Source organism: Dendrobates tinctorius, unplaced genomic scaffold (genome assembly GCF_039654945.1).
Source record: "Dendrobates tinctorius isolate UK_male_01 unplaced genomic scaffold, ASM3965494v1 ptg000177l, whole genome shotgun sequence".
Classification (NCBI taxonomy): domain Eukaryota; kingdom Metazoa; phylum Chordata; class Amphibia; order Anura; family Dendrobatidae; genus Dendrobates; species Dendrobates tinctorius.
The window spans coordinates 16,812,086-16,956,264 of NW_027361844.1; the positions used below are offsets into that span (position 1 = coordinate 16,812,086).

The 144,179-nt window shown below is 45.6% G+C and overlaps 1 protein-coding gene across 1 annotated transcript; it reads right to left on the bottom strand.

Moving 5' to 3' along the window:
- Positions 1–52,815: 52,815 nt before the first annotated feature.
- Positions 52,816–117,108, bottom strand: FTCDNL1 (formiminotransferase cyclodeaminase N-terminal like). The gene is made up of 4 exons (XM_073551431.1): positions 116,805–117,108; positions 92,806–92,958; positions 60,846–61,034; positions 52,816–53,285 (listed from the first exon to the last, which is right to left on the bottom strand). The coding sequence occupies exons 1-4, from the start codon at positions 117,106–117,108 to the stop codon at positions 52,849–52,851; spliced, it is 1,083 nt and encodes a 360-aa protein (XP_073407532.1). The 3' UTR covers positions 52,816–52,848.
- Between the last annotated feature and the right edge of the window lie 27,071 nt (positions 117,109–144,179).

The following is a 144,179-nucleotide window of genomic DNA, read 5'->3' on the forward strand; positions in this document are numbered from 1 at the left end:
TGCCAGATAATAGCTGTTGCGATGTCGATGTCTGCTGCGGATCCTCCTCCTCCTCTTCTGAGCTATTGGCAGTGGCACCCTCTTCCCCCAATGGATGCCAATCTGGGTCAACAACTGGGTCATCCATCACCTCCTCTTCAATTTCATGTGCACCTTCCTCTGTGTCACCGTGTAAAGTGGTATAGTATGCGGGAAGGGGCACCTGAGTTTCATCAGAGTCAGATTCTGGCTCAGTACACTGCAAGGACAATGTAGTGCTCTGAGTGAATGTACCAGCAGAAAAATCTAGCAGTGGCTGTGCATCCGTGCACTTCATGTCAGATTCATATTGGACTGGGGAATTCACGATTTGACTTGATAACCCAGGCATGGTATGTGAAAAGAGCTCCATGGAGTAATCTGTAGTGTGGCCTGCCGCATCCTTCATTTTTGGTAGGGGTGAAGGACACAAGGCAAGGTGTTGTTCCTGACCAGGTGCCTTCACTGACAACTCAGTGCTTTTATTTTTTGAAACTTCAGAAGAGGAGGCGATAGAGCTGGAGGCTGTGTCAGCAGTGTAAGCCAAAACTTGTTCCTGATGCACTGGCTTTAAAAGCGGTTTACCTACTCCCAGAAAAGGGAGCCTTCGAGGCCTTGTGGAGCCAGACAATGATGCAGGCTCAACACCTCCTGCTGTTGTGAGTTCATTTTCCCCTTCACTACTGAGGCCCCAGGAACTCCCTCTTCTGGTAAGGAAAGGTAGTGAGCCTGATTGTCAGACACCTGGGCCTGGTGATGATGACTGGCTTGGTGGAGTTACGGACTGATATAAGGCTGCTGACGCCCTCCTGCCCTGCGGGTGATTTCTCTGTGGGATCCTTGGAGACCAGTCTGAATTCCTGCTCTTCTAAAGCTAAGTTTTTCTGCGCTGCCTTTTGCATTTGTGCTTTGACTTTGTTTGCTTTGTTTTTCTGGATTTCTGCTATTCCCTGCTGGGGTGAGCTGAATTCCTTTAGCTCTGTCTTCTGAAGATACCAGAGTGCTGATTTAGTTTTGAAGCCTAGCTGCTTCAGGGTCTTTTTCCATATCAGCTGTTGGCTTATGTCTTTGATAGGGTTTTTGGCAGATTGCAGATAGCAACCGTCCTTTCATGTCCTGTTTAGTTTAGCTTGGGCCCCATCGTTTGCTCAGCCTATCTTTCTATCTGTGTGTGTGTTTTTTCATCTTGCTTCACCGTCATTATATGTTGGGGGCTGCCTTTTACTTTGGGGTCTGCTCTGGGGCAGTTTAGATTTCCTTTTCTGTCTTTAGTCTATTTAGTTCTCCGGCTGTGATCGAGGGGTCTAGGGCACAGTAGCAAACCCCCACGGCTACTGCTAGTTGTGTTGATAGGTTGCCAACTTCTCTGGTTTTCTGGACGTAGCTTCTATTTTTGTGTCTGCCTCCTACGGTGACTCAATCATAACAGAATCACCCGCCATACCGCAGATCCTAGGGTACTCAATAGCAGGAAAGAATTGTAAAAAAAAAAAAAAAAGTGTGTATATTTTTTCCTCTATATCTCTGAGACCGTAGGGGGAATTTTTTTTTTTTTTCTCTCAATGGAGATAAAGCAATTGTCTGATTGTGTGGAACAGCTCGCTGCGGAAGTGCGGGGAATTTCCGCCTACCTTGCTCATTCACATGCTGCTGAACCAAAGATTCCTACACCTGATGTATTTTTTGGGGATCGGTCTAAATTTTTGAATTTCAAAAATAATTGTAAATTATTTTTTGCCTTGAAACCTAACTCGTCAGGGAGCTCCGCGCAGCAGGTTAAAATTGTCATCTCTGTGCTGCGTGGCAATCCCCAGGATTGGGCGTTTTCTTTGAAACCAGATGATCCTATTCTGACTAATGTAAACGCATTTTTTCCAGCCTTGGGGTTGTTGTATGACGAACCTAATGCCATTGATCAGGCTGTAATGACCCTGCTGGCATTGAACCAGCGTCGAGATTCTGCAGAATTGTACTGTCAAAATTTCCGAAAGTGGGCGGTACTTACTACCTGGAATGATAATGCCTTGGCTGCTCTCTTTCGGAAGGGTTTGTCAGAAGCCATAAAAGATACTATGGTGGGATTTCCTGTTCCCTCTGGTCTTGACGATTCTATGTCATTAGCCATTCAGGTTGATCGGCGTTTGCGCGAACGCAAAACTGCACGAGAGGTGTTGCTACCTGTTGAACAAATGTCTGAACCTATGCAATGTGATAGAGTTTTGTCCAGAGAGCAGCGTCAGGAGTTCAGAAGGCGTAATAAGTTGTGTTTTTTCTGTGGAGATGCCTCGCGTATTATTTCTGTCTGTCCTAAACGAGAGAAACGCTTTGCACACACGTTTTCTGTTGGTGGTGTTCAACCTAAGTTTCTTCTGGCTATTACTCTGATCTGCTCCCTGTCCACATTTTCCGCCAAGGCTTTTGTGGATTCGGGAGCAGCCCTAAACCTAATGGACTTGGATTTTGCTAAACGTTGTGGATTTCCGATGACACCTCTGCAGACGCCTATCCCTTTGAGGGGGATTGATGCTACTACTTTGGCTAAAAATAAACCTCAGTTTTGGACCCAGGTGGTAATGCGGGTCGCCCCAGACCATCAAGAAAATTGCAGATTTTTGGTGTTGCATAATCTGCATGATACCATTGTTCTGGGGTTTCCCTGGTTACAAATTCATAATCCAGTTTTGGATTGGAAATCTGTGTCTTTGGTGAGTTGGGGTTGTCGGTGTGCCTTTAGTGAGGCTCCGGTGTTTTCCACCTCTCCTCAGTCGCATGATGTTCCTGATTATTTGGCGGACTTTTATGATGTATTTAGTGAGAATGAGTCTGCGTCTCTGCCTCCTCATAGGAGTTATGACTGTGCAATTGAACTGAGCCCGGGGTGTAAATTTCCCAAGGGTCGGCTCTTCAATTTATCTGTACCCGAGCACGAGGCTATGCGATCCTATATTAAGGAGGTGTTGGAGAAGGGTCATATTAGACCATCCTCGTCACCCTTAGGTGCCGTTTATTTTTTTGTAGCCAAAAAGGATGGATCATTAAGACCTTGTATTGACTATCGTGCCCTCAACAAAATTACTGTTAAATATCAGTATCCGTTACCCCTGATTTCGGATCTATTCTCTAGAGTTAAGGGTGCTTGCTGGTTTACCAAGCTTGACCTCAGGGGGGCGTATAATCTTATCCGCATTAAGCATGGGGATGAATGGAAGACGGCGTTTAATACTCCGGAGGGACATTTTGAGTACCTGGTGATGCCTTTTGGGCTCACTGATGCCCCTTCTATCTTCCAGTGCTTCATGAACGATATTTTCCGAGATTTTGTCGATAAATTTTTGATTATCTATCTGGATGATATTTTGATCTTCTCCAAGGATTGGGATTCTCATGTGGAACATATACGGACTGTGTTCCGGATCTTGAGGGAGAATTCCCTGTATGTCAAAAGATCTAAATGCCTTTTTGGAGTACAGAGGATCTCTTTTTTGGGATTTATTTTGTCTCCGTCAACTATTGAAAAGGACCCGGCCAAGGTACAGGCCATTTACGATTGGGTTCAGCCCACTTCTTTGAAGGCTCTCCAGAAGTTTTTGGGTTTTGCTAATTTTTATCGGAAATTTATAGCAAAATTTTCTAGTACTGCCAAGCCATTGACTGATTTGACTAAGAAGGGTGCTGATGTGTTAAATTGGTCTCCGGAGGCTGTTTCTTCCTTTCAGGAGCTGAAGCGAAGATTCACCTCCGCCCCGGTTTTGCGGCAACCTGATGTCTCACTTCCGTTCCAGGTAGAGGTGGATGCTTCTGAGATTGGTGCAGGAGCAGTTTTGTCCCAAAAGGATCCTGTAACATCTAAAATGAATCCCTGTGCTTTCTTTTCCCGAAAGTTCTCTCCATCTGAACGTAACTATGATGTGGGGAATCGGGAACTGTTGGCCATGAAATGGGCATTTGAGGAGTGGAGACATTGGTTGGAGGGAGCTAAGCATCAAGTCGTGGTCCTCACTGACCACAAGAATTTGATTTACCTAGAGTCGGCTAAGCGCTTGAACCCTAGACAGGCTAGGTGGGCCTTGTTTTTTTACACGTTTTGATTTTGTGGTTTCTTTTCTTCCTGGAACTAAGAATGTCAAGGCTGACGCCCTCTCTAGGAGCTTCTTTGCTGATTCTCTTGTGGTGACCAAGCCTGCTACCATCTTAGGCGAAGGGTTAGTTCTTTCTGCCATCTCGCCCGATTTGAGACGTGCTCTGGAAGAGTTCCAGGAGGACAAACCTGAGCGTTGTCCCAGTGGAAAGTTGTATGTTCCTGACCAGTGGAAGAAGAGAGTGATATCTGAAGTTCATTGCTCTGCTTTGGCTGGTCATCCAGGTATTTTTGGTACTAGAGATCTTGTGAGTCGGTCCTTTTGGTGGCCCTCCTTGTCTCGTGATGTCAGGAATTTTGTGCAGTCCTGTGGGACGTGCTCCCGGTCTAAATCGTGTTCTTGCTCTAGTGGGTTGTTGATGCCTTTACCTGTCCCCAAGAGGCCATGGACCCATATTTCAATGGATTTCATCTCTGATATGCCTGTCTCTCAAAGGATGACTGTTATTTGGGTGATTTGTGATAGGTTCTCTAAGATGGTTCATCTTGTACCACTCCCTAAGTTGCCGTCTTCCTCTGAGTTGGTGCCCCTGTTTTTTCAACAGGTGGTTCGCTTGCACGGGATTCCTGAGAACATTGTATCTGACAGAGGAGTTCAGTTTGTGTCTAGATTTTGGAGAACTTTCTGTTCCAAGCTGGGAATTCAGTTGTCCTTCTTCTCTGCTTTTCACCCTCAGACCAATGGGCAGACAGAGAGAACAAACCAGACCTTGGAGTCATATTTGAGATCAGGATGATTGGGTTTCATTTTTGCCCTTGGCCGAATTTGCTTTAAATAATAGAGCTAGTTCTGCCACCTTGATGTCACCTTTTTTTTGTAACTTTGGGTTTCATCCTCGATTCTCTTCAGGGCAGGTGGAGCCCTCTGCCTGCCCAGGTGTTGACACTGTGGTGGAGAGAATGCACCGGATCTGGGACCAAGTGGTAGATAAGTTATCTCTCTCCCAGGAAAAGGCCCAGCGGTTTTCCAACCGACATAGGACCATTGGTCCTCAGTTTAAAGTTGGTGATATGGTGTGGTTATCATCAAAAAATATTGCTATGAAGGTGGCTTCTCCTAAGTTTAAGCCTAGATTTATTGGACCTTACAAGATTTTGGAGATTATTAATCTGGTCTCTTTTCGTTTGGCTCTTCCTGTCACATTTAAAATCCATAATGTGTTTCATAAGTCCTTGTTGAAGAGGTTTGTTGAACCTGTTGTTCCGGGGGTGGCACCTCCAGACCCTGTATTGGTTGAAGGTAACATGGAATATGAGGTAGAGAAAGTACTGGATTCTCGTCTGGCGAGACGGAGACTCCAGTATTTGGTTAAGTGGAAGGGTTATGGTCAGGAGGATAATTCCTGGGTCTCTGGCTCTGATATTCATGCCAAACGATTGGTGCGTGCCTTCCATCGGGCTCACCCTGATCGCCCTGGTGGTGTGGTTGAGGGTTCGGTGACCCCTCCTCAAGGGGGAGGTACTGTTGTGAGTTCATTTTCCCCTTCACTACTGAGGCCCGAGGAACTCCCTCTTCTGGTAAGGAAAGGTAGTGAGCCTGATTGTCAGACACCTGGGCCTGGTGATGATGACTGGCTGGGTGGAGTTACGGACTGGATATAAGGCTGCCGACGCCCTCCTGCCCTGCGGGTGATTTCTCTGTGGGATCCTTGGAGACCAGTCTGAATTCCTGCTCTTCTAAAGCTAAGTTTTTCTGCGCTGCCTTTTGCATTTGTGCTTTGACTTTGTTTGCTTTGTTTTTCTGGATTTCTGCCATTCACTGCTGGGGTGAGCTGAATTCCTTTAGCTCTGTCTTCTGAAGATACCGGAGTGCTGATTTAGTTTTGAAGCCTAGCTGCTTCAGGGTCTTTTTCCATATCAGCTGTTGGCTTATGTCTTTGATAGGGTTTTTGGCAGATTGCAGACAGCAACCGTCCTTTCATGTCCTGTTTAGTTTAGCTTGGGCCCCATCGTTTGCTCAGCCTATCTTTCTATCTGTGTGTGTGTTTTTTCATCTTGCTTCACCGTCATTATATGTTGGGGGCTGCCTTTTACTTTGGGGTCTGCTCTGGGGCAGTTTAGATTTCCTTTTCTGTCTTTAGGCTATTTAGTTCTCCGGCTGTGATTGAGGGGTCTAGGGCACCGTAGCAAACCCCCACGGCTACTGCTAGTTGTGTTGATAGGTTCAGGGGTCTGCAATCTGATAGTTGCCAACTTCTCTGGTTTTCTGGACGTAGCTTCTATTTTTGTGTCTGCCTCCTACGGTGACTCAATCATAACATCCTGCCTTAGGTGCTATTGTGCTTTTGCCACTACCAGCAGATGCACCACCACCATCAGTACCAGCTGGCAACCTCCGCCCACGTTCACGGCCTCTTCCACCATACTTCCTCATTTTTGGGAAAATGTGCCCAAAATACGACCAGCTGTATGGTACTGTAAAACAAGGTACAAGGTGTATATAGTATTGGGTAGAATTTGAATCTCGCTAGAGATTTAAGGAGGCTGAACTATTATCTCAGGCCGACTATAGATTACACCTCAATTTAACAGGCTGAAATTGGCTGGTGTATGACAAAGTACAAGGTGTATATAGTATTGGGGAGAATTTCAATCTCCCTAGAGATTTTAGGAGGCTGAACTATTATCTCAGGCCCACTATAGATTACACCTCAATTTAACAGGTTGAAATTGGCTGGTGTATGACAAAGTACAAGGTGTATATAGTATTGGGGAGAATTTGAATCTCCCTAGAGATTTTAGGAGGCTGAACTATTATCTCAGGCCCACTATAGATTACACCTCAATTTAACAGGTTGAAATTGGCTGGTGTATGACAAAGTACAAGGTGTATATAGTATTGGGGAGAATTTGAATCTCCCTAGAGATTTTAGGAGGCTGAACTATTATCTCAGGCCCACTATAGATTACACCTCAATTTAACAGGCTGAAATTGGCTGGTGTATGACAAAGTACAAAGTGTATATAGTATTGGGGAGAATTTGAATCTCCCTGGAGATTTTAGGAGGCTGAACTATTATCTCAGGCCCACTATAGATTACACCTCAATTTAACAGGCTGAAATTGGCTGGTGTGTGACAAAGTACAAGGTGTATATAGTATTGTGGAGAATTTGAATCTCCCTAGAGATTTTAGGAGGCTGAACTATTATCTCAGGCCCACTATAGATTACACCTCAATTTAACAGGCTGAAATTGGCTGGTGTATGACAAAGTACAAGGTATATATAGTATTGGGGAGAATTTGAATCTCCCTAGACATTTTAGGAGGCTGAACTATTATCTCAGGCCCACTATAGATTTGTCATGATCTGCTGAGTTTGTGGGATCAGGTATTCTGGGAGGCTTTTTATAGCCTCATTGTGGGCTCACTCCTCGTTGCTTATACTCAGACCCTTGGCCGAGTGTTTGTGACCCTGGTGTGCTTTGTGACTTTGATACTTTATGCTTGTTTGGTTTTGATCCAGTTCTGTCCCTGTTACGAGTTCTGCCTGTTCCTGTCATGGGATGCCTAGGTAACTTTAGGCTAAAACCCCGGGGCCCCTGCGGTGTCCCTCAGACTAGGGAAAACCCTGTCTGTCCCTCAACCCAGGGTTTACACTGAAGGTGTGCCTGCCTGGGCCTCCACCCTGTCCCTGTCTCCTGTCCAGCCCTAAGCTGAACCCACCACCCTCCACCCAGTGAGGAGAACAGACACCAGACCCCACAAATACGTATGGACAGGGGTAAAAGAAACACCACACCGTTTACACACAAGGGAATACAATAATGTGCAAGGGCAACCAAATATACATAAAACAGATAGGAGAAAGAACAACTGAGAAATATACTGCACCAGATATCAGACGCTCCAAAACCACCACTGCTGACCGGTATTGCTAGCACTAGGCAAAAGCTATAGTTGGTGACGCCTATAGTCAGGAAGGACTATTTAAAGACGGAGGGAGTGGCCAAGCCCTCAGCCAGCATGACGACCTGGTTAACCCTATCCCGACTGGAGCAGAATACCCAACAAAGTCCCTGAGCATACTGTAGTGGAATAGGGTATTACCGCTGTCTGCCAGACACCCTGGTGTGAAAAGTGTCCGACATGACAGTACCCCGCCCTCTACGAGGGACCTCCGGAACCTCACCATGTCGAGGACCTGGCTTGTCAGGATGGCGACGATGGAACATAGTAACCAGTCGATCAGCATGAATGTCTGAGGCCGGCACCCATGTCCTCTCCTCAGGACCATAGCCACACCAGTGGACCAGGTACTGTAGAGTGCGACGCACAACCCTAGAGTCCACCACCTTGGACACCTCAAATTCCAACGCGCCATCCACCAAGACGGGAGGTGGTGGCCCGGGAGAAACATCCACCAAACGCACAACCTTTTTTAGCAATGCTTTGTGAAACACATTATGAATCTTATACACAGCCGGAAACTCCAAACGAAATGCCACGGGGTTGATCATTGCGGAGATCCTAAATGGGCCAATGAACCTGGGACCCAACTTAAGTGACGGTATCTTGAGCTTGATGTTCCTTGTAGATAACCACACCCAATCACCCACACACAGGTCCGGACCTGGCACACGTCTGCAGTCAGCCACATGGTCCTCCTCAGGGACGCCAACCGAGCACCCCTGACGTAAGGTACAAAATTGAGGATGTTGACCATACACACAAAAAAAAGGAGATTCCCCAGACGATTCCTGGCAATGGTTGTTTATTGCGAATTCTGCCAGAGGAAGAAACGCTGACCACTCTTCCTGATTGTCGGAAACAAAGCAGCGCAAGTATTGCTCCAGGTTTTGGTTCATACGCTCAGTCTGCCCATTCGACTGAGGGTGGAAAGCCGATGAATGAGATAATTTGATCCCAAGGCGAGAACAAAAACGCTCTCCAAAACTTTGCCACAAACTGTGTACCTCGATCAGACACAATGTCAGATGGGACACCATGCAGTCTGACCACCTCGCGAATAAATATCTGAGCAAGAGTCTTAGCATTGGGCAAAGATGGCAAAGCAACGAAATGTGACATTTTGGAGAACCTATCAACAATTACCAAAATGACCGAGTTCCCCGCCGAGGCGGGCAAGTCTGTAATAAAATCCATGGAAATCTCAGTCCACGGCTTACTGGGCACCCCGAGAGGCTGCAACCTACCAGCGGGACGGGAACGAGGAGTCTTGGCCCGTGCGCACGTGGTACAGGCAGACACATATGAGGCCACGTCCTGCCGGATTTTAGGCCACCAAAAACGACGCGATACCAGTTCCAGAGTGCTCTTAACCCCTGGATGACCTGCCAGTACCGTGTCGTGATGTTTGCCTAACACTCTTGAGCGTAGATGTAGTGGCACAAAAGATTTATTCGCAGGCAGCCCCGGCGGTACCTCCTCCTGAGCCTCCGCAATCTCTGCCTCAATTTCTGTCGTGATGGCAGATACCACCACACCCTTTTGGAGAATAGGCACCGGCTCTTCACATAGCTCTCCACCAGGAAAACACCTGGATAAAGCGTCTGCCTTAATATTCTTCGAACCAGGTCGATAGATAACAATGAAGTTGAACCGGGTGAAGAATAACGCCCAGCGAGCCTGTCTGGAGGACAGGCGCTTGGCAAATTCGAAATAAAGCAAATTCTTATGGTCAGTTATCACAGTAATCTGATGAACAGCCCCCTCCAAGAAGTGTCGCCACTCCTCAAATGCCAATTTGATGGCCAACAATTCCCTGTTGCCAATATCATAATTACGCTCCGCAGGCGACAGCTTCTTGGAGAAGTAGGCACACGGATGCAACTTGGCCCAAGATGGGCCCTGAGACAGTACAGCCCCCACTCCAACCTCCGACGCATCCACCTCCACGACAAACGGTAAGGAGACATCGGGCTGCACCAGAATGGGCGCTGAGGCAAAACTATTCTTGAGGAATTCAAACGCCTGTACCGCAGGCTCAGACCAGTCAGAAAAATCGGTACCCTTCTTAGTCATGTCAGTGAGTGGTTTGGCAATCATAGAGAAATTCTTAATAAATTTCCTATAGTAATTGGAAAAGCCAAGAAATTGCTGAAGCGCCTTAAGATTATCCGGCCGATCCCAATGTAGTACCGCCTGCACCTTTGCGGTGTCCATCTTAAACCCTGAGGCGGAGATTATATAACCCAAGAACGGTAGCTCCTGTATGACAAACACACATTTTTCAAGCTTGACATAGAGCCTGTTCTCTCTGAGCAACTGCAGGACCTGTCTAACATGCTCTATATGTGTATCATGGTCGCGTGAGAAAATGAGGATGTCGTCTAGATAAATTATAACAAATCTCCCCAACAAATGAGAGAAGACATCATTTATGAAATGTTGAAAGACCGCCGGTGCCATAGTCAACCCAAACGGCATTACCAAACTCTCAAAGTGACCCTCAGGGGTATTGAATGCCGTCTTCCACTCATCCCCCTGACGGACTCTTATAAGATTGTATGCCCCCCTGAGGTCCAGTTTGGAGAACCACCTGGCACCAACCACTTGGTTGAACAAATCGGGTATAAGTGGCATAGGGTAAGGATCACGAACCGTAATCTGGTTAAGTTCTCTGAAATCCAGACACGGGTGTAAACTGCCATCCTTCTTTTTAACAAAGAAGAAGCCAGCAGCCAGAGGAGAAGAGGAAGGTCTAATATGCCCCTTGCTCAGACTATCTGCAATATATTCCTTGAGAGCTAGCCTCTCGGGACCTGAGATATTAAACATTCTAGCTTTGGGTAACTTGGCCCCTGGTTTCAACCTAATAGCACAGTCATAGGGGCAATGCGGTGGTAGTTCTGAGCAACCTTTTTCAGAAAATACATCCGCATAGTCCAGCAACGGCTCCGGGATACTGGGAGTCAAAGCGGAGATACATGTGGCCAGGCACCTCTCCTGACACTCCCTGCTCCACTGAATTATGTCCTGGGTCTTCCAATCAATAACAGGATTATGCATTGACAACCATGGAAAGCCCAGAACCATCTGAGCCGGTAAGTTACTAAGCACCTTACAAGTTACCCGCTCTGAGTGTAATACTCCAATGTGGAGTTGTATATCCAACACACACTCTGTGATCTCCCCTTGAGACAACGGGGAAGCATTGATGGTAACCACCCGGATGGGGTTCGGCAATTTTTCCACCTGAAACCCCGCTGTATGCGCGAACTTCTCATCAATGAGATTGGCAGCTGAGCCACTATCAACAAACACTGTAATAGAGAACATTTGCCCCCCAATTGCTACCCTAGCAGGGAGCATACACTGGGAAACCATGACGGAGGATACAAAAAAGGCTCAGACTAGACTCCTCCAAACCCTCTGAGCCTATCAGTTTTCCGCCGGCGCGTCCTTCTTAGGTACAAGGGGGCAAGCGTTAATAAAATGTCCTCCTTTGCCACAAAAAAAACAAACCCCCTGTCTTCTGTGCAAAGGACCTTTAGGCTTGTTACTCGGTGAATGTGCTATACCAGCGATCTGCATGGGTTCCACGGATTCACCCGAGGCAACCTCACCTGCAACTCCCCCACCTCCCGGAGGTAACGAGACCAGCGCCCCCTGACAGAGACGGCGGTCTATGTGTACTACAAGTGCCATTGCAGCCTCCAGAGAGGCGGGAGTCTCGTACATTAGGAGAGTCTGTTTAACCCTTCCAGAAGTCCCATGCAAAAATTGACTTCTAAGCGCAGGGTCATTCCACTGCGTGTCCACCGCCCAGCGCCGGAATTCCGTGCAGTAATCCTCAGTTGGTCGCTCACCCTGTAGTAGTGAGCATATCTTAGACTCTGCTAAGTTTAATCTATCCGGATCGTCATAGATCAAACCCAGAGCAGAGAAAAAAAAATCTACTGACTCAAATGCCGGTGAGTCAGAAGGGAGTGAAAAGGCCCAAGCCTGTGGATCACCACTCAGCAAAGAAATCACCAAGCCCACGCGCTGAGCTTCATTACCTGAGGAATGTGGACGCATACGGAAATACAGTTTGCATGATTCACGAAAAACAGTGAACTTACCACGATCACCAGCAAATTGTTCAGGAAGGGGAAACTTGGGTTCCGCTGCCCTGGCTGCAGCCTCAGCAGGTACTGCAGGAGCTGACAGGCCTTGTTGCTGGACCGCCCCCCCAAGTTCAGTGACCTGTATGGATAGAGCCTCCAGCTGCTTGGTTAGGGAAACTATAGGATCCATAGTAAGTAACCCCTATATTCCTTTTTTTTTTTTTTTTTTTTTTTTTTACTTTAGTATTTGGGCCGACTATAATGTCATGGGATGCCTAGGTAACTTTAGGCTAAAACCCCGGGGCCCCTGCGGTGTCCCTCAGACTAGGGAAAACCCTGTCTGTCCCTCAACCCAGGGTTTACACTGAAGGTGTGCCTGCCTGGGCCTCCACCCTGTCCCTGTCTCCTGTCCAGCCCTAAGCTGAACCCACCACCCTCCACCCAGTGAGGAGAACAGACACCAGACCCCACAAATACGTATGGACAGGGGTAAAAGAAACACCACACCGTTTACACACAAGGGAATACAATAATGTGCAAGGGCAACCAAATATACATAAAACAGATAGGAGAAAGAACAACTGAGAAATATACTGCACCAGATATCAGACGCTCCAAAACCACCACTGCTGACCGGTATTGCTAGCACTAGGCAAAAGCTATAGTCGGCGACGCCCATAGTCAGGAAGGACTATTTAAAGACCGAGGGCGTGGCCAAGCCCTCAGCCAGCATGACGACCTGGTTAACCCTATCCCGACTGGAGCAGAATACCCAACAAAGTCCCTGAGCATACTGTAGTGGAATAGGGTATTATCGCTGTCTGCCGGACACCCTGATGTGAACAGTGTCCGACATGACAGTTCCTTTTGTACTGCATTACTACATCTGTGTATGACTCTTGGCTTACGTTCTGACTATTCTCTGCTTGCCCCTCTGGTACCGCGCCTCCCTCTCTGTGTATGACCCCCCGTTTGTCTGACCTGAGTTTCCCTAGTCTCTACTCCAGGATTCCTGTAATAGAATCTTACAGTCATCTCCTGCAGCAGGACGCTAAGCCATGCCCCCTGTGGTCACATGATCATAGGTCCTTGTACTCTTTACTACCTTTAGTGTCGCAGGTCCTGTTCTCGGAACTTTCCCTGCAGTATCGGCCCTCCCGTAGTCTGGATGAGTTACCTTGCTCAGCCACAGCAGTCCGCCGGCGCTGACAGGATCCTGATAAGATTACACCTCAATTTAACAGGCTGAAATTGGCTGGTGTATGACAAAGTACAAGGTGTATATAGTATTGGGGAGAATTTGAATCTCCCTAGAGATTTTAGGAGGCTGACAATGATGTTCTCAGTCCAAGTATGGCAGCAGGCAGCCTAATAAGCAGGACTGCTGCACACAAAAGTGTGGAAAAATGAACGCTTGGTAACTGTGCAGTAAAGAGGAAGAAAAATATTTTTGCTTTTAAAAAAGCAGTTTGCACAGCAGTGTGCAGACAGCAATGCTGCTATCAGGGAGCCTTATAAGGCAACCTAATAACCAACAGAGCTGATGCACAAAAATATAGCCTCCCCTGTCACTGCACACAAACTGTTGTGTTGTACAGTGAAAATCGCTACCAGCAGAAGCAGTTTTTTTGTTCTTCTTCCCTGCCTAACGCTCTCCCTACAGAATCAGCAGCAGCAGCTCTCCCTAGGCTAAGATCGGCAGAAGTAAGATGGCGGTCGGCGTGCACACCCTTTTATAGCCCCTGTGACGCCACACAAAGCAAGCCAATCACTTGCATGCCCTTCTCAAAGATGGTGGTGACCGCTGCCCATGTCTTCGCGTTGCCAACAGTGTGCGTCCTCCATCATTGGTTTTAAATGGGCGCTGGAAGCATCATTTGAAACGCGACTTTGGCGCTCTGGTCGCCGACCTCATGGCCGACCTCACACTATGGTCGGGTTTTGTTTCATGAAACCCGACTTTAGCGAAAGTCGGCAACTTTTGAATTTGACCGACCCGTTTCGCTCAACTCTAGTTACTACACATGACGATAAGTAGGAAAGGGTAGGCATTAATCTAGGGTACTTCCAACTGTCTCCCGGGGGGATGCAATTAAAGGCATGTGGGCAGTGAGGACTTAGCAGATACCGGAATCTCAAGAGTAGCAGGATAAATGGAATGTAACCAAGGCAGGGATGAATGCAAATTGAAAATACATCAAGCACAGGTAATGGAGAAAACCAAATATGAAATCCTAGAGTCTCAATACCAAGACACAGGTGTGTGTCTAATAGGTCCTTAAATAGGTCAAGAGAGATGATGTCATTGATCCACTCCAGGCAAGCAGTAAAATCCAATGCGGACACGACAGAGGACTCCTGATCCAGGGGAAGGAAAAGGAGCCCTGGATACCCGGGACAGGTGTGTGACACAAGGTATCGGGCAACAGCTGTATCATTTGTGCTCACACTAATTCCGGACCTGAAATAGCTATTTCTTGATATATAGCATTACTCACCTGTCCCGGGTATCCGGCGCTCTGTGTCCGTACACATCTTATGACCGAATAAATTCCTTTAAACAAGTCAATAGAAAGAAGCTCTTTTTTACATTTGCATCAAGTGTATTTTTATATGCATGCTATGTAATGTAGTTGTAACGGGGTCTACCAAACTGGAGTACCTCTTTCAGTACCACCCCGTGTTTTCGGAGGTCCGCTCTGCGTTGGCTGGAGTCTGAATGAATGACGCTGGCTGGAATTCCTTGGTTACAGGGGCGCATATAAAAGATCACTGCTTCTCCACGTATTTCCAGTCTGACAACACTTTACTCACAGGACACAGAATATATCACACAGATACAGAGGGCAGGCCAATAGAAAAGCGGCAGGCCAGACATGCATTACAAAAGCCGCAGGTGGCCGGAGCCTGCCGATGTTTACTGTGGGAATTACAAAGGTGGGGGGAGGACTGACAAAAGGAGAATATCGTGTCCCCTCTGCCCAGGGGCGCAGCCTGTGGGCTGATGCATTAGGGACATGCATCTCATATAGAACCTATTATACATACATATAACTGCACAACATATTCTGGGTGCTGAGTGGTTCTGTAGCACGTAACAGTAGTCATGTATATTTATATAATTACTGCAAAAATTTGACCACAAGAGCTGAGCGCTGGAACCTCAGGTGCATTCACATATGAGGCATACTATGACACCCCACACCATTAAATCTTCACTGGCGGACAAGATAATTGCTATATACCAATTCAACCAATAAAGCCACACATTGTATATCATAATACTTATGCAATACTACATTCCTCCCGTAGTAGACACTGCAGGGATAATGTATTAATATGATCAGCTGATTAATTTGGTGGCCACATTTTATGCCCTGATTGCCATGTAGGAAGATGGACCAGGCCGATGGTACCTCTCTCGCGTCGGTTCCAGATCTATCGGGACTGTCACCATTGTTGCCCGGGGGAAAGCTTTCTGACCCAGACAGAACGTTGCACTTGACTGTAGGGGGCGGGACAGAGATAAAAAAGACAGTGCGCAGGAAAACAGAGGACTTGGCGGGAAGGCTGAGTGCGCAGCAGGAGAACGTTGATTCAATCTCCGTGGAGCTACGCAATAATCCAGGTCCGCGCTGCAGCTTCTTAGCCTATGCGCACACTGACTGTGAGCAACCTATACTTGTGTGCCCGCTCACCTCGGTCACTGAGAATCCATCTTGCACCGTTTCGTTGACTGCCACAAGCGCGCTGCCTAATTCTGACCAGGTGAATCACACAGAGCCGGGGAGTTTCACCCCCACTTCCGCCACTGAACTGAGTCATACTTCGGCGGCACCACAGGCTATTTCACAGCACGTACATCACTTCGGTAACGCAGGACCTCACCTAGGAGAGCCAGGATATGCCGCTTCCTCAGGAGACAGTCTCAACTTCCTTCAGGATCAGGCCCGAGACTTCACGTGTCACTTGCGGCGCCACCGTGGGATTTCAAGCTTCCACTGTCTGGAAATCATCAGACTGATAAGTTTACCTGTTTCATAAACATTTGCTCCTACCCTTAAACAATACTCAGTTTTACTCCCGTCACTATTCCTTATCTCCCTGCATGGTGTATCTCCTGTAATAAACCCTTTAACTCTTGCTCTGCCTCCTGCTAGTCACTACATCCTGCGTTCCTGCTATCTCACACATGGTGTAGTCAGCAGGATGCAGTCTAACAGCCCGGAGGTGGCAGACCAAGCAGTTGGGGTGAGCTCTAGGTCCAGTATCTCTCTGGGGGCAATGTTGAACACTCTCCCTATGTTTACAGGGAATAATACCATGTTATGGAGCTGGACTGAACGTATTAGGGAGGATGATGAAGATGCACCCCATGACCCCTGCATTAGAAGCCGAGGTGGCCATGATGGCTCTAGATGGAGAAGCCAGAGATTCTGTCATGTTATGATCCCCCAGGGAGTGAGACACCTTTAACAAGATGCTACATATTTTGGAGGAGACCCATGGGGACCCCACGAACGTAGGGAATTTAAGGATGAGTCTATTTAGCCGTATGCAAAGGGAGGGGGAGACGGTGACTAAGTACATGAACGCCCTTCAGGAGAGCCATACTGCTATCATTAGAAAAGACAGCATAGGCATAGGGCCTACTGACGTATTGTTGCAAGATCAGTTGGTGACAGACTTGAGGGACGTACTGGTGAAACAGGCTTTGCAGTAGAGCTTGCAGGTGAATCCTCACATGACCTTGTCTGAGATAGGAAGCGAACCACGCACGCGCGAGCTGGAGCAGGGGGTGACAGTCCTGGTAGGGAAGGTCTGGAGCGGAGAGTTATCTGTAAACATGATCACCAAACTACAATGGGTGGCGGAATTGCAGAAAGAAATCTAGGATATTCGAGGAGAATTGACTGATGTAAAGAAGAAGTAAGTTGTTGCCTCGAATCCACCAGGGGGCCGAGATGGCCTGGAACCCTGCCACAAAACAAGGATGTTCTGTCGAGAGAGGCCCTTCACCTGTTATAATTGTGTAGAAATTGGACATTTGACTAGGAAGTGCCCACGACAGGGTAGGCCCTTTCAACATCGCCCATTAACCCCTTTCTGACATCAGACGTACTATCCCGTCCACGGTACCCTGGCCCATATGACCGGGGACGGGATAGTGTGTCAGCGCAATCAGCGGCGCCGTGGGGGAGCGCCGCTGATCGCGGCCGGGTGTCTGCTGATTATCACAGCTGACACCCAGCAATATGTGTCAGGAGCGATCTGTCACTAGACAGTGATGTCCCCCTCCCTGGGACAATAAAGTAAAGTAAACAAAAAAAAAGTGTAAAAATAATTTGTAAAACATCCCTAAATAAATTAAAGAAATAAAAAATATTCCCTAATAAATTCATTTTTTGGAAATAAAAAAAACAATAAAAGTACATATATTTAGTATCGCCGCATCCGTAACAACCCGCCCTATAAAACTGACCCACTAGTTAACCCTTTTAGTGAACTCCTTAAAAAATAAAAATAAAAAACAAAGCAAAAGCAATGCTTTATCATCATAATGCCAAACAAAAAGTGCAATAACATGCGATCAAAAAGACGGATATGAATAAACATGGTACCGCTGAAAACGTCATCTTGTCCCGCAAAAAACGAGCCACCATACAGTGTCATCAGCAAAAAAATAAAAAAAAGTTATAGCTCGCAGAATAAAGCGATTCAAAAATAATTATTTTTTTATATAAAATTGTTTTCATTGCATAAAAGCGCCAAAACATAAAAAATGACATAAATGAGGTATCGCTGTAATCGTACTGACCCAAAAAATAAAACCACTTTATCAATTTTACCACACGTGGAACGGTGTAAACGCACCCCCCAAAAGAAATTCATGAAATGCTGGTTTTTGTTCATTCTGCGTCCCAAAAATCGGAATAAAAAGCGATCAAAAAAGTCACATGCCCAAAAATGGTACCAATAAAAACGTCAACTCGTCCCACAAAAAATAAGACCTCACATGACTCGGTGGGTCAAAATATGGAAAAATTATAGCTCTCAAAATGTGGTGATGCAAAAACTATTTTTACAATAAAAAGCGTCTTTTAGCGTGTGACAGCTGCCAAACATAAAAACCCACCATAAATAGTAAATCAAATCCCCCTTTATCACCCCCTCAGTTAGGGAAAAATGAAATTTTTTAAAAAATGTATTTATTTCCATTTTCCCATTAGGGTTAGGGCTAGGGTTAGGGTTAGGGCTAGTGTTAGGGCTAAGGCTAGGGTTAGGGCTGAGATTAGGGTTAGGGGTGTGTTGGGGTTAGGGTTGGATTTAGAATTGGGGGGTTTCCACTGTTAAGACACATCAAGGGCTCTCCAAACACAACATGGTGTCTGATCTCACTTCCAGCCAATTCCTTCCCTTCCAAGCTCTGCCATGTGCCCAAACAGTGCTTTACACCCACATATGGGGTATCAGCCTACTCAGGACAAATTGCACAACAACTTTTGGGGTCCAATTTCTCCTGATACCCTTAGGAAAATTAAAAATTGGGTGCAAAAATATCATTTTTTTGGAAAAAATATCATTTTTTTATGTCTCTACTTTATAATCTTCTGTGAAGTACCTGGGGGTTCAAAGTGCTCACCACACATCTAGATAAGTTCCTTGGTGGGTCTAGTTTCCAAAATGGGGTCACTTGTGGGGGGTTTCAACAGTTTAGGCACATCAGGGGCTCTCCAAACGCGACATGACACCCTCAGACCATTCCATCAAAGTCTGCATTCCAAAATATCACTACTTCCTTTCCGAGCCCCGACGTGGGCCCATACTGTAATTTTCTCCCACTTATGGGATATCAGCGTACTCAGGACAAATTGGACAACAACTTTTGGGGTCCAATATCTCCTCTTACCCTTGGGAAAATAAAAAAATAGGGGACTAAAGATCATGTTTGTGGAAAAAAATATGATTCTTTTATTTTCACGCCAGGGCGTTATAAGCTTCTGTGAAGCATTTGGGTGTTCAAAGTGCTCACCACACATCTAGATAAGTTCCTTGGGGGGTCTAGTATCCAAAACGGGGTCACTTGTGGGGGGCTTCCACTGTTTAGGCATATCAGGGGCTTTCCAAACGCGGCATGGCGTCCGATCTCAATTCCAGCCAAAAAAGTCAAATGGCGCTGCTTCCCTTCCAAGCTCTGCCATGCGCCCAAATAGTCATTTCCCCCCACATATGGGGTATCAGCGTACTCAGGACAAATTGCACAATAACTTTTGGGGTCCTGTTACCCTTGGGAAAATAAAAATTGGGGGTGAAAAGATCATTTTTGTGGAAAAAATATGATTTTTTAATTTTACGCCTGTACATTATAGGCTTTTGTGAAGCCCATGGGGGTTCAAAGTTCTCACCACATATCTAGATAAGTTCCTTGGGGGGGTCTAGTTTCCAAAATGGGGTCACTTGTGGGGGGTTTCCACTGTTTAGGCACATCAGGGGCTCTCCAAACGTGAGATGGCGTTCGATCTCAATTCCAGCCAATTTTGTGATGAAAAAGTCAAACAGCGCTCCTTTCGTTCTGAGCTCTGCCATGCGCCGAAACAGTGGTTCCGCCCACATATCAGGTATCAGCATACTCAGGACAAATTGCACAATAACTTTTGCAGTGCAATTTCTCCTGTTAGCCTTGGTAAAATAAAAAAAATTGACCTGAAGCAATTTTTTTGTGAAAAAAAGGTAAATGTTCATTTTTTTTAAAAACATTCAAAAAATTCCTGTGAAGCACCTGAAGGGTTAATAAACTTCTTGACTGTGATCTTGAGCACCTTGATGGGTGCAGTTTTTAGAATGGTGTCACTTTTGGGTATTTTCTGTCATATAGACTCCTCAAAGTGACTACAAATGTGATGTGTGTTGTAAAAAATGAGAAATTGCTGGTCAACTTTTAACTTTTATAACTTCCTAACAAAAAAATTTTGGTTCCAAAATTGTGCTGATGTAAAGTAAACATGTGAGAAATGTTACTTATTAAGTTTTTTTGTGTGCCACATCTCTATGATTTAAGGGCATAAAAATTCAAAGTTGGAAAATTGCGAAATTTTCAACATTTTCGCCAAATTTCCATTTTTTTACAAATAAACACAGGTTATATGAATGAAATTTTAACATGAAGTACAATATGTCACGAGAAAACAATGTCAAAATCACCGGGATCCATAAAAGTGTTCCAGAGTTATTACCTTATAAAGGGCCAGTGGTCAGAATTGTAAAAATTGTCCCGGTCATTAACGTGCAAACCACCGTTGGGGGTAAAGGGGTTAAACTAGAGGGCTCTGAGCCTGGGGAATGCCGCCAGGAGCCTGAACAGTCACGAAGGAGTAACAGAAGTCCCACAAATCTAGTCTCTGCATGCCCTCTCGTCTGGGCCAAACTGGACGGCCGAGCAGTATGTTGTCTGGTGGATACTGGCTCGCAGGTGACTACGATGCCTGAAACTTACTTTTGGCAACACTTTCCTGAAGCAATGTGGCTGAGTGAGCCCAGTGATAAAGTTGACAGCTGCCAATCATTTGCCCATTCTGATTGCAGGGGTGGTCTGGATGCAAATAACCATCTGTGGCAAAGACTTGGATCGGAAGGGAGTGGTGTTGACCATTGGTGAAGCAGGTAACGGACATGCCATCACCCTGTGGATGAACGTGCTGAAGGAATTCAGGAGTCTCCTCATTAATGAGCCCTCAGATGTAACCCAGAAGCAGTGTAACCTGCACACTCCCCAAAGAAGAGTGTTCCAACAGTTAATCCGCATGGCTCAAGTTCAGGAGTCCTCCAGTGATGGAGGAATGTTGGGAAAAGTGATTGTCCCAGCCTCTGCTAAACTCGTTTTGCCACCAAGACAGACCGTGCTTACCCTGCCTGTACGGGCTTGTACTCCTCTAGAAGGAGTTGAGATCCAGATCGAATTAGCTACTACGGAACAACTACCCCCAGGGCTCCTTGTGGTGCAAACGCTAGCCATTGTACGTGACGGGATCAGTCCCAGTACACTGTGTCAATTTAGGAGAAGGTAACATCATGCCATCTCTCAGAAGTGAAGTGGCACGAATTATGGGCATGTCAGAAGAAGTGATACCACCTCAGGCCGTGCAGTTGACGGTAAAGCAGGGAGACCCTTGAACCGTTTCTGTGGATATGTCTGTGACACTGGAACCCCAGCATATCTGAGAAGGGCGTTGTACAGTATATTGGAGCAGATGCGGGCTGAGCTGACAGACCTTACTCTTATTTTGTGAAGAATTTTACTCGCATAGTGAACTTTCTGCTAGAGCTTTTAAAGGGAGTACCCTCGGGCGCCAAGAACCGGACTGTTCAATGGGAAGAATGGCAGGAAAAGGTATTTCAAGATCTGAAGAAGGTGTTGACAGAAGCACCTGTGTTGTCATATGTGGACTTCTCGCAACCGTTCATTCTCCACACCGACATAAGCTTGCATGGACTTAGGGCTGGGTTGTCGCAGATGCAGGACAGGAGAGAGAAACTGATCGCTTATTCGAGTCGATCCCTTCATGATTCCAAACAAAATCCCGACAATTACAATTCCTTCAATCTAGAGCTGCTGGCGTTGGTGTGTGCTATGATGGAGAAGTTCACGGAATACCTATCTGGGTCTGAAGTACTGGTACCCCAGCATATCCGAGAAGGGCGTTGTACAGTATATTGGAGCAGATGCGGGCTGAGCTGACAGACCTTACTCTTATTTTGTGAAGAATTTTACTCGCATAGTGAACTTTCTGCTAGAGCTTTTAAAGGGAGTACCCTCGGGCGCCAAGAACCGGACTGTTCAATGGGAAGAATGGCAGGAAAAAGGTATTTCAAGATCTGAAGAAGGTGTTGACAGAAGCACCTGTGTTGTCATATGTGGACTTCTCGCAACCGTTCATTCTCCACACCGACATAAGCTTGCATGGACTTAGGGCTGGGTTGTCGCAGATGCAGGACAGGAGAGAGAAACTGATCGCTTATTCGAGTCGATCCCTTCATGATTCCAAACAAAATCCCGACAATTACAATTCCTTCAATCTAGAGCTGCTGGCGTTGGTGTGTGCTATGATGGAGAAGTTCACGGAATACCTATCTGGGTCTGAAGTACTGGAACCCCAGCATATCCGAGAAGGGCGTTGTACAGTATATTGGAGCAGATGCGGGCTGAGCTAACAGACCTTACTCTTATTTTGTGAAGAATTTTACTCGCATAGTGAACTTTCTGCTAGAGCTTTTAAAGGGAGTACCCTCGGGCGCCAAGAACCGGACTGTTCAATGGGAAGAATGGCAGGAAAAGGTATTTCAAGATCTGAAGAAGGTGTTGACAGAAGCACCTGTGTTGTCATAAGTGGACTTCTCGCAACCGTTCATTCTCCACACCGACATAAGCTTGCATGGACTTAGGGCTGGGTTGTCGCAGATGCAGGACAGGAGAGAGAAACTGATCGCTTATTCGAGTCGATCCCTTCATGATTCCAAACAAAATCCCGACAATTACAATTCCTTCAATCAAGAGCTGCTGGCGTTGGTGTGTGCTATGATGGAGAAGTTCACGGAATACCTATCTGGGTCTGAAGTACTGGTGCGTACCGATAACAACCCTTTGGCTCATTTGGAAAATGCGAAGCTAGGAGCTCTGGAGAAAAGATGTGTAGCGAGAATGTCAAAGTTTCAATATAAAATCGCCTACAAAAGAGGGGCTGAGAATACGCATGCTGATGCCTTATCCAGGGTGAACCATGGGAAACCTGGGTGAAACAGAGATGAGGAATTAGAAGATCAGAAGATTCCCAAGTTCCGAGATTCTGCCAGGACGGTGGTAGCAGCGCAGGAACAGGTGCAAGTGTTGGCCTGGGAGGGTGTCTTGGGACGATCCCATGATGAGTGGGTTTGGTTACAGCAGGAAGATGGGAAACTTGCCCAATTAAGACAGTGGGTGACATCTAAGTAACTTTCCAGTCAAGGAGAGAGAAATGTACTGTCTCCAGAGACTCTGCGGATTCTTCGACAGTGGGAAAGACTCCAAATGAGAAACGGACTCCGTATCGGAAGGTCCAACTACAATGGGAACTGGGTGTCACCTGGCAGGTGATAATTCCGGAGATGCTGTTATCTAAAGTGGCCACAGAGGCGCACAAAAATGGAGCACATTTCGGCCAAGAGAAAACTTTTCAGTGGTTACAATTAGTTTAAAAATCCTTGACTGAAGGCCGTAGTGGAAGAGACCTGGAGGTTATGCAGGAGTTGTGAGTTGGCGCCTACACAAAACATTGTGACTTCTGCTCCTCTGGAGGTGCTAATGATAGACTACCTGACTATTGGGCTGGCTTATCAAGGGTATAAGCACTGTCTGGTGACGTTCACTGTCATGACCCCAACACGTGATCAGACTGCTGAATCCACCGCGCATGCCATCTGTAAGAATTTCATTCAAGCATACAGCTGCCCAAAGCAAATTCATTCTGACCGGGGGCCTGTTTTCTATGGAAAGTGATGGAAGAATTACACCGTCTGTACCAGATCGAGAAGTCTCGCACAAAGCCGTTTCATCCTCAGGGGAATGGAGCCTGTGAACGGTTCAACAGCACCCTAATTCAAATGCTGAGAACATTGGAAGAAGATCGGAAGGCACGATGCCCCGAGTTCATAGCTAAGTCAGTATGGGTGTACAACAACCACACGCATCGAACCACCGGTTATACTCTGTATACCTTGCTATTTGGTCATTCGGGGAAAGAGATCACCAAGCTGGAGCTGGATCCAGAAGAGGACTACCCACAGACGGGGGGGTCCACCTGGGTTCGAGAACATCGCCATCTTTTACAAACTGCATCGCCTGGTGTGGGCCAGATTTCAGGAATTAGAACATGCAAAAAGAACTCCGCTGCGGGGGACAGAACCCCAAGCTGGGGACCATGTACTAGTATAAGAAAATCGTCCTCGAGTCAAACTAGAGAACTGGTGGGAAAGAAACTTGTATCGGATAAAACGGCGAATCAACTCTGAAGGGCCAGTTTACAAAATTCAGCCTGAAGGAGAAGAAAACTCTGCCACTCGTATAGTTCACCGGAATATGCTTCGGCCCTGTCTGTCAAAGGATCCTGATCAAATGGAAGAGGTGCAAGAAGCTAACGAAGTACCTCCACCAGTAGTAGTGGATTGCGAAGAGGAAGAAAGTCCTGAACAGCCAACCAAAGATCTACGGGAGGGACAAGGCGACTCGACTACTCCATCTGACTTACGGCGCTCCGAATGAACAACAGCTGAAATATCCCCCAATCAATACAATCAAGACCAATTTCAAGACCAATTTATTTGGCAGCAAACTGTCCAGAAAAAAAAAGACTTCCAACGCATTTCACAACAACACTTGCCCATGGAATGGCGAGCAAAAGGAGAGGAGGAGTGTAGGAAGATGGACCAGGCCAGTGGTACCTTTCTCGCGTCGGTTCCGGAGCTATTGGGACTGTCACCATTGTTGCCCGGGGGAAAGCTTTCTGACCCGGACAGATCTTTGCACGAGACTGTAGGGGGCGGGACAGAGATAAAAAGGATGGTGCACGGAAAAACAGGGGACTTGGCGGGAAGACTAAGTGCACAGCAGGAGAACGTTGATTCACTCTCCGTGTAGCTATGTGATAATCCAGGCCCGCGCTGCAGCTCCTCAGACTATGCACACACTGACTGTGAGCAACCTATACTTGTGTGCCCCCTCACCCCGGTCACTGAGAATCAATCCCGCACCATTCCATTGACTGCCGCAGGCGCGTGGCCTAATTCTGACCAGGTGAATCATACATAATCGGGGAGTTTCACTCCTGCTTCCGCCACTGAACTGAGTTATACTTTGGCGGCACCACAGACTATTTCACAGCATGTGCGTCACTCCGGTAACGCAGGACTTCGCCTAGGAGAGCCAGGAAACGCCGCTTCCGTCAGGACACAGTGCCTCAACTTCCTTCAGGATCAGGTCAGAGACTTCACGCGTCACTTATGATGCCACCGTGGGATTTCAAGCTTCCACTGTCCAGAAACCATTAGACTGATAAGTTTACCTGTTTCATAAACTTGTTCCTACCCTTAAACAATACTCAGTTTTTACTCCCCTCATTACTCCTTATCTCCCTGTGTGGAGTATCCCCTGTAATAAACCCTTTAACTCTTGCTCTGCCTCCTGCTCGTCACTGCATCATGCATTCCTGCTATCTCACTGCCACATAGTGCTATTACCACTTCATCTGGTACCCCACTATTTCAATTTTTAAAGTAGATTAAATGTCATATTTATATAGCTTAGCATAGATGGTACATTGCAATAAAATATGTCATGTGAAGCCATAGAGGGAAAAGAGGCAGAAGTCAACCCAAGCTAGAGTGTCTGAGGCTAGTATAAAAACCCTTCTGCCTAAAAGAAGATCCCAGAACTATAAATACTACAGATTTTTCATTGGGGTCCAGGAGTGCAGTTATGGCATTTATGTAAAGATCGGTTGGCTTGTAGCCTCTTGATTAGGTACAAGCTCTTAAATGGATTACAGTATTCCAAGTTTACTGGAGAATGTATATTATTCCCATTAGATAAATGACCTTTGAAATGCAAACCATAATCAGGTTTATTCCCCAGTGTAGGAATATTTTCCATTTTAACAAAACCGGCACCCAACTTCTCTGCTATTTTGCCTGTCAAATTAAATAGAGAAATAATTATTTGGGTGCATAAGGGACGGATAATAACAAGCCTCTCGGAGCTGATTTATTGGGCATGATTTATTAGATTACACATCGGTAAACAAGCAAAGGATTGAGGGTAATTGGATACAGCGCACCGTGCGACTGGTGATTTCTTAGGATATGTATACAACACTGTTCATACATCCTCATCAAGGACCCAGATTAGGGCTTTGGGGATGGTGTGATGTCAGAAAAAGGAAAAAGACTGCTGTAGACATTGCATGAAAACCACACAGAGCAAGACATGAGGGCTATAGCTATAAACTTTGAAGGAATCTTAAAAGCCATGTGGATTTAAAAAGGTATTCTAACGTTTCAAGAAAAAAAAATGTAGCAAATTAAAATAGATGACTAGAATTTCTATAATTCCGGAATGTCCATGAAAATGAGCACCGAAGCAATCATTTAACAAAAAAATGGCTTTCCGCACAATTCTTTTTAAAGGAATGTTCATTTGAAAGACAAAAAGGTTTGGTGGGTGAAGCTTTGGTCGCTGGTAACCCCACCGATCACAAGGAACAAAATTAGGCAGGTCAAAAAGAGGTTTAAAGATTCTGCATATAGTGTTCTCTGTTATGGTTTCTGGGGAGTTATAGTGTTGCAGTTATCTCTTCACTTAGGATTGGGGGGCATTAGTTCAAACAGGGTGGTACAGTTACCAAAGAAACTAGGGTGCCTGCCCAAGGACTCTCGTGCACAGGTTCTTTCTAATTAATAGGACCCAAGTGTAACACATACTGTTTTCTCTTCAACTGTGATATCGGGACCCATCAGTTTCTCTACTCGACCGAACATGTTTCATTATGTCACATAGACAATAATGTAGAGCTTCATATTAGCCCCTTGAGGAAGCAAAGCGAAACGTATGTCAGGCATAGTGAGCAAAAGTGTAGTGGTCTAGTAAATATCATGTTATTCCTATTAATGTCTAAAATACTATACTAAAAGAAATAATTCTACAATGTCGCAGGAAATAATGAATTAAAGGGATTGTCCACTACTAGCCCAATCCCTTCTCAATCTGAATTGTTTGCCCCCATTACAGCAAAAGCACTTATACTCACCTCCCATACCAGTGCCGCTCCAGCGGTGTCGGCACTCGCATTCCGGGGTAGTTCTCTAACATGAACCCTGCATCCAATCAGGGCTTGCGTCACTGTCTCCATCTTTAGTTGTATCAGTAATCAAGAGGAAGTGAGAGCTGTGGTTTGCCGCTTACTTCCTCCTGATTAATTATACATCCAAAGGCGGTGACAGTGACGCCTGCGGTGATTGGGTGCAGGGTTCACGTGTCATAACCAGCTCACACGATCCTCGGGAATGTAAGGGCCGACACCGCTTGAATGGTGCTGGGTGAGTCTAGGTGTTTTTATTTTAATGGGGAAAACATTCAGATTGAGAAGGGGTTATCCTAATAGTAGAAAACCCCTTTAAGCACTTAATGCCTCTTTATATTTAATCGAGATATGTAATACCTTATATATGTATCAATTATTCTTTGTTTAAACGCATATTTTCAGTATAAATTTTGCATTTCTTACTTACTTTTTACTATGCCCTTTATTTAAAATAAGATTGTTTTGTGCATAAAATTGTACATATGGACCACCTACCCTTTAAGATGATCTTGTTTGGGAGTGTTCTCATTCCACTTGCTTTCATTGTTTTTATTAAATATCCAATATAAAATTTATTTTGACATGTCATGGTAGTAGACTGTTTTTTTGTAGAATGTATGGACTATAATGTGCAGCAAACATTTGGGATTTACATTTTCCTACCTTGGAGTGTGTAGTAATGAACAATAGGGGACATAAATGTCTGTCGTTGTGAAACCTCTAATAAAATATACCGAGCTTGTTGGAGTTGCCAAAATAGGCAAGTAAGTAGTTCATCAGTTTACGTAATTCTCATAGCCTTTAATAGATTGAAGACATTTTACGTTGATGCTAATGCAGTTAGCGACCCCTTTACATCAGTAAGATTGGTTCAAGAGACTGATTTATGTCAAAAACCACAGCAGAGTTGAAATCAATGGGAGAAAGGCCGCCTATGACCACATCTCAAACACACAGGGAATGTCAGCTGAGGATCGCATGTTATATAGATTCATGCAACTGTAAATCATTGGCTTTCAGAGTTACCCCATTATGGAAATTAAAGCAGAATTGAGGACATTACTTACTGCTGCATCCCCGATGATTTTGATCACTGGCGGGGATCTCGGCTCACAGTGGTAATGTGGTGGTGATGATGTTATTTTTTGACATGCCTCAATGAAATATCAGATTTTATTATGTGGAATTTTCCTTTAAGCCTTGATGTGTATCTATCACGGTGGCAGACATTTTCCTTCCATATTGTATTGTACTTTGGTTGTAATGATCATCTTCAAATAGGATTTTAGATCCTGAGAATAACTTTATTTCCTACGTAAAAATACATTTTGTGTTATAATCAGTCATTACAGCTTGATATAGATTAGGAGAACAGTTAATCTAGGGATAAACTCTTGGTGTATAAGGATCTCTGAGATTACTTCTTCTCATCTCCAACCACTTGAGATCTTCTTTAAACTTTTTTTTTTTTCAAAATCATTGACACTTAAGCTTTGGAATTCGTTACAATGCCTAGCAAAGTGAGCTGTCCAATTTCCTTCTGGTTTAGTAGCATGTGGTTATGGAGAGCTGAGGACTATTGTGCTGTGATGTGTTCAAGATGGTAGCACTTACAGAAGCCTGGCTATAACTTAATGTATACCCCAGGGGCACTATTCATAAGATAATAGGGGTGTCTCCGGCTGTGGTTCTGGCACTAACACTGAAAGCATTACCACTGGATTATTAGCACAGACATTACACAGAATAATGTATCATTATGTGTTTTATCTCTCAATATCGGTAGAAATTGCTATATAAATAACACCAACTTACTGCCAGATCTGATGCCGATAGTTTCACTAAGTGCAATATACAGAACAAAGCTCAGTACAAGTACATGCACAGCAAATGACGATTGTATAAATGCAAGAGTGGCAACTTGCCACAACAGCGTTCACTGCACTTAAAAGTAAAACTCTCTTAACAAAGTATTTAAGAAATACGCTTTAAAAAAAGTCAAAATCTGTCACTTTCTTCCAGATCTACTTCTTTTCTGGTTTTTCTGGTTGCATGAAAGTAATCTATACTCACCAACACATACCTATATGCATTACATAGCGAAAAGTATCTGGACATCGGCATATGAACTCCATATGTGTTTATTAAACATCTACTTCCAATATCCAGGGTAGAAACATGGAGCGGAGCCCTTTTTACAGCTATAACAGCCTCCAATCTCCCTAAAAAGGGTTTATGGTACATTTCAGATGATGAATGCAGGGATTTTCTTCACAGAACAGGACCTTGACCCAATGACTGTCAAAATAATTGATGCACACAACATTCTAGACAGTAATTCTCTATGTATCATTATCATTTTGTGGCATAAATCAGGTTTATAGGTTTCATTTGTAGAAACATTTTAATAATGGGTTTTTTTTCAATTTCCTACTTTACTATATTAAAAAAAAAATCTTGCAATTTTGACACTGGCCATTAGGCCTTATAATAAACTGATACTTTCTGTTCTGTACAGATCACATTTCAGCAGTCTCATTATCATCACAGACATACAACACCAGATGAAGCCTCTATATACAACAGATGACAGGGTACATTATTCACAAATAGTGGTCAGGGTCACAGCTTACCCCCACCCCTCCCAGCCTAGCTTAGAGAATGCTCAGATAATGCTTCCATACAAGCAAAGAGTCTGAGTCAGTCAATTTCTGCTCCCATCTATTTGGCTACACAGTTATATTAAAAATAAAATAAAAAATATCAAATAAAAAACATCAACCTAAGTTATAAAATAAGTCATTTTCTTATGACACATTCTCTTTAAGTATTCTAGTTCAAACCATGGTAAATAGCTATTAACCCTTAGTTTTCATTCTGCCTTCAAAAACAAATGGTGCTTTTTCTCCATTCACCAAATCCATGTAGTGTGAATGTAAGTGATATGTCAATCCCATTTCCACTCCTGAAAAGTTCAATATCAGTGGATTCTATCACTCCAGCCCCAGTTTAATGACAGGTCTCTTGCACGTGTATGTATGGACGTCATTGCACTAGTCATGTCTCTCCCTATAATTCTTGTCCAGATTTTCAAAGCGATTCTGACAGCCTGAATCTAATGACAGGATCCCTTTAAATGCGGCTGCAAGCAGGAGGTCGGGGATTGTAAGAAGATGGGAGGCTACGGACCAAGACCAGTGATACCCATCAGACCGGACCGCACCGCAGGTGAGTATAATAAGTTATTTTTCTTCTCTTACAAGTCGGGTTGGGGGCAGATATACAGCATTAGAGAATGCCATGTATCAGGCCTGAAAGTTGTTGGCAGTATCTCTTATCTGCCATACCTGGTGACAGGTTCCCTTTAAAGGTGTTGTCTGGTCTAAAACTACAAGTCTGCAGTCACTGTATGTGACTGCAGACTTGTGAGTTGTCAGATCTAGTGCGCTGCACACTGTAAGGATTCACCAATGCCGAGAGTGGTAATCATTTGACCGCAAGTATGCGCTATGCATTCTCCCGGCCACACTCCGACTAGACTGTTTCCAGCCTTACTTTATTAAGCACCTAATGTGTTAATTTTAGTTAAGTCTAAGTTTGTGTTATCAGATACTTTCCACTGGTTTGGTGTACTTCTCCCTGCACAAGCTGCCATCTGATAACACCCACTTGGACTTTTAAAAAAGTTAACTCAAATACTTGGATTGCTAATATTTCTGCAACAGAGAGGCAAAATTAAAAAAATTGCATAAAACATTTTTGCCTGCTCTGCAGCCACTATTACATCCTGTGTCTTGTTCAACATGAAAAATTTGATAAAAGTTCTTCTTTAAAGATTAAAAGAAAAAACAAAAACATAAAAGCTGCTAAAGTAAAGTGCCTTGTCATCTATATCCCTCACCCATGACCCTCATGCATACTATATGCATGATCCGTTTGGTATAGCGTGCATGCGGTCTAAATGGAAAGGGGTGTAAGGAATAAAAGATCTAGGTATTGACATTCCCTGACATTATTTAACCTGAGATTATCTGGGAGCATACGCTTTTGAGGGTCAGCTGATCTCACCCTTACAGCTATCCATCTTGACTTACTCATACAAATGCATGCTCAGTTCAGTAGTTCAGTATATAGTGCATGAATTCTGAATGGGGAGAATAGAATAAGCTTCTGCCGAACACCTCTACTGATAGCTTATTTATCACGAGAATAAAAGAATTGAGTATTGAAATTCAACATGCCCGATCCTTCTTTAACCTGGCAGCATCTAGCAAGAAGCCCCTCTAGGGTCAGTCAGCCCCACCAAAATCATTGGATATGGCCAACGTTAATCTAATGTGTAGGTAGGCCTTCAAAAGGTGGTTCAATACCTAAAAAGCCCTTTCTAAATTCCTATATTTAAGCCCTAAGATAAGAGCAGGCTAGGACTGCACTCACTTCCCTGTAGCGTCTATCAAAGTTACTGAAGGAGGACATGATCAGGGAACATCGGTGACAGAAGCTGTGGTAAGTGACCACAATGCCAATCCCTGATGACTTCCTGGTTCAGTAGAGATGACTGTGAAGTGACAACAGATTCTGTCTTCACCGCAGTCTCTTTCCTTGAAACAAATCGTCATCAGGGAGCGGTGTTGGAAGATGTGTGAGCAACACAGTCGCCACACCGATGACAATTTGTTTAAGGGTGGTGATATAAGCTGTGGGGCAGCACTGCTGTCATTCACTTGCTTCTATCACTGCCTTCAAACAAATCATCATAAGGGGGCAGCACTAGTGTCACTCACACTGCTTCTATCACCGCCCCTGATGACGATTTGTTTCAGGGAAACAGACTGCAGTGTTAGAAGCATTGACTGGCGGTGGCTGAAGATGTGGTCGCTTCCTCATCACCTCTACTTAACTAGGATGTCATCAGGGGATGGTGGTGACAGTAGCTGTGTTAAGTGATCGCAGCACCCCACTTATGATTTCCTGCTTCAGGAGGGGCTGATAGACACTGCAGAGAAGTGAGTGCAGCCCCAGCCAAAACGTCACAGGAGCTAAAGCAAAAAAACACATATAGGAAATAGCAGGATAGTTAAAAGTGTAGGGACTTTAATAGCAAAGCTAATTACAAAAGTGCATAGGGCTTAAAGATATGTACTTATAAAAAAGGCTTTATAGGTATTGCACCACCCCTTAAAGGACTAATGTTTTTCAATAGTGGAGTGGAGATGCTAGAAAATCCATTTCTTTAAAACTATTTAGATCTCAGGAAAATCCAGAAACATTTACATACCGCTGAGAAATTTTATGTACGGTAATTGAATTCCATAATATGACAGGAGCTTGTTTCTGACGCATCTTGTTGAAGAATTAATCTTAGTATATCCTTTGTAGCTATCGGTATGAGGATGTTGGTGGTCATAATATTTGTCACCTGAAGCAAATTTTTGGTGCTTGCTAAATATATTGAGTTGAACACATCGGGAGAATTCTTAAAGAGACTGTCAGCACAGAATGACTACTGAAACCAAGTACAGGCGCTCAGAGCTTCACAGAGAGGCAAATCATTTACATTCACCTTCTCACCTGCTAGTTTTCCATCTATGTCCTCCCTTCTCTGGTTCTATGAAGCCAGAGCTGTCAATCAAATAAGAGGTTGGTGGAGATAAAGGGGAAACAAGCAGGTGGGAAGGTGTATGTAAATGACTGGCCATGCCGAGAAGCACAGAGTGGAGGGACTAAGTTTGAGCAGACATTCTGTGCTGATGGAGGCTCTTTAAATAGAATGCACCAGAATCTTACAACTTAAGACTTAATCGTCATAAATTGCATCAAATTTACAAAAACAGTGTGTCAACTTTGGTGCAAAATGTTAATATATATACATTTGATAGCACTTAGTGAGAAAACTTGTCTACGGTACCTAATAAGTTGATCAAATACAGGTGCTTCTCACAAAACTAGAATATCATCAACAAGTTAATTTATTTCAGTTCTCCAATACAAAAAGTGAATCTCTTATATTATATGACCCAACAATGTAGACGAGCTGAAGGCTGCTATCAAAGCAACCTGGGCTTCCATAACACCTCAGCAGTGCCACAGCTGATAGCCTCCATGCCACTCCGCATTGATGCAAGAATTGATGCAAAAGGAGCCCCGACCAAGTATTGAGTGCATTTACTGAACATACATTTCAGTAGGCCAACATTTCAGTTTTTATAATCATTTTTCAAGCTGGTGTTATAAAGTATTCTAATTTACTGAGATAATGACTTTTTGGGGTTTTCATTGGCTGTAAGCCATAATCATCAACATTAACAGAAAAAAACGCTTGAAATAGATCACTCTGTTTGTAATGACTCTATATCGGGGTGGGCAATTAACTTTCCTGAGGGGCCACATGATAGACTATGACTGTGGTGGAGGGCCGAACCAATAGCTTGAAATTAATTCTACACAATATTAATTTATTAATATTAATTGTATCACTTAATATTGAGCAGAGTTAAGTATGCTGACACCCCCCTATATATCTTTAACCCCCACAACCCCTTATATACAGCATGAGCCCCACACAACCTCATATGCGGCATGAGCCCCACACAGCCTCCCCATAAGCGGAATGAGTCTCCCACAGCCTACTACATATGCGGCATGAGCCTCACACAGCCTCCTCATATACGGCATGAGTCCAAAACAGCCTCCCTATATATGGCATGAGCCCCACACAGCCTCCCTATATACGGCATGACCCCACACAGCCTCCCTATATACAGCAGGAGCCCCACACAGCCTCCCTATATACAGCATGAACTCCACACAGCCTCCCCATGTACAGCATGAGCCCCACACAGCCTCCCCATGTACAGCATGAGCCCTACACAGCCTCTCCATGTACAGCATGAGGCCTGTTGTGAGCTCATTTTCCCCTTCATTACTGAGGCCCGAGGAACTCCCTCTTCTGGTAAAGAAAGGTAGTGAGCCTGATTGTCAAACACCTGAGGCTGATGATTATGACTGGCTGAGTGAAGTTACGGACTGGATATAATGCTGCCGACGCCCTTCTGCCCTGCGGGTGATTTCTCTGTGGGATCCTTGGAGACCAGTCTGAATTCCTGCTCCTCCAAAGCTAAGTTTGCTGCTCGGCCTTTTGCTTTTGTGCTTTGACTTTGTTTTTGCTTTGTTTTTCTGGATTTCTGCCATTCCCTGCTGGGGTGTGCTGAATTCATTTAGCTCTGTCTTCTGAAAATACCTGAGTGCTGATTCAGTTTTTGAAGCCTAGCTGCTTCAGGGCCTTTTTCATATCAGCTGGTTGGCTTATGTCTTTGATAGGGTTTTGGCAGATTGCAGACAGCAGCCTTCCTGTCCTTTCCTATCTAGGTAGTTTTGGGGCCCCATCTTTGCTCAGTCTATCTTTCTGTCTGTGTTAGTATTTTCATCTTGCTTCACCATCATTATATGTTGGGGGCTGCCTATTGCTTTGGGGTCTGCTCTGGGGCAGTTTAGATTTCCCCTTTCTTTCTTTAGGCCTATGTATTTCTCCGGCTGTGATCGAGGGGTCTAGGGCATCGTAGGAACCTCCCACGGCTACTGCTAGTTGTGTTGATAGGTTCAGGGGTCTGCAATCTGATAGTTGCCAACTTCTCTGGTTTTCTGGACTTAGCTTGTATTTCTGCTTTTGCCTCCTACGGTGACTCATTCATAACAGAATCACCCGCCATACCGCAGATTCTAGGGTACTCAATAGCAGGAAAGAATTGTAAAAAAAAAAAAAAAAAAAAAAGTGTATATTTTTTCCTCTATATCTCTGAGGCCGTAGGGGGAATTTTTTTTTCTCTCAATGGAGATAAAGCAATTGTCTGATCGTGTGGAGCAGCTCGCTGCGGAAGTGCGGGGAATTTCCGCCTACCTTGCTCATACACATGCTGCTGAACCAAAGATTCCTACACCTGATGTATTTTTTGGGGATTGGTCTAAATTTTTGAATTTCAAAAATAATTGTAAATTATTTTTTGCTTTGAAGCCTAACTCGTCAGGGAGCTCCGCGCAGCAGGTTAAAATTGTCATCTCTTTGCTGCGTGGCGATCCCCAGGATTGGGCGTTTTCTTTGAAACCAGATGATCCTATTCTGACTAATGTGAACGCATTCTTTCAAGCTTTGGGGTTGTTGTATGACGAACCTAATGCCATTGATCAGGCTGAAAAGACCCTGCTGGCATTGAGCCAGGGTCGTGATTCTGCAGAATTGTACTGTCAAAAATTCCGAAAGTGGGCAGTACTTACTACCTGGAATGATAATGCCTTGGCTGCTCTCTTTCGGAAGGGGTTGTCAGAAGCCATAAACGATACTATGGTGGGATTTCCTGTTCCCTCTGGTCTTGACGATTCTATGTCATTAGCCATTCAGGTTGATCGGCGTTTGCGCGAACGCAAAGCTGCACGAGAGGTGTTGCCACCTGTTGAACAAATGTCTGAACCTATGCAATGTGATAGAGTTTTTTCCAGAGAGCAGCGTCAGGAGTTCAGAAGGCGTAATAAGTTGTGTTTTTTCTGTGGAGATGCCTCGCATATTATTTCTGTCTGTCCCAAACGAGAGAAACGCTTTGCACACACGTTTTCTGTTGGGGGTGTTCAACCTAAGTTTCTTCTGGCTATTACTCTGATCTGCTCCCTGTCCACATTTTCCGCCAAGGCGTTTGTGGATTCGGGAGCAGCCCTAAACCTAATGGACTTGGATTTTGCTAAACGTTGTGGATTTCCGATGACACCTCTGCAGATGCCTATCCCTTTGAGGGGAATTGATGCTACTCCTTTGGCTAAAAATAAACCCCAGTTTTGGACCCAGGTGGTAATGCGGGTCGGCCCAGACCATCAAGAAAATTGCAGATTTCTGGTGTTGCATAATCTGCATGATACTGTTGTTCTGGGGTTTCCCTGGTTACAAATTCATAATCCAGTTTTGGATTGGAAATCTGTGTCTGTGGTGAGTTGGGGTTGTCGGTGTGCCTTTAGTGAGGCTCCGGTGTTTTCCACCTCTCCTCAGTCGCATGATGTTCCTGATTATTTGGCGGACTTTTATGATGTATTTAGTGAGAAAGAGTCTGCGTCTCTGCCTCCTCATAGGAGTTATGACTGTGCAATTGAACTGAGCCCGGGGTGTAAATTTCCCAAGGGTCGGCTCTTCAATTTATCTGTACCCGAGCACGAGGCTATGCGATCCTATATTAAGGAGGCGTTGGAGAAGGGTCATATTAGACCATCCTCGTCACCCTTGGGTGCCGTTTTTTTTTTTTGTAGCCAAAAAGGATGGATCATTAAGACCTTGTATTGATTATCGTGCCCTCAACAAAATTACTGTTAAATATCAGTATCCGTTACCCCTGATTTCTGATCTATTCTCCAGAGTTAAAGGTGCTTGCTGGTTTACCAAGCTTGACCTCAGGGGGGCGTATAATCTTATTCGCATTAAGCATGGGGATGAATGGAAGATGGCGTTTAATACTCCGGAGGGAAATTTTGAGTACCTGGTGATGCCTTTTGGGCTCACTAATGCCCCTTCTATCTTCCAGTGCTTCATGAACGATATTTTCCGAGATTTTGTCGATAAATTTTTGATTATCTATCTGGATGATATTTTGATCTTCTCCAAGGATTGGGATTCTCATGTGGAACATATTCGGACTGTGTTCCGGATCTTGAGGGAGAATTCCCTGTATGTCAAGGGATCTAAATGCCTTTTTGGAGTATAGAGGATTTCTTTTTTGGGATTTATTTTGTCCCCGTCAACTATTGAAATGGACCCGGCCAAGGTACAGGCCATTCATGATTGGGTTCAGCCCACTTCTTTGAAGGCCCTCCAGAAGTTTTTGGGTTTTGCTAATTTTTATCGGAAATTTATAGCAAAATTTTCTAGTATTGCCAAGCCATTGACTGATTTGACTAAAAAGGGTGCTGATGTGTTAAATTGGTCTCCGGAGGCTGTTGCTTCCTTTCAGGAGCTGAAGCGAAGATTCACCTCCGCCCCGGTTTTGCGGCAACCTGATGTCTCACTTCCATTCCAGGTAGAGGTGGATGCTTCTGAGATTGGTGCAGGAGCTGTTTTGTCCCAAAAGGATCCTGTAACATCTAAAATGAATCCCTGTGCTTTCTTTTCCCGAAAGTTCTCTCCATCTGAACGTAACTATGATGTGGGGAATAGGGAACTGTTGGCCATGAAATGGGCATTTGAGGAGTGGAGACATTGGTTGGAGGGAGCTAAGCATCAAGTCGTGGTCCTCACTGACCACAAGAATTTGATTTACCTAGAGTCGGCTAAGCGCTTGAACCCTAGACAGGCTAGGTGGGCCTTGTTTTTTACACGTTTTGATTTTGTGGTTTCTTTTCTTCCTGGAACAAAGAATGTCAAGGCAGACGCCCTCTCTAGGAGCTTCCTTGCTGATTCTCCTGTGGTGACCAAGCCTGCTACCATCTTAGGCGAAGGGGTAGTTCTTTCTGCCATCTCGCCCGATTTGAGACGTGCTCTGGAAGAGTTCCAGGAGGACAAACCTGAGCGTTGTCCCAGTGGAAAGTTGTATGTTCCTGACCAGTGGAAGAAGAGAGTGATGTCTGAAGTTCATTGCTCTGCTTTGGCTGGTCATCCAGGTATTTTTGGTACTAGAGATCTGGTGAGTCGTTTTTTTTGGTGGCCCTCCTTGTCTCGTGATGTCAGGAATTTTGTGCAGTCCTGTGGGACGTGCTCCCGGTCTAAATCGTGTTCTCGCTCTAGTGGGTTGTTGATACCTTTGCCTGTCCCCAAGAGGCCATGGACCCATATTTCAATGGATTTCAGCTCTGATATGCCTGTCTCTCAGAGGATTACTGTTATTTGGGTGATTTGTTTTTTGAATCAGATCTTTTTTATTAAACATTCAGGAATCAATACAGAAAGAATATGACATCTTATATAGCTAGTAAAATTTACATTGAGAGCAAATATTATTTAAAGGGTAAAACTCTTCCTGTGTAAGAATAAATAAAAAGAAGAATTCTCAAAACACAGATATTTGCATAAAATTGAGCCTATAAACAACATGGCTCCACAAATAAACAAAAATCAAAATTATACATCAGTGCCTCATTTCAGCGGGAAAACCATCCCCGCCAGCCGCGTCACTCCGCATCATATTTCGCCCCCCCCCGCCCCCCACGGATATCAGGTCCAATCCACCCCAGCTCCCTCCCACCGCGCCACTCAAAATCTACTTCGCCACAAAGGGCACTAGACTTTATTTTCACCCCCCAAGCATCCCCTCATCGCAAGCACAACAGCAACTGGTCCAACATCGCATCCCGTACCAGTGCGCCCGAGGGGAGACCCGGTGACTCCATCCATGGCTGCCAAATTTTGTAAAACTTTCTTAATGCATTTCTTTTTAAATAAGCCCCCCTTTCCAATCTGATGACATTATTTAGTTTATTTTTAAGCTCTGACAATGTTGGTGGCATAGGATCCAACCAATGATATGCAAGTATCTTTCTTGCCTGATACAGGATGCGTGCTATTCCCAGGGCCACTGCAGAGTCCGGGTCAACCCCCTCCTCCCACAAATTCAACAAACATAGACGAGGTGACGGTCGTATTGTGATATGGTATACTTGGGCTATGAGTCCCAGGGTCTGCCTCCAGAAATCCCCAATGTGCCCGCACTCCCACATAACATGCATCAAGTGGGCATCATCCTGCCCACACCTAACACATTGTGTATTGGGCCTAAGTCCCATTTTAAATAATAAGCTGGGTGTTTTATATACCCTGTGAATGAGATATATTTGCGAAAGCCGCTGGCACTCAGAAACCGCCATTTTAGGGACCTGTTCTAGAATATCGGACCACTGGTCCTCCGTCAGGGGGCCAACGTCCCGTTCCCACTTATTCTTAGCAGCAGTCAGTGGATATGTCTCCAGATGGGCAGGTAATAATCTTTTATATAATTCAGAGATAAGTCCCCTAGAAGACTCAGATGTAAGTAGCATATGTAGTGTTTGATTATGTGTCACTATCACCGGATTTGTCCTTCTCTGTTTTTCCAATGCATGTCTTAGCTGTAAGTACTGATAAAAGAAGACGTGCGGGAGGTGAAATTCTGTTCTCAATTGTTCAAAACTCTTAAGAGTATTATTTTGCAAAATTTGTGACACCAGATAAATCCCTTTATCTTCCCATCTTCCGAACCCCACCAGCTTTTTGATCTCTTGCAAATCCGGATTTCGCCACAATGGCCACAATTCCGTAGGCCCATTTATCTTCAAAAGAGACTTACCCCTATCCCACACCTTGAAAATCATAGCCAACGTGGGGTATCGTGCCCCATTTATCTGCCGTCTTCCCACCTCCAACCGGCACCCTGGATATTTCCATACCGATCCTTCCCTCACAATATCACCACCATTGTCACACGCCCCGTCTCTACCCCAACCCTTAAGATGTTGCATCTGGGAGGCTATAAAGTATATGAATGGGTTTGGCACCGCCAATCCTCCCTCCTCCTTCCCTCGCTGCAGTATCTCCAAGCGAATCCTAGCCTGTTTTTTCTTCCAAATTAATTCCCGGAATAATGTATTTATTTTTGCAAAAAAGTCCCTACAGATCCACACCGGAGAATTATGTATCAAATATAATAATTGTGGCATCATTACCATTTTGATTAAGTTAGATCTACCAATATTCGACAACGGCAGGCGACACCAAGTATGTACTTTTGCTCTAAATCGCTGCAACAGGGGCTCCAGATTCAGAGCCCGAAAATCCTTCGGGGCAGGACTAACAATTATACCCAGATACTTAAACCTCCGAACTACAGGGACCGGTATCTGCAAATCTGAGAAATCCGCCGGGAGAGGGTCTATCGGCATTAAAGCTGATTTGGACCAATTAATCCGAAGACCAGACCTCAGCCCAAATTCTCGAATGACCTCCATTGCCGGCAAAATCGAGGAATGTACCTTATCTAAATATAGAAGTAAATCATCCGCGTACAATGATATCCTCAACTCCACAGTTCCACATCTGAATCCCATTATTTCTCTGGACTTCCGAATTGCAACTGCCAATGGCTCCACCGCAGTAGCAAATAGCAAGGGCGAGAGCGGGCACCCCTGTCTAGTACCTCTCCCAAGAGGAAAAGACTCAGAGACCCTGCCATTAGCCCCAACCTTCGCCACCGGCGAGCCATACAACAGCCTCACCCAATTTATAAATCTGTGTCCAAAGCCCATTTTCCGAAGTACCGCCCACAAAAAACCCCACTCCAAACTATCGAACGCCTTAGCGGCGTCTAAGGACAAAATTGCTCTTCCCCCCAACTCCCCAGAACTATGTTGAATCCCCAAGTATAGTTTCCTAAGGTTCATAGATGTGGCTCTGCCTGGGATAAATCCCGTCTGATCCTTCTGTATAACAGATGAGATAACTCGGGACATCCTATTGGCGAGTACCTTGGCCAATAATTTAACATCTGTTGATAATAGGGAAATCGGGCGATATGAATCCGGAACCTCTGGATCCTTTCCGGGCTTTAATATTAAAACTATCAAAGCTTCCCCCATAGATGGCGGGAGGACCCTCTGCCTTTCAGCCTCTTCAAATACCTTAAGTAGCTTAGGTAGCAGTAAGGGTGCATAGGTTTTGTAAAACTCGCCAGGCAGGCCATCCATTCCTGGAGCCTTTTCATTTTGCATCTGACCAAGCGCCTCCTCCAACTCCTCCAACAGGATGTCCCGATCCAATGAATCCCTATCGCTATCAGCCAATGCAGGGAGAGAGAGAGCATCCAGGTACCGCTCAATCTCAGTCTCCATGAGACTGCAATCTGATGTGTATAGTCGCATATAATACCTCCTTATCTCACTCACTATGTCCGCACTGTCTGTCACAGGACCACCCGAGTCCGTTTTTAGCCTATTGATATATGAAGATCCGTCCTGTGCTCTAATGACCGTGGCCAATAAATGTCCTACTCCCTCCCCCTCTATAAAATATTTTTGTTTGAGGAAATAACGTTTATTTGCTGCCGCCGACATGAGGTTTTCCCTGAGCGACCCCTGTGCCTTCTCCAAAGCTTTTTTAGTTTCCTCTGTCGGGTTGAGTATCACCGCAGCCTCCGCAACAGACACCTCCTGGATCAGACTCTGGGTGTAGCGTCTATTTTGGCTTTTCCGTGTGCATATTTCTCTAATATATAAGCCCCTGACATAGGCTTTCATGGAATCCCAGACTATGTGTGATGATGCAGAGTACTCATTAAGTTGAAAATATTCTAGAATGGCATCATGCAAAGATCCCCCTATAAGCTGGATCCAGAAGGGATTAAGCTTCCAGATAGGTCTAGATAGGGTGAGGGGGTGTCCCCATGAAAGTGTGACATGTAGCGGCGAGTGATCAGATACACTTCTAGGCAGGTAGGCCACCCCTCGTACATATGGGGTCATGAGTGTATTCCCAATGGCCAGGTCTATCCGTGACATAGCGTGGTGGGAGCTAGAGTAGCAGGAAAACTGTCTGGCTGTGGGGTTTTGGACACGCCAAAGATCTACCATACCCAGCTCCACTAACGTTCTAGCAAATGAGGTTGAGGCTGCATCCTCTGATATGTTTCCCGAATGCAACTTATCCAAATAGGGATGCAAATATGTATTAAAATCTCCTATTAGAAGAGTCGGCGCAGGGGGAAAGGAACCCAAAATAGACAAGATTCTTTTTACTGGTTCGACTGAATAGGGCGGGGGGATGTATATGGCAACCAAAATAAATTGTATACCGTATAACGTGCAAAGCAAACATACAAATCTGCCCCCAGGGTCAACCACTGATTTAGTACATGAGAAGGGGATGGACCTGTGCACCAGCACACTGACACCCCGCGCATGGGTCGAGTACGTGGAATGATATTCATGTGAAACCCATCCCTTTCTTAGCCAATGAATATTATCTTTCACCATGTGGGTCTCAGACATACACAGGATAGCCGGGAGAAATTTCTGCATATTAGTAAATATAGCACATCTCTTATTTGCATCCCCGAGCCCCCTAACATTCCACACTACAATATTAAGTGATATCGCCATAAGAGCAGACTAAAAAATGAGAAATCGGAACATACTCCACTCCCGAGGGAGAGAGGCAATCTCCACCATCCCTCAGTACAATGAATTGGGCGACACGGCTGACGCACATCACATCCCACAGAACAATTAGGGAATACAACAACAAACGAAAAAAACAAAGGAGGGAGAGGGAGCACTGCACACCAGTGCACAGCGCCCCTACCCCCAAACACAAGTGTAACTTGCACATTTCTCTCAAATAGAGAGAATCAGGGCTAGAAAACTCGCCCAGAGTCCATGCAGGGAGAAGGGTCCACAGCTTGTCACTGTAACGAGTGTCCACAGCAATCCGGTCAGCCTTCCGCCCTGAATCCGAAATGGAATGAACAGTAGTAATTATACCAGCATAGCGTCCTAGACAAAAAGGAGTAACAACACCTGGTGGCGAAAAAAGGGAGAACTTCAAGTATTCTTCCTCCTCATGGACCTCTCATTAATATCCAGCCAGGACAGCGCCATTCCCGCCGTATCAAAAAAGTGCGTTTCTCCATTCACATCAATCCGCAGTCTAGCAGGGTACATCATGGAATATGTCACCTGTAAGTCATGTAGGCGTTTTTTAATCTCAATAAATTGCGCCCTTTTACGCTGCACCTCCAGGGAAAAATCAGGGAAAATGGAGACTTTCCTCCCATTAATAGCAAGTTCCTTAATGTCTCTGGATCTGCGCAGGATAGCATCTCTATCTTTAAAGTGTAGGAGCTTAAGCAAGATGGGACGCGGGGGTGCTCCCGGCGGGGGGGCACGCGTAGGGACCCTGTGTGCTCTCTCAATAGTAAAGAATGGGGACAAAACATCTTTACCAAAGGTGTCCATTAGCCATTTTTCAAAAAAGCCAAGTGAGTCAGTCCCCTCCGTCCTCTCCGGAACCCCCACCAGTCGCAGATTACTTCTACGGGAGCGGTTCTCTAAATCATCCACCTTGTTCAGCAGTATTGTAATATTTTGCGTGGCTTTTCCCAGCTCCCGTGTTATTGGTGGCAATTTATCCTCCGTCGCACCAACACGCTCCTCCAGTTCCCCCACCCTGGCAGTCACCCCTCGCAGCTCTTGTTTAATACAGGCCATGTCCTTGGTGACAATCTCCATTTGATTACTTAGAGTGGCCAGTGTGGTATTGCAGGAGTTAATTGCTGCGAGGATTTCTCCCAGTGTGGGCTCAGCAGTCACAGACTCCGGCTGCTCCCCATCCCCCACTCCTTCCTCCTCCAGCACAGGCCCCTGTGTCTGCACATGTTGGGCTGAAGGGGGGCCCAGTTTACTCACTGTTCCCTCCCTGGAGAGATGATCCTCCAGCTCCATGCTGCATCCAGCGTCTGCCTCAGTCTGTGCACTGGGCGATCGAGCAGCAGCAGGAGGCACCCTTGCATATCGTTCCAGCCTGCCAGCAGCTCCCATCGCTCCACTACCAGCCGACTTGTTGTTTGCTGGTGCCATCCTGGATGTAGCAGAGGCGCGCCCCGGCGTCTCCTTATCTTTTTTACTGCTGCGGTTCGACATGGCCCAAGGATCCTCCGCCGTCTAAACGCCCAGGGAGATATTGCAGCCCTCCAGGTCAGTGGGACTCGTCAGCAGTGCCGGTAATCATTTGGGTGATTTGTGATATGTTCTCTAAGATGGTTCATCTTGTACCACTCCCTAAGTTGCCGTCTTCCTCTGAGTTGGTGCCCCTGTTTTTACAACAGGTGGTTCGTTTGTACGGGATTCCTGAGAACATTGTATCTGACAGAGGAGTTCAGTTTGTGTCTAGATTTTGGAGAACTTTCTGTTCCAGGCTGGGAATTCAGTTGTCCTTCTCCTCTGCTTTTCACCCTCAGACCAATGGGCAGACAGAGAGAACAAACCAGACCTTGGAGTCATATTTGAGATGTTTTATTTCTGCTGATCAGGATGATTGGCTTTCATTTTTGCCCTTGGCCGAATTTGCTTTGAATAATAGAGCTAGTTCTGCCACTTTGATGTCACCTTTTTTTTGTAACTTTGGGTTTCATCCTCGATTTTCTTCAGGGCAGGTGGAGCCCTCTGCCTGCCCAGGTGTTGACACTGTGGTGGAGAGAATGCACCAGATCTGGGACCAAGTGGTGGATAAGTTATCTCTCTCCCAGGAGAAGGCCCAGCGGTTTTCCAACCGACATAGGACCATTCGTCCCCAGTTTAAGGTTGGTGATATGGTGTGGTTATCATCAAAAAATATTGCTATGAAGGTGGCTTCTCCTAAGTTTAAGCCTAGATTTATTGGACCTTACAAGATTGTGGAGATTATTAATCCGGTCTCTTTTCGTTTGGTTCTTCCTGTCACATTTAAAATCCATAATGTGTTCCATAAATCTTTGTTGAAGAGGTTTGTTGAACCTTTTGTTCCGGGGTGGCACCTCCAGACCCTGTATTGGTTGAAGGTAACATGGAGTATGAGGTAGAGAAAGTACTGGATTCCCGTCTGGCTAGATGGAGACTCCAGTATTTGGTTAAGTGGAAGGGTTATGGTCAGGAGGATAATTCCTGGGACTCCGCCTCTGATATTCATGCCAAGCGATTGGTGCGTGCCTTTCATCGGGCTCACCCTGATCGCCCTGGTGGTGTAGTTGAGGGTTCGGTGACCCCTCCTCAAGGGGGAGGTACTGTTGTGAGTTCATTTTCCCCTTCATTACTGAGGCCCGAGGAACTCCCTCTTCTGGTAAAGAAAGGTAGTGAGCCTGATTGTCAAACACCTGAGGCTGATGATTATGACTGGCTGAGTGGAGTTACGGACTGGATATAATGCTGCCGACGCCCTTCTGCCCTGCGGGTGATTTCTCTGTGGGATCCTTGGAGACCAGTCTGAATTCCTGCTCCTCCAAAGCTAAGTTTGCTGCTCGGCCTTTTGCTTTTGTGCTTTGACTTTGTTTTTGCTTTGTTTTTCTGGATTTCTGCCATTCCCTGCTGGGGTGTGCTGAATTCATTTAGCTCTGTCTTCTGAAAATACCTGAGTGCTGATTCAGTTTTTGAAGCCTAGCTGCTTCAGGGCCTTTTTCATATCACCTGGTTGGCTTATGTCTTTGATAGGGTTTTGGCAGATTGCAGACAGCAGCCTTCCTGTCCTTTCCTATCTAGGTAGTTTTGGGGCCCCGTCTTTGCTCAGTCTATCTTTCTGTCTGTGTTAGTATTTTCATCTTGCTTCACCGTCATTATATGTTGGGGGCTTCCTATTGCTTTAGTGTCTGCTCTTGGGCAGTTTAGATTTCCCCTTTCTTTCTTTAGGCCTATGTATTTCTCCAGCTGTGATCGAGGGGTCTAGGGCATCGTAGGAACCCCCCACGGCTACTGCTAGTTGTGTTGATAGGTTCAGGGGTCTGCAATCTGATAGTTGCCAACTTCTCTGCTTTTCTGGACTTAGCTTGTATTTCTGCTTTTGCCTCCTACGGTGACTCATTCATAACAGAGGCCCCACACAGCCTCCCCATATACTGCATGAGCCCCACACAGCCTTCTTATATAAAGCATGAGCCCTACAGTCTCTCAACATACTGAATGAGGCCCCCACAGCCTCCCATATACTGCATGAGGCCCCCACAGCCTCCCCATATACTACATGACAGTATACAGCCTTTCCATAGCCTCCCCATGTGCAGCATGTCATCCCCATAGCCTCCTCATGTGCTGAACGTCAACTCCATAGAATCCCCATGTGCTGTCACCCCCATAGAATCCCCATGTGCTGTACATCACCCCTATAGAATCCCCATCTGCTGCATGTCACCCCCCATAGAATCCCCATGTGCTGTCACCCCCATAGAATCCCCATGTGCTGTCACCCCCATAGAATTCCCATGTGCTGTCACCCCCATAGAATTCCCATGTGCTGTCACCCCCATACAATCCCCATGTGCTGTACATCACCCCCATAGAATCCCCATGTGCTGTACATCACCCCCATATAATCCCCATGTGCTGTATGTCACCCCCATAGAATCCCCATGTGCTGTACGTCACAACCATAGAATCCCCATGTGCTGTACATCACCCCCATAGAATCCCCATGTGCTGTACATCACCCCCATAGAATCCCCATGTGCTGTCACCCCCATATAATCCCCATGTGCTGTATATCACCCCCATAGAATCCCCATGTGCTGTACATCACAACCATAGAATCCCCATGTGCTGTACATCACCACCATAGAATCCCCATATGCTGTCACCCCCATAGAATACCCATGTGCTGTCACCCCATATAATCCCCATGTGCTGTATATCACCCCCATAGAATCCCCATGTGCTGTACATCACAACCATAGAATCCCCATGTGCTGTACGTCACCAACATAGAATCCCCATGTACTGCATGTCACCCCCATAGAATCCCCATGTCCTGCATGTGACCCCCATAGAGTCCCCATATGCTGTCACCCCCATAGAGTCCCCATATGCTGTCACCCCCATAGAATCCCCATGAAAAAAAAATCACCACATACTCACCTCGGTCCCGTTCCATGGTGCTCTGCTTCTCTGCGGAGTACACAGCCGACGCAATGAAATGACATAATCGCATCAGCTGTTTCACACGCTGATTGGTGGAGGTAATGGCCGGAGGCCCCTCCTCCACCAATGCTGACTGCGGGAGACAGCGAGTGAGCGGGCGGACCTCTGGTTTCCAGTCCCACGGCTGTCTCGGTCCGCGAGCCTGACTGAGACAGCCAGTGGGCCAGATGTGGACCGCGGGCTGCACTTTGCCCAGGTCTGCTCTATATAATATAGGAGTTTCACTTTTTGTATTTAAGAAGTGAAATAAATTAACTTTTTGATGATATTCTAATTTTGTGAGAAGCACCTGAATATGATATTGTATTTGCGATTTTGATACATTTGGCACAATGTACTCAATTTCTGTTCTGCCTGATGTGTCGTCTGAGACTTTCAGAACTCTGATAGAAGTCAGTAGAACGAGCCATGGATGAGAAAACATTTCTCCATTCACAGTGGTGCGAGTCGGTGACCCATTCTCCATACAGCTACAGTTGTGGCCAAAAGTATTGACACCCCTGCATTTCTGTCAGATAATACTCAGTTTCTTCCTGAAAATGATTGCAAACACAAATTCTTTGGTATTATTATCTTCATTTAATTTGTCTTAAATGAAAAAGCACAAAAAGAATTGTCCTAAAGCCAAATTGGATATAATTCCACACCAAACATAAAAAAGAGGGTGGACAAAAGTATTGGCACTGTTCGAAAAATCATGTGATGCTTCTCTAATTTGTGTAATTAACAGCACCTGTAACTTAGCTGTGGCACCTAGCAGGTGTTGGCAATAACTAAATCACACTTGCAGCCAGTTGACATGGATTAAAGTTGACTCAACCTCTGTCCTGTGTCCTTGTGTGTACCACATTGAGCATGGAGAAAAGAAAGAAGACCAAAGAACTGTCTGAGGACTTGAGAAACCAAATTGTGAGGAAGCATGAGCAATCTCAAGGCTACAAGTCCATCTCCAAAGACCTGAATGTTCCTGTGTCTACCGTGCGCAGTGTCATCAAGAAGTTTAAAGCCCATGGCACTGTGGCTAACCTCCCTATATGTGGACGGAAAAGAAAAATTGACAGGAGATTTCAACGCAAGATTGTGCGGATGTTGGATAAAGAACCTCGACTAACATCCAAACAAGTTCAAGCTGCCCTGCAGTCCGAGGGTACAACAGTGTCAACCCGTACTATTCGTCGGCGTCTGAATGAAAAGGGACTGTATGGTAGCCGACCCAGGAAGACCCCACTTCTTACCCCAAGACATAAAAAAGCCAGGCTGGAGTTTGCCAAAACTTACCTGAAAAAGCCTAAAACATTTTGGAAGAATGTTCTCTGGTCAGATGAGACAAAAGTAGAGCTTTTTGGGCAAAGGCTTCAACATAGAGTTTACAGGAGAAAAAAAGAGGCATTCAAAGAGAAGAACACGGTCCCTACAGTCAAACATGGCGGAGGTTCCCTGATGTTTTGGGGTTGCTTTGCTGCTCTCTGGCACTGGACTGCTTGACCGTGTGCATGGCATTATGAAGTCAGAAGACTACCAACAAATTTTGCAGCATAATGTAGGGCCCAGTGTGAGAAAGCTGGGTCTCCCTCAGAGGTCATGGGTCTTCCAGCAGGACAATGACCCAAAACGCACTTCAAAAAGCACTAGAAAATGGTTTGAGGGAAAGCACTGGAGACTTCTAAGGTGGCCAGCAATGAGTCCAGACCTGAATCCCATAGAACACCTGTGGAGAGATCTAAAAATGGCAGTTTGGAGAAGGCATCCTTCTAATATCAGGGACCTGGAGCAGTTTGCCACAGAAGAATGGTCTAAAATTCCAGCAGAGCATTGTAAGAAACTCATTGATGGTTACCGGAAGCGGTTGGTCGCAGTTATTTTGGCTAATGGTTGTGCAACCGAGTATTAGGCTGAGGGTGCCAATACTTTTGTCTGGCCCATTTTTGGAGTTTTGTGTGAAATGATCAATGTTTTGCTTTTTGCTTCATTCTCTTTTGTGTTTTTTTCATTTAAGACAAATTAAATGAAGCTAATAATACCAAAGAATTTGTGTTTGCAATCATTTTCAGGAAGAAACTGAGTATTATCTGACAGAATTGCAGGGGTGTCAATACTTTTGGCCACAACTGTATGGGTCCTAGAAGTTGTGTATTTTCTTGTGACAAGCCTGGCCGCTCACTTTGAACTCGATACAATGTAAAAATTCACAAGCAATAATGGTAAATATAGAATAAGTTCAAAAGCTAATGCAAAATATATAAAAAAAATTATCTACAATTCTGCCTCCAAAGAAAAAAAAGCCTTTCTCCAGACTGACTTGTTTTAGTTTGAGAGGCTGCGAGAACGTCTGATCTAGAAATAATGCAATTACACACATGACTGCTGAGCCTGCGGCAACAGTGATATATACACTTGCAAGTACTCGCACACAACACCAATGGTGAAATCGGCGCCAGTTTTTATTTGAGCACATTAAGGGCCCCACTTAAAAAGCTTAAAAATGAGTAGTTTTCAAATACAGCAGTTACATTTTTCAGATAGTACGGCTAATTTACACAGTCTAACACTTTTTTGGCTCTACACAATGTGTGATGTGGTGGAGAGGCATCTAGAGAAAGACAGCTATACTTGTGCAACTCACTACAGACATGGGAACCCCGTGTGCCAGCCTTTGACACATATATTGTTCTTGTCCATCTTTCAGAAAAGCAATGTTTGGTTTGCTGGAAACGCTGGAGGGACTCCTTGTAGTAGTAACACGGGATAATGAGATTCACATTTACTACAATGATTTTATAGTTGGTCACCATTCAGACTATGAAGGTTTGGCAACTATTCAAAGTGGAAGAAGTTGGTTCTTGTGTTGTATATAGCATTTCATCCATCCACAAAGTAAACACTAGGAAATACAGGAACATCCAACATCTTCTGCCACGGGGTGTCCTTGAAGAGGTTATAGTAAAACAGACAGATGGGGTATTTGACTGAGTAAAATAACACCTATACTCACAACCAGTGCTGGCACCGGCGCCGTTCCAGTGGTGTTAACACTAGCTCTCCCAGGGATTGTGTGACATTGTGATATCACACAATCCTTGCAGTCAATCAACGCTGGCTTCACTCTCCCTGCCTTGGGATGTATCACATACATCCGGTGGAAGTGGAAAGCAGCAGCTCTCACTTCCTCCAGATGTATGTGATTTGTCCGAAACAGGGAAGAGTAAAGTCAGCTTTGATTGGCCTCAAGGATTGCATGACAAAGCAATGTCAGACAATCCCTGGGAGAGCTAGTGTTGACACCACTGGAACCGTGCCGATGTCGGCACTGGGTGTGAGTATAGGTGTTATTTTTTTGCTGGCAGGGCAAACATAGGGATTGGAAAGGGGTTGTCTGAGCAGTGAACAACTCCTTTAATAACCGCATATCTCTAGGAAGTTTATTAAAGGAAATTTGTTCCATGGCTGACACTTAAACGATTGACTTATGTTACAAATCAAGATTTTTATCATCTTTAAAATGTGTTTGCTGTTAAAAGATATTGTTACTGCATAAGAAAGATGTATGGATGAAGCAACTGTTAGCATGCCTCTCATTTCAGGTGACTGTTCAGAATAAACTGTCCTGTGTGCATGTGTACATGAGGAAAAACACTACTTCTGACTATTACATGAGTCAAATTCTGCATTTTCTTCAGTTTTTTCCTCTGCAGGCTCTATTTCTTCTTTTTAGCAATCTCTGAGCTAGTGGGTGGAGACCAACTGATATTATGTCTCCCATACATTGCATGCACAAACACAAGGAATTCCTGCTCTTTCTCTAGGTAGCACATGTTCAGAAGCAGGAACAGTATGGAAGACATTATACGGCAGTACTGAGCTGTGTGGATGTAAATCCAGCAATGGGTGAGTTATAAAAGTGTAAAGCTGCAGCCCCAGTCATTTGACACACTGTGTTGAATGCTCTTCACTCGTCCTCCCCTTCTTCTCTACATAGAATTTAATAGACTATCTAACCTGACATCTATTTAATGACAATTATTTTTCTTTGCCCAAGATGGATTTGAGCTGTTTTACAGCCATTTATGAATTTAGGAGGCAAGGGTGGAGGTGGGGGAACTGGTTTATAAGTGGAAAATGAAGCAGGTTCATCTGTAGTATTGATGTATGTAAAGTTTATTGAAACAACACTGACCATTTACGGTAACTAGACACTAAATATATTATGAGACCATGATCAAGATGGAGGTGACATTTTCAATGGTCTAATAAAGTATGCAGCATCACAGTTTGTAATGTGTTACTTGTCAAAGTAATGTTTGCTACATCTGCAATGTGCGATCACTCAAAGCCAGACAGCAGCTTTGAAAAGAATCATGTGAGGCAGTCAATAAGAAGCAGTTTTAAGCCCCACTATTTTAGGCTATTAGTGAATATAATCCGTTATTACTAATATGAAGCCACGTGCACACGTTCAGTATCTGGTCAGTACTTTACATCAGTATGTGTAAGCCAAAACCAGGAGTGGGTGATAAATACAGAAGTGGTGACGTGTTTCTATTAGATTTTCCCTCTGTTTGTTCCACTCCTGGTTTCGGCTTACAAATACTGAGGTAAAATACTGACCACATACTGAAGGTGTGAACGTGGCCTTTAGGGGTCCATTTAATCTGGCTAGTTCAAGTGAGAAGGTTCCACTTGTGAGGCAGCGATGCTTTCTGGCTGGAGGGCACAATAGCTCATTTTACGCCAAATTCCATGTACAGGAGGATTCATGTATTGGGAATGAGCATCCACCAGCACTTAAAGGGAATCTGTCACCCTATTTTTCGCCTATCAGCTGCCGGCACCGACATCAGGGGCTTATCTACAGCATTCTGTAATGCTGTAGATAAGCCCCCAATGTAAACTTAAAGATAAGAAAAATGAGTTAGATTATACTCACCCTGGCATTCAGTCCGGTCCTATGGGTGTCGCGGTCCTGTCCGGCGCCTCCCATCTTCTAATGGTGACGTCTTCTTGTTTGCTGCCTGTCGCGGCTCATGCGCAGGCGCACTGCACTGCCCTGTTGAGTTCAGAGCAGAGTCCTACAGTGCACAGGTGCCGGGAGAGGTCCGGCGCCTGCTCACTGCAGTATTCTGCTCTGCCCTCAACAGGGCAGAGCAGTGCGCCTGCGCAGGAGCCGTGACAGGCAGCAAAGAAGAAGACGTCACCGTTAGAAGATGGGAGGCGCCCGACCAGACCGAGACACCCATCGGACCAAAACCGGACCGGGACTGCCCATGGGTGAGTATAATCTAACTAATTTTTCTTATCCTTCAGGTTACATCAGGGGCTTTACAGAATGCTGTAGATAAGCCCCTGATGTGGGTGATGGCAGCTGATACCCGAAAAAATAGGTGACAGATTCCCTTTAAAGGGAATCTGTCAGTAGGATCAACCCTTAAAGCCATCTATATGGGCATGTGGTTCATAGGAAGCTGAATAAAATGATGTCTTGATATCTGTGATCCAATGTCTTATTTAAGAGAAATCCACAGTTTTCTTATTTGTAAATGAGCTGTTCGGATTATGGGCTGGACATAGATCTCACTCAGAATCTGCCTTCAGAGCATATTTTAAATAAAAGGGATCATTTGCACTGTGATGTGTAATGGCCGCTCTCTGCTCTCCTGATCTCACTGCAGAGCTGTGTTTGATTATACCTAACACATCTGCAGATTCCTCTCAGCTTCAGCTTCCATCTTGCAGGCAGCCAGTGTTGCAATACAGCAGAGCTAGGAGAGCTGCAGCTGCTAACGTGTTTATGAGATAAAGTTCACTTCTACTGTTCTGCGTTAGTTACATGTCTCACACTGATAATGGCTCCTTCCATTTATAATAAACTCTAGAGTCAGATTCTCAGGCAGATCGGTGTCTGGCAAATAGCCTGGAGCAGTTCATTTACATATAAGAAAACATGGATATCTCTGGAATAAGATATCAGATCGTAGATATCAAGGTATCATTATATTCAGCTTCATATGACCTACATGCCATATAGACGGCTTAAGAAGCTTAGTCCTACTGACAGATTCCCTTTAACACTATCAGGGAAATTTATATAGCATGTTTAGAAGAATGAAATCACTGCAACAAGTTGTATGTCGAACTTTATTACTAAACTTTTTCACATAAACATGTCTTGTCTTCTTTTCCAGAATTCATTAATTCCATGTGATATGGCATATTCTGCTGTCAGTCGGCACTCCTGGGGTGTAAATCCAACAAGAGCGGTTCCTGATGTCTTTGTGCCTCTAGAAGCTGCCAAGTTTTGAACTTCAGCTTCAATATGCTGGGGGGAAATGTAAGAAAATGTTTCTTCACATATATGATATGAGACATATTTATCATCTCCTGCTCCACAGATGCTGTCGGGAATGTCTCTGAAGCTCTCAACATTACATGCTATTTCTACCAGACCCTTATTTGGGAAAGCCATTGCTTGCACTCCTTTCAGCCCTCCTGTTCGTTCTCGAATGGCAGCTGCTATAGCTTTTCCTGAGGTCAAGTCCTGTGAGTCAAGGGTGATGTTACAGTTCATTACATAAGGGCTGGCACCAACACCTATAACAATAAGAACATAATTCTTTATTTGAGTCACAGAATAGTATAAGGCTCTGTTCACATCACTGATGGACACCGATGGACGCAAACATAAATGGGTCCCTGTGCAAGAACAGTATATTGGCCCCTTCTAGTCCAATAGCTCACCATAATGCAAAGTCCCACTGTCACAGGGTTACTGCAACAGTGTGGAGCCAGAAGACCGCAGCGTTTGATTGCTCCTACTTCAGCACTGAGAAGAAGCATTTCTCCTTTGTTTTAAATGTGATTATTCCTTCTGGCAGAACAGGGAAATCCATGTTGGAAATCCCTGTGCTCACAGTTGAGCTCGGTTAGCCACTGCTTTCCTCTTTATAATCTGGGCTCTGTTACAAATCTTTGTCAGAGCTAGCATTTGCTGCATGGCTAATGGAGGGAGAGGAGTTCATATGAGGAGAGTTGGAGGAGTTGTATGTGTGATAATTCCTTATTCTTCTCTATTTTGGTTTATTCGCCTACTTCCATGCCCCGATGCATTCTTCTGAGTGAGTGAATATTTTGTATGCGTGGAGTTTTCTGTTAACCCTTGTTTGTGTTACCTTATTTGTCGGGTTGGTGTACTATCATGCACAGTAGCGCCCCTTTTCCCTTTGTGAGGGAAGAGAGCAGAGGGTTAACTCAGGAGATAAGGCAAGGGTGGAGGCCCTGGCATTTTCTCCTTCAGAAGTATCCCGGGAAGTAGGGCGAGCTAAGGAACCCCCTAGTGTAAGGGACAGGGAAGGAGCCCCTGTTCCCGGGTCACCTGACAGCTGTGTCATGACACAAACCTATTTTGAAAGTGGAACTTGGCACACTTACCTCTTGGACCTATGTGAGGCTATATAGATTGCACCAATACTATGTCTACCCCTGGTTCATATGCATGCTGGAGGTATGGCACTCCTAATGTATACCTCAGACAGAAGGCTGTACTTGATTCTGTTGTGTAGTCATGCAATGGGGTATGCCATCTTTAGGCTCCCAGTGTAAAGAAATATATAATGTGTGTAAAATGTTTATTTACGATATACCTTTGTATAGAAACTCATGCTTTACTTCACTATTCCATTAAAAAATTACAGTGAGTACGGAAAGTATTCAGACCCCTTTAAATTTTTCACTCTTTGTTTCATTGCAGCCATTTAATAAATTCCAAAAAGTTCATTTTTTTCTCATTAATGTACACTCTGCACCCCATCTTGAGTGAAAAAAACCCAGAAATGTTTGCAAATTTATTAAAAAGAAAAACTGAAATATCACATGGTCATAGGTATTCATACCCTTTGCTCAGACACTCATATTTAAGTCACATGCTGTCCATTTCCTTGTGATCCTCCTTGAGATGGTTCTACTCCTTCACTGGAGTCCAGCTGTGTTTAATTCAACTGATAGGACTTGATTTGGAAGGCACACACCTGTCTATATAAGACCTCACAGCTCACAGTGCATGTCAGACCAAATGAGAATCATGGCATCAAAGGAACTGGCCCAGGAGCTCAGAGACAGAATTGCGGCAAGGAACAGATCCGGCCAAGGTCACAAAAGAATTTCTGCAGTACTCAAGGTTCCGAACAGCACAGTGCCCTCCATAATTCATATGGGACCACCAGAACTCTTCCTAGACCTGGCCGTCCAGCCAAACTGAGCAATCATGGGAGAAGAGCCTTGGTGAGAGCTGAGCTCCACAGATGCAGTAGGGAGATGGGAGAAAGTTTCACAAAGTCATCTATCACTGCAGCCCTCCACCAGTTGGGCCTTTATGGCAGAGTGGCCCAAGAGAAGCCTCTCCTCAGTGCGACATATGAAAGCCCGCATAGAGTTTGCTAAAAAACACATGAAGGACACCCAGACTATGAGAAATAAGATTCTCTGGTCTGATGAGACAAAGATAGAACTTTTTGGGGATAATTCTAAAAGGTATGCGTGGAGAAAACCAGGCACTGCTCATCACCTGCCAAATACAATTCCAACAGTGAAGCATGGTGGTGGCAGCATCATGCTATGGGGGTGTTTTTCAGCTGCAGGGACAGGACGACTGGCTGCAATTGAAGGAAACATGAATGAGGCCAAGTACAGAGATATCCTGGATGAAACCCTCTTCCAGAGTGCTCTGGACCGCAGACTTAGCAGAAGGTTCACCTTCCAACAAGACAATGACCCTTAGCACACAGCTAAAATAACAAAGGTGTGGCTTCAGAACAACTTTGCGACCATTCTTAACTGGCCCAGCCAGAGCCCTGACCTAAACCCAATTGAGCATCTCTGGAGAGACCTGAAAATGGCTGTCCTCCTACATTCACCATCCAACCTGACGGAACTGGAGAGGATCTGCAAGGAAGAATGGCAGAGGATCCCCAAATCCAGGTGTGAAAAACTTGTTGCATCATAACCAAGACAACTCATGGCCGTACTAGCTCAAAAAGGTGCTTCTACTCAATACTGAGCAAAGGGTCTGAATACTTATGACCATGTGATATTTCAGATTTTCTTTTTTAATAAATTTGCAAAAATTTCTACATTTCTGTTTTCTTTCAGTCAGGGTGCACATTAATGAGAAAAAAAAATAACTTTTTGAACTTACCAAATGGCTTCAATGAAACAAAGCGTCAAAAAATTTAAAGGGGTCTGAATACTTTCCGCACCCACTGTATACTGGCCCAACAGAGACCAGAAGGCTACGCTTTTGGCCACTTTGAGTAAATGGAGCCCTATGGATAAATTTGGTGTATATAGCAAATGTTGTATATTTGCCAAATAGTCTCTGAAAACGACAAGAACAGAGCCTAATTTTTTTGTTTTTTTACACAGCATTTTTATGACTTTAAATCCAGCTCCCAAGCTTAACAACTAAACGTTAGCATTATTTGTTGGAGTGATAGCAACAGCTTCAGCTATGTTGGAGGAACTCTGTGGAACAGACAACAGATGGTGTTGCTCTGTGAAATGTTGGAGTTCCTCTCTACACTGTACAGTATGACCTATCAGTTTGGTGTGCGCCACAGTTCTCCATGTTGTGATGATGAAGACAGCAAAAGTTCATTCTCCCACCATGTCTGACTGATGATGATTCTGCTGACAGCTGATTTTTATTGCAATTGTGATAGCGGTGGGAATGTACTACAGAAGAACTGTTAGTGTGATTAAAATGAGCTAGATGCTTTAGACTTTATATTTCATATGGCTCATACAGATGAGTGGATAAATCAGATGAACAACGGACCGAACAACTGACCCACATTATTCAAAAGAGCTGTTCAAATGACTGATTTTTCTCTCGCGATTTTTTTTTCACTGAACGAAACTGTGTGTGGAAAAAAAAACTTGCAGCATGCACTAGTTTCCTCCGCAAATAGGATGAGACTCACCCAATGAAGTCTAAAGTCCAGTCTACAGTGCAGCATCCGATTTTTCCGTATACATTGCAACTCTGTAACATCGGAAACTGTAAATGATTCATAACTGATGCTGTAAAAAAAACTAATTGCACACAGACAACAAGTGAGAAAATAATCTTCCCACTTTTCTTTTCAGGTTGAAGCTTAGAATGATTTTCATACTGGTGTGAAACTATCTTCTTTGTAAGAAAAAAAAATTATAGCATGTAGCATTCTTTTCTCAGTCTTGGATGACACTCACCTATTCAAACCTATGGTTACATTAAAAAAATTGCATTCTGCGCAGTGCATCAATGTGACCTCCGATTTTTACTGATATATTTCCATTATTAACTTAGGATCATGTATATTTTTGAATGTAGATCTGTGAAAACCGGCGGCACAAGAATGTCACATGGACGTAAAAAACAGACACATGGATGACACGCTGATGAAAATCATCCAAATTCATGATGAGTCACTGATGGAGAAAAAGGACACGCTGACCAACTGCTGATGAAAATCTGATCCAAAAAAACTGATGAAATTTTGTCAGTTATACTATGCTCATACTATGGAGCAGCGCAGACTAGACTTATGTTATCATGCAAAAAAAATTGTTGCATGCTGTGTTTGGCAGCGAACATCGGATGGCACGTACCAATACAAGTCTACAGGTGCATGCAAAACAATGCACTGCACTCAGATGTCATCTGAGTACAGTCCGATATACAATGACTCACAGAATGGAGAAGATGGAGTAATTAAGTTCATCTTCTCCGCACCTGTTATCCGATTATCACATGCAAAAGATTGGGATCAAAGTAAAATGACACTCTGCTCACGCTCGCAGCAGAGTTTGAGCTGAAGGTCATTGCCCCTAGGGTTCGATTCTCTCGCCTGGGTGGCAAGTTCTGATTAAATACATAAGATTCCTGAGGTATAGGATTGAAGTAAGAGAAAAAACTAGCCACTTTTGACCTAGTGACAGCTGATCTTTAAACTGGTTATCCCTATGGTGTGTATGTAACCAGAAGAATAAAGCTGTCTTGTGAATTTTAACACATGGTGCATGGCGTAGAAAAAAAAAATTATGAATTGCTACTTTTTGATCACTTCAAAACTAAAAAAAAATCTGAAAAAAGCTAAAATGTCACGTAGTCACACAGCAATTGGATGAAACAATAAAAAAGTTTTAGATCTCAGAATATGGTGATGCAAAAACAAATACGTTTTAGAAAAAAAAAGTGTTTTAGTGTGCAAAAATAGCAAAATGTAAAAACTATATAATACAGATTTCGCTATAATCGTACGGACCCGAAAAATAAAGCTGCCTTATCATTTTTGCCATAAGGTGAACATCATTAAAAAATAGGAATAAAAAGCGATTAAAAAATATTATGCAGCCCTAAGAGGTATCAATAAAAACTTCAACTCATCTCACAAAAAGACCCTATTCAGAAAACGAAAAAATAGATGTTTTCTATGCTCAAAGGCTCTAGAAAATCAACATGGCTTCCAAAATCCAGTCCAGTAAGTCATGCTCCCATAGCTAATGGGCCACCTTCTAAGACCGGGATCACACATGCGAGAAACACGGCCGAGTCTTGCATGTTAATACCCGACACTGCTGCCGGCACTAGGGAGTGGAGCATGTGGCCACATAGCAATACATGGAGCCGCACGCTCTGCTCCCAAGTGCCGGCAGAGAAGCAAAAGGGGAAAGAAGTGCATCCAAAAAATGGGAACTCCAAGACAATCTACTAGCAAAATATATAAATTGTATTCATGACATGTACACAGAACAGCACAAAGACAAAAAAACAATTAACAAGCACAAAGAGCAATCATGTCACCATCATGAAATACTGACATAGTGACTCATCCACAGCAAAAACCCCCCTAACAAGGTGCATAACAGGCCATCTCCGAGGCAATACTGCAATATATATATAGTAACCATGAATAATTGATGAGGCCTATATATACAAAAAACAACGCTATTCACAGCACCATGTGAGCAAGAGGGCATATGGTTAAAGAGGTTGAGGATACATCCCTGAATGACAGATTCTCAAATGAAATATACACTGTTAACATGCGAGACTTAACCGTGTTTCTCGCATGTATGATCCTGGACTAAGCCGCACAGCGTACCCAAGCCTGTTAGTGTCATCATGAATGGAACTGCTGGAGAGGAGAGAAACTATTTATTGGAGTTTTCCAGGTCTTGATGATTGATGACATATTCATTGGATGGGCCATCAATATGAGATCAGTGGGATCTGACACCTGGTAGACCCACTGACCGGCAGTAGCCAGGATGAAGCCATCTACGGGCTGAACTCAGGAGCCCCAAGCATTGATTAGAGGCCACAGATGAGTGGATGTTTGTTACTTTTTTATTACAGTGTCTTTAGTTACTACAGAATTAATAGACACCTTGGAACCTCTAAACTCTGACTTTTTGATCTAATCTGTCCCTGATGTGTCCTAATGGTTTTCTCCTTGGCTAGTCCAAACCAGCGTGTCCTCCTCCCAACTGTAACTAAGCTCACATCCTTCCTGTGTGGTGGCCCAGAAACTGAACACGCATGTGGAGCTAATCTCATCATCTTCTATGGAGAAAAACTTGCTTATTCTTTTAATTATTTAGCCCTGATGTACAATTGATTTTGATAGTCGGAGATTTTGTTATGAGGGGACAATAAAACAGCCTATTTCTATGTCTCCGGGCCCCACTTCCAGCCTTCTGTTTCTGGTTGTGTTCTTCATCTTTGTTTTGTCTTCCCCTGATTCTGTGTATATGACTCCAATAATATTCTGCACCGCAAACATCCTCAACATAGATGTTAATAGCAGAACTGCCCATGTTGGGCTTATTTCTGAAGAAACCCTTGTAAACAATGTTTCAAGCATCCAGATCTAATCATTATTTGTCTAAGTGCTTAACCCATTCCCAACCAGAGGGTTAGTCTACTCCACAAATTCTGGTGGCCTTTAAAAGCAATATGGTTTACACTTCAGGAGTGGGGAGTGAGGAGTTATGCAGTTGCGTATCTTGTGATAGTTCTAATGAATGTATATCATTTCATATATTTTATATTTCCAGTAATTTCATACTAGCTTGGCCCGTGCAAAATTTTACACATTGGTCGTCAGGGGCGCAGGCAATTTCAGAAAAAGCAAGCTGGTCAAATGTAAATGTATTTTATGAGCTGATGAACACAGACAGGTATTTATATATGTAGCTTGGTAATACAATAAATTGGTTTGATAAGTAGAGGCCAAAAAATGTCTTCCGGTTGAGGTGCCACCTGCAGGTCATTGTGTCTTTCTGCAGGTTTATGAAAATGAATGTCTAAACTGTATTTAGTGATAAAATCATGACTGTGTTTGTTTGGCTATTTTCTTGCTGAAGGGGGCAAGTTTACCTTTCAAATGGTGTATCATGTGTGTGTGTGGGGCGAAGTAATGAGCAAAAAAGCAGTGCATGTATACAAATGTGTTGGTAGTGTGCTTTGGGGTACTGTGGTGCCACCTGCAGGTCATTTTTCCTTACTGCAGGTATATGAAAATTAATGTTTAAACTGTATTTTGTGATCAAACCGTGGATGTGTGGTTTGTTTGGCTATTTTCTTGCTGAATGGGGCAAGCTTACCTTTCAAATGGTGTATCATTTGTGTGTGTGAGTGCAGTATGAATGGGGATACAAAGGAATCACCAAAAAACAGTGTTTAGAAATAATAGAATAGATTTTTGACCAGATTCAATGCTGACTGTAATTACTGAGTGTCTCTTAATGAATCAGGAGCTTCTGACTCCACCACGTCCCCTCGTCAAGACTTTCAAGAAAATTGCGGTTCTTGATGAATCGGGACTAATATTTATACTAAAGTCAAGGTCTCATGGCATGCATGAATACAATTTATTCATACATTTTTAGGAAGAATAACAGAGGAATAGTAGATGTTCAATAAAGAGTTAATAGGAACTATGATGCAGAAATGTTATGGGAAATAAAATATCTAGTAAAAAGAGATGTCCAGGGAGCCTCTGTTCAACACCTTAGTGTGATTTCTATTCCCATTTATTTACATAAAGTCTTCTGTACCTCACACAGAATGTATTCATTCACATGATCCCTGATGTATCAGTGTACACTAACCTGTTATTCCAGATTTTTTAGAAGGTGTTATTCCAACATCAGCTTTTATTGTATCCACATCCAATTTTTTTCTAAACCAACCCAAAGATCTCCTTTTATCTGCCAGAGTTCTCATCTCTGGTACGTCTGCATATCCAAAAAGAAACGTACTGCACCCTGGCACTTGTTTGACCAGCTCCTCAGCAATACCTAAAAACAGAATCATTATCAGTGACCTTGCGTCAATGTAAAAAAAAAAATGCTGAGTGTGAACAGATCCTAATTCACAATTCATTTTATAGTACATGAGCATCAGTTACATATCTACGAGGGGCGATCCAAAAGTAATGATAATCGGTTATTTCTATTGCACACAGAAATTAAAATAAAATGTTTTCTTCTCTCTTAGGTACCCACTAGTCCAGGAAAAAAAAATCACTTAAATAGGCCACGATTCCCAGGAGCTACATTCATTTGAATATGAACTGCCAAGGAGTGAACATCAAAATGGAAAAAAACGAGCTCAGAGCTGTCATCAAATACCTCTGCTTGAAAAAAATATCTACCAAAGACATACACAGCGACTTGGTGGAAACATTGGGGGACTCTTCTCCTCCATATTCCACAGTTGCACGCTGGGCCAAGGAATTTAAGCTGGGAAGAACATCGACGGAAGATGAACATCGCGAAGGACGCCCATCCACGTCCCTCAATGAAGAAAACGTGAAAAAAGTTGAAGAAGTTGCGTTGGCAGATCGAAGAGTGACTCTCAGGCATGTAGCTGAGGTCACAGGGATCTCATATGGCAGTATTCAAAGAATCCTTGCAAAAGAATTTCATATGAGAAAGGTCTCCGCACGTTGGGTGCCAAAAATGTTAACCGACGAGCAAAAGAAGAAACGAGTTGACATTTCAATAGCAAATCTCGAAAAGTTCCAAGCAGACAAGGAGAATTTTTTGTCACGTTTTTTGACCATGGATGAGACCTGGATCCACCACTTTGATCCCGAAACTAAACAACAATCGATGACATGGAAACGAGCCAACAAACTGACGCTGAAGAAATTCAAAGTGTCAAGCTCAGCAGGGAAGGTTATGGCGTCCTTTTTTGGGACGCTGAAGGAATTATTATGGTGGACTATTTGGAGAAGGGAGCCACTATTACGGGCTCCTACTACACAGAACAAATAAGAAGATTGCGGGAGGCTATCAAGGAGAAAAGGCACGGCAAACTGCAGGCTGTTTAACCAAGATAACGCACCGGCTCACAAAGCTGCAGTTGCCATGGCTACCATTCAAGAAGCGGGCTTTGAACTGGTGGAACACCCCCCCTATTCGCCAGATGTAGCCCCCCAGTGACTTCTTTCACTTTCCTCGGCTCAAGGAACACCTTCGGGGCAAGAAATTTGACAACAATAGGAACGTGATAACCGCTGTTGGGGAGTTTTTTGAGGGTCAAGATCAAGAATTTTTTTCGAAGGGAATTCTATGTTTAGAAAAGAGATGGACTAAATGTATAGACTTGTTAGGAGACTATTGAGAACACATGACACATGCACAAAAACTGAACGGGTCATAAGACCCTGTTCACACCACCCAAGAACTAAGACACAAAAATAGAACACAGTATGACAAACGTGCATAAATACTCTGCTGTAAAACATATGTAACTGTAAGTAGCAAGTGCTAGTAAAAGATGTTAACAAAACCAGGGTATTTTGTTGATACGTTTTTTTGCAAAAAAATGTACGCTAAGCCACTCCGCCGCGTGGAGTGGCTTAGCGTACATTTTTTTGCAAAAAAAGTATCAACAAAATACCCTGGTTTTGTTAACATCTTTTACTAGCACTTGCTACTTACAGTTACATATGTTTTACAGCAGAGTATTTATGCACGTTTGTCATACTGTGTTCTGTTTTTGTGTCTTTGTTAGGAGACTATGTAGAAAAATAATTTTTTTTTTTTACTATATTCATTGTGTTTATTATTGATTATCATTACTTTTGGATCGCCCCTCATATACTTACACAGAATCATAGAATGTTCGAGTAGGAAGGGACCCCCAGGGTCGACGTGTCCAACCCCCTGCTCAATGCCGGATTCACTAAACCATCTCAGGCTGGTTTCACATTCGCACTTTTTAAGCGCACGCACGGCCGGGGGTAGCTCCGCCCCCGAGCCGGCTCTCTGCCCGGCGTGCCCGCCCCTTCCTTGTAGCGCCGCCTCCTAGTGCACAGCGGCGCCTGCGATCGGCGCACCCTATCTTTAGCATAGGGTGCGCAGATCGTGCGCAGGCCGTGCGCTAGTTGCGCTTTGACCTGCGCTGCGCACTTTTGACGGTGCGCCGTGCGCGCCAAAATCCGAAAAGTTTGATTTTGGCGCGCACGGCGCACCGTCAAAAGTGCGCAGCGCAGGTCAAAGCGCAACTAGCGCACGGCCTGCGCACGATCTGCGCACCCTATGCTAAAGATAGGGTGCGCCGATCGCAGGCGCCGCTGTGCGCTAGGAGGCGGCGCTACAAGGAAGGGGCGGGCATGCCGGGCAGAGAGCTGGCTCGGGGGCGGAGCTACCCCCGGCCGTGCGTGCGCTTAAAAAGCGCGAATGTGAAACCAGCCTTAGACAGATGTCTGCTCAGCCTCTGCTTGAAGACTTCCATTGAAGGAGAACTCACCATCTCTCATGGCAGCCTGTCCCACTCATTGATCACCGCCATCATCAAAAAGTTTTTTAGAATATCTAATCTCTATTTTCTCCCTCTCAGTTTCTTCCATTGCTTCACATGTTTCCATGTGCAATTGAGAATAAGGATGATCCCTCTACACTGTGACAGCCCTTCTTATATTTGTAGACAGCTATTAAGTCTCCACTTCACCTTCTTTTTTTGCCAGCTAAACAGACCCAGATCCTTTAACTGTGCATCATAGGACATGGTTTGCAGTCCGCTCACCATCCTGGTAGCTCTTCTCTGAACTTGCTCCAGTTTTTCAATGTCTTTTTTTATAATGTGGTGCTCAGAACTGCTCCAGTGTACAGTGATAGTGACAGAGCAGTAATTGGATTTTCTGGGACAAAAGTAGAACAGACAGAGGCACAGGTAATGTTCCCACTTTCTAGGATCCCAAGGGCTTCATGTCTATGTGTATGCTCATAGCAACATTATAATAATTGATGTTTTGCCATTACAGGTTAATTTATAGAAGTCTAAACTTAGCAATGGATAGATTCAAACATAGGAAACCAATGTATGCAAGCTGAGTAATTTGTAACGCATGGACTATATGCATTGGCCTTTCAGCAGAAAATGACTGTTCAACCTCAGCAATGCATTTGGTAGGGGGACACAGCTCTAATAAAATCAGTCCAGATCTGTTGCTGCGTTTGCTAAATTTGTTCTTTTTTAAAAATATGCTAACGCAGCGCTCAGTGTGTAGTTGAGCAGTTCAGTGACCCATCGCACCTACTTGTTTTCCCATCGTCACCTTCTGTAAAGTCAGAGCTGTCAATCAAAGAAGAAGACGGCTGAGATAGATGGAAAACAAGTACATGGGAAGTCATACTGAAATGGTTGGTTACAGTGAATGGGTGCATAGAGCAATTCATAGTATATTTAAATAAAGGACAATTTCTAGCATGCTCAGCAGTGGAATTGGACACTAAAGCTGGAGTCACAGGAGCGTATCGCATCCGATGCAATACGCTAATGACACTCAGCTCCTGCTCTGCTGAGAGTGTGATCCAAGTGTCAGTGCTCTGTGCTCCAATTCTCTTGCATCAGAGAATCGCAGCACTGGTGCGGAGGAGATGGAGAAAGTAATTTCTCTCTCTCCTTCATTGCCTCAGACTGCACTGGGATGATATCCGAGTGCAGTCCGATGTTTCACTCTCACCCATAAACTTGCATAGGTGCGAGTGAGCCGAATCCCGCTGCCAATTGCAGCATGCTGCGATTGTTCTCTCATGCCGAATCGGCATGAAAAAATAATTGCTGATCTGCACTGCCCTATAGTATAACATTGGGCCGAGGGCTCTCTGATTAAATATTCTATAGCACCGTGTTATACGGCAGTGTGAGCGAGCCCTGAAGGTACGAGTGTTATTATGGACATGTTCTACAATTTTGGGCTGACAGATTGTCTTTAAACCCAACCTGTGCAAATCTGCTGTCTAAGAGCTCCGTCACACTGGCGTTGATGCTCTCTTGCAAGAGAATCCGACTGATTATGCTAATGACGCTAAGCTCAAATTCTGTCAGAGTTTCAGCTGAGTGCCATCTTATTGTGATCTGATTGTCTCGCATGAGAGAATCGCACCACAGGTGTGGAGAAGACAGAGAACTTAATTTCTCCATCTTCTCCTTTGTCTCTGTGCGAGTACATTGAACTGCACTTGCATGTCATCCGAGTGCAGTCCAGTCTTTTACATGCACCAACAGGCTTGTATGGGTGCGCGTGATCCGAATATCTGAGGCACTTGCAGCATGCTGCGATTGTTTTCTCATACTGAATCAACATGAAAAAATAACCGGAGATCTGCACTGCCCCATAGTATATCATCAGGCCAAATGCTATAAAACATCATATAGCACTCGGCCGTGTTATACGGCAGTGCGAGTGAGCCCTGTAGTCAATTTAAACAAGATGACTTTTGGCCTGTTCATCAGCACTGATCGACGTTACAGACGCTAGTTTACATAAGTTAATACAATTATTCTTTCCATATATAGCATTAGGCCGGGATCACACAAGCGAGAAATACGGCCGAGTCTCGCATGTTAATACCCGGCACTGCCGCCGGCACTCGGGAGTGGAGCGTGCGGCTGCATGTATTTCTATGCGGCTGCAGGCTCCACTCCTGGGTGCCGGCGGCAGTGCCGGGTATTAACATGCGAGACTCAGCCGTATTTCTCGCATTTGTGATCCCGGCCTTATTCTGTCCATATTTATATCAGCAAATCCCTTATAGTCCTCGTACAGACGTCCATACTTGTTTACATATGAAAAAAATGGTCTGAGTGTGATCAGTGTTTAGTCGGTTTTCATCATCAGCATTTCACCAGTGATTTTTATGAATGGATAAATTAATAAATGATAAGGTTTCTCCAATTCATTAGGACCCATTCACACGTCCTGGTGATCCGTGTACAGGAAAAACTAGTATCGGTGAGATCTGTGGTCCGTGTGCCAACTGTAAGTACCTATGTGACACATCTGTGTGCCGTCCGTTTGTCTCTATGTTACATCTGTGGGTCCGTGTGACACGTACTGTCACCTGAGAAAAGCAGTACAGTACCTGCTGATCCCAGGTGCCAGCTGCTGAAGACAGTTCTCATCTTTGTCTCCTGCTCGCACTGAGATCAGAACTTCCTGGCGACAATGATGGGAATTGTATTCAGCAGCAGCTGTGTCCCTCCTGTGTAAAATAAATTAAATAAAAAACAGTGTGGGCTCCCGCGCAATATTCATAACCAGCAGAGGGAAAGCCCATACCTGGGTGCTGATTTTAATAACACTGGACAAGGGACAATACCTCATAAGGTTTCCAGGCTATTAATAACAGCTCACAGCTGTTTGCTTAGCCTTTACTGGTGAATTTACAGGGGTCCCCAGAAAAAAATGTGACATCAACCCCAATCCAATAACCCACTTGCCACCACCGCAGGGCAAGGATGAAGAGCAAGGCTAAGCGCCAGATTTGGCGTATGTTATGGATGCGCCATTTCTGGAGCGGATGAGGGCTGATGTTGATAGCCTGGGGTAGGGGCAATATCTCTGACCCATTCCCAGGCTATTAATAATAAGCCACAAATGTCTGTTTAGCTTATGCTTGTTGAAATTTATAAGGGGGCCCCTATTTCATTTTTTTTTTCTGGGGTCCCAGAAAATTCATCAGGAGAGGCTAAGTGAACAGCTGTGAGCTGTCATTAATAGCTTAGGACCCTTATCGGGTTTTGTCCCTTGTCCCAGTTTATTAAAATCAGCCCCCGGTCATGGGCTTTCCCTCTGCCAGTTATGAAAATTGCACGGAAGCCCACAACATATTTTTTAAATTATTTCTTTTACACAGGAAGGACACAGACTCTCCTGAATACAATTCTCGGCGCGAGCAAGAGACATTGATGAGAGCTGCGCTGCGTCGAATAAACGCTAGTGTGAAACTAGCCTAATATTAAAGCTGGCTTTGTTGCAAATATCAACCAATCAACGCTCAGTTTTCACTTCTCTGGTAAAGCGAAAGCTGCACTCTGGTTGATATGTGCAGCTCAGCCAGTTTTGCTATTAGGCAGTCTTTTATTATCTCTCTCAATTTTTTATTATCTCCCACAATGGGTCGAAAGAAGCTTAAAATGGAAGAGAAATCCCATGCCTTGGCTCTGCTCGAGAAGGGGGATTCGGTGATTGCTGTAGCTAGAGATCTGGGAGTGTCAAGAGAAGCAATTTATCAACTGAAGCGTTCAGCGGCATCATTGCCTCCTGGGATGGTACCGCAGAGGAAGTCAGGCTCTGGCGCACCTAAGAAGACTTCACCAAGGACTGATAAGCTTCTGAAGCATGAAGTGATGTCACATCCTTCCATAACTGCTGTTGAACTAAAAAACAAGTACCCTATGCTCCTCCAGAACATCGCAACTAGGACAATTCGTCACCGCCTGTAGAAGGACCTGGGTCTACCAAGTTGCCGTGCCGCAAAGAAGCCCCTGCTCACAGCAGCAATGAAGAAGAAAAGGCTTGCCTTTTGTAAGAAATATCAAGATTGGACATCTGAAGAGGGGAAGAAAGTGATGTTTAGTGATGAGAGCACTTTCAGGCTGGTCAGGGGAGGCTCAAAGGTTGTGCGTCGTCCGAGTACCGTGTCTCAGTATGACCCAAAATATACAATTAAGACTGTTAAACACCCTGACAGTGTGATGGTGTGGGGTGCATTCAGTGGAAGCATGGGCAGGGCAGGTTTGTACTTCCTTCCCAAGAATGTAACTATGAAAGCAAGCAATTACATTACTGTTTTGGAAGAACACATGCTTACTTTTTGGGTCATACATCAGTGTGATTACTTTATGCATGATGGAGCCCCTGTCCGCAAAGCCAAGGCCGTGAGAAAGTTTCTCAGTGACCATAACATTAACATTTTAGAGTGGCCAGGTAATTCCCCTGACCTTAACCCCATAGAAAATGCCTGGAATTTAATGAAAAACTAGGTTCAAGAGACACAACCCAGCAACATCAACAATCTAAAGGTACCTTCACACTTAGCGATGTACCAGCGATCCCGACCAGCGATATGACGCGGTCAGGATCGCTGGTACATCGCTAAGTGGTCGCTAGTGAGCTGCCACACAGGCAGATCTCACCAGCGACATAGCAGGGGTCGGGGGTCGCTACTTACCTGTCAGATGCGGCGATCCTGCATCCTCCTGCCCGGCTCCATGCGTCGCTCGTCGTCACAGCAGGAAGCGCCGCAGGAAGCTGACGACGAGAAACAGTCCTGGACGTTCTCGCGCGATCAGCGATAACCAGCGGGGAAGCCGGTCGTAGGTAAGTATCAGACACAGAGATATCGCTAGCAATATCGCTATAATGTCACAAGTTATAGCGATATTGCTAGCGATATCTCTTAGTGTGACATGCCCTTAAAGGAGGTGCTGAAGACACTGTGGGTAAACATGGTCTCCACATACTTAGCCAGCCTTGCTGAATCCATGCCTAAACGACTGCAGATGGTGATAAAATGTAAGGGTGACATGACAAAATACTAATTGTAATAAAATATCCACAATAAAACACTTGAATCCACTTGAATAGTAAGATTTTGTGGTTTCATTGAACTTGTAAAGATTTTTTTTGCCGGCACTGTGGTGGTTTTTTACTGAGGTAAAAAACTCACCAAATACTGAACGTATGCAGGTGGCCTAAGGGCTTGTTCACAAGACCATATTTTCGGTCTGACTGCTATCCATGAAAGTATTGACAACACTCGCCCCAATGTTATTCAATGGGGCAATGTGATGAGCGATTTTTTTCAATGACCGAATCTGCGCATGAAAAAAATCGCAGTGCGCACTAGTTTCTACCGTGAATCAGATAAGCCTTGCCCATTCAAGTCTATGAGTGCATGAAAAAAAATTGGATGCCAAACAGGAAGACGGTATAGCATCTGATTTTTACAGATATATTGCAATTCTGTAAAATAGGAAACTGCAAATGATGATGATAACACAGGCCCCACTCTCATACATAAGAAAAAAGGACATGGAGTTCTAAGTTTGGCATAAAATGGCGGTGGCGTTTATTTTGAGTTACTCAACATCCAATTTTATTTCATCATAACCACCACTAAATATCTCCATCACTGAATAAAATTATTACTCTCATGACCCAATCCTCCCTAAAACAGGGAGATTATTTCACAAATAAACGACACGACAATACAATGAAATACTTTTTAACAGGGCGGGAGGGAGGGATCTTGAAATCTTCTTGAGGTAAACTGAGGTAACGGTCCCAAACGGCTATTTATATACCATAAATTCTTCCCGCTCATACTCTGTCAGCCAATCAAACAGGTTCAAAAAAAGAGCAGGAAGCCAATCTGCCTAACAACAGGGAAAATATCACAGCTTACTGAAACATTAACTCTTTGTAAACCAGAGCTTAAAAACCAACTGAACACCATCAAATTAATAGTTATGGGAGCCGCGCTATCATGCGACCCCCCTTGAATTCACTAAGGGGAGGGCATTCATGATAACACAGGCCCCACTCTCATACATAAGAAAAAAGGACACAGGACACGGAGTTCTAAGTTTGGCATAAAATGGCTGTGGCGTTTATTTTGAGTTACTCAGGAACCAATTTTATCTCATCATAACCATTAAAACCATTAAATATCTCCATCACTGAATAAAATTATTACTCTCATGACTAGTGTTGAGCATTCCGATACCGCAAGTATCGGGTATCAGCCGATATTAGCTGTATCGGAATTCCGATACTTAGTTCCGATACTTTTTTCATATCGAATACCGGAATCGGAAGTTCCCATAATGCTAGGAGCCCGCTCGATTTGATTCAGCCAATGGGGATCCTCAGAAGTGTGGGCATATCCTGTTAGGCATGTAGGCATGTTAACTACTGGCATGGCTGTGATTGGCTGCTGAAATGATGTCATGATGCACTATAAAAAGCGCTGCAGCAGGCATTTCTGGTCACTCTGCTGTGAATTCAGTTAGGGACAGGCTGCTGTTGAAGACTGTGAGGGACAGTTAGAAATAGCGATTCTAAAAACAATATTGTGCTTTATCCAGGCTACATAAACCACCACTGTAGCTTGCTTTTCCCTAGCAGCGCTGTTTTCACAGCTGTCTGCAAGGGCTGTGTGAGTGCAGACCCACGCTGTGTAGTGTGTCCTGCAGGCATGTCTGCTTGTAGGCCGGCCAGCGTGTGTCTCTGCCTCATACACATTTTTCTTTTATTGCTGCTTTTTTTTTCTCCTGTATAGTGTGCTTCCATACGTATCCATATACAGTGGGGAAAAAAAGTATTTAGCCAGTCAGCAATAGTGCAAGTTACACCACTTAAAAAGATGAGAGGCGTCTGTAATTTACATCACAGGTAGACCTCAACTCTGGGAGACAAACTGAGAAAAAAAAATCCAGAAAATCACATTGTCTGTTTTTTTTTCATTTTATTTGCATATTATGGTGGAAAATAAGTATTTGGTCAGAAACAAAATGTCATCTCAATACTTTGTGATATATCCTTTGTTGGCAATGACAGAGGTCAAACGTTTTCTGTAAGTCTTCACAAGGTTGCCACACACTGTTGTTGGTATGTTGGCCCATTCCTCCATGCAGATCTCCTCTAGAGCAGTGATGTTTTTGGCTTTTCGCTTGGCAACACGGACTTTCAACTCCCTCCAAAGGTTTTCTATAGGGTTGAGATCTGGAGACTGGCTAGGCCACTCCAGGACCTTGAAATGCTTCTTACGAAGCCACTCCTTCGTTGCCCTGGCGGTGTGCTTTGGATTATTGTCATGTTGAAAGACCCAGCCACGTTTCATCTTCAATGCCCTTGCTGATGGAAGGAGGTTTGCACTCAAAATCTCACGATACATGGCCCCATTCATTCTTTCATGTACCCGGATCAGTCGTCCTGGCCCCTTTGCAGAGAAACAGCCCCAAAGCATGATGTTTCCACCACCATGCTTTACAGTAGGTATGGTGTTTGATGGATGCAACTCAGTATTCTTTTTCCTCCAAACACGACAAGTTGTGTTTCTACCAAACAGTTCCAGTTTGGTTTCATCAGACCATAGGACATTCTCCCAAAACTCCTCTGGATCATCCAAATGCTCTCTAGCAAACTTCAGACGGGCCCGGACATGTACAGGCTTAAGCAGTGGGACACGTCTGGCACTGCAGGATCTGAGTCCATGGTGGCGTAGTGTGTTACTTATGGTAGGCCTTGTTACATTGGTCCCAGCTCTCTGCAGTTCATTCACTAGGTCCCCCCGCGTGGTTCTGGGATTTTTGCTCACCGTTCTTGTGATCATTCTGACCCCACGGGGTGGGATTTTGCGTGGAGCACCAGATCGAGGGAGATTATCAATGGTCTTGTATGTCTTCCATTTTCTAATTATTGCTCCCACAGTTGATTTCTTCACTCCAAGCTGGTTGGCTATTGCAGATTCAGTCTTCCCAGCCTGGTGCAGGGCTACAATTTTGTTTCTGGTGTCCTTTGACAGCTCTTTGGTCTTCACCATAGTGGAGTTTGGAGTCAGACTGTTTGAGGGTGTACACAGGTGTCTTTTTATACTGATAACAAGTTTAAACAGGTGCCATTACTACAGGTAATGAGTGGAGGAAAGAGGAGACTCTTAAAGAAGAAGTTACAGGTCTGTGAGAGCCAGAAATCTTGATTGCTTGTTTCTGACCAAATACTTATTTTCCACCATAATATGTAAATAAAATGAAAAAAAAACAGACAATGTGATTTTCTGGATTTTTTTTTCTCAGTTTGTCTCCCATAGTTGAGGTCTATCTATGATGTAAATTACAGGCGCCTCTCATCTTTTTAAGTGGTGGAACTTGCACTATTGCTGACTGACTAAATACTTTTTTTCCCCACTGTACGTTGGTTGCAAACACTAAAGGAGTGGACAGCGGAGCCTTTCAGCAGCCTTTCAGTGCTATAGCCCATTTCTCTGCACTGTTTTTGGCTGTCTGATAGGTCTCTCTGTGTGTGAGTGCAGCTCACGTTGCAGTGTGTTCTACAGCCACCGCTAGCTGTAGTCCGCTCAGCGTGCGTCACTGCCTCATACATAGTCCTTTTTTTGCAGCAAATTTAGCCAGATTTTTGCTCCTATATTTGTGTGCTTCCAACCGCATCCATTGTCATTGGTTGGTTGCAAACACTATATAGGATTAGATAGAGGAGCCTTTTTGCTGGCTTGTGCCCTTCAGGGCCAGCCAGGCTAGTATCACCCTATTTTTTGGAGCCTCATCAATTGCATTGTAGGTTAGCTTCCTGCATTGTAATCGCTCCAAAAAGTTTGTGATACTATAGCTTTCAAACTTTGGTCACATCCTTTCCTTTCCCCCCACCCAAAAAAAAAAAAGGAAATAAAGTTCACCAAACACTCCACTTTACAGTTGTCTAGGCCACATTAGATCATATTAAAGTGTAGTACACACACTCTTAGCCAAATTAGTGTTTCTTATACTGGTTAGCAGGTGTTCAGGAATAAGAACACTAAGCCACCCCTTTTTTACTTTTCTGCCTATCTTTATCAGTCTACCAAGATGAAGAAGGCAGGGAGTAAGGCACGTGGTCGTGGCCGTGGAGTTTCAGCAGGGAGAGGACGGGGGGATTCAGCAGGGAGAGGACGTGGGGATTCGGTATCTGCTGCGGCCACCAGTGACCCGGCATCCCCCACTTTTACCAGGCAACAGTCCTTCATGCGCAGCTTTGTAGGACCTCGCCGTACCCCACTGCTGCGTGACGAACAAATTGAAGCCATTGTCGGATGGATGGCAGCTAACGCATCCACTTCAATGACTTCCGCATCCTCCCAAGGCCAGAGCACTGAAGAGCAACCATCTGTCTCTTCACCATCTGCCAAATTGCCTAGGCAGTCTGAGAGCCCTGGACAGGAGCCATCTCAATCTTTACTTCTGTTCTCAGAATCTGTTGGCTTGGAAGAGGTGGCCAGCCAAGCAGCATTCTAGAGCGTGAAGAAGAGGGAGTATGCAGTGATGCGCAACTGCTTTGTCCCTCTGAATCTGAAGAGGCGGGTGGGCCAGTGCCTATGGTCAGCACACCTCAGTATGCATCAGATGATGATGAGACTCAGTTGCCAATTTCTGGTGCGTACGGTGCTGGCGAGACAACCCAGGACCAGCCGGTGCTTGAAGAGGGGAGTGGAGATGATGAGGTCCTCGACCCATCATGGCGTCAGCCACAGGAAGGTGGTGGGAGCAGCTCTGAGGAAGAGATTCCCCGAACGGCCAAAAGAGGAGGGAGAGGGTGGGGGCAGACTTGGTTGCCTGTAGCCTCCACTTTGGCACCCGTGAGGAGCAATCCTCTTCCAAAACACAAAACGGGCGCTCCCAGGACTTGCAGTGCGTGGTCTTTTTTTGACACAGTTGCAGATGACATTTGCTTTGTCAAATGCAAGCTGTGTCATCAGAAAGTGAAACGAGGGAAAAATGTGAGCAACCTCAATACCACAAATATGTGGAAACATGTGCGTACCAAGCACGAGGTGGAGTTACACAGACACACTGAAGATGTAGGCCAACCTTCAGCAGCACCTACCACCTCTTCAGCTCGTGTTGGGGCCTCTTCCTCCAGCTCACACACAGCTGGTTCGGCTTCCTCACTGGAACGCCATGGAAGAACCACTGCCACTGTTGTCCAGAGACCCAGTGAAATTCCACCCACTGAACCACGTTCGCAGTCATCAGCACCCTCCCAGGCCACTCACCAGCAATCGGTAGCACAGGCATGGGAGAAAAAGCGGCCATACTCGGCAAACCATCCCCGAGCACTGGCTCTGAATGCCGGCATTGCCAAACTACTGGCCCTTGAGATGCTGTCATTCAGGCTGGTGGAGACTGACACATTCTGGAACTTTATGTCATTGGCAGTTCCACAGTACAATGTGCCCAGCCGCTTTTATTTCAGCAGGCAAGCTGTCCCTGCCCTGCAAAAGCATGTGGAGGGAAAAATTAAAAATGCGCTACTAAGTGCCGTCAGTAGCAAGGTCCACCTGACCACCGATGCGTGGACCAGTAGCCATGGACAGGGACGATACCTTTCCCTCACTGCCCATTGGGTCAATGTTGTGGAGCCGGGTACACATCTGGAGAGTGGCTCTGTACGTATTCTGCCAACTCCAAGGATTGCAGGAATGCAGTCTGTACATATTGAGTCCTCCTCCTACTCTAGTTCCTCGGAATCAGCACTGCGTGAGCCTGTTAGGCCAGATATGAGCACAGGTGTGGCCAAACGTCAACAGGCCGTCCTTAAATTAATTTCTTTGGGGAATCGGAGCCACACAGCACAGGAGCTCTGGAATGCCATCAAGCAGGAGAGCGATGTGTGGTTTGTGCCAGCGAATCTCCAGCCAGGTTTGGTAGTGAGTGACAATGGCCGAAATCTAGTGGCAGCTCTGGGCCTAGGCAACCTCACTCACATACCATGTCTGGCACACGTGCTCAATTTGGTCGTGCAGAGCTTTCTGAGGGACTATCCGGATCTTGATGCACTGCTGCACAAGGTTCGCCTAGAGTGTGCTCACTTGCGGCGTTCCAGCATGGCAAGATCGCGCATTGCATCTCTGCAACGCCGATTCCGCCTGCCAGAACATCGCATCATATGTGACCTCCCCACCAGGTGGAATTCAAAGTTACATATGTTGGAGCGGTTGTGTGAGGAGCAGGCAGCAGTAATGGAGTACCAGCTGCATCAGGCGCAAACAAGTCGCACTGTGCGCCGGACACACTTCACCACCACTGAGTGGGCCACTATGAGGGATATCTGCCAAGTTTTGCGTGCCTTCGATGACTCCACGCGGATGGCCAGTGCAGATGATGCACTAATCAGCATGACTGTCCCCCTCATCTGTCTGCTTCAAAAAACCTTACAAGTACTAAGTGAGGAGGTTTTTGAAGAGGTCGAGGATGAGCAGTCAGAAATGCCATCTGCTTCTGGCAAGTCTGCGCAACGAGCTTCCACACAAAGGCCCAGGCAGGGGACACTTAGTGAGGAGGATGACGAGGAGTCAATAGAGGAGGAGGAACACATCTCTCCAGAGGAGGGAGGTACACAAGGCTCTAGTAGTCAGTGTGTACAGCGAGGGTGGGGTGATGCTGAGCAGGCAGAGATGCTGCCTCAAGCTGGGGACAGCGTTTCCGGTCCAGTTGGCAGTCTGCAGCACATGGTTGATTTCATGCTGCAGTGCTTGTTAAATGACCGCCGCATTGCCAACATTCTCCACACGGCTGATTATTGGGTGTACACCCTCCTAGATCCTCGCTACCGGGACAACTTACAAAGCCTCATACCACAGTTGAACCGGGAGCGAAAAATGCGGGAGTACCAAGAAACACTTGTGCAGGCCATCATGTTCTCCATTCCCCCCACAAGTGTTGCTGGTAGTGCTTTTCAAAACAGCCATGTGGGTAGAGGCAGTGGAGGAAGCTCTGCACAAAGAGGTAGCAGAGGCAGTGCTGCAGGACAAGGCAAGGCCAGTATGGCCCAAATGTGGAAAAGTTTTGTGGGACCGCCACAAACGGCTACACCATCACAGACGGCTCCAGTCAGCAGGAGGCAACATTTCCGTCAGATGGTGACAGACTACTTGTCGTGCCCTGTTAGTGTTCTCCCAGACGGCTCTTCCCCGTTCAAGTATTGGGTCTCTAAGCTGGATACATGGCCAGAGCTTAGCCAGTATGCATTGGAGGTGCTGGCTTGCCCTGCTGCCAGTGTATTATCGGAACGTGTCTTTAGTGCTGCAGGTGGTGTGGTAACAGACCGTTGCACGCGACTATCCGTCGATAATGTTGACCGGCTTACTTTTGTGAAAATTAACAAGGCCTGGATCTCACCTGAATTTGCCAGTCCTCTTCCAGAATAAATAATTGGCTGGCAACAGGATCCAGGTCTCCTGTTGTGTTCATGTTTCTATGACCTGAACTTTATTTCCTGGGCTACAGCAACGCCCGTTGTTGCTCAGAAGTGCTGTCCGCACAGACAAAACACTCGCTCATGTGTAAGTGGGGTTCGGTAACGTCAGCTGATCCCCTGCTGTGTGTACGGCAAACTCTCCTGCTGCCTACAACTTCTGACTACCTCTGATTTAATATGTTCTCTGATTTGCCCTCTGTCTCCACTCTGTTTTGAGTATTTCCTCCGGCCTACAACACCGCCTGTTTCTGCTCTCAAGTGCCGTCTGCACAATCCACACTTGATCCTGTGGTACCTGGGTCCTGTAACATCTGCTCATCTCCAGAGTTGAGCACGGCAATGTCTCCTGCTTTGTCTACATTCCCACTACTTGTAGTGGAAATGTGGACAGAGCAGGAAACATTGCCTGACTCACCTCTAGGGAGAAGCTGCTGTTACAGAACCCCAGTAACACAGGAACAAGTGTGGGTTGTGCAGACGGCATTTCAGAGCAGCAACTGGCGTGGTTGGAAGCCAGCGGAAATACTCGAAACAGAGTGAAGACAGAGGCCTAATTGGAGTACGTTGACAGTTAGTAGTAGTCTAGAAACAATCGCAAACTGCCACCAAGTAGGCCTCGGCCTACTACCTGATTTTCCCTGGGCTCCAACACCGCCAGTTGGTGCTCAGAAGTGCTGTCCGCACAGACAAAACACTCGCTCATGTGTAAGTGGGGTTCGGTAACGTCAGCTGATCCCCTGCTGTGTGTATGGCAAAGTGTCCTGCTCCCTCCACAGTCAAACAACCTCAGATTTACACCTGGCTCCAAGTAGGCCTCGGCTTACTACCTCATTTTCCCTGGGCTCCGACAACGCCAGTTGGTGCTCGGAAGTGCTGTCCGCACAGACAAAACACTCGCTCATGTGTAAGTGGGGTTCGGTAACGTCAGCTGATCCCCTGCTGTGTGGAGGGCAAACTGCTGCTGCCTCCAAATTGTAACTACTTCAGATTTAAACATTCTCTGATTTGGCCTCTGTCTCCACTCTGTCTCTAGTATTTCCCCTGACCTCCAACACCGCCAGTTCCTGCTTACAGTTGCCGTCCACGCATTCCACACGTGTTCCTGTGTTACTGGGGTTCTGTTACGTCAGCAGATCCCCCAATATGTGTCCGCCACTGTCTCCTGCGCTGTCCACCTTCCCACTGCAAGCGGTGGGAATGTGGACAGAGCAGGAGACAGTGGCAGACACACATCAGGGGATCTGCTGACATTACAGATTCCCAGTAACACAGCAACACGTGTGGATTGGGCAGACGGCTACTGTACGCATAAACTGGCGGTGTTGGTGGTCACGTGAAATCCTGGAAACAGAGTGGAGACAGATGCCTAATTGGAGCACGTTGACAGTCTGTTGTAGCCTACAAACAATCTAAAACTACCACCAAGTAGGCCTCGGCCTACACCATGATTGTCCCTGGGCTCCAACAACGCCAGTTGGTGCTCGGCAGTGTCTTTGGCACGGGGACTCCCTGTTGCCCAGCCTGGTTCCAGCACGCCTGCTGTTTCCGGGTAGTGTCAAGGTCACTATGCCACCAATCCGTTGTCCTGTCGTCTTGCGGCCGGGTTAGCCGACTCTATGGTGCCTGCAGTTTAGGTGACTCCTATGTGGGCTGCGGGAACTGGCACTGAAGGCTGGATCCGTAGTGCCAATGGGACAGGGACCCCCTGTAGGACTGTGGGTTTCGGTAACTGCGGCCGGCTTGCGGCCTGGCTACTTTGCTTTCAATAGGTACCTTCTGCTACCCACCCGGGTTCCAGCACTGTCTGCTGGTTCTCGCCAGAGCCTTTGGCCTAGGTGCCTCCATCTCGGTATCCGAGGTCCAGCACCGTCAGCTGGTCCTTGGTAGTGCTTTTTAGCACAGGTACCTTCTGCTTAGTAACCGTGGTCCAGCACCGTCAGTTGGTCCTCGGTAGTGCCATTGGCTCTTGTTCCTTCTGCTACCCATCCGGGTGCCAGCACTGTCTGCTGGTTCTTGCCACAGCCTTTGGCCTAGGTGCCTCCATCTCGGTATCCGAGGTCCAGCACCGTCAGCTGGTCCTTGGTAGTGCTTTTTAGCACAGGTACCTTCTGCTTAGTAACCGTGGTCCAGCACCGTCAGTTGGTCCTCGGTAGTGCCATTGGCTCTTGTTCCTTCTGCTACCCATCCGGGTGCCAGCACTGTCTGCTGGTTCTCGCCACAGCCTTTGGCCTAGGTGCCTCCATCTCGGTATCCGAGGTCCAGCACCGTCAGCTGGTCCTTGGTAGTGCTTTTTAGCACAGGTACCTTCTGCTTAGTAACCGTGGTCCAGCACCGTCAGTTGGTCCTCGGTAGTGCCATTGGCTCTTGTTCCTTCTGCTACCCATCCGGGTGCCAGCACTGTCTGCTGGTTTTCGCCACAGCCTTTGGCCTAGGTGCCTCCATCTCGGTATCCAAGGTCCAGCACCGTCAGCTGGTCCTTGGTAGTGCTTTTTAGCACAGGTACCTTCTGCTTAGTAACCGTGGTCCAGCACCGTCAGTTGGTCCTCGGTAGTGCCATTGGCTCTTATTCCTTCTGCTACCCATCCGGGTGCCAGCACTGTCTGCTGGTTCTCGCCACAGCCTTTGGCCTAGGTGCCTCCATCTCGGTATCCGAGGTCCAGCACCGTCAGCTGGTCCTTGGTAGTGCTTTTTAGCACAGGTACCTTCTGCTTAGTAACCGTGGTCCAGCACCGTAAGTTGGTCCTCGGTAGTGCCATTGGCTCTTGTTCCTTCTGCTACCCATCCGGTTGCCAGCACTGTCTGCTGGTTCTCGCCACAGCCTTTGGCCTAGGTGCCTCCATCTCGGTATCCGAGGTCCAGCACCGTCAGCTGGTCCTTGGTAGTGCTTTCTAGCACAGGTACCTCCTGCATAGTAACCGGGGTCCAGCACCGTCAGCTGTTCCTCAGTAGTGCCATTGGCTATTGTTCCTTCTGCTGCCACTACGGGTTCCAGTACTGTCAGCTGGTTCTCGCATGAAGACAACCACCAAGATACAGAACAAAAGACAGAAGAACAAGATGCAAAAGAAGCAAAAGCAGAAGAACAGAAAGCAGAAGAACATTAAGCATAAGACAAAAAATCAGCATAGAAGAAATCAAAATTATAAGCAGAAGAAGACTAAGCAGTAAATGGGGGTGAGTCCGTTCCTCCTCGTGGTGCCCCTGGAAAATGCCTGCTGCTGCAGGCCAAACTGAACGCGGACAAATCCTGTTGTAAATCTTTTGTGACAGGCAGAACGTAAGGTGTAATCTTATAACTTTTATAGATACAGGAATGCCTGTCGCCATAAGAAAATGAAGAAAAAGAAGAATAGGAAGAAGATGAAGAAATAGCATATGAAAATTAATAATAGCTGAATAAGAAGAATATGAAGAATGGAAAAAAAAAAATTAATGGGAAGAAGGTGAAGAAGAAGAAGATGAATAAGGTGAAGAAAAAGTTGATGAAAAAAATGCTACTGCTGCGGATCATGAAGGAGAAAGTGTGGGAGAAGTACAAAAGAAGGTGAAGAGCATGGAAGTTGTGAAACATACATATCTGACTAAATATAAAAAAGTTAACATAGTCAATATCTTTTTAACTCCGAACGTCTTGAAAAAAAAATTTGGAATTAATGCTATGCCATGTGATTTGAATAAACCACTATGCTTTTAATGTCTCCTCCACCTCCCACAATACATTCTACATGATTCTTATTTGTTTTCAATTATGTAGAATTAGCCAACAAGGAAATAAAGGCCTTTTTTTAATTCCGATACCGGAAGTCCCATTGACTTGAATGGGACTTCCGGTATCGGAATCGTTGATACCCGATATTTTTTTTCGTATCGGGCGATACCATCCGATGCGATATTTTTGGGTATCGAACGGTATCGCTCAACACTACTCATGACCCAATCCTCCCTAAAACAGGTAGATAATCCACGCGCCGTGCATATTAATGCATGCCCCCCCCCCAAAACGCTAGAGCCATTTTTCTATGATGTCCTGGAAATCCAAGTTAAAGATGTCCAAGCCAACATCTGAAAGGTGCACAAGGTCCCTTCTGTACATACCAGGGATCTTTTCTTCCAAGTCGAGGTGTCTGTAAGAAAATCCGCCAATCAAAACCATAAACTTCTGCATACTCCTGTTAACCCTTTTTCTTATTTTTCAACAAACAACATATTGTGTTCTGCCCATAAGAATCTAGGGACAATTTCTGAAAATACAAAAAATGATTTAAAAAATTCCATTTTTAGTAAACTCAAATCCTTCCTCATTGTTACCGTGTTGAGGAAAACTAAAGATGTACCTGAAAGTGGACCCTCTGGGTCACGACTCTAGAGCCCCCTGGGGCGAGTGCCCAGGTGAGGACCACCCCCTATACAGGGAGCGTTAGGGACAGACCTCCAGGGGATAGAGCCGCAACAGCCGGAACCAAAGGGACGACTGAGGCAATAGAAAGAAGGCACTGACGTGGACGATAAGCGAAGCACCGGGCAAGGGAGTGATCCAGTGGGGTACAGGACTGGAGAGCCAGGGGAGCACAGGACTGGAGGCTGAAAAGGTAAAGGAGCACAGTGATGCAAAAGGAGTAGGACGGCAGGTAACCGAGATGGAAGGGAGAGAGCAGGAGGCAGGACAGAGGGAAGAAAGCCTCAGGGAGACTGGGAGGGCAGAACACTGGAAAGGCAGACCGAGATCAGGCAGGCAGCGAACTAGGAAGAACTAAGGCACTAACAAGCAGACAGAGAATGAGAGGGGGCCTGAGGACAGTAGGCACCGCAGCAGACGGCGTCACTGCATAAGATAATCAGGCGTCTTACCTGAGCAGGCGCCAGGCATATGTAGCGGTGGGCGCCGCCATGTTGGGGGCGGAGCTAGCGCGTCACATGATTCAGGAGGCCGCGCGCTGTGTGCTGGTACCCGACGCCGAGGGAGCCGGAGGCCGGGCGCAGGGGCGCGCTGAGGAGCAGGAGCGCGCTGAACAGAGCACGCAGCGAGGTAAGCAGGAGCAGGGACTGGCGCCGTGACACTCATGAAGGCTAATAAATCGAGTGTGTTAACTTTACCTAAATCGTTACCCCCTAAATGCAAAATTATTAAATCAGGATACGGATGACTCTTTGACAGCTATTGCATAAATCCAACCAAATTCTTCCATAACATTCTTCTTCTGCTAAACCAAAAAATGTGGAGGGAAGAAGTATTAAATGAGAGATTCTCTGTATAGGTGCGCATTGTCGCCCTTTTTTCGGCCCAATAAATATACGAGAGTCCGATGATCCACACAATTAGCGGACCTACAAAATGAATAAGATGTTAACATGTTAGCATTCATATAAATTTGGCCGAACATACAATTTGAACCTTTTCGATTCCCACCTTCCAATATTCATTATATTATTGTCTTGAAAACACAACCTAGCCGCTTCCGTTGCTGCTCCAATACGAAAAGAATGCGACGTGATTTTAACATTTTTCAAACCCAGTTGGACGAGACATTTTTTCAAAATAAAATTAAATTGAAAAACAGTCACCAGTGTACCATTGCGGAGAATGAAAAATGGACCTTCTAAACTTGGTCTTATGCTAAGCCAACTCTTCACATTCGAGACCGGACAAATGACTGAATCCGAGATTGCAGATAAACTAACTGAAGCTCCTCTTCTAACTGATCCGTTTTGACCTTTATATAAATAAAACGACAGAGGATTCAAAAAACTTTACATTCTCCATTAACAGGCCAGAAGGTGAATTTTTTGACTGAGAAACTATTTCCCTGACACGAAGAGCTGCAAAAAATGCTAATGTAAATGTTGCTGAAAACAAACAACTTTCTTCAAAATTGTCGCAAACCGATGGGAGAGACATGCAAATGTCTTTTAGCAAGCGAAATGATGTGGGACGACGATCATCCTGTTTAAAATTAGCCCTTCTGAATCCTTTTAACAATTGTTTCATTAAAAAATTGTCATTCAACAGTTTCTTGCCCAAAGTTTTAAGGAAAAATGAAACACCAGCAATGTGTTTTGCTAACGCTGAATAAGACAGACCATTCAAAACCAAATGCTCTGCAAATTTCAGAGCTGTTTCTTCCTTAGCTTCGTTATATGAGTAACCATTTGCTGTACAAAATCTTATCCATACATTCCAAGCGCCCGAATACTCAGACCAAGTTTTTTCAGCCAAAGACTTTCCAATAAAATATTGAATTAGACCTGTACTGTGTCCCATATATTCTATGGGCAAATCGTTCCTTCTTTGTCGGCTCCGGGAACATGCTCCAAAAACTTTGACCACTGGCGGTGACAAATAAGTTTAGCACAATCATTAACTAACTCATTTGAAAATGACGCTTTTTACCAGATATTATACTCCATACAGGCAAGAACTAAAGGCCTAAGAATCTGGTTAGCCCATCTGTTTTTATCCGAAAATGTATTTAACATAAAAACCAAACTTTGGTTGTTAGAACGAAATAATATACGCTTATTGCAAAGGCTAGGTCCCCACAAAAGAATGGCTACATATATGGCGAAAAGGTCTAAAATTGCTCCCTTCTTAATAATATTACTGTAAGACCAAGAACTAGGCCATCTGTTTGCCGACCAGTGCGATTTAAAAGATAAGCCAAAACCTTCTGATTTGTCTGTAAAAATATACAAATACAAATCTTCGGCAAATACAAACGGGGTCTGCCACATTGTCTTGCCATTAAATTTAGATAGGAACGACAACCAAGTTCTCAAATCCTTCTTAAGCTCGCTACCTAATCTCAGGTGTGAATTAGGCGCAAAGTTACCTGCTGTGGCATCGTATAGCCTTCTCGAAAAAACCCTACCCATGGGTTTGATTTTTAAGGCAAAGATCAAGGAACCTAATAATGACTGCAAATTTTTCAATAAAACTTTTTCCTTCGACAAAAACAGATTAATCATATAGCAAATTTTGGCAATCTTTTCAGCAGGGAAAGAGCATGTCTTAGATTCAGAATCTATTAGAATACCCAAAAATTCCAAAGAAGTACAAGGAGACACGGTTTTTTCTTCTGCAATAGGTATTCCAAAATGCTCGCAAACTTTAACAAACTTATCCATCAAAGCAAAACAAAGGTCAGAATCTCTGAGACCAATAAACAGGAAATCATCAAGATAATGCACTACTCCGCCACCTTTTGATTTGAACTCCACTACCCATTGAAGAAAAGTTGCAAACGTTTCAAAATAATAACAAGATGATGAAAACCCCATAGGGAGACATTTATCCAAAAAAAATTATCTTTAAAACAAAAACCAAGGGAACTGAAACCTCTCGGATCAAGTGGTAACAACCCGAACGCAGCTTTTATGTCAGATTTTGCCAGCAATGACTTGTGACCAAAACTTTGCAGAAACTCCACTGCAACATCAAACGAAGTGTACTTCACTGAACAAATTTCCGTATCCACTTCATCGTTTAGGGAACTTCCTATGGGATACGATAAGTGATGAATCAATCTTAACGAATCCACCTCTTTTTTAGGAACTAAACCCAAGGGAGAGACCCTGAAATTACGGAGGAGAGTCAAATGGGCCCTCTACTCTACCTGCTTCAATCTCTTTTAATATTTTTTCCTCGACTATCATTGGATAATCTAACGCTGATCGCAAATTGTGCCATTGTTTGCAACCAGTACCTGAAAATGTTGGAACAAAAAATCTGTCACAGAAACCATTTTTCAGCAGGTAACTACTCTCCGTGTCTGGGTACATATTTTGTAACTTCACTGGAGTCAGCGCTCTTTGAAAGTGCATCTTTATTGGGTCCTTGCTGACAAATTTTGTGACTGACGTTTGAAGCATCTAAACATTGCATGTGTACCCCCCGCAAAACGAGCACTCATGGCGAAAACGACAGTTTGCAGCCCACTTACAGCTTGATTTGTTGAATGCAAAACACACCCCTTTTTTACTAGGTGTAGACATATTCTGCTTATATGATGCGAACTTCTGGGGCAACATCAAAGTTAGCCATAATCCCAGGTCTTTTTTACCCCATGATAGGTTAGGGTGCATGGCTAATTTTTGACGAAATGCTTCGTCATATTGTAACCATGACATGACCCCAAAGTTCTGATATGCATCCAAAATTGAATCTAAATGCTGAAACAGCCCCAAACATAACGAAGGGTGTTTTTCACCCAGTACAGTAGCATAGATAGCAAATGCTTGAAGCCAATTATTAAATGACCTCTGAATAACCACCCATTTCTTTTCTTCCGGTTCATCTTTTCTTTCATACCTATGATATTGTTCTTTAATTGACGGTAAAAGGGAGAAAATATCAATGTATTCCCCGTGCCAAATTTGTTCTATTACTGACATATTAATATGGAAATCAAGTGGGGACATCTCACATGACAAAGATTCTTTTAACAGGACTTCTGGCAGCCCTGGTTTTACAACTACTCTGCTGCTGGCTACAAACTCATGAGGGCGTAACACTGGGGCTGTTCCTGCAGACATACATTCACTCAACACTTCTTTAACCAAACACTTCAAATTAGCATACAAGGGGGTAGATAAAGGGACATTAAAAATCTCACCCCTCTGATCCTGTGTGTCGACCGGGTCCAAGGAAGCTTCGGCACTCAAGCCTGTCATGGCAGGTGAATGCTGCTAAGGAGATGATTCCTGGCATACTTCGGTATCCATTGCCATTGAGACTGCTCTTCATGATAAAGCAGCAGCTACCGCCTCGCTGTCTTCATTTGCACAGACCGCTGCTGAATGACGCCTGGCTTGTACTGGGGTTCCCTGGGCCGCTGCAGCTCTTTTACGGCTGCCATGGCTAGATGTCTCCGGTAAGTTCAAATTCACCGCTGTTTCCCCCGGTGCTCCTCCCTGTCGCCTCACTGACGTGCCAGTGGCTGTGTCTGATGACGTGGACCGGCTTCGCCGGAGTTCTCGCATTGTGCTGCCTGTGTTCCGGTGTGACTTCTCCTGCCTCATACCGTACATATCCTGTGTGCGGTCAGCCAACCTGGATGCCTGAAGCGGAGGGGAATATGTAACCTGGGCTCTCCGATTCCTCCCGGAGCTGCGACGTGACGACACCGGGATGGAAACCGCTCCGGAAGAGTGTGGAGGAGGTGAGGATCGTGACAACGGAGCCGGTAAAACCACCGGAACGGGGGCCGGTTCAGTAGCGGGACCCGACTCTAGGCAGCTCCTTAACCACTGGATGCCGCCTTCTTCTTCTGCCCTCATAAGTAACTGCTGAAGTAGTGAATCCATCTTCATCCTGCTTATCTTGAAATCTTCTTGAGGTAAACTGAGGTAACGGTCCCAAACAGCTGATTATATACCATAAATTCTTCCCGCTCATACTCTGTCAGCCAATCAAACAGGTTCAAAAAAAGAGTGGGAAGCCAATCTGCCTAACAACAGTGAACCTGCTCGTGAAATATCACAGCTTACTGAAACATTAACTCTTTGTAAACCAGAGCTTAAAAAACCAACTGAACACCATCAAATTAATAGTTATGGGAGCCGCGTTATCATGCGACCCCCCTTGTATTCACTAAGGGGAGGGCGTTCAATAGCTGCTGCTGTAAAGAAACAGATTGTATACGGACAGCACATGGATGACAAGCAGGAAAAAAAATCTTCCCACTTATCTGGATGAAAGAAAAAAAGGTTTTGGTACTGTCTTAGCCAGTTGAAAAAATATTATTTGTTTATTTCAATGCCCATTTATTGTGCAACGCTTGTGCTCCTTTTCTGCATATATTTGAGTTTTTTCAGATACTTTATTATACCATGCCTGATGGAAGAAACCTAAGAAGTCTTGAAAGCTTGCTTTGTAACATCATTTATTTTATGTTTGTTAGCCATTAAAAGGTATCATAACTACAAGATTAGTATTTCCATCACTTATCTGGATGAAACTCTGCACGATTTATTGCATGCTCTTGTGAACCTACCTTTATGAACACCATTTCACTGATTCTCAGCCTTTCTAAATCTTCTCTTCCAGCATGTTTACTATATACAGTTGTAATACATATTAAGTCAGGTCAATAACTGCTAAAAAGTTGGGCTTCGTACAAAAAAATGCGTTGTGACTAGTGATGAGCAATCATGCTCGGGTAAGGTGCTCTCTGAACATGTTCAGGTGTTATCTGAGTCTTCGGCATACTTGAATAATATGTTCGGGTCCCCGCGGCTGCATGTCTTGGGGCTATTCGACAGCCGCAACACATGGAGGAATTGTCTAACAAACAGGTAATCCCTGCACGTGTTGCGGCTGTCGAACAGATGCGAGACATGCAGCCACGGGGACTAGAGCATAATATTTTTTTACCACGCCGAAGACACTCAGCACCCAAGCATGCTCAGAATACACCTTATCTGAGCTTATTCACTCATTACTAGTCATAATTCATCAGATGCCATATTATTAAGGTATTCATTTTACTCTAGAAGTTTTTCTTCTCGGGAAGAATATATGGTGTATAAACTATATGTGGGGGCTGCATTAGACATTTTTTAGGCGCTGCGCACACAACTTGCTAAGACCTGAGAGATTACTGTTACTGTTGGACATAGGGAAAATTAAAGGAAACAAAGTGACAACATTTCCAAACAAACTGCTTAGGTAACTAGTTTCCAAAATTCCAAAGCCTTAGTTTTTTATTACTGCAGGTAAAATGTATTTCTATATTTATTTCTACAAATCATTTCGGTATGTGTTATTTTTATTATAATTATTTTGACTTACTATAGTGCAGCCAGCAACTCTTTGACTAGCTGAGCTCTGGCTTTATGCTGGCTTTAAGAGCTAGTAAGTACTAACTACCAGTGCTGATTAATTCACTTGGCCTTGTGTTATGTCTGGGTTAATTCTGTATGTAATTGCCTCCCTGCAAGACATTAAAAGTAACTATATACAAAGCAGATGAAACAGAGAAACAACACTGACATCTTGTGGCTATAAGTTTTTAAAAAATGTATTTTCTACTATAATCACTTTCTATGTGTTTTTCCTATAGGTGCATGCTGGATTCAGCTCCTGCTTATTAGGTTTATATAAGTCAATCATTGCTCAATTACTATCCCATCCACATGGGCCAACAAATCCGTATGGGAACAAAAGATTTGTTAGCAGGATCATTCTGTCACCATACAACATGCATGTTGTAGCAGCACATGTCCTATTTACATGGGGCAATGTTCTGACAACAATGATTTTTTATAAGAGCATAAACTATCTGATCACCTGACAAACTAGTATTTTGCTTGTTCTATACTTGATCAATGGCATATTTATGTGAGAGGATGATCGAGAATTAACATTCTTATGAGCACTCATTTGCGGATTATCAGTCCAAGCACATGAGCCTTAGACCACACTCATACATTCAGTATTTGGTCAGTATATGTAAGCCGAAATCAACAATGTGTGAAAAATACTGAAGTGTTGACCTGTTTCTATTATACTTTTCCGCTGATTGTTCCACTACTGACTTTGGCTGATAAATACTGTTGCAAAATACTGACCACATACTGAACATGTGAACGTGGCCCTCAGGTGAAGCCAATGCTTGAGTTGGACTCATTGTAATTAGCGAAGAGCAGGGCCGGACAGGCCATTTGGCAATTCTGGCAAATGCCAGAAGGGCCTGACTGGTCATGGGCCGCCTTGTCTGCTAAGATGTTAACAGAATCGGTGTTCTCAAGATACCCATAGAGTTAACAGTTTTGATGGAGCACAAAGTCGCTGACTCCGTCACTTACACCAGCAGGCCACGGGAATCATTAGAAATATTGGTCTTGTAGAAAATCTTCCTTTCCTCAATCCAGGGTAATATTAGATATATATCCCATCTGGTTCATGGGGACAGGGACAGCATGGGCCTCTGTGATTTCAAAGGTCAGGGCTGAATTTCAGCCCCAGTCCGTACCTGGCTATCAGCGAACGTGCTCAGATAACATTTTATCTGAGCACACTTGGTTCTTATCCGAGCATCTGGGAGCGCTCATATATTATGTTTGAGTCACAAGTCACTGCGGCTGAATGATTGGCGGCTGTTAGACAGACACAATACATGTAGGGATTCCTTAACAAACAGGCAATCCCCACGTGTTCAAGCTGTTAACAGTGCAAATCATGCAGCCACAGGGGTTCGAACAGAATATACGAGCACTCCCAGATGCTCGGATAATGCCAGAGTCTTATCCGAGTAGAGCACGTTCGCTCATCACTAATTGTTATACATTGTGGCTTAAGGCCCCGTCACACTAAGCGACATACCAGCGATCCCGACACCGATATCAAGGTGTCAGGATCGCTAGTAAGTCGCTATGTGATCGCTGGTGAGCTGTCACACAGACAGCTTCACCAGCGATCAGCACAGCGATGCCGAGCGCCCGGCATCGCTGGCCATCGCTGAAAAAAATAGAATCAAAATAAAAAATATAGTTATTCTCACCTTCCGACGTCCCGTTCAGCCATCCTGCCTCTCTCCACGCTCCGGTCCCAGTGATCCTTTGCACGAATGACCGCAAGATGTCACGGTCTCGAGGAATAAGAAAGTCTCACAGTCATTTGTGCAACGGATCACTGGGACCGGAGTGTGGAGAGAGGCAGGATGGCTGAACGGGACGTCGGAAGGTGAGAATAACTATATTTTTTATTTTTTTAATTATTTTTTACACCTGATCGCTGGTCTCCCGCCTGTCACACACAGCGATGCGTGCTGGCCAGCGGGAGACCAGCGACCAAAGAAATGTCCAGAGATTTCTTGCAGCGATCAGCGATACCGGCAGGGGGGCCACTCGCTGATCGCTGTCACACATAGCGATCTCGCTGGTGAGATCGCTGTTACGTCACAAAAGTTGTGACTCAGCAGCGATCTCGCTACCGAGATCGCTTAGTGAGACGGGGCCTTTAGACTAGATGATTTTCGGCTCAGCAACCAAAACAAAAATGAAGGCTTTCCCTCCAGCTCTATCTGCTGCTCCACCAGCTCTGCCTGTCTACTGTACCACCAGCTCTGCCTGTCTGCTGTACCACCAGCTCTGCCTGTCTGCTGTACCACCAGCTCTGCCAGTCTGCTGTACCACCAGCTCTGCCTGTCTACTGTCCCACCAGCTCTGCCTGTCTGCTGTACCACCAGCTCCGCCTGTCTGCTGCTCCACCACCTGTCTGTCTGCTGTTTCACCACCTCTGTCTGTCTGCTGTTCCACCACCTCTTTCTGTCTGCTGTTCCACCACCTCTGCCTGTCTGCTGTACCACCAACTCCGCCTGTCTGCTGCTCCACCACCTCTGTCTGTCTGCTGTTCAACCACCTCTGCCTGCTGTTCCACCACCTCTGTCTGCTGTTCCACCACCTCTGCCTGTCTGCTGTACCACCACCTCTGTCTGTCTGCTGTTCCACCACCTCTGCCTGTCTACTGTTCCACCAACTCTGCCTGTGACTCGCCCCCAGAGGCCGTGGGGTACTCAGTGCCGGGCCCGTTGATTACAATGGGAGATGTCACAGTGGCAATGACCCGGTCCGTGGCCTCAGGCGGTCAATGTAAAAGTGGTAGAGTGATGGGGATAAAGTCATTGAGATGATTCGTGATGCCACCTGTGGTTTCTGGTCAGTTTGACCAGCGCTGCAGGGTTGCTTCCCTGGGACAGATGGTGTGGGGCAGCAATGATGTTGTAGCCCTCCACAGGTAGGGCTGTAGTCCCAGGGCAGAGTAGATGAGGTTGGCAAATGAGGAGATAGTGAGGAGAAGTAGATGGTGCAGTGTTAGGCACAGAGATGTAGCAGTGCTGAGTGGGTTGGCGCAGGAAGAAGGCAATGAGACAGATGAATGCAATTCCAGTTCTTTTACTCACATTCTTGGCACAGACAGGTGCCCGCTTCAATGCTGCGGTCTCCAGATCAGGGGCTCAGCCAACTCCCAGGCAGATGGAATTAACCTTTCCAGCTCTCCATTTAGTGTGCCTGTTCTGAACGTCTGCTTTCTAGCGCTTATACTGAAGTACTTGTAGTTGTGTGTTAAACCCAAGTTCCTCCTCTCCGATGTTCCTTGGAACTCTACTCACATGACAAGTGACTGTAGCCTGCTTCAGGGACTCCATCCATCATGTCCTGGCTCACACATAGGTTGCCACCGTGTCTTCGAGTCTTTTGTGGGAATAGAGTGGTCACAGCTCCTATTCCTCCGGTGTCTGCTGCTGGAACCTTAGTTTCACAAACAGCCTCGCGGACTGGACCCCGGCCATGCGCTTCAAACTTCAGGAAGGGTTCTGCTCTGACCCTAGTCCTTAGTTCTCTTCTCCTCACGTTCCGTGCTAAACTATCTTCCTTCTGCAGAATCAGGCCTTCTATTTCTTGTTCCCGTGCCAGCAGCTCCAGGTCACTGAAGTCTGCTGCAGCATCTCCTTCAGTCCATCCCTCTCTCGGGATCTTCTCTCACAGACTGACTTTTTCCTAATATTCTCCCGCTCTCTTGTGCAGTCTAAGCTCCACCCACCTCCCAGCACTCTTCGTGTTCCAAGCAGGGAGCAATGAAGGTTGCTCTGCTACACTACTGTTTGTGTGGGATATAGGTGTTGGAGGCTGGTCAGGTGTTCCATCTTACCCGGAGAGTGAGATACTACACCTCAGGAGGAGGTGCAGTACCTCTGTGGCGACTGAACCCTCAGGGGCGCCACACCTGTCTGCTGTACCACCAGCTCTGCCTGTCTGCTGCTCCACCACCTCTGTCTCTCTGCTGTTCCACCACCTCTGCCTGTCTGCTGTACCACCAGCTCCGCCTGTCTGCTTTTCCACCACCATTGCCTGTCTACTGTTCCACCAGCTCAGCCTGTCTGCTGTACCAACAGTTCCGCCTGCCTGCTGTTCCACCAGCTCTGCCTGTCTGCTGTTCCACCATCTCTGCCTGTCTGCTGTACTACCAGCTATGTCTGCTGTACCACCACATCTGCCTGTCTACTGTACTACCAGCTCTGCCTGTCTGCTGTTTCACCAGCTCTGCCTGTCTGCTGTACCACCAGCTCTGCCTGTCTGCTGTTCCAACAGCTCTGCCTGTCTACTGTACCACCAGCTCTGCCTGTCTACTGTACCACCTCCTCAGTCTGCCTGCTGTTCCACCACCTTTGCGTGTCTACTGTACCACCAGCTCTGCCTGTCTGCTGTTCCACCAGTTCTGCCTGTCTACTGTACCACCAGCTCTGCCTGTCTACTGTACCACCTCCTCTGTCTGTCTGCTGTTCCACCAGCTATGTCTGTCTACTGTACCATCTTCTCTGCCTGTCTGCTGACCACCAGCTCTTCCTGTCTACTGTACCACCACCTCTGCCTGTCTGCTGTTCCACCAGTTCTGTCTGTCTGCTATGCCACAGGCTCTGTCTGTCTGCTGTTCCACCAGTTCTGTCTTCTGTAAAACAGGCTCTGCCAGTCTGCTCCATCACCTCTGTCAGTCTAAGGTCCAACAAGCTGTCTACTGCAGGCTCTGTGTCTGCTCCTCCACCAGCTCTGTCTGCTGTCCAAGAGGCTATTTCTGTCTGCTGTCCAACAGGCTCTGTCTTGTCTGCTGTTCCACCAGCTCTGTCTGCTGTTCCATCAGCTCTGTCTGCTGTTCCATCAGCTCTGTCTGCTGTTCCATCAGCTCTGTCTGTCTGCTGTTCCACCAGCCGTCTCCTGTCCAATGGACTGTCTGTCTGCTGTTGCACTGGCTCCGTCTGTCTGCTGTCCCACTCCCACCAGATCTGTCTTTCTGCTGTTCCACCAGCTCTCTCTGTCTGCTGTTCCGCCAGCTCTGTCTGTCTGCTGTACCACCAGCTCCACCTGTCTGCTGTTTCACCATCTCTGCCTGTCTGCTGTTCCGCCAGCTCTGTCTGTCTGCTGTACCACCAGTTCCACCTGTCTGCTGTTTCACCATCTCTGCCTGTCTGCTGTTCCACCAGCTCTGTCTGTCTGCTGTACCACCAGTTCCACCTGTCTGCTGTTTCACCATCTCTGCCTGTCTGCTGTACCACCAGCTCTGCCTGTCTGCTGCTTCACCAGCTTTGTCTGTCTGCTGTTCCACCAGCTTTGCCTGTCTGCTGTTCCACCAGCTCTGTCTGTCTGCTGTCCACCAGCTTTGCCTGTCTGCTGTTCCACCAGCTCTGCCTGTCTGCTGTCCACCAGCTTTGCCTGTCTGCTGTTCCACCAGCTCTGTCTGTCTGCTGTTCCACCAGCTCTGCCTGTCTGCTGTCCACCAGCTCTGTCTGTCTGCTGTTCCACCAGCTCTGTCTGTCTGCTGTTTCACCAGCTCTGTCTGTCTGCTGTTTCACCAGCTCTGCCTGTCTGCTGTTCCACCAGCTCTGTATGTCTACTGTCCAACAGGTTCTGTCTGCCTGCTGTTCCACCTGCTTTATGCTGCATCAATGATACTGCCATATACTGTAGCTAAATGATGGAGGCTGCTGTTTTGGTACTGTATAACATAAAATAACTGAATAAAACCTTCAAATGTGTTTCTACTACTGTAATATTGATAATCTTTCAATAGGCTAGGTATCGGGGTTTCCGATCCTTGTAACACCACCAACCAGCTGCTAGCAGCTCCAGCCACCCCTGATGCAAGCAGTGTAAAAAGAGAACACTAAAGCTGTGAACGCTGTTGACTGCTGCCAGGTTCTGACAATCAGCTCATAATACTTTACCTGGCATTACTATTTGTCATCTTAAAATAGAAAGTACAAATGTTAAAATCTTAATGCTGTTATCGAAAATTTAGGAGGACATACCTCTAGCAATGTTTCCACATTGTTCTAATGTAACTCCTGATAAAGGATAGATGGGTACCAGGTCGATAGCTCCAAGGCAGGGGTGTACAATATCATGTTGGGAATGGTCTATGCACGAGAAACCTTCCACACAGGAAGTCACAACAGACGTACCTTAAATGGTAGAATAAATCACATAATCGCTTTCATTACTAGTACATTAACATGTGTTCCAACTAATAAAGTAGCATAAATGCATTCAATATTTTATATTATACATGAAACTCTCCTTTTATCTGTAGAAAGACAGGAGGCAAGAAACAGACTTTCTGTATAGCAGCCCATATGGCTTAATAAACTGTGTGCCATTTACCAGCTACATTATATGAATTCACTCACGTCCAGTTTAAGGGTATGTTCCTGTGTGACAATTTTCTTGTGGAATTTTAGTCCCAGAAAGTCCAGAGCGATCCAGTATTTCACTTTGGAAATGCTTCAGACTTGCTGCCCATTTCACCCTTTAACAGCTGCATTCACACATCCGTTGCACACAGTAGCGTAGCTATGGGTGTTGCAGAGCGGGAAGTTGCCCTGAGCCCACTCACATGGTAGGGCCTACTCAGATGGACCGTCACTCTTACTTGTGTCAGCACATTCAGCTGTCGGTGTTTAGTTCTGAGTCTACATTGTTATCACTATGCACCAAAAAAGAGTATGAACCGCACCTCCAAAAATCATGCAATGATCTAATGCCTCTTAGCAAAAATTTATAGAACTGAAGATGAGTTTCTTAGTTTAACATTCTGATCAGAGTGTATGAAGCCCACTGCCATGTCGGCAAACCTCGTAGTTATCTCTACACATAGAGATAATAGGCCATTTAAACAAGCACTTGGCTCAGGAAAGTGAGATCCATGATTAAGAGACTTGTCAGTGCTACTGGGCTAAGGGTTTTGATATATATATAACTACAGCTTGTCAGTAACTGAAAGTGAGGGGGATATGTCAGGGTCCTGTCAGCGTCGGCAAACTAACTGCAGGGATACTGTAGTAGAGGAGAGGGAAACGCTGGTCAGACAAGCAGAGGTCATAAACGGAGATGGTGGCGCGGTACCAGAGGAACGAGCAGAGAATAGTCAAGTTACAGGCAGAGAGTCGTACACAGAGAAGATAGCGCAGTACAAGAGGGACAGGCAGAACTCGTAACAGGGATGGAACCGGATCAAAACCAAGCGAGCAACAAATTATCAGATACAAGGCACATGTACACAAGAGGTCAACTAACTCAGCCGAGGACAGGAGTATAACTGACACCGGTCCTAGGTCGAGTGGCCACTAAATAGCCGCCCTGTGCCAGAGAGAGGCAGAAACAATTAACCCCTGTCTGACCAGGACGGGCCAAAGACAAAACCCCGTCCTGGATCATGACAGGAGGTACGTGAGCTGCTAACTACTGTATGTATGTAAATCATTGGGCTGGAGAGAAGTGGCTGGCATGTTAAGATTTATCACCTCTTCACACACTTGCCCAAGGTCTGGGTATGCACTGGTGGCTGAGGTGCATGGAACCAACTTTATACTATGTAAGATAAAAGCTCTCATTAGAGGAAAATGACAGCAGATAGAAAAAGCAAGTCAGTTGCAAACTTATTTTAATGTTGTCTACCTAATTAATGCAGTTTAATTATTTGAGAACGCCACTTTAAACCCTGAGGTAGCGAAGCCGGCATTTGTCTCCCTGCCCTAGAACACTTCATTTTGTAGGCCCAGGTCACTTTTGACCTGCAGTCCACAAACAACAGGGGAACGTGCAGGACATCAGAGTCCTGGCACAAATAGGATGTCACCACTGCATCACTCCACATCACAAATGCTCAGGACCGACAGCTCTCTGGAAGAAAAAGTCATATTTGTTGATGGCTCTCGATTCTGACTGAATGGCACCTATGTGACAAGATTTGCAGTGCTGGATGAGACCACAGGCATCCAGAGTCTTGTCAGGTTGCCAGGTCATATGTCAGCATAACAGGCTGAACTGGAGGTTGTCAAGGAGGCTCTCCTTCTTTGACCTTCAGGGAATCTAACGATATATAGTGACAGATCACATGTAGTTCGATCTCTCACCCTACATCTGGACACATGGAAGAGACGAGGATTCGTGGGCAGCCAGAATAAATCCCTGGCCAATGTAATGGTCCTGAAGGAATTTTGTATTGGGGCATGGCACATCCGGCAGAGGCTGAAATCATTAAAGTCTCAGCACACCAGGGAAGAGAACAGCCTTTGACCTTAGGGAACAACAAGGCTGATGAATTGGACAAGTTTGCCACAGTATCTGGAGTCCTTTGGAAACCAGGCACTGAACAGATTCCTACATTCCAGATTGCAGTAACAAAGACAAAGCTCAAAGATGGCCCTCTGTCATTTGAGGAGGAACAGGTAAAAGATTCATTTTTAATGACACACATCACAGCTACTCAGCATCCCTGAACAATAAGTCAGGGCATCCTGTGTTATTATACCAGTACACAAAAACTTCCTCTACCAGTAGACAGGCAGCATCAGCAGGCAGAGCTGAGGAGACCAAACCATCAATTGTTTGAAAACTTTGACCAAGCCAAGTAACTGTCCCTCCTGAGGGACAAACTATACTGGTCTGGAATATTCAAAATGGTCACCAAACAGAGCCTGGTATGTGCTCAGGTTAACCCAAGTAAATCGGCCCTGAAGTCAGTGTTGCAGCAAGTTCTGCCAGCAGAAGGTCCATGGTCTGCAATCCAGTTTGATTACATCAGATCCTTACCAACAGCAATCCGTAACTGCCATAACACACTGGTGGTGGTGGATGTCTTCTCCAAATGGGTAGAAATCCCCTCGGTCAACCTTTCAGCTACCGGTACTGCATGAAATCTATGGGAACAGGTTCTGTCATGATGGGGTATCCCCAGAGTGATAGAATCTGACAGATGGACACACTTCACGGGTAAGTTCATGAAATTGCTTTGTGGATTCTTGTACACAAAGCAGAGGTTTCATGTCCCATATCACCCTAAGTCAGGAAGCATTGTGGTGCGAATGAAACATACCCTCCAAACACAGCTTTCTACAGTACTGCTGGAGAGGTGTTCCTCATGGGTAATGTCAATTTTTGCAGTGCTGATGGGTATCCGAGAGACAAAGGCAACCAGTACCACTCAATTATAGCTGATGAAAGGACATAAAATGCCACTGTGTCTACCAAGTGAGCCCCAAATATCAGAGCCAATGAAGAATACCATTGCAGAGATACGCACCTCCAACAGGTTCAACAGAACCTGAAGGAATTACTGACTCGTGCAGCTTTGCTGTTGCACAAACTGTACCTGCAGGGGAAGACACCTATGCCATCTGTATGGATAAAGGTAATGTTGAAAATCTTCAGGCCAATTTGGACCATAGGATGCCAATATGGAAGGATCTTAACAGGTCCTTGAGGTAAAGGGTGACACAATTCTGAAGGTATAGAGGCCGATGACATCAAAGAAGAAATCCCGTACACGTCAGGAAACAGTTTGGATCCATATTGACCAAGTAAAGGCCACCCGAGCCTCCCCAACTCAAGACCAGCATAACAAATAGAGATGGTTGAGGGGAAGTTGTTAGGTTGTAGGTGGATCCCTAAGTTTATCATTCAACACATACTGTACATATAATGCCATATTCTAACCAGTCAAAACGCACCTGCAACGTTTCTACCAATCAATTTGCAGATCCCATAATAATTCCTCAATTGTCATCTCCGGGTCATTTCATTTCAAGTGATCCAAATCTGAATTTTTTTTTACTTGATAAGTTAGGATATTTATTTTCTTTGGTGTTTTTGATGTGCTACTTTAGTGAATTTAATAAGTTAAATTTTTATCTTCATTAGTTAATGTTTTATAGATTTTTAAAGTCTGGAAAAAATTGAATTTTGGGTTTGTATGACTTTACATTTGTTATATCTCGGGCTAGAATTAGGATAAAAAGATGGGAGAGGCATCATTTTGTTCAGAATTGTACAGATTGCAAAGGATTTAATTTGATATATCACAAGTCTATATTTGTTGATATTTTGTTTATGAGGAGTCAAATTCTAAATTTGATGGGCATTTTTGGAAAAACTATGTTATAAATTTTTCAAAAAACGCATATGTGTTGTGTTCTTGGTTACATTTGTTCAGAGATTGAAGTTGGGTTCTTAATAGGATCATATTTTGAAGCCTGATTTTTTAAATATAGTCTCATCCTAATCATATATGTTTAATGGTAAATTAAAAGAATCAATATATCTAACATAAATATACATGTAACAAATCTTTTATTGTTACATCACTAGACATGACCTTTTTCAAGTTTTTAAAAAGAAAAGTATAGTAGTTAAATCACCATGCTATGAAATAAAACAATATGAACTATTAAACAATTAATAGTAAGTCTTTACAATGACCTTTATCATCAATTTGTCCCTTCTACTGGGTGAAATGTAATATTGTCCGCAATCACTTGTTAACAATGGCTGTTTCCTTCTGTGTCAGAGTATGTCCAGCTGTTATGGGCTCTGGATCCACCCGTGTTAATATCTGATTTTTGTTTACTTGTAAAATGTTTTTCTGTAAATGATGAACTGGGGGGAGGGGGACTGCAAATTAAGTGACCGGGGCAGGGGGACTGCACATGAGGAAGTGAGTGGGGGAGGAGGACTGCAAATGAAGTGACCAGGGGAGAGGGACTGTGCATGATGAAGTTAGTGAGGAGGGGGACTGCAAATGATGAAGTGAGGGGGGGAGACGGGGCAACCATCACCACAATGAAGGGGCCGATGTAGCATGATTAGTACATGATCATTGTCCCTACTAATGAATAAGGGACATAGATATCAGTGACTCTTGCTACATCTAATCAAAGTAAAGAATATCTCTTTTGACACCCCATAAACTAGAAATATCGGCTTGAAAGAGCATTCCTGCAAATGATGAATTGAGGGTGGGGGGTGGGGAGAGCAAACTATGACTTGGGGTCTGGGGGGGAGCAAAATGATGAATTTTGAGCGTGGGGGGAGTAAATGATGATGTATTGAGATTGAAGGATGGGGGGTAGTAAATCATGAATTAAGGCTGGGGGACAACAAATGATTAATTGGGGTGGGGCAGCAAATAATGATAAATTGAGGGTGGGGAGAGTAAATGATGTATTGCATTTTGTGGGAGAGAAGTTGATGATGAATAGAGGGTGGGAGAGAGAGACGACATGACATAATGAATTGTGACAGGAGGGGCATGTAAATATAATGAATCGGGGGAGTGGGAGGTACATAGTGGGGGCGTGTTGAGGATGCAGTGACTGGTATTAAAATGGGGGAAAGAGTTCAGGTGCTAATTAATTTATATATTTATTAGGTGGGGAAAGTGGGTATTTATAGTTGATGGGGTCACAGTGGTGGATTATAATTTATATTTGGAATGGTGAGTTGCATAATAACTAATTATATATTAATGGTGGGTGCATGTCTGGATACAGCTGCATAGTGTAGAAGAAAGGGAAAATGTGGGGAATGTGCACTGGAAGTGATGTTCTAGGTAACTATATTATTTTATGCAGAGATGATTCCTAGCTGGAAGAAGTGATGGCAGTATGCGCTGCATGAAGAAGAAAAGAAGGATGAAGAAGAAAAGAAAGATGAAGGACTTCAACTATCACTGGTAGGTCAGTGTATTACCTGTAAACTTACACTACACACTGTATGCTATGCACAGAGGTCTTGTGTATAATGTCACCAGTGATCACTGTATTACCTGTACATTGACACTATATTCAGAGCTCCTGGATATGGCACTGATCATCCCTGTACTACCTGTACACTGACACTATAAACAGAGCTCCTGGGTATAATGTCACTGGTGATCACTGTATTACCTGTACAATATATACTGTATACTATATACAGAGCTCCTGTGTATAATGTCACTGGTGATCACTATATTACCTGTACACTGACACTATATACAGAGCTCCTGTGTATAATGTCACTGGTTATCACTGTATTACCTGTACACTAACACTATATACAGGGTCCTGTATATTTTGTCACTGATCACTGTATTACCTGTACACTATATACTGCATACTATATATAGTGCTGCTGTGTATAATGTCACTGGTGATCACTGTATTACCTATATACTGACACAAAATACAGAGCTTCTATGTATAATGTCACTTGTGATGACTGTATTATCTGTATACTGACAGTATATACAGAGCTCCTGTGTACAATGGTACTTTGTATTTTGATTTTTATTAATGATCAGTATTGTAGCATTCAGTCACTATGTGATGGTAATGCATGGACAGGTCATGGTGTGGAGGTATTTGTTTCTTGCATGTGGTATTATTCAGTCAATATGTGATGGTAATATGTGGTCTAGTCATGGTGTGGCAGTATTTGTTTCTTGCATGTGATATTATTCAGTCACTATGTGATAATAATATGTGGTATGGTCATGGTGAAGCCGTATTTGTCCCTTGTATGTGGTATTATTCGGTCATTGTGATTTTAATATGTGGTCTGGTCATGGTGTGGCGGTATTTGTGTCTTGTAGGTAGTATTATTTGGTCACTATGTGGTGGTAATATGTGGTCCGGTCATGATGTGATGGTATTTGTCACTTGTATGTGGTACTATTAGGTCACTATGTGTGGTAATATGTGGTGTAGTCACAGTGTGGCGGTATTTATCCCTTGTATATGGTATTATTGTTCATCTTAAAAAATGTATGTGACTCATTCCCTTAAAGAAAAATAAATAAAAATATACTTAAAGAGAGTACTGGATATTTAAAGAAATTTTTAATAGGCTAGAGTAGAATAGAGCCTGGCCAAAGGAGTCTTTCTTGTCTTGTTGGTGGCTTAAAAAATCTTTTGGCCAAAACAAAAGCTCCTGGCTATGTATGTGATATGGTGTTTGATGGGAATTGTTAATGTGTGATTGGTGAGAATGTGATGCAGAAGTGCAGTTTTTCCAAGAGTGGGTGCTCGGACTGTGGAAGGTTCGAGGGGTAGAGGCTGGGCGGAGTCTTAATAGGGCCCGAAAAATTTATCCAGGGTTTTGCTTCTTGTAATCCAGCATTTCTCAACTCCAGTCCTCAAGACCCATTAACAGGTGATGTTTTCATGATTTCCTTAGTATTGCATTGGTGATAGAATTAATGCTTGAGCAGGTGATGAAATTCTCACCTGTGCAAAACTAAGGATATCCTGAAAACTAGACCTGTTGGTAGGTTTTGAGGACAGGAGTTGAGAAACACTGCTGTAACCGATGTGTTATGAATGAGTCACCGTAGGAGGCAAAAACAGAAATACTAGCTAAGTCCAGAAAACCAGAGAAGTTGGCAGCTATCGGATTGCAGACCCCTGAACCTAACAACAACAACTAGCAGTAGCCGTGCGGGGTTCCTATGGTGCCCTAGACCCCTCGATCACAGCCAGAGAACTACATAGCCCAAAAACAGAAAGGGAAATCTAAACTGCCCCAGAGCAGACCCCAAAGCAATAGGCAGCCCCCAACATATAATGACGGTGAAGCAAGATGAAAAAACACTCACACAGATAGAAAGATAGGCTGAGCAAATGATGGGGCCCAAGCTAACTAAATAGAACAGAATAGAAAAGCTGCTGTCTGCAATCCGCCAAAACCCTCTCAAAAACAAGAGCCAACCGACTGATAGGGAAAAAAGCCCTGAAGACGCTAGGCTTCAAAAAGACTATATCAGTACTCAGGTATTATCTGAAGACAGAGCAAAAAGGAATTCAGCTCACCCAGCAGGGAAAGGCAGAAATCCAGAAAAACAGGGCAAAACAAAACCAAAACACAAATGCAAAAAGTAGAGCAGAAAACTTAGCTTTTGAGGAGCAGGAATCAGACTGGTCTCCAAGAATCCCTCAGAGTAATCACCCGCAAGGCAGAAGGGCGTCGGCTGCCTTACATCCAGTCAGCAATCCCAGTCACCCAGTCATCATCATTCTGCTCAGGTGCTTTGTAATCAGCCTCACTACCTTCCTTCACCAGAAGAGGGAGTTCATCAGACCTCAATGGTGAAGGGGAAAATGAACTCACAACACCGATGCTTTAACAAGCTCTCATCTTCCTCGTAGACCTGGTTTATACTGTACATGAACTGGACATTAGCAATATTTTTCTCAATCCACTTGAAAAGTTGTATGGGTGTAATAGGGAATCTGTCACCCCCTGGGGCATATATAACCTATTAATATGGGCATACAGGTGATAAAATGTTAAACTAGTCCTAACTGTATGCCTCATATTAATGGTCTTGTTGTGGAGAAAACTTATTTTATTTCTTTATGCTAATTATATCTTCCAGGCTGCAGGGAGCACAGTGCATCAAAGAAATCCCTGCCTCCTGCCTTCATTATAATATCACCCCCTCCCATGCACATCACAGTGCCCAGTGATGGGCAGTTGTGGCACTGGTGTTCCGTGCCTCTGCCCTCCACTCCCTCCACAATCCTTACCCTACCTCCCTTCTATGGGCAGCTCATCCTATACGCCCATATTAATGTTATACACGTCCCAGGGGGTGGCAGATTCCATTTAAGATTTGGTCTGAATATGTCCTCTGGAGGCTAGCTCGAGCTGCAAGGCATTTCATGGTGCCTCCTAAACCATCACATACACCTTTGTCATGAGCTGTGGCAAGAAAAGTGCCATTCAGCTTCCTTTCCAAAATCTTTCTTGTGATGGCAAAGATTCATAAAGTTTTTCATATTTTTAAACTGTGCAGAAGAGCCATTCGAGAAGTAGTAGTCCTTGCTGAAACTTAGTAGGATGTCAGTTTTTATCACTGAAATCAATTTTTGGGAACAAATGAACAGCTATTTAATTATGAAGTAAGCACTCAGATATCAGAACTACATTTTGTATTTTATTTCTGATGGTAAGCAGAGCCGGCTTATTACTATTCAGCTAAGCAGACAACAGACCAGACGGTGAGCTCATTGCACAGGGCGCTGGGGGGAGACACTGCTCAAGAGAAACAGTGCACAAGGAAGAACCTGCACAAGGAAGACACTGCAGGGACCAGCCCCTGAAATGAGCATCACTGTTGATGCTTTGTGTCAGGGTGGCAAACAAACTAAAGGGAGTGTCGGGATGTCCCAGCCCCCTCCCCTTCTATGACGCTTCATTTAAGGACGGAAAGGGGAGTGACAGCAGTTTCATCCAGCAGAAAACAATTCGTTTGAGTATCCCATCGTGCAATGAGGATTCTCAAATGAATCGTCAAAGGAAATAGGTAATATAAACAGAACCCTATGTTACAGTACGGAGTAGGGAATTTTACCATGACTTGAATTACAAAAGTTATTAGGTTTTAAAGATTTATTAATTGAAATTTAATTTTGGGTCTCGGACTAACCCTTTTAAGGACTATCAACTAGTCACAGAAATGTTCTACAATGTCTTCTGCACCTTTAGAAACAGTGTCTAAAGTACATCTGTCACCAGATATTCATTGTTTATAAGTTATACGATCTACCATGGCCTCTTCGAAAGAATTTAATATTTCTTCTTGGAGAGCCATTACTGGAGTATATTTTTGCAGATATTTAGGTAACAGTTTGAACTCTTTATTTTAGACACATACTTTGTAATCACCATGGTTGAATTCACCAATCTGAATATCTTTCAGCTTGCCTCCTTCAATCATAAGCTTAGTGTTCTAGTGTGCTGTACATGTGCACACAGAGTGTGTACCACTACCACCAGCCAGCACACAATTCTTAGGTCAAAGGGCAGCACATTTTGAAAATCCAATTTTGGAAGAAGTTGCATTTAAAAAAAATAAAAATTCATAGGTCTCTTTCAAATTGGCAAGAACCAGCCTCTTTTCCACATGAGTTTCCTTACCGTTCACCTTCATTTCAGCTCACTTCATCAGTATCAAACCTTGCACTACAGATTTGCCTGGTTTAAGATCAGGACGACTCATGAAACTTTTTTTATAGAATAGAAAAATTTACATACATCAATGCAAATATTACCTGAAGCATGCATACTATTGACAATGATTAACCAAAGCCTGTTATCATATGCATACTGTGCTGTTACGAGATGGTGGGTAAAAAAATACCTATTCCAGGCATAAAAACATTGAATCAAAATGAAAATAAACCAAAAACTGGGAAGTGGAGGGAAGGAGGGGAGAAAATAATATGCCTGAAACAGGTACATCTCTTACATATTGATCATCCAACATGGGTGCGTTACCTTAAACTCTCTTTGAAAGTTATGATGGACTGTTGGCAGTGGATTATGTGGGGGTAAACCACTATTTGGGTGCATGGCAGAGCTCGGAAGGGAAGCAGCGCCATTTGACTTTTTTGGCTGGAATTGGGATTGGACGCCATGCCGCGTTTGGAAAGCCCCTGATGTGCCTAAACAGTGGAAACCCCTGACAAATGACACCAATTTGGAAACTAGATGACCTAAGGAACTTATCTAGATGTGTGGTGAGCACTTTGAACCCCCAAGGGCTTCACAGAAGCTTATAACTCCCGGGCGTGAAAATAAAAAAAATCATATTTTTTCCACAAACATGATCTTTTAGTCCCCAATTTTTTTATTTTCCCAAGGGTAACAGGAGAAATTGGACCCCAAAAGTTGTTGTCCAATTTGTCCTGAGTCCGCTGATACCCCATATGTGGGAGAAAACTACTGTATGGGCACACGTCGTGGCTTGGAAGGGAAGTAGTGACGTTTTGGAATGCAGACTTTGATGGACTGGTTTGCGGGTGTCATGTCACGTTTGGAGAGCCTCTGATGTGCCTAAACTGTTGAAACTCCCCACAAGTGACCCCATTTTAGAAACTAGATGCCCCCCCCACGGAACTTATCTAGATGTGTGTTGAGCACTTTGAACCTCCCAGTGCTTCACAGAAGTTTATAACGCCCAGGCGTGAAAATAAAAAAAGCATATTTTTTCCACAAACATGATCTTTTAGTCCCCAATTTTTTTATTTTCTCAAGGGTAACAGGAGAAATTGGACCCCAAAAGTTGTTGTCCAATTTGTCCTGAGTCCGCTGATACCCCATATGTGGGAGAAAACTACTGTACGGGCACACGTCAGGGCTCAGAAGGGAAGTAGTGACGTTTTGGAATGCAGACTTTGATGGAATGGTTTGAGGGTGTCATGTCGCGTTTGGAGAGTCTCTGATGTGCCTAAACTGTTGAAACTCCCCACAATTGACCCCATTTTGGAAACTAGACCCCCCCACGGAACTCATCTAGATGTGTGGTGAGTACTTTGAACCCCCAAGTGCTTCACAGAAGATTATAACGTCCGGGCGTGAAAATAAAAAAATCATATTTTTTTCCACAAAAATTATATTTTTGCCCTCAATTTTTAATTTTCCTAAGAGTAACAGGAGAAATAAGACCCCAGAAGTTGTTTTGCAATTTGTCCTGAATAGGCTGATACCCCATATGTGGGGGTAAACCACTGTTTTGGTGCATGGCAGAGGTTGGAAGGGAAGCAGCGCCATTTGACTTTTTCAACGCAGAATGGGCTGGAATTGAGATCATGGAGAGCACCTGATGTGCCCAAACAGTGGAAACTCCCCAATTCTAACTCCAACCCTAACCCCAACACTCCCCTAACCCTAATCTCAGCCCTAGTCCTAGCCCTAACCCTAGCCCTAACCCTAGCGGGAAAATGGAAATAAATACATTTTTTTTAATTTTATTAATTTTCCCTAACTAAGGGGGTGATAACGGGGGGTTTGATTTACTATTTATGGCGGGTTTTTATTTTTGGCAGCTGTCACACGCTAAAAGATGCTTTTTATTGTAAAAATAGTTTTTGCATCACCACATTTTGAGACCTATAATTTTTCCGTATTTTGACCCACAGAGTCATGTGAGGTCTTATTTTTTGCGGGACGAGTTGACGCTTTTATTGGTATCATGTTCGGGCATGTGACATTTTTTGATAGCTTTTTATTCCGATTTTTGGGACGCAGAATGATCAAAAACCAGTATTTCAAGAATTTCTTTTGGAGAGTGCGTTTACACCGTTCCGCATGCAGTAAAATTGATAAGGCGGTTTTATTCTTCGGGTCAGTATGGTTACAGCAATACCTCATTTATTTTTTTTTTATGTTTTGGCTCTTTTATGCAATGAAAACAATTTTATATAAAAGATAATTATTTTTGCATCGCTTTATTCTGCGAGCTATAACTTTTTTATTTTTTCGCTGATGATGCTGTATGGCGGCTCGTTTTTTGCGGGAGAAGATGACGTTTCAGCGGTACCATGGATATTTATATGCGTCTTTTTTATCGCGCGTTATTGCACTTTTTGTTCGGTGGTATGATAATAAATCATTATTTTTTGCTTCGTTTTTTATTTTTTAAGGGGTTCGCTAAAGGGGTTAACTAATGGGACAGTTTTATAGGGCAGGTCGTTACGGACGCGGCGATACCAAATATGTGTACTTTTATTGTTTTGTTTTTTTTTATTTCCAAAAAATGAATTTATTAGGGAATTTTTTTTTTTTTTTAATTTATTTAGCGATTTTTTTAAAATTATTTTTACACTTTTTTTAACTTTATTAGGTTGTCCTAGGGGGGGACATCACTGTCCTGTGAGAGATCGCTGATCTGTCACATCACAGATCACTGTGGCGATCTGTCACAGGCATAGACGCAGACTTCCTCATGCCTGCGCTTTGCAGGCACTGAGGAAGCCAGCTCCCTGCAGGCCCCCGAAGGGATGGCGCCCCCCGCAGCAGCGCTGCACATTGCGCTGCTGTAAGGGGCTCAGGGAAGCACGGAGGGAGCCCCCTCCCTGCCGATGCTTCCCTTTAACCCCCGGTACACCGCGATCGTGTTTGATCACGGTGTGCAAGGGGTTAACGTGTCGGGGGCGGTCTGTGACTGCCCCTGACACATAGTGCCGGGTTTCAGCTGTGATAATCAGCTCAAAAGAATTTAAAAAATAGAGGAAAAATTCATTGGTTCACTTTGACATAGAATCACCTATCCATGGAACATCATCACGGAAACAATATTTGTCCTATGCACCTGACGAATTTCCGTACTTGACTTCAGAGTAGATCACTGGGATCAAGAGATGTGAGGTGTTTGTGAGGAACGAATTCAACCTATACAATTTCTCCCACATAGAACTGTTGCTTCATAAACATCAACAGATGTCCATACAAGTGAACCTATAGCAATATAGTCTAGGACTTCACAGAATACTGAATAATAGTGACATGACTATACAGCAAATCAGAAACAGCAAAAATGAAACAAAAATAACAGCAATACTAAATAGATACAAAAATCAGGATACTGAATAATAGTGACATGACTATACAGCGATTCAGAAACAACAAAAATGAAGCAAAAATAATAATAATACTAAATAGATATAAAAATCAGGAAAATATAACAATTTTCTGGTGAGAACGCAACACACAAAAAGACATAAAACATACAATAGCTAAGACAGCGAAGACAGCAGATATATCAACACCATAGTGAGTCCGTGTTAGGACACCACATGAAAACCTCAGTATAAGTAAATAGACCCATATCCAGAAGGAGGCGCATACATATAAAGAAATAAATAGAAGAGAAATACAAGAAAAAATTTACTTACTAAAATGTAAACAGTATCATATAGGCTAAACTGTCCAATCTAAAGAATAACATCAATGATTAATTTAAACAGACAGATGGTTAGTCCATATAAGGATAACCAGCATGAGCCTCAGTATAAATAGATACATGTCTATGAAAAGGCACATATATGACCATATATCAGATGGGAAGCAGATATTGAAGTAAAAAAGGGCTAACATACAGACAAAGCCATATGAGCTTAAATCATCTATCTGAGACTATATCCATAATTAGCTTAACCTACAAGAAATCTAATTAGTACCTGTGGCCATAATGTGCTCTGAGGAGGCAGATACACTCTGCTGTGGTGCTGCCTGGCGCCTCAATGTGTGTTTCGTCCGCACGGCTTCTGATTGTGAAGTCCTAGACTATATTGCTATAGTTTGTGAGGAACCAAATTGACATGATGAGAGAATGGGAAGAGGTGGAGCAAGAGTTGAGGAAATACAGGGTAAGGAGAGATTTAATCACCATGGAATTGAGCGGAAGTGGTTTGGGAGTGAGTGCACTGAACAGAGTAGGTATGGAAGTTCTGAGAAGTAAAACTGAGGATATTGCATGACATGCTGGGGAAGGGTTCACAACTCCCCTTTTTGTAAACCACATTTGAGAGGATTTACAACATTCGCACAATGAAGTCACTACATCTCTATCTTCTGCTCTACGAGAGAAGTTTAGAAGGTTAATTGCAGGTCTCGTGGAAGTGCAAGACCGAGTTCAGTGTTCTCTAGCATGAACACAGGTCCAGAGTGAACTATGGGATAACCTGAAACATATTGTATTCTTTATTTATGAGCCACTGCCCATGTAACCTATGACAAAGGATACGTTCCCTGATTTCTCCCTTTGCAGCCAACCACACTAACTGGTGAGTAGTTCAGTGACATGGGTGTCAGAATCTCACCTGCACTGCATCGTCCTTGGCACCCATATCAGGCAATCTCAGACAGGGGTACAGTGCCAGTACTGGGAATTGTGGTGAATAACAGGAAAATACTTCATGCACATCTCCCCTTCGACATCCTAGCCTATGAGGGAGCCCATCCTTATCAGTTTGATACAGAAGGATATTGAAGGATAGAGGATGCAATCCTCTTCCAAAGTAGACAGGATCGGGTGCTCAGACACCAGTGTTGGGACTCTGAGGGGTCCTGTAAGATGAAGGCCAACCCAATACCCTCCTCCTGCCTGAAATACATGTGCCAGGGGTAATAGTGTTGGTACTAAGGGTAAAATATGACTTGTAATGTGGTGTCTGTTCTATTTTTGATAACCAGCACAAAACTTACAGCTGTGGGCTGCATCCCTCAGCTGTCAGCTTTATCATGGCTGGTTATCAAGAATAGAGGGGTCCCCATGCCATTTTTAAAGAAAATTAAAATAATTTGAAAAAAATGGCGTGGGGTCCCCACATTTTTGACAAAGAGTCAAGCTAAAGCAGACAGGCTAGTAAGGGGCCATGGATATTGGCCCCCAGCCTAAAAATAGGAGCCCACAGCTGCCCCAGAAAAGGTGGATCTATTAGATTCCCATTGTGGCAATTTGCCCGGCTCTTCGAATTTGCCCTATTGCAGTGGCGAGTGGGTTAATATTTGTGGGGTCACCTTTTTATTGTAAAGGATTATCTTCCAGGTAGTGTCCTCCCAATAGCATGGAAGAAGTCATTTATATAAAGTCATTAAATATGATTTATCAACAACAAGGCATCTGATTTGGAATATACAGATAGGACTGTTTTCAGCATTCTACAACCTGTATGCCCATATTAATAGATGTCATATGTAGTGACAAATTCCCTTTAATATTTCAACACACCAGTGTGCTTTGTTTGTGTAACGAATGGAAGCGGAGGCAGAGATGGTGAAGTTCACATTCGTTTTTATTTTTTAAGTGGAACCTCGGGACCACGGTCCGGGGGGCTCCGAAGAGAGCGTGACTAGTGAGCCCCGGGCACCCGTAGTAAAGCCCCTCAGGCAGGGCCAGAATGGAATACCCAAAGGACACAGGTGCCACCTCCAGTTAGACCCCGAACACGTGGCAGCTGTCCCAGCAGGGCCAAAAGGGATAACAAAAGTTACAGCAGAGTCCATAATGCGCTGGGTCCTGGATCCGGTTAGTTGGTAAGGAGTCGATTCCAGTGACATTCACACAGTCCTTGGACTCGGATGGCTGTAGGCAGAACGGGATGGCTTAGGCCCAGATGGTTGCTGATATAGCCAGGTAACACAGGATACTGATATGCTGTGGAAACAGAGAGCATTAGACAATGCACAGAGACTGCAGATGCAGCACAGACAGGTTAGCATGGAACCGGATGTAGCAATGATAGATACTCATTGCTCCTGCGCTCTCCCTATGGAGGAGAGGCCAGAAATAGCAGCCAGTGAGCTGCCATTGGTTAATTGTATTTTTTGAATAATGCGCGCTGCCCCTTTAAGAAGGCAAGAGAGCGGGCGGGCATGCCCTAATAGTCTTAGCTACAGATCTCCTCACAGGGCGCCAGGAGGAGGAGGCAGGAGGGAGGACAGAACGCTGAGCAGCAGCATGAGATCCAGAGGAGGCCGGCTGCTGCCTATGTGAGGCTCGAGGTGAGTGCCCAGAACGGAAAGCAGCGGCAAGCCTGGACACAGCGCCAGGACGGGGGCCAGGTGTAACAGCGACAGACCTGGGCACAGCGCCAGGACTTGGACCGGGTGTAACAGTATCCCCCTCTTTACACCCCCTCTTCTTCAAGCCTGCGTAGAACCATTTAAGGAGGAGAGGAGCCTGGATGTTCTCCCTAGGCTCCCAAGATCTCTCCTCAGGACCAAAACTCTTCCAGTCCACCAGGTAGTAGGTCTTACCCCTTACTTTTTTTATGGCCAGAATATGTTTTACCTCAAAAACATCATCCTTCGAGACAGGGTCAGGAGTGGTACCCGGATCCTTAAAGAAGGGACTCAAAACTACTGGTTTGAGGAGAGAAACATGAAAGGAGTTAGGCACACGAAGAGAAGCGGGCAACTTCAGTTTGTACGAGACTGGATTGATCTGTCTCAAGATCTCAAACGGTCCGATGAACCGGGGACCCAATTTGTAGGATGGCATTTTTAACCGGATGTACTTAGAAGAGAGCCATACCTTGTCTCCGGGGCGAAAGATAGGTGCATCCAAACGTCTCTTGTCCGCATGCCTTTTCATACGCTGGGAGGCTTTCTCCAGAGCAGTTTTGGTATCCCTCCAGACCTTAGAGAAATCTTCAGAGAAGGTATCGGCAGCTGGAATGCCAGATGATCCGGAGAAGGGAAGAGGTACTCCGGGTTGCAATCCGAAGACAATCTGAAAGGGAGACTTTCTAGAAGATTCACTTACTTGATTGTTGTAAGAAAATTCAGCCCAGGACAGCAAGTCTACCCAGTCGTCATGATGGGCGTTAACAAAGTGACGCAGGAATCCAGCCAGGATTTTATTTGTCCTCTCCACTTGTCCATTGGACTGGGGATGGTACGCTGAGGAAAAATCCAGTTCAATTCTTACCAGTTTACAAACTGCTCTCCAGAATCTTGAGGTGAACTGGACTCCTCTGTCGGACATGATGTGGAGAGGGAAACCATGGAGACAGAAGATGTGCCGAATGAACAGGTCCGCCAACTCAGGAGCAGTTGGAAGACCGGGTAGTGGAACGAAGTGAGCCATTTTAGAGAAGCGATCCACCACTACCCACACCACAGAAAACCAGATGAGACCGGGAGATCTGTGATGAAGTCCATCGCGATATGTTGCCAGGGAGCAGACGGAATTGGAAGAGACTGAAGCCTACCTGTGGGTAGATGCTTGGCCGTCTTGTTACGAGCACAGGAAGGACAGGCTGTGACGTACTCCAGAATGTCCTTAGCCATGGCAGGCCACCAGTAGTACCGGGAGATGAGTTGCAGAGTCTTTCTCTGGCCGGCGTGCCCAGCCAAGTTGGACGAGTGACCCCACCGAAGAACACGAGTACGCTCAGAAGCTGACACAAAAGTCTTCCCGGGAGGCAGCCGGGCAAGATCAGTAGAAGCGACCGTGACTAACCTTGAGGGTTCAATGATGTGCTGCGGTTCTTCTTCTTCATCGGGAGGTAGAAAGGCTCTGGAAAGTGCGTCTGCTTTGACATTTTTGTCAGCTGGGCGAAAATGAAGAACAAAGTTAAAACTTTCAAAAAACAAAGCCCAGCAGGCTTTACGAGGATTCAGCCTTTGTGCAGTTTGGAGGTAAGCAAGGTTCTTGTGATCGGTGTATACGACTACCTGATGAAGAGCTCCTTCTAGAAGATGCCTCCACTCCTGCAGAGCCAATTTGATAGCCAACAATTCCCGATCGCCAACAGAATAATTCCTCTCTGCGGAAGAAAAAACCTTGGAAAAAAAAACACAGGAATGCATTCGCCCGGAGGACGATTTCTGGGTTAGTACGGCTCCCGCACCTACTGAAGAGGCATCGACCTCAAGAAAAAATTGTTCATTGGAGTTAGGACGATGAAGAACAGGTGCGATTGCAAAAGCCTTTTTGAGAGAAACAAAGGCCTCCTCAGCCTCAGGAGGCCAAACCTTCGCATTTGTACCTTTCCGGGTTAGAGCTAAGATGGGCACCACTCAGGTGGAGAAGTTAGGAATTAATTGCCTGTAGTAGTTGGCGAAGCCCAGGAATCGCTGTATGGCCTTCAACCCAGACAGACGAGGCCACTTGAGTACAGCCGATAACTTCTCCGGATCCATTTTTAATCCTGTGGAGGAAACAATGTAACCGAGGAAAGGCAAAGAAGATTGTTCAAAGAGGCACTTTTCAAACTTGGCATACAGTCTGTTCTCCCTGAGCCTCTGTAAGACCAGGCGCACTTGTCTGCGATGCGAGACCAAGTCAGCAGAAAAAATCAGAATTTCGTCTAGGTAGACAACAACACAGGTGTAAAGCAGGTCCCTGAAAATGTCATTGACGAACTCTTGGAAAACAGCGGGTGTATTGCTTAGACCAAACGGCATTACCAGGTACTCATAGTGACCATCACGGGTGTTGAAGGCTGTTTTCCATTCGTCTCATCTCTGATTCTGATCAAATTGTAAGCACCTCTGAGATCCAGCTTGGTGAAGATCCTGGCCCCTCGGAGACGGTCAAACAGTTCTGAAATTAGAGGCAAAGGGTACCTGTTTTTTACCGTGATCTGGTTCAGCCCACGTTAGTCGATACAGGGCTGCAGGGATCCGTCCTTTTTCTTCACGAAGAAGAAGCCTGCTCCTGCCGGTGATGATGATTTTTGGAAAAACCCTCTGGCCAAGTTCTCCTGGATGTAGTCCGACATAGCCTGAGTCTCTGCCTGGGAAAGAGGGTAAACTCTCCCACGGGGAGGAGATGTTCCAGGAAGAAGGTCTATTGGACAGTCATACGACCTGGGGGGGGGGGTTTCAGCCTCCTTTTTCCCAAAGACATCCGAGAAGGACCAGTAAGCAGATGGTAATCCAGGCAGGGTGGCAGGTTGGACCGGGGGTGAAGCTGGTTCAATCAAGGTTAAACAATGGTCCGGGCAGGAATCTCCCCAACGTAGATTTTCGCCTGTTCTCCAATTAAGGACTGGTTTATGTTTCTGAGACAAAAGCAAACCTAGAAGCAAGGGGTGAGACAAACCAGGGTACACATAAAAACGGATTCTTTCAGAATGCATAAGACCTACCCGGAGTTCCACTGACTCAGTCTGGAACTGGACGGGTTTGGTCAGAGGCTGGCCATCGACAGCGGTTACCCACAACTGATTGGGAAGAGCCTGAACTGGTAAGTGGTAGCGATCCACAATCGTCTACTGGATAAAGCTTCCGGCAGCTCCAGAGTCCAACAGACAGAGTCAAGAAAATTTTATTGCTCCGCAGGTCACGGAGACTGAGATCTGCAACGAAGGAGAGGAACGTTCTCTACCTAGGATGGCCTCTCCTACCGAGCCTAGGCACAGGAGTTTTCCGACTTCTTTGGACAGGAGCGGATCAGGTGTTCAGAACTACCACAGTACAGACAGCTTCCGTCTTTGCGATGCACCTCCTGGCGGCGGCTGGCCAGACTTACTCGATCTACCTCCATAGCCTCAGGAGAAGAGGATGAGGTAGATGTTTTGGAAGAATTAGAGTCCAGGTGGTAGGACCTCCTGTTACGCTTAATCTCCATGGAATGCTCCTAAAAACGCAGGTCAATCTGGGTCGCCAAGGAAATCAGGTCATCCAAGATGATAGGCCTGTCCCGTCCCGCCAGCTCATCCTTAATTTTTCCAGATAGGCCCTCCCAGAATGTAGCCAGCAAGGCCTCTTCGTTCCAGGATAGCTCAGACGAGAGGGTGCGGAACTGAACAGCATACTGAGCCACCGTGAGGGCTCCTTGGTGTAAGCGAACAGGGCAGAAGCGGTCGACGTGACCCAGCCGGGTTCATCAAAGGTCCTGCGAAAAGTCTCTAGGAAAGATTGAAGATCATTAACCAGCGGGTCTCCTCTGTCCCATAACGGATTCCACCAGGCGAGAGCTAGATGTGACATAATGAAGCCCACTTTGGCAAGGTCAGAAGAAAACATATGCCCCAAGATTTCGAAGTGCAGGGTACACTGATTGAGAAAACCCCGACACTGCGTGGGATCACTATGGAAGCGGGTAGGAACCGCCAGGCGGGGCCCCTTGCTTGTCATGACAGCAGGTACCTGGGTGTTGCTAGATGAATCAGGAGCAGCCGGGTTCTGCAGGGAATCCATGCTGGTGAACAGGTTACATAGATACGTCGTGATCTTATCCTGTTGATCTCTTAAACGGGTCACCTCTTGGCACAACTCCATCATCGGAGGCCTCTGGGGTCCAGCGGATTCCATGGCCAGAGCAATCTGTAACGAATGGAAGTGGAGGAAGAGATGGTGAAGTTCACATTCGTTTTTATTTTTTAAGTGGAACCTCGGGACCACGGTCCGGGGGGCTCCGAAGGGGGCGTGACTAGTGAGCCCCGGGAACCCGTAGTAAAGCCCCTCAGGCAGGGCCAGAATGGAATACCCGGAGGACACAGGTGCCACCTCCAGTTAGACCCCGAACACGTGGCAGCTGTCCCAGCAGGACCAAAAGGGATAACAAAAGTTACAGCAGAGTCCGTAATGCACTGGGTCCAGGATCCGGTTAGTTGGTAAGGAGTCGGTTCCAGTGACCTTCACACAGTCCTTGGACTTGGATGGCTGTAGGCAGAACGGGATGGCTTAGGCCCAGATGTTTGCTGATATAACCAGGTAACACAGGATACTCATATGCTGTGGAAACAGAGAGCATTAGACAATGCACAGAGACTGTAGATGCAGCGCAGACAGGTTAGCATGAGAACCGGATGTAGCAATGATAGATACTCGTTGCTCTGGCGCTCTCCCTATGGAGGAGAGGCCAGAAATAGCAGCCAGTGAGCTGCCATTGGTTAACTGTATTTTTTGAATAATGCACGCCACCCCTTTAAGAAGGCAAGACAGCGGGAGGGCGTGCCCTAATAGTCTTAGCTACAGATCTCCTCACAGGGCGCCAGGAGGAGGCAGGAGGGAGGACACAAAGCTGAGCAGCAGCATGAGATCCAGAGGAGGTCGGCTGCTGCCTATGTGAGGCTCGATGTGAGTGCCCAGAGTGGAAAGCAGCAGCAGGCCTGGACGCAGCGCCAGGAAGGGGGCCAGGTGTAACAGCGACAGACCTGGGCGCAGCACCAGGACGGGGACTGGGTGTAACAGTTTGATATTATTCATTCTCACTATTCTGACAGCCTATTTGATTGCCCTGCCAGCAGCTAGTTGACTTATCAAAAATACTCTCCATTCTTAAGAATGAAGGATTTTTTCATTTTATAGTGTACTAGCTGAAGAGCCTGGCATTGCCCGGGCATAGTAACTAACTGTGGGTCCCGCTCTCCCTTAACAGCCCCACTCTCCACCCGCCATCACGCTCTCTCCTTCTGCAGCCCCGCTCTCCACCTGTTGTCCCTCTCTCTCCCTCTGCAGCCCTGTTGTCCATGCGCCGTGCCGTTCTATCCCTCCACAGCCCCACTCTCCATCCATGTACCGCTATACCTAAACAGCCCCACTCTCTCCCTCCACAGCTCCGCTCTCTCCCTCCACAGCCCCGCTCTCCATGTGCTGTCCTGCTCTATCCCTCTGCAGCCACACTCTCCATCTGTGTCCCGCTCTCCCTCCACAATCCCACTCCCAACGTGCCATCCCGCTCTATCCCACGCCAAGCTCTCTCCCTTGCAGCTTCGCTCTCCACCCGCGTCCCGCACGTTCCCTCTGCAATCCCGCTCTCTAGCTCCCAGTGGGCAGGGCTATGTGGAGTGGGCATGGCTTGATTCATACACATTCACACATACATACACTCAGCTTTATATATAGATAGCTTGTTGCCTAGGTTACCGACCACCTTGCAGTCTAAGAGTCTACACGTGCCCCCTGAAGCTGAATACACAGCATCTGGCCAGTTGTGGCAGCATAGCTAAAGTTTGTAAAGTGGCATCTGAACAAACTACAAGATGTCTAGAACAATGTTGTTTGGACAGATGAAACCAAAGTAGAGATGTCTGGCCGTACTCGGTTTCAAGAGCCCAAAATGTTATCAAGAAATTTTCCATTCATGGTACAGTCAAGAACCTTTCAAGTCATGATGTAAACAGAGGAGAATTGATGAGAAGGTCCTACAGAAGCAGGTTTGAAATATGGCAAAGAAGGCTAGTACAAAACCCAAAGAACTTCACACTTAGGTAGAGACATCAGGAGTCTATGGGCAAAGCTCAAAGACAACACCATTGCTTAAAGGGGTTGTCCACTGCTAGGACAACCACTTATTGAGCTAAATGTTTGGCCCCGAAAAAATAAAAAAGCATGTACTCACCTCCCATGCTAGCACCATTTCAGCGGTGTCGGCACTCGTGGTCTTGTCATAAAAACCGCAAGTGAGCCTGACGCACAATCAGCGCTGACATCACTGTCTCCGTCTTCGTACAAATTGAACATAAAAAGGAAGTCAGGGCTGCAGCTGATCTCTGACTTCCTCTTCATGTTCAATTCATAAGAAGGCGGAAACAGTGACACCAGCACTAATTGGGCACCGGGCTCACGTATCATGACAACCGCACAAGTGCCCGGGACTGTGACTGCCAACACAGCTGGAAAGGCGCCAGCACGGAAGGTGAGTGTACGTGTTTTCATTTTATTGAGGCCAAACATTTAGATAAAGGCAGGGTTGTCCTAGTAGTGGACAGCCCCTTTAAAGATAAACAAATTAAGTTTTACATAGACAAGCCACAATATGCTTACAGATTGTGAAAAAAGGAACATACCCCCCAGACAAGAATATCTTCCATTTTCCATTAAGAATTAGGTGCGATATTTGTCCATGCTGTGTAAACACTAGGTATGTCTAAGATTGCGACGCATACAGTATATCACAAAAGTGAGTGCACCCCTCAAATTTTTGTACATTTTTTTATATCTTTTCATGGGACAACACTAACCATCTGAGGCTGGTTTCACATTAGCGCTTTTTAAGCGCACGCACGGCCGGGGGTAGCTCCACCCCCGAGCCGGCTCTCTGCCCGGCGTGCCCGCCCCTTGCTTGTAGCGCCGCCTCCTAGCGCACAGCGGCGCCTGCGATCGGCGCACCCTATCTTTAGCATAGGGTGCGCAGATCGTGCGCAGGCCGTGCGCTAGTTGCGCTTTGACCTGCGCTGCGCACTTTTGACGGTGCGCCGTGCGCGCCAAAATCAAACTTTTCGGATTTTGGCGCGCACGGCGCACCGTCAAAAGTGCGCAGCGCAGGTCAAAGCGCAACTAGCGCACGGCCTGCACACGATCTGCGCACCCTATGCTAAAGATAGGGTGCGCCGATCACAGGCGCCGCTGTGCGCTAGGAGGCGGCGCTACAAGCAAGGGGCGGGCACGCCGGGCAGAGAGCCGGCTCGGGGGCGGAGCTACCCCCGGCCGTGCGTGCGCTTAAAAAGCGCTAATGTGAAACCAGCCTGACACTTTGATATAATGGCCGTGTACAGCTTGTATAGCAGTCAGTATAAATTTGCTGTGTTCTCCAAATAACTGAATACACAGCTATCAACGTCTAAACCACTGGCAAGAAAAGTGCCAGTACACCCCTAACTGAAAATGGCCAAATTGTGTCCAAAGTGTAAACATTTTGTGTGACCACCATTATTTTCATGCATTGCCTTAACTCTCTTGGACATGGAGTTCACTAGAGCTTCACAGGTTGTGGCTGGAATCCTCTTCCACTTCTTCATGATGACATCACAGTGCTGCTGGATGTTAGAAACCTTGCGCTCATCCACTTTCCATATGAGAATGCCCCACAGATGCTCAATATAGTTTAGGTCTGGAGACATGCTTGGCCAATCCAGCGCCTTCACCCTCAGTTTCTTAAGCAAGGCTGTGCTGGTCTTGAAGGTGAGTTTGGGGTTGTTATCATGTTGTAATACTGCCCTACAGCCCAGTTTCTGAAGGGAGGGGATCATGCTCTGCTTCAGGATGTCACAGTACATGTGGGCAATCATGGTTCTCTCAATGAACTGTAGGTCCCCACAGTCGGCAGCACTCATGCAGCCCCATACCATGACACTCCCACCACCATGCTTGACTGTAGGCAAGACACACTTGTCTTTGTGCTCTGCACCTGGTTGCCACCACATGCTTAACACTATCTGAAGCAAATAAGTTTATCTTGGTCTTATTAGACCACAGGACATAGCTCCTGTCGAGCATGGCGAGGCCAGTTCTGAGTGGAACCTGTCTTGTTAAACAGCTATATGGTCTTGGCCACTGTGCTGCAGCTCAGTTTCAGAGTGTTGGCAATCTTTTTATACCCTAGGCCATCTTTAGGTAGAGCAACAATTCTTTTTATCAGATCTTCAGAGAGTTCTTTGCATTGAGGTGCCATACTGAATTTCCAGTAACCACTATGAGAGTGTATGCAAGCAAGAACACCAAATTTAACACACCTGCTCCCCATTCACACGTGAGACCTTGTAACACTAATGAGCCACATGACACTGGGGAGGGAAAATATCTAATTGGGCATAATTTGGCCATTTTCACTTAGGGATGTACTCACTTTTGTTACCAGTGGTTTAGTCATTAATGGCTGTGTTGTGTATAGATCGCAAACCAAATTTATACTGTTATAGAAGCAGTTTACATACTACTTTACATTGTATCAAAGTGTCAGATCTTCAGTATTGTCACATGCAACTGTAAGAGGGTGAACTGTGATAACATCAGGAGAGCACTAGGACCCTGCGGGGTTTGCCTGTTGGCGCTAAGAGCAGGTGCTGCCCAGGAAACTGTGTGTGCTGGGGGGTGGGGCCTAGTGTCTGCTATCTTGAACGCTGTGAGATGAAACTTCCAGAAGCTGAGAGACTGCCATGTGTAATGCAGTGTGAGGCAGTTCATGAGAAACAAGAAGTCTGGACTCTGTAAAGACTGTTTGCTGCCAGCATGTTTGTGAGGGTGTTAACCCCTTTTACTTGTGAACTGGTGGTTCTGCTGTGAAACAAAGACAGAGAATTTCTGAGAGCTGTGTGACTGTGGAGCTCCGTGGAATCCCTGCTCTGCTGAGCTGAAAAAGGACTGAAGACATCCTTTCTGTGCAGATTCAGGCTATCTGCTTCCTGGGGAAACTGCTAGTGACTGTTAGACGAGAGACGGTATGCTGTATCATCCATATTGAAGAGGGATCCCCACAAGCCCCGTTGAAGTGCTATCCCGGATCGTATCTGGAGGCGTCAGAACTGTAAGTCCCCGGCGTGTGGGCTCGGCAACGGCCGACAAGACACAGAGCTTTGTTTTGCTGTAACTGTTTGGCGCCAAAGATTCTGGGACTGGCTGTAGCCGATGCAAGATATATACCTGAGTAGAGACTCATCTCAGGTTAACGGTACCGTAGAAATAGATACCCGGGTATCCCTAGATTAACTGTATAAGAATGGTTGTTACAGTTAGGCTGGAGTCACACACAACCATTAAAAAATCAGTCCCAGTTTAACAGTACGAAATCGCACAAAGATTTCTTGTCCAGGGATCCGTCTGTCATCAGAATTTCCGGCGATGAACCGATTTTATTCGCATCTAAGCATCAAATTGACATCCAATGCCAATGCCTGATGCTCTTTCCTGTTGACCTGGAGAAGTCTTGCGATTTAATCGCAAGTCACACGTGTGGTGCGTTTTCAATGCGATTTTTAATCGCATCCATAGACTTGCATTGGCGAATCCGATTCAATAATCGGTGACAATCGCAGCATGCTGCGATTGTCTCGGTCCGAGGAACGGATCCGATAAAAAAACGCATGATGGGAGCAGCACCATAGAATAACATTGGGACGAATGCAATGCGATTTTTTATCGCATTGCATTCGTCCGATTTTATCGCTAGTGTGACTCCGGCCTTACATATATATTCATATTGTTGGTACCTGATAAGTTATCGTCAGTGTGCCATTCCATAGTCTCCCATAACACCTCTCCATCAGATTTACACCTGCTTTTCAGATAGTTCACAAAAAGACTTTGTTTAACCTAGTGGTTAGGTAAAATTCTTTTGTCACTTTAGTGTAATACACATAATTTGGAGATTTTGGGATTGGCACGTTGATTTCAGCCTTGGCTGATACAGTGTAAATAATTGGGAAATCTCAGACTGTTACAGATAATCTTGAATTTAATTTCAATTCATATTCCAGTAAAGAGAGTTTTGGTATTTCCATCTCCTCCTCAGTTTGTGACCCACTGGATCTTATTAGGACCTCAGGTCATTACACAAAGATATAATAAAATATTTACAAAAATGTGAGGGGTGTACTCACTTTTGTGAGATACTGTATAAGCTATCTAACAAGCCTAAAAGAATAAAACACTGTATACTATGCACACATAATTGATTTGTACACGACAATATAATTCTTTATGCTTGCCAATATTAGGGTTAAACAAAAAATGTAAAATGGATTAAACAAACACATGCACAAATTCATGTGTCCGGACAAAGCGTTAAACATTTTATAGGCTCTTCATTTCCCTAGCAAATGAAGTAATTTAATTAACAGCTTTTTTAATTCCCTTGTGATCTCTTTTTCACTTGCTCAGCTAAAATAATGTTCACAAATGATGTTGAGATCTTAAAGCAACAGCGGACATATTTATTAAATCATGGGATGTCATGAGGCCTTTTATGGCCTATTCATTACATCGCGTGACTTTGGTTCAGCGCTGCACAGAAAGCAAAAGCCTTTATTCTACAGATTGTACAATGCCATTGTATCTTGGAAGATGCGGCATGGGTTCTCCCACATATTTAGTTGGAAATCATACATTTATATTCTATACTTCTAATGAACTGGAGAAATCCTGTAATGATCTATTGCTCTATTGTCACCATGCAGTGAACATACAGATGAATAGATTCACTATGATATAATGGGTAATAGTGTTTGTTTTTTATTAGTTTTAGTATTTTTTATTTTTTTTTTAATATGTAAAAATATTTTTTTCAAATAAATTGTGAAGGTTGGATTAACCTAAGACTTTTCATTTAGTGAATTAAATGGTCTTTCCTAGGACGATAATACTAATCGCCAATACCAGAACTAGGCAAATTTCTATCTCCAGACCAGATCCGTTGCTTTGGCTGCTCAGATGTACTATGCACAGAACCTGAGTAAGCGCAGGTCAGGTGCCCAACAAACGATGGAGACCAGCAGGGAAAGGCAGAGGGAACATGCACAAAAGAGAGAAGAGCGCAAGAATGAGAATAAGGCCTTGTTCACATGTTAACTATTTGGTCAGTATTTTACATCAGTATTTTGAAGCCAAAACCAGGAGTGGGTGATAAATACAGAAGTGATGACGTGTTTCTTTTATCCTTTTCCTCTGATTGTTCATCTCCTGATTTTGGCTTACAAATACTGACCACTAGAGTTGAGCGAAACGGTCGGTCAAATTCAAAAGTCGCCGACTTTAGCTAAAGTCGGGTTTCGTCGATCGAAACCCGATTATAGCGTGAGGTCGGCCATGAGGTTGCCGAGCCGAGCGCCAAAGTCGCATTTCAAATAATGCTTCCAGCGCCTTTTCTCAGCCAATGATGGAGGACGCACACTGTGGGCAACGCGATGACATGCGCAGCGGCAACCACCATCTTAGAGAAGGGCATTGAAGTGATTGGCTGGCTTTGTGTGGCGTCACAGTGGCTATAAAAGGCCGTGACCGCCGACCGCCATCTTACTTCTGCCGATCTTAGAATAGGGAGAGGTGCTGCTGCTAATTCTGAATAAGGGAGAGCGTTAGGCAGGGAAGAAGAAAAAAAAATTGCTTCTGCTGATAGCGCTTTTCACTGTACAGTTACAATAGTGTGCAGTGAAAGGGGAGGATTTTTGTTGTGTGCAGCAGCGCTGGTGGTGATTAGGCTGCCTTTTAAGGCTACCTGATAGCTGCATTGCTGTGTGCACACTGCTGTTCAAACTGCTTTTTTCAAAGCACTCCAACTTTTATTATTTTGTTCTGGTGAGTTACCGAGCATTCATTTTTTCACACACTGTATAGCGGTCTATGCTCCTCACACACTACCGTGTACCAGCTGGTATCACAGACAAATACAAGCTATCTGTGTGTAACTCTGGAAAAACAAACTGAGGAGGTTTTCCATTTTTCCAGACTTACACCTTATAGAGCTGTCCGCTTTTCAAACAGTTTCGTATATCTGCTGCTTGATTACGGTCAACACTATACAGAGACAGCGTGTCACTCCGTATAAAAATAGACGGATATTGACAATTTTCCATACAGACACCGTATAGTGGTGTACGCTCCTCACACTACCGTGTACCGGCTGGTATCACGGACAAATACAAGCTATCTGTGTGTGACTCTGGAAAAACAAACCGAGGAGACTTTCCATTTTTCCAGACCTACACCTTATAGAGCTGTCCGCTTTTCAAACAGTTTTGTATATCTGCTGTTTGATTACGGTCAAAACTATACAGAGACAGCGTGTGTCACTCCATATAAAAACAGACGGAGATTGACAATTTTCCATACAGACACCGTATAGCGGTGTACGCTCCTCACACACTACCGTGTACCGACTGGTATCACGGACAAATACAAGCTATCTGTGTGTGACTCTGGAAAAACAAACCGAGGAGATTTTCCATTTTTCCAGACCTACACCTTATAGAGCTGTCCACTTTTCAAACAGTTTTGTATATCTGCTGTTTGATTACGGTCAAAACTATACAGAGACAGCGTGTGTCACTCCGTATAAAAATAGACAGAGATTTACAATTTTCCATACAGACACCATATAGAGCTGTCCGATTCTCAAACAGTATTGTATATCTGCCGTTCGCATTACAGTCACATCTATACAGAGTCAGCGTGTGTGTGACACTCTGTAAATACATATACGGAGATTGTTAGTTACAGAAAAAACGAATATAGCTGTACACTTCTGATACAGTTCCGTATATATGCTTGTTGGATTACGGTCAAATACATACTGGGAGAACGTCTGTGACTGACAAAATATATATGTAGATTTAATTTTTTTAATACACCTTACACAGCAGTACCATCTCTCTGCTGGTATTTTTGGTACATTTTCCCAAACATGAGGAAGTATGGTGGAAGAGGCCGCGGATGTGGGCAGGGGGGCGCAGCTGGTACTGATGGTGGTGGTGCACCGGCTGGTTCTGGTAAAAGCACAATAGCAGCTAGGGCAGGAGGTGTTGAGCCTGCGTCATCATCTGGTCCAAGAAGGCCTGTAAGGTTCCCTTTTCTTGGAGTAGGAAAACCACTTTTAAAGCCGGAGCATCAGGAACAGGTTTTGGAGTACATTGCCGAAACAGCCACCAGCTCTATTGCCTCCTCTTCTGAACGTTCGAAACCTGCAAGCACGGAGTCGTCAGTGCAGGGTTCTGGTCAGGAAAAACACCTTTCCTTGTGTCCTTCACCCCCACCAAAAGTTAAGGATGCGGCAGCCCACACTTCAGATTACTCTACGGACCTCTTTTCACATACCATGCCTGGGTTATCCAGTCAAATCCTGAATTCCCCAGTCCAAGATGAATCTGACATGGAATGCACTTGTCATGATCCAGGACGGGGTTTCGCTTTGGCCGTCCTGGTCAGACAGGGGGTTAATTGTTTCTGCCTCTCTCTGGCAGAGGGCGGCTATTTAATGCTCACTGCATCTGGGTCCGGTGTCAGTTATACTCCTGCCCTCGGCTGAGTTAAGTGACCTCTTGTATACGTGTGCCTTGTGCCTGATAACTTGTTGCTTGTTTGGTTGTGATCTGGTTCTGTCCCTGGTACGAGTTCTGCCTGACCCTCATGTACTGCACCGTCCTATCATGAATGACCCTCTGCTTGTGACTCGACTGCTCTCTGCTCGTCCAATTTGTACTGCACCGCCCTCTTGTGTATGACCTTTTGGCTTCATCTGACCTCCAATCTGCTTGTCCCTCCTGTACCTCGTTCGCCCGTATTGTGTATGATCTCTGGTTTGCCCGACTCTGAGTGTTCTTCCATCTTAGTAAGCAGAACGCTAAGCCCCGCCCCCTTGTGGTCACATGACCGTAGATCCCGTGCCTGCTTGCTAATACTTCAGCGTTCAGGTCCTGTGCGTCTGTACTTTCCAGCTGTTACTGTCCCCGGGACCCCTACAGCACTGGTGAGTCCCTGCCCAGCAAGGGCTGTACGCCGGCGCTGTCAGGATCCTGACCTGACTACAACTGACCATTACTATTTTTTTTTTCTCTGCTCCCATTCACCTGTGTATGTGATGGATCCTATGCACGCTCTTTCTGAGCAGGTTAAGCACCTAACTCTGATGTCTCAGAAACTCCTTGGAGAACAATGAGTCCTGGCTCAGTCTCAGCAGCTGATCGCTGACACTGTGCAGGGGGTTTTTTCATCGGGGGGGCTCGGGATGTTACATTAATTTCCCCGGAGTCTCCGGTTAAGTTACCAGATACCTTTTCTGGAGATAAAAAGGAATTCAGAGTTTTCAAGGAGGGATGTAAGCTTTTTTTTTCTTTGAGACCACACTCATCTGGGAGTGAAAGCCAGAGAGTGGGGGTCATTATATCTCTGTTAAGGGGGGCTCCACAGGCTTGGGCTTTCTCCCTTCCGACCACGGCCCCTGAGCGTATGACTGTGGATGCATTTTTTGAGGCCCTGGGGCATATTTATGATGAACCTGATTGGATACGTATGGCTGAGGACATGGTGATGAGTGTGTGCCAGGGGAAGCACTCAGCCGAGTGGTTTTGTTCAGAGGTCAGACGCTGGGCTGCTGAGGTCTGCTGGAATGATGCCACCCTCCGGGGTTTGTTCCGTAGAGGCCTGTCTGAACATCTGAAAGACGCCTTGGCTCTCCACCCTCCGCCTGATTCCCTGGAGGAGGCTATGACACAGGCCGTCCGAATAGATCGCAGGCTACGGGCGAGGGGAGTGATGCAGATTGAGACACCGTTATTCTCCCAAGGAAGGGGAGCCAGTCCTACATTGGAGACCATTGACCTCAAAGAGAAAGAAAGAAGACAATGACTCGTGGGAAAATGCTGTTTTTTCTGTGGCGATTCGGGACATTGAAAAAAGGATTGCCCCTCCTGTCCTCTGACCAACAAGCGACTGCGCCCAGGTGATTGTCGTGGAGATCACCCAGGTTCTCAGGTACCCTTTTCTGCATTTTCAAAAATGTTGTTGCAAGTGGAACTTTGTTGTGGGAGTGTCTCCACATTCACTTCTGCCTTCATGGATTGCGGATCGTCATTAAACTTTATTGACTCTGATTTGGTATCCAGGTGTAAGTTAGGGACAGTTAGGTTGGAGACTCTTATTCACATTGTTGCCATTGACAAAACACCACTGGTTAAAAATGACGCTATGTTTCGTACAGAAGAGTTTCTCCTTAAAATAGGTTCCTTGCACCAGGAACATATTTCATGTTTTGTTATGGACAACCTGCCTGCGGGACTGGTGTTGGGGTTCCCCTGGTTACAAGTGCATAATCCAGTGATTAATTGGGAATCTCGGGACATTGTTAAATGGGGTCCCTATTGTTCTGAGAAATGTCTTGTTACTGTGTCTGTGTCATCCGTGGGTCTGGAAGGTATTCCGGAGTGCTTGAAAGACTATACGGACGTTTTCTCCGAAAAAGAGGCCGAGGTTTTACCGCCACACCGTCCATTTGATTGTGCCGTTGACCTGGTTCCAGGTGCTAAATTGCCCAAAGCCCGCTTGTATAACCTTTCAGGTCCAGAACGGGCTGCAATGAAGGACTATATTTCCGAGAGTCTCCGTAAGGGACACATTCGTCCTTCTGTTTCTCCCGTGGCGGCGGGGTTCTTTTTTGTAAAGAAAAAAGACGGTGGTTTACGCCCATGCCTCGATTTTCGTGAGTTAAATAAGATAACTGTGAGGAATACGTATCCCCTTCCACTTATTCCTGATTTATACAACCAATTGTCCGGAGGTAAGTGGTTTTCGAAACTAGATCTACGGGGAGCATATAACCTTATCAGAGTCCGGGACTGAGATGAGTGGAAAACTGCTTTTCTCACTACTGAAGGGTTGTTAGAAAATTTGGTCATGCCTTTCGGTCTGACCAATGCACCAGCAGTCTTCCAAAATTTCATAAACTACGTGTTCTCTGATTTTATTGGACGTTTTATGGTGGTATATTTGAATGACATACTGATCTACTCTCCTGATAAACAGGCTCACATTGGTCATGTTCGGGCAGTTCTCCAAAGGCTCCGGAAGAACTGTCTCTTTGCTAAACTTGAAAAATGTTTATTTTTTGTTCAAGAACTGTCGTTTCTGGGGTTCATTGTGTCTGCAGAAGGGTATCGCATGGATCCTAATAAGGTGCAGGCCATTGTCGAGTGGGTTCAAGCTTGTGATTTGAAGGCTCTGCAGCGTTTCCTAGGGTTCGCCAATTATTATCGTAAATTTATAAGGGGGTTCTCACAGGTGGTTAAACCCCTCTCAGACATGACTCAAAAGGGGGCTGATATCAAGAATTGGTCAGCCGCAGCGGTAGCGGCGTTTCAGTTTTTGAAAAAATGTTTCATGTCTGCCCCGGTTCTTATTCAACCGGACCCGTCTGAACCATTTATTTTCGAGGTAGACGCCTCAGAGGTGGGGGTGGGGGCGGTATTGTCCCAGGGACCCGCCACTTTGACCAATTTGAGACCTTGCGCCTTTTTCTCGAAGAAATTCTCTCCAGCGGAGAGAAACTATGATGTTGGGAATCGAGAACTTCTGGACGTAAAGTTAGCCTTTGAAGAATGGAGGCATTTTTTGGAGGGGGCTGTCCATCCTATAACCGTAATTACGGACCACAAAAACCTAGCTTACATTGAGTCAGCTAAAAGGTTGACTCCCAGGCAGGCTAGATGGTCACTTTTTTTTTCCCGATTCAACTTCTCGATCACTTTTTGGCCAGGATCCAAAAATGTCAGAGCTGATGCCTTGTTACGCAGTCTAGATCCGGTGTCCCCCCCGGAACCTCCATCCTCCATTCTTCAGCCTGGGGTGGTGGTGGTGGTAGGTGTTTCTAACATGTTGGAACGGAAGATTCGGGAAGCCCAGTCTCTTGCACCTCCGGCTAAGCCGGTGGATAAACTTTTCGTGCCAGCTCAGTTTCATCTCAAGGTCCTCCGAGAGTTCCATGACTCAGTTCTGGGTGGACATCCAGGGATCTCGGCTACCCGGAAAACCATTGCTAGAGTATTCTGGTGGTCTTCTTTAGCCTCTGATATTGGGGAATATGTGTCTGCATGTAATGTTTGTGCCCGTGCGAAAACCCCCCATAACCGGCCGGCCGGGGAATTGGTACCACTGCCAATTCCTGAGAGACCATGGACCCATTTGTCCATGGATTTCATCACCAACCTTCCCCCCTCCAAAGGTAATACCGTTGTTTGGGTTGTGGTGGACAGGTTTAGTAAGCAGGCACATTTTGTACCTTTGGCAGCTCTGCCTAATGCAGAAACATTGTCCAGATTGTTTGTTAAGCATGTGGTGCGGTTGCATGGGGTACCCTTGAATGTGGTGTCTGATAGATGAGTGCAATTTGTTTCCAGATTTTGGAGGGCTTTTTGTAAGAGGTTGGGTATTGGTATGTCCTTTTCATCCGCTTATCATCCAGAGTCTAATGGGCAGACCGAGCGGACAATCAGTCTCTGGAGCAAATTCTGCGTTGCTTGACCTCAGCCCGACAGGATGATTGGTGTTCTGTGTTTACCGTTGGCCGAGTTTGCATTAAACAACCGCGTTAACCAGTCTACGGGTACATCTCCCTTTTTCTGCAACTTATGGGTTTCATCCACATTTTGGAGAATTTTCCCGTTTGAATTCTGGGTGTCCTGGGGCGAATGAGACGATCCAGCGGTTGGGGGAGGTATGGCAGGAGGTCCAGAGTAACATTACGAAGGCTCAGGATAAATTTAAATTTTTTGCAGACAAAAAACGATCTGCGGGACCAGTGTTTCAGGTTGGGGATAAGGTATGGTTATCTACCAAAAATATAAGGCTCAAGGTCCCCTCCGCGAAGCTTGGACCGAAGTTTATAGGTCCCTATGAAATTACCGAAGCAGTTAACCCGTTGGCTTTTCGGTTGCGTCTCCCGCCATCTCTGCGGATCCCAAATGTTTTCCATAGGGCCCTTTTGAAACCTATGAGGTCCAGTGGGGAGGGACCATCAGCTTCCCCGCCACCGGTTTTGGTAGAAGGGCAGTCCGAGTACGAGGTGGAACGAATTGTCGACTCCAGGTTGGTCTGTCGTGCCCTTCAATATCTGGTACATTGAAAAGGCTACGGTCCGCAGGAACGCTCGTGGGTTCCTGCTCGATCGGTTCATGCGGATCGGTTGGTCCGGGCCTTTCACGCCAAGTATCCTGAGAAACCTGGGGGTCCAGTGGCCCCCCATTGAGAGGGGGTACTGTCATGATCAAGGATGGGGTTTCGCTTTGGCCCGTCCTGGTCAGACAGGGGGTTAATTGCTTCTGCCTCTCTCTGGCAGAGGGCGGCTATTTAATGCTCACTGCACCTGGGTCCGGTGTCAGTTATACTCCTGCCCTTGGCTGAGTTAAGTGACCTCTTGTATACGTGTGCCTTGTGCCTGATAACTTGTTGCTTGTTTGGTTGTGATCTGGTTCTGTCCCTGTTACAAGTTCTGCCTGACCTTCTAGTACCGCACCGTCCTCTCGTGTATGACCCTCTGCTTGTGACTCGACTGCTCTCTGCTCGTCCCTTTTGTACCACACCACCCTCTTGTGTATGACCTTTTGGCTTCGTCTGACCTCCCATCTGCTTGTCCCTCCTGTACCTCATTCGCCCGTATTGTGTATGATCTCCGGTTTGCCCGACTCTGAGTGTTCTTCCATCTTTGTAAGCAGGACTCTAAGACCTGCCCCCTTGTGGTCACATGACTGTAGGTCCCGTGCCTGCTTGCTAATACTTCAGCGTTCAGGTCCTGTGCGTCTGTACTTTCCAGCTGTTACTGTCCCCGGGACCCCTACAACACTGGTGAGTCCCTGCCCAGCGAGGGCTGTACGCCGGCGCTGTCAGGATCCTGACAGCACTGATGCACAGTCACTGCTAGATGACTCTGTTGGCACATTGACCCAGAGCACAACATTGCCCTCGCAGTCTACTGAGCCAGAATCTGACTATGATGAAACTCAGGTGCCCCTTTCCCGCATACTATACCACCTTACACGGTGACACAGAGGAATGTAAAGAGGAAGGTGCAGATGACTTTGAAGAGGAGGTGATGGATGACCCAGTTCTTGACCCGGATTGGCATCCATTGGGGGAGGAGGGTGATGCTGGCAATAGTTCAGATAAGGAGAAGGATCCGCAGCATGCATTAACATCGCAGCAGCAGTTACTGGCAGGCCCGTAGCTGTCCAAAAACGTGGACCAAAAACTAAAAGAGTTGCAGGACAGCTTGGACAGACGGTCAACTTAGCACAGCGTGCAAGGCCAGAAAATGTATACCATAGTAGGAAGAGTGCAGTGTGGCACTTCTTTGTCCAAAATCCTACTGATGAGGCAAAGGTTACCTGTAAGAAGTGCGAAGGACCTTTAGCCGAGGTAAACAACTCAGAAATTTGAATACCAGTTGCATGCTTAGACATTTAATCAACATGCACTTGCAAGCGTGGACGGACTACAAAACCTCAGGCAGCACATGTGCACCTGCTCCGACTGAAGGTAGCCAGCAATGCTCCATCGCTTCCCCCACGGTAAGACTACTGCCACCGTTAAGCACACCACCAGCACTAAATGTTGAGGTGTCGTTGCAAGGCCAAAGCACTCAGGGAATCACAATGGTTTTGCAACACAACACTGAATCTAGGCCATCACCACCAATACCATCACCAACCCCCTCTCACTCCGTCCGGTCCACCGCTACTTCCCCCATATGCAACTCTCCAGTCCAGCTCACCCGACCAGCACTTCTTTTCTCGAAAAGCCATCCCAGCCCTCCACCTGCATGTGAAAGACTGCATTGTCCATGCACTCAAGCAATCAGTGAGTGGAAAGGTGCACCTCACAACAGATGCATGGTCCAGTAGGCATGGCCAGGGCCATTACGTGTCCATCACTGCGCACTGGGCTAATGTGGTGGATGCAGGCTCCACAGGGGACAGCGGCGGTGGAACAGTGCTGCCCAGTTCACGGTATAGGAAACAGTTGGCAGTAGGCTTTCGACCCTCCTCCTCTTCCATAAGCCAAAGCTCATCCACAGAGCGCAGTCGCACGAGCACTCCATCCGCAGCTGGCAGTGTTGCACACGAGGTGTCCCACTATCGAACAGCTAGTGAAAAGCATCAGCAGGCTGTGTTAAAGATGATGTCTTTGGGCGACAACAGACACACCGCGGAGGTACTGACCGACAACTTGCAACGACAAACTGTGTCATGGCTGGGCAGTCTACATCTTCAGCCAGGCAAGGTAGTCAGTGATAACGGCCATAATTTTGTGGCAGCCATAGCCCGTGCAAAACTCACACACATACCTTGCCTGGCTCACACTTTGAACCTGGTGGTGCAGTGCTTCCTTAATAATTATCCGGAGTTAACATCCCTGCTCCGTAAGGTGTGAAGACTGTGCTCGCACATCCGTCGCTCAAACGTCCACTCCACTCTTATGCTGAAGCTGCAGCGATTGCTCCACTTCGCCAAGCACCGCCTAATCACAGACGTTGCAACAAGGTTGAACTCCACCCTGCATATGGTTGAGAGGCTGTGCGAACAGAGGCAGGCTGTAATGCATTTGTGGGAGGATACACGGGCAGGCAGTTTGAGGGAAGACATGGAATTGTCGGGTGTGCAGTGGTCAAAGCTGAAAGACCTCTGTAAAGTTCTTCAGTGTTTTGAGGAATGCACACGGCTGGTACGCGCAGCCGACGCCATCATAAGCATGAGCATCCCACTTATGCGTCTGCTCATGCAAAGTTTGACGCACATTAAGGATTTGGCATCTGCAGTGGGGAGGAACAAGAGGAGGAGGAGGAGGAGGGAAGCCTTGCTGACAGTCAGCCATTGTCTGGTCAGGGAACTGTCCTGGACGAGGTGGAGGAAGAAGAGGAATAGGAGGAGGAAGAGGATGAGGGGGATGATTATTTTGGGCTGGAGGATGCTTCTCAGGGGGCAAGAGAAAATGTTGGCGTCCCAAGGTCAGGTACAGTGTTTGTGCGTGACTGTAGGGATGTGGATTTGCCAGAAAGTGCTCCTCCACCCAGCAGTGGCAGTGCATTATTGACACCTGGAACATTGGCCCATATTGCGATTATGCCTTGCGGATCCTAAAAAGGGACCCCCGCATTGCCAAAATGATGAAGGATAACGACTACTGGCTGGCCAGCATCCTGGATCCACGCTACAAAGGCAAATTACACAACATCATGCCACAGGAGAACCTAGAGATAATATTGGCTAACAAACAAGCAACTCTGGTAAACCGTTTGTTTGAGGCTTTCCCAGCACACAGCAGCGGTGCTGGTTCTCCCACGAGCCGTAGTGGGCACAATGGAAGAGGTGTTCATGGTGCACACAGCCAAAGTGGCGTTGGAGACAGAGGTTTCATGACCATGTTGTGGAATGATTTCTCAAGTACCGCTCACACGACTGCTAATACTGCATCGATTAAAAGTGACAGGAGACAGCAGTTGTCAACTATAGTTGCAAACTACTTCTCCTCCCATATCGATGTTCTCCCTCACAGGTCATTCCCCTTTGACTATTGGGCCTCTAAACTGGACACCTGACCTGAATTGGCACACTATGCCTTACAGGAGCTCGCTCGCCCTGCTGCTAGTGTGTTATCTGAAAGAGTCTTCAGTGCTGCTGGATCAATCCTGGCAGAAAAAAGGACTCGTCTGTCGACCCAAAATATTGATGATCTAACCTTCATTAAAATTAACCATGCATGGGTTTCAAAGAATTTTGTCCTACCTTCCCCCGATGACACATAGGTTGCTAGAAAACTGCCTCGCTTTTGTCCTCCTCTTCCTCGGACTTGCCCAATTCCGCCATTTGCAGCAGCTGAATGTCCAGCCTGCACATCAACATATGACATTTTTTAAATCTCCCTAACTGAGCTGCCCACCCCCCCAATGGCTGGGCTCAACATCTGGTGCACCCGGGCAAGTGCCGTTGCTCTGACCAGGTGGATGGGCCCACTAATGGCCAACGGCACTGGCACACGGCCCCTCATAGTACAATATAGTGTCTCTGATGGTGAGGGGGCCCACTCGCCGTCAGACACACCAGCGTACTATGAGGGGCCCTGTGCCAGTACCGTCGCCCACGAGTGTGCCCCCCCTGCTTGGTCATGGAAACAGCACTTGCAAGTTGCAATACTTACCTCTCCCTGCTCCACCGCTGTGTAGTCTGGGCAGTTAAATCCTTCACAGGGACGGCCACTAGAAATTTGGTGTATTGATCGATGATGATTAAGATGTAGCTATGGCCTGTCCTGCTGGCCTCTACCTTCCGATGATAAATGGCTACCATTTGTAATGGACGTCAACTTACAAGCGGATGCAGTGGTGCTTTATGATCACCTTTCACAGTTGTGATAGTCACAGACGTATGACATTTCTGCCACCATTTTTCAATATCTCCTCTCATGCCAATCCAATAGAATCGCCTATGGCCTGTGGCTTCTGTCTTTTACACTCCAAAATGACCAGACAGATCATGATAGGCAGTGAGGACCATGTCTACATCTCGCCCTGTGATCACAATTTGTTGGAGATGAGTAATGGTGATGTGATCCACGCTACTGCGATACAGCAATCCTTTCTTCACAGCAATCCTTTCTTCACAAAGAACCATTTTCGCTGTCTCCACAGACACAGTAATTGAGGGTCTGCATCGCCTCAGCAACATCTACCGGGAGGGTTTTCCCGCGATGAGTAATTCCCAAATTTCTGTTAACACTCTACTTTCCGTCTGTACTTGTATCCATGTAGTTTCCAGTAGTGGAGAGTCTGGACTGGCTTACTGAGATTGAAATATATACGAAGATTTAAAAGTACCACAACACTGTATACTGTTGTACGCTTCGAATACCTTTCCCATTTTCTACTTTTTAAATTCTGGTGTAATACATAGTGAGCCTGTGAGTGTCTGTGTCTGACTCCGGAAGTATAGATGGAAATTTAGAATTACCCCTAGACTGGATACACCTGGTATGTGCTGATACAGTACCTTTGTTCAAAATTTTTTATTACGGTATCATCCACAGTGAGTGAGCGTGTGTGGTTTATGCCTTCTGTTGTGAGTTCATTTTCCCCTTCACCATTGAGGTCTGAACTCCCTCTTCTGGTGAAGGAAGGTAGTGAGGCTGATTACCAAGCACCTGGGCAGGATGATGATGACTGGGTGACGAGAATTACTGACTGGATATAAGGCAGCCGACGCCCTTCTGCCTTGCTGGTGGTCCTCTCTGAGGGATTCTAGGAGACCAGTCTGATTCCTGCTCCTCAAAAGCTAAGTTTTCTGCTCTACTTTTTGCATTTGTGTTTTGGTTTTGTTTTGCATTGTTTTCCTTGATTTCTGCCATTCCCTGCTGGGGTGAGCTAAATTCCTTTTTGCTCTGTCTTTAGAAAATACCTGAGTGCTGATATAGTCTTTTTGAAGCTTAGCGTCTTCAGGGCTTTTTTCCCTATCAGCTGTTGGCTCTTGTTTTGATAGGGTTTTGGCGGATTACAGACAGCAGCTTTTCTATCCTGTCCTATCTAGTTAGCTTGGGCCCCATCATTTGCTCAGCCTATCTTTCTATCTGTGTGAGTATTTTTTCATCTTGCTTCACCGTCATTATATGTTGGGGGCTGCCTATTGCTTTGGGGTCTGCTCTGAGGCAGTTTAGATTTCCTTTTCTGTCTTTAGGCTATGTAGTTCTCCGGCTGTGATCGAGGGGTCTAGGGCACCGTAAGAACCCCCCACGGCTACTGCTAGTTGTTGTTTATAGGTTCAGGGGTCTGCAATCCGATAGCTGCCAACTTCTCTGGTTTTCTGGACTTAGCTAGTATTTCTGTTTTTGCCTCCTATGGTGACTCATTTCATAACAGCCTTCTATATATACGGTGAATTGGAGATACCAATTTTTACCCTATACTCGATACAGCTTGTATCTTGTTATACAGTACGTTTGTTCGACATTTAGTATTACGGTCAAATCCATACTGAGTAAGCGTCTGAGAGTGACTACGGGACTATGTATACGGAGATTTCAATTGTACCCTATAATATATATACTTGCTATCTTGTTATCCAGTACCTTTTTTACAACATTTTTTATTATGGTCAAACCCAGACTGAATGAGCTTCTGAGGGTGACTCCAGAAATATAAACCGAGATTTCAAATTTGGCCAACACTGTATACAGCTGTACGCTTGTGTTACATTACCCATTTACAGCTTTTCATATTCTTGTGTAATCCATACTGGGCCTGAGAGCGTTTGTATCTGCCTCCTGAAATATATACGGAGATTCAGAATGTTTACACTATACTATATATACCTTGTATCTGGTGATACTGTACCCTTTTTCAACTATTTATTTTATTGTGTAATACATACAGAGCCTGTGAGCGTCTGTGTATGACTCATGAATTATATATGGAGATTTACTGTTATCCCTAGACTGTAAAGAGCTGTACGCTTCTGATACAGTACCATATATCTGCTGGTATTCTGGGTCCATTTTCCAAAACATGAGGAAGTATGGTGGAAGAGGACATGGACGTGGGCGTGGGGGGCCACCTGGTACTGATGGTGGTGGTGCATCTGCTGGTAGTGTCAAAAACACAATAGCAGCTAAGGCAGGAGGTGTTGAGCCTGCATCATGGTGTAGCTCTGGAAGGCCTGTAAGGCTCCCTTTTCTGGGAGTAGGTAGACTGCTTTTAAAGCCGGAGCATCAGTAACTGTTTTTGGCTTACATTGCTGAAACAGCCTCCAGCTCTATCGCCTCCTCTTCTGAAGTTTAAAAAAATGCAAGCACTGAGTCGTCAGTGCAGGCTTCTGGTCAGGAGCAACGCCTTTCCTTGTGTCCTTCACCCACACCAAAAGTGAAGGATGCGGCAGCCCACACTTCAGATTACTCCATGGAGCTCTTTTCGCATACCATGCCTGGGTTAATTAAAAATGGGGCCTATCATATACTGGAGCATACCAAATGGGGGACATTAGACACTGGAGCAGCATTTACGGGGCCCATTATACACTGAAGCATTAGAAATGGAGCCCATTATATATGGAGCATTATTTGGGCCCATCATACACTGGAGCATCATCAATGAGGCCCATCATATACTGGAGCATTATAAATAGGGCAGATCAGACACTGGAGCAGCATCTATGGGGCACATTATACACTGGAGCATTAGAAATGGGGCCCATTATATATGGAGCATTATTAGGGCCCATCATACACTGGAGCATCATTCATGAGGCCCATCATATACTAGAGCATTCCAGATTAGGGATATCAGACACTGGAGCAGCATTTACGGGGCCCATTATACACTGGAGCATTAGAAATGGAGCCTATTATATATGGAGCATTATTTGGGCCCATAACACACTTGAGTATCGTCCATGGGGACCATCATATACTGTAGCATTATGTGGAGCTCATCATATACTGTATGGAACATTATATGTGACCAATTATTCAGAATGGAGAAATATACGGGGCTCATTATTCTGTATGGTGCACGATGTGGTGGCCATAATACTGTATGGAGTAATATACTGTCCTTTTTTTGAGCTATGGTACAATTTAAAATAGATCAGTCATGTCATGTAAGCAGTGAAGTATTTGTCATTGTACTATACCTATATTTCTGTGCCGTATCGGAGCATCATGAGTTGTGGTATTGTCATGGTTTACTGAGGCTCCATGTTAAGCGGTGCAGAGGTTAATCTGGGAAGCCTCTCTATGGATCTGGGGAGGGTTCTTATAGTCTCATGGAGGAGCCATCCCCTGTCATTTATACTCCTAGCTGAGTGTGACTGACCTTGTTCTGTCTGTGCTTCATGCCTGTCTTCGTATGTTTGCTTGGTGTTTGATTCGGTCCTGTCACGGTTAATGTCTCTTGTATTCTGACTCTGTACCTCTATGCCCGCCCTGAGTATGACCCCTGGCTACGTATTGACCTTCTTTCTGTGATTATCCCTCCTGTACCTCGCTGCCCGCTCTGTGTATGACCTCCTGGCTTGCCAGACCTGAGTTCCCCTCTCCTCTACTTCAGTATTCCTGTAGTGAGTATACTACATTATCTGCAGCAGTAGAATGCTAAGCCCCGCTCCCTGCGGTCACATGATCGTAGGTCCTGTGCGCACCAAGCTCTTCATCGTTGCTCCACCTCCCACAGGTCCTCAAGCTACTCTGCTCCTACCCACGTTAGACACCAGGACTCCCGTGGCTGCGGGTAAGAGTCCTTCACGTGCACTCTATCTGTGTCCTTGTTACTTGAGGTGGCGGTGCTGCTGAAGCACTCCTGACAGGTATGTGTTAAAGGGGCGCACTGACACTCTTTGGCCCAGGGCACATGAAAACCTGGAGCCAGCCCTACCCCCCCACAACTTTAGCCAAATAACGACCAGTTTTCGATGTGTAATGATTAGAGTTGAGCGACTTTTGGTTTTTTAGGGTCGCGTTTCGTTTCGTGAAACCCGACTTTTCCAAAAGTCGGGTCGAGCAAGATCGTCCGATTATAGGGAAAAGTCAGGGTCGTCCCGAAACATGAAACCCGATGTAAGTCAATGGGGAATAAAAGTCGGCAGTGAGAGGAGGACAGGAAACACACCTACAGTGCCCATTTGAATGCCAAAAGCATCAATTCTTCTTACTTAAGCTTGTCAACCTTAATTAACTTCATAATACAAGTTACGCACTGAAAAATGGGGGTTATTTGGCTAAAGTTGTGGGGGGGGGGCTGGCTCCAGGTTTTCATGTGCCCTGGGCGAAAGAGCGCCCCTTTAACACATACCACAACTCATCATGCTCCGATACGGCAGAGAAATAGCGGTATAGTACAATGAAAAATACTTCACTTTTTACATCTCATGACGAGGCCCATCTATTTCTCCATACAGAATCATTGGTCCCATATAATGTTTGAAACAGTATATGATGAGCTCCACATAATGCTATAGTATATGTTGGTCCCCATGGATGAAGCTCCACTGTCTTATGGGCCCAAATAATGCTCCAAACATAATGGGCCCCATTTCTAATGCTCTAGTGTATAATGGGCCCTGTAAATGCTGCTCCAGTGTCTGATGTCCACCTTTGGAATGTTCCAGTGTATGGTGGGCCCCATCTATCATTCTCCAGAGTAACGTGCTCCCCAAAAATTGCTGTCCCAACATTGAAAACAATCAAATAAGTCTCCTCGCTAGGGAATCCCTGTACTAGTCTGGACTCCTCGTCGTCCCCATCTTTCATCTCACTGCACAGTATTTCAACCTTGCAAGTGCTGTGATCCTGAGCAAGCAGGGGGGGCCCACTCGTTGGCGACGGCACTGGCACAGGGCCCCTGATAGTACGGTGGTGTGTCTGATGGCGGCACTTTCATCTGCAGCTTCCTCTTTGTCACCGTGTAAGATGGAACTGTATATGGGAAGGGTAACCTGAGTTTCATCAGGGTCAGATTCAGGCCGTGTAGCGTGCGAGGGGAATGTAGTGGTCTGGGTCAATGTACCAGCAGATTCATCGAGCAGTGGATGGGCATCAGTGCACTTGTGTCGCCCCCAGGAGTACGGTCGCCACAGTGGCATTACCTTCCTCCTAGGGAGTGTGATGTCATGCTTGGGAGCAACGAAGGATCTCTCTAGCAGGTTAACTGATTGGGCGGCGTTATTCCCACGAGTCATGACCCTCCAAACAGCGTTCATGAAGGCAAATTGTTTGTTTTACGTGGGCAGTATGGTTGCAAAGCTGAACCTTAAAGGAATGTCCAGAAGGGCACCACCAGGAGTGGAGCCTACGGTTAAATTCGACTCCACCTGGGAAACCTCAACCATGCCAGCTACAGAACAGATGCACACATTGCAAGCTTAATTCCGTTAACGAACGAGACTCCGTCATGCCCCGCGGTCCGAGTCCGGCTTACTAGAGGGACACGTGAGGCTCTGGAACATGAGATTGGCCAATAACTGGTGTGTCATGCCCTTACATGTCCGTGGCTGCATGTGCGCTACACTGAAAAGGCCAGCGTTTGTCGCTTACAGGTGCAGATAACCCGCTGAACAACGTTAGTGATGGGGATCACTGATTACAATTATTACCAGCGAACAATGATTTCCCAGTAAGTGCAGGTCAACTGCAGTTCCGGAATTAGGCCTAACCGTCATTCCTGAAAAAATGAAAAACTTACGTGTGCAAACCACAGGTGCTGTAGCTTGCTTAACAGCTCGCCAGCCGTTCTCACACCCAGTATGGATTACACGTAATTGCACAAAGGTTAGAAAGGGTACCGTATCCCCAGATAACATGTATGGATAGCGTACACATTCAAAATATATGTCTCAGGAGGCAGGCTCAGACGGTGTTAGGCCCAGTATGGATTGCACGTGATTGCACAAAGGTTAGAAAGGGTACCGTATCCCCGGATAACATGTATGGATAGCGTACACATTCAAAATATATGTCTCAGGAGGCAGGCTCAGACGGTGTTAGGCCCAGTATGGATTGCACGTGATTGCACAAAGGTTAGAAAGGGTACCGTATCCCCGGATAACATGTATGGATAGCGTACACATTCAAAATATATGTCTCAGGAGGCAGGCTCAGACGGTGTTAGGCCCAGTATGGATTGCACGTCATTGCACAAAGGTTAGAAAGTGTACCGTATCCCCAGATAACATGTATGGATAGCGTACACATTCAAAATATATGTCTCAGGAGGCAGCCTCAGACGGTGTTAGGCCCAGTATGGATTGCACGTGATTGCACAAAGGTTAGAAAGGGTACCGTATCCCCAGATAACATGTATGGATAGCGTACACATTCAAAATATATGTCTCAGGAGGCAGGCTCAGACGGTGTTAGGCCTAGTATGGATTGCACGTGATTGCACAAAGGTTAGAAAGGGTACCGTATCCCCGGATAACATGTATGGATAGCGTACACATTCAAAATATATGTCTCAGGAGGCAGGCTCAGACGGTGTTAGGCCCAGTATGGATTGCACGTGATTGCACAAAGGTTAGAAAGGGTACCGTATCCCCGGATAACATGTATGGATAGCGTACACATTCAAAATATATGTCTCAGGAGGCAGGCTCAGACGGTGTTAGGCCCAGTATGGATTGCACGTGATTGCACAAAGGTTAGAAAGGGTACCGTATCCCCGGATAACATGTATGGATAGCGTACACATTCAAAATTTATGTCTCAGGAGGCAGGCTCAGACGGTGTTAGGCCCAGTATGGATTGCACGTGATTGCACAAAGGTTAGAAAGGGTACCGTATCCCCGGATAACATGTATGGATAGCGTACACATTCAAAATATATGTCTCAGGAGGCAGGCTCAGACGGTGTTAGGCCCAGTATGGATTGCACGTGATTGCACAAAGGTTAGAAAGGGTACCGTATCCCCGGATAACATGTATGGATAGCGTACACATTCAAAATATATGTCTCAGGAGGCAGGCTCAGACGGTGTTAGGCCCAGTATGGATTGCACGTGATTGCACAAAGGTTAGAAAGGGTACCGTATCCCCGGATAACATGTATGGATAGCGTACACATTCAAAATATATGTCTCAGGAGGCAGGCTCAGACGGTGTTAGGCCCAGTATGGATTGCACGTGATTGCACAAAGGTTAGAAAGGGTACCGTATCCCCGGATAACATGTATGGATAGCGTACACATTCAAAATATATGTCTCAGGAGGCAGGCTCAGACGGTGTTAGGCCCAGTATGGATTGCACGTGATTGCACAAAGGTTAGAAAGGGTACCGTATCCCCGGATAACATGTATGGATAGCGTACACATTCAAAATATATGTCTCAGGAGGCAGGCTCAGACGGTGTTAGGCCCAGTATGGATTGCACGTGATTGCACAAAGGTTAGAAAGGGTACCGTATCCCCGGATAACATGTATGGATAGCGTACACATTCAAAATATATGTCTCAGGAGGCAGGCTCAGACGGTGTCAGGCACAGTATGGATTTGACGGCCCAGATTACACAGCGGAGGAGCAGGGAGAGGTAAAGATTGCAAATGCTGGGGCCCTGCCCAAGCAAGGGGGGCCCACTCATGGGCGTCGGTACTGGCACTGGGCCCCTCATAGTACAGCGGTGTGTCTGACGGCGGGTGTGCACCACCACCGTCAGAGACACTTGATTGCACTATGAGGGACCCTGTGCCAGTGCCCGCGCCCAAGAGTCGGCCTACCCACCTGTCCAGGGCAACGGCACTCGCACGGTGTCGTGCGCTAGGTGGTGACCCCGGCCATGGGGGGGGAGGCAGCACAGTTAGGGAGTTTTAGAAAGTGGCATATGTTGATGTTGGACATTCAGCTGATGCAAAAGGCGAAATAGGTCAAGTCCCAGGAAGAGGTGGACCAAAGCAAGCCATTTTTCTGTCACCCTATGTGTCATCAGGGGAAGGTGGGACAAAATCCTTGGAAACCCATGCATGGTTCATTTTAATGAAGGTTAGATCATCCACATTTTGGGTTGACAGACGGGTCCTTTTTTCTGTCAGGATTGATCCAGCTGCACTGAAGACTCTTTCCGATAGCACACTTGCAGCTGGGCAAGCGAGCTCCTGTAAGGCATATTGGGCCAATTCAGGCCAGGTGTCCAGTTTAGCGGCCCAATAGTCAAAGGGGAATGACCTGTGTGGGAGAACATCGATATGGGAGGAAAAGTAGTTTGTAACCATGGTTGACAACTGCTGTCTCCTGTCACTTTCCATCGATGCAGTATTACCAGTTGTGTGAGCGGTATTTGAAAAATCAGTCCACAACATTGTCATGAAACCCCTGTCTCCAACGCCACTTCTGCTGTGTGCACCACGAACACCTCTGCCAAGCTGCCCCCGGCCCGTACGGCTCGTGTGAGAACCATCACCGCTGCTGTGTGCGGGGAATGCCTCAAGCAACCGATTTACCAGAGTTGCTTGTTTATTAGCCAATATTAGGTCAAGGTTCTCCTGTGGCATGATGTTTTGTAATTTGCCTTTATAGCGTGGATCCAGGATGCTGGCCAACCAGTAGTCGTCATCGTTCATCATTTTGGCAATGCGGGGGTCCCTTTTTAGGATCCGCAAGGCATAATCTGACATGTGGGCCAATGTTCCCGGTGTCAATGATGCACTGCGAGTGCTGGTTGGAGGAGCACTTTCTGGCAAATCCACATCCCTCCAGTCACGCACAAACCCTGTACCAGACCTTGCCACGCCAACATTTTCACTTGCCCCACGAGATGCATCCTCCTCCCCTAAGTAATCATCCCCATCATCATCCTCCTCCTCCTCTTCTTCCTCCACCTCGTCCAGGAGAGGTCCCTGAGCAGACAATGTCTGAATGTCATCAAGGATTCCCTCCTCCTCTTCCTCCTCATCAACATTGGCTGCAGACGCCTGCTCCTTAAGGTGCGTCAAAGTTTGCATGAGCAGACGCATAAGTGGGATGCTCATGCTTAGGATGGCGTCGTCTGCGCTTACCAGCCGTGTGCATTCCTCAAAACACTGAAGGACTTTACAGAGGTCTTTCAGCTTCGACCACTGCACACCTGTCAACTCCATGTCTGCTCTCAAAGTGCCTGGCCGTGTATCCTCCCACAAATGCATTATGGCCTGCTTCTGCTCGCACAGCCGCTCCACCATGTGCAGGGTGGAGTTCCACCTTGTTGCAATGTCGATAATGAGGCGGTGGTTGGGAAGGTGGAGCAATCGCTGCAGCTTCTGCATAGGAACGGAGTGTACAGGCGACTGGCGGATGTGCGCGCAAAGTCTTCGCACCTTCTGGAGCAGGGCTGTTAACTCCGGATAATTTTTGAGGAAGCACTGCACCACCAGGTTCAAGGTGTGAGCCAAGCAAGGTATGTGGCTGAGTTCTGAAAGGGCTGTGGCTGCCACAAAATTACGGCCGTTATCACTAACTACCTTGCCTGCCTCAAGATGTACACTGCCCAGCCATGACTCAGTTTGTCGCTTCAAGTACTCGGCCAGCACCTCGGCGGTATGTCTGTCGCCCAAACACATCATCTGCAACACAGCCTGCTGACGCTTTCCACTAGCTGCTCGATAGGGGGACACATCGTGTGCAACAGTGGCAGCAGCAGAAGGAGTGCTCGTACGACTGCGCTCTGTGGACGAGCTTTCGCTTCTGGAGGAGGAGGAGGAGGAGGAGGGTGGAACGCCTACAGCCAACTGTTTCCTATACCGTGGGCTAGGCAGCACTGTCCCACCACCGCTGTCCCCTGTGGACCCTGCATCCACCACATTAACCCAGTGCGCAGTGATGGACACGTAACGGCCCTGGCCATGCCGACTGGACCATGCATCAGTAGTGAGGTGCACCTTTCCGCTCACTGACTGCTTGAGTGCATGGACAATGCGGTCTTTCACATGATGGTGGAGGGCTGGGATGGCTTTGCGAGAGAAGAAGTGGCGACTGGGTAGGTCATAGCGTGGTACTGCATAGGCCATGAGTTCGCGGAAAGCTGTGCTTTCCACCAACCGAAAGGGCATCATCTCATAGAATCGTAGAGTTGGAAGGGACCTCCTGGGCCATCTGGTCCAACCCCCTGCTCAAAGCAGGATTCGCTAAATCATCCCAGTCAGATGTCTGTCCAGCCTCTGTTTGAAGACTTCCATTGAAGGAGAACTCACCACTTCTCGTGGCAGCCTGTTCCACTCATTGATCACTCTAACTGTCAAAAAGTTTTTTCTAATATCTAATCTGTGTCTCCTCCCATTCAGTTTCATCCCATTGCTTCTAGTCTTTCCTTGTGCAAATGAGAATAAAGTTGATCCTTCTACAATGTGACAGCCCTTTAGATATTTGTAGACAGCAATTAAGTCTCCTCTCAGTCTTCTCTTTTGCAAACTAAACATTCCCAAATCCTGCAACCTTTCTTCATAAGACAGGGTTTGCAGACCGGTCACCATTCTGGTCGCTCTTTTCTGAACTTGCTCCAGTTTGTTGATGTCTTTTTTAAAATGTGGTGCCCAAAACTGGACACAATATTCCAGATGAGGTCTGACCAAAGAGGAGTAGAGGGAAATAATGACTTCACGTGATCTAGACTGTATGCTTCTGTTGAGAATCTCAAACGAGATTAGTTTGGCAATGTGGGCGTTCAAACCCAGTGTACGCGGATGAGAGACTGAGTACTTTCTTGACCTACTCATAATGTCTGGGAGGGTGAGCTGGACTTGAGAGCTGCATATGGTGGAAGTAGCGGTGGACAGGGCGGACTGAGAGAGGGTTGATGATGGTGATGGAGTTGGTGTTCTTTCTGATGGCCTAGAATCAGTCTTTCGTTGATATAACAGTGGGATTCCCTGACTGCTGTGGCCTTGCAACGACACCTCAACATTTGCTGCTGTGCTAACCGGTGGGCTTAAAGTGGGGGAAACAATGTAGCGTTGCTGACTACCTTCGTTGTGATCAGTTGCACATGTGGCACTTGAGGTTTGGTGTTGTGTCCACGCTTGCAAGTGCATGCTGGTTAAATGTCTAAGCATGCAACTGGTATTCAAATTTTTCAGATTTTTCCCTCGGCTAAAGGTCTTTGCGCACTTCTTACAGATAACCTTGGCCTGATCATGAGGATTTTGGTCAAAAAAGTGCCACACTGCACTCTTCCTACTTTGGCAGACATTTTGCGGCCTAGCACGCTGTGATCTTTTGACCCTCTGGACAAGCTGTCCAGCAACTCTTTTGATGTTTGGAACCTGTCTTTGGAGTGCTCCGGGCCTGCCAGATAACAGCTGTTGCGATGTCGATGTCTGCTGTGGATGCTCCTCATCTGAGCTATTGGAAGCAGCACCCTCTTCCCCCAATGGATGCCAATCTGGGTCAACAACTGGGTCATCCATCACCTCCTCTTCTATGTCATGTGCACCTTCCTCTGTGTCACCGTGTATGGTTTGCCAACTCCTAGAAAACTAAGCGTTCGAGGCCTTATGTAGCCAGACGATGACGCAGGCTCAACACCTCCTGCATTCGGTCCTATTTTGCTCTTGCCACTACCATCAGATCCACCACCAACACCATCATTACCAGCTGCCAACCCCCGCCCAATTCCACGGCCTCTTCCACCAGCCTTCCTCATTTTTGGTAGAAATGTAGACAAAATCCAACAAACTATATAGTATGTAAAACAAGGTACAAGGTGTCTATAGGACAGGGGAGATTTTGAATTTCTGCACACACTTTTGGACACTGGACACTTTTGGATTGTGTGAGGCCCAATAAATATCTGAGCGCTATGTGACAGGCTCGATGGCACAGCTGGGACCTAAGTGACTAGAGGATAAGGGAGATTTTGAATCTCTGCACACACTTTTGGACACTGGACACTTTTGGATTGTGTGAGGCCCAATGAATATCTGAGCACTATGAGACAGGCTCGATGGCACAGCTGTGACCTAAGTGACTAGAGGATAAGTGAGATTTTGAATCTCTGCACACACTTTTGGACACTGGACACTTTTGGATTGTGTGAGGCCCAATGAATATCTGAGCGCTATGTGACAGGCTCGATGGCACAGCTGTGACCTAAATGACTAGAGGATAAGTGAGATTTTGAATCTCTGCACACACTTTTGGACACTGGACACTTTTGGATTGTGTGAGGCCCACTGATATCTGAGCGCTATGTGACAGGCTCGATGGCACAGCTGTGACCTAAGTGACTAGAGGATAAGTGAGATTTTGAATCTCTGCACACACTTTTGGACACTGGACACTTTTGGATTGTGTGAGGCCCACTGATATCTGAGCGCTATGTGACAGGCTCGATGGCACAGCTGTGACCTAAGTGACTAGAGGATAAGTGAGATTTTGAATCTCTGCACACACTTTTGGACACTGGACACTTTTGGATTGTGTGAGGCCCACTG

Coding starts and splice junctions, on each gene's coding strand:
- FTCDNL1 (XM_073551431.1), bottom strand. CDS start 117,108: ATGAGTGCTGCCGACTGTGGGGACCTACAGTTCATTGAGAGAACCATG. Junction 92,959..116,804: donor TTCTAACATCCAGCAGCACT/GTGATGTCATCA, acceptor CTACCATTTAAG/GTACGTCTGTTGTGACTTCC. Junction 61,035..92,805: donor ATGTGGAAACATTGCTAGAG/GTATGTCCTCCT, acceptor TTCTGTTTTTAG/GTATTGCTGAGGAGCTGGTC.